Source organism: Gadus chalcogrammus, chromosome 11 (genome assembly GCF_026213295.1).
Source record: "Gadus chalcogrammus isolate NIFS_2021 chromosome 11, NIFS_Gcha_1.0, whole genome shotgun sequence".
In the NCBI taxonomy this organism is placed as follows: domain Eukaryota; kingdom Metazoa; phylum Chordata; class Actinopteri; order Gadiformes; family Gadidae; genus Gadus; species Gadus chalcogrammus.
In genome coordinates this window covers 1510744-1654922 of record NC_079422.1, presented here as the reverse complement: position 1 = coordinate 1654922, position 144179 = coordinate 1510744, and the positions used below count along the sequence as shown (strand labels likewise).

The 144179-nt window shown below is 44.9% G+C and overlaps 4 protein-coding genes and 1 long non-coding RNA gene across 6 annotated transcripts in view; all 5 read right to left on the bottom strand.

The window, feature by feature from the left end:
• Positions 1–39315, bottom strand: part of kif13a (kinesin family member 13A) — an 84034-nt gene extending 44719 nt beyond the window's left edge. Inside the window, exons 1-4 of one of the 2 annotated variants that reach the window (XM_056602194.1) lie at positions 38987–39313; positions 38145–38235; positions 6612–6624; positions 4907–4967 (exon numbers count right to left, since the gene is read on the bottom strand). In XM_056602194.1, coding sequence (XP_056458169.1) covers positions 4907–4967; positions 6612–6624; positions 38145–38235; positions 38987–39041 — 220 coding nt within the window. In that variant the 5' untranslated portion in view covers positions 39042–39313. Of the gene's footprint in view, positions 1–4906; positions 4968–6611; positions 6625–38144; positions 38236–38986 lie in introns of both variants that reach the window. The other variant, XM_056602195.1, reaches the window with a different exon arrangement.
• A 145-nt stretch (positions 39316–39460) lies between these two features.
• On the bottom strand, positions 39461–41649 carry LOC130391875 (E3 ubiquitin-protein ligase NHLRC1-like). Its single transcript, XM_056602197.1, has one exon. The coding sequence runs from the start codon at positions 40923–40925 to the stop codon at positions 39732–39734; it is 1194 nt and encodes a 397-aa protein (XP_056458172.1). The 5' UTR covers positions 40926–41649; the 3' UTR covers positions 39461–39731.
• Positions 41650–41765: 116 nt separating this feature from the next.
• Positions 41766–52564, bottom strand: ptdss1a (phosphatidylserine synthase 1a). The gene is made up of 13 exons (XM_056602196.1): positions 52305–52564; positions 51748–51839; positions 50463–50507; positions 50240–50364; positions 49232–49390; positions 48750–48901; positions 48059–48200; positions 45145–45257; positions 44973–45038; positions 44315–44414; positions 44114–44182; positions 43448–43514; positions 41766–43317 (listed from the first exon to the last, which is right to left on the bottom strand). Exons 1-13 carry the CDS (start codon positions 52487–52489, stop codon positions 43223–43225), a joined length of 1410 nt encoding a protein of 469 aa, XP_056458171.1. The 5' UTR covers positions 52490–52564; the 3' UTR covers positions 41766–43222.
• Positions 52565–80766: 28202 nt separating this feature from the next.
• LOC130391473 (uncharacterized) lies at positions 80767–83144 on the bottom strand. The gene is made up of 7 exons (XR_008896901.1): positions 82898–83144; positions 82644–82811; positions 82401–82520; positions 82250–82306; positions 82077–82169; positions 81611–81718; positions 80767–81527 (listed from the first exon to the last, which is right to left on the bottom strand). It is a non-coding gene; the product is annotated as an uncharacterized LOC130391473 (long non-coding RNA).
• Positions 83145–83614: 470 nt separating this feature from the next.
• Positions 83615–120696, bottom strand: zgc:158766 (uncharacterized protein LOC100009641 homolog). Its single transcript, XM_056601626.1, has 23 exons — positions 120309–120696; positions 115160–115357; positions 109992–111246; positions 107753–107944; positions 107273–107396; positions 106128–106221; positions 105770–105856; positions 104601–104717; positions 104100–104198; positions 103453–103595; positions 103100–103238; positions 102827–102949; positions 101702–101866; positions 100409–101427; positions 98749–98998; positions 94555–94644; positions 94103–94327; positions 93613–93783; positions 93312–93489; positions 93024–93140; positions 92477–92758; positions 87523–88127; positions 83615–86514 (listed from the first exon to the last, which is right to left on the bottom strand). The coding sequence occupies exons 1-23, from the start codon at positions 120357–120359 to the stop codon at positions 86509–86511; spliced, it is 5730 nt and encodes a 1909-aa protein (XP_056457601.1). The 5' UTR covers positions 120360–120696; the 3' UTR covers positions 83615–86508.
• Positions 120697–144179: the final 23483 nt, after the last annotated feature.

Here is a 144179-nt window from a genome sequence, read left to right as displayed (position 1 = left end):
GGTTCTGAACACTCCACTCCGGCTCAATGGCCCCAACCTCCAAAGGGATGCCAGTAAAGCTCTGCCGAGGTGTGAGTTGAAGATCTGTAGGACGGGGGTCTCTTTGAGACGTTCCCAATTCATCCGTACTACCCATTTGGGCTTACCAGGTCTGTCCAGAGTCTTCCCCCATTCCCTGATCCAACTCACCACCAGATGGTGGTGAGTTGGATCCAGGTGTCTCCATCGTTGCCCACATGGGCGCTGAAGTCTCCCAGCAGAACTACGGAGTCTCCTACTGGAGGTCACCCACCATATGCGCTGTCATCAGCACAAATGATCTGTCCCATGGGGGCGAGTTGGCCACCCCGCTGGCCCCCCCGAGTCTGATAAAAAAAATATATATATCTATAATTAAATTATTTTTTTTTGATTAAAAAATCCCGAACGGAAACGGTCTAAAGAAAGCTGAAATATATGCACTATTAGTTTGATCTTACTTTGACTTATTGTTATATTTTGACATTATGAATAAGTCATCCAACCCCCCCCCCCCCCCCCCCCCCCCCCGTTGACAATGGATTCTCCCCACCACAGTAATAATGTCTTGGCTACGCCCCTGTCTGTCCCTAAAAGTTAAAATCCACCATCCCCCCTGGCTTTTTTTTTACAACTCGACCACTGCATATAAGATAGATCGGGCGGTGAATTGCATTGCGTATCCGACATCCCGACGGAGAGCTGCTGAGGGGATTACAGAGTCGGAGTAGTATACTTTGGCTAAACGGTCCGGGTGGAATTCCGACTTCCAAGTCTAAAATTCTGCATCGCAAAGCAAGCCATATTAACGCTGTGTACACCACATTTACGAAACGCGGTACACCTCTGTAACCGCACCGAAGTGCCTGTACCATGACGGTTCGGTACAAATAATTGAACCGTTACACCCCTTATATATATATATATACCGTATTTTCCGGACTATACGTCGCTCCCGAGTATTAGTCGCATCAGTCAAAAAATGCTCCATGACGAGGAAAAAAACATATATACGTTGCATCGGTGTATAAGTCGCATTTATTTTTAAACATTTTAACAAGAACGTTTAGTCTGGAGAGACTGAATAAAATTGCAATAGCAATATAGGTGTGTCGGTCCCACTCGTAGTTCTGAGAGTATACCGAATTCAGTGACACCGGGATTCCACCGGACGCGTATGCGCCGCGGTCCTAAACCTGAGCGCACGATCGGGAGGTGGAAGTTTCGCTTTAGATGCCTTCACAAGTCCAGCGGAGGGCTCCAGTTTTCGCCGGCCAAGTCATACGCTGTGATATGTGTGACAGCTATGTTGCACAACATTGCAGCTAAGGCTGGGGTAGCTTTGGTTGAACCGGAGAACATTGAGGACGATGACGACGAGAATATAATTTATTCGGTGGTGCAGTAGGCTTGCAGCGTTCAGTTGTAGGCCTAATGAATGACGGTGCCATCTTGCGGCCGAAGATTATGTACGCACAATTTTGGCATATAAGTCGCTTCGAAATATAAGTCGCAGGGCAAGCCAAACTACAAAAAAACCGCGACTTATAGTCCGGAAAATACGGTATTAGTGCTGTCAAGCGATTAAAATATTTCATCGCGATTAGTCACATTAATGTCATAGTTAACTCACTTTTTTTTCTATGCTAAATATCCCTTGATTTCTTTGTCCCATTAATTTTTTTCATTTTAATGCTCTTATCAACATGGAGAAGTGCATCGGCTTGCCTTGTTTTTTATTGATAACAACATATACTGATCAAAACAGGACGATACAAAAAAAAAGCCTAGTGCAATTAAACGATGAACATACAAACATACTGCCTTGAAAATAGCAGTCAGGCTACTGCTTCTTTGTTTTGAGCCAAAAAAAAAAAAAAAAAAAAGAATTAAAAGGATTGCGTTAATCGTGCGATAAAAAAATGAACGCCGTTAAAATTGGTTTGCGTTAACGCCGTTAATAACGCGTTTAACTGACAGCACTAATATATATACATACATACATACAGCTGTTTTGGTAGTCGACCCGATCCCAATTTCAGTAGAATGAAATGACTATGTGACCAAATGTAACGTGAGTAAAATATGAGTACATTAACTCGTCAGTGAACGTTATTTCTGTCTGATCGATTTCAACGGCAATGGCGCTGAAGACAACATCTCCCATGATCCCAAGTTACCTCAGGACATCATCTAGCATCACCTTTTGTAATTTTTTGATTGACCCCTAGAGGCAGAAATGGCCGTCATACCTTTAAGTCAAAGTGCTCACCAGGCATGAACAAGATAGTTCATGAAGATAGTTCAACATTCAACGTTCATGTGGACTCCTCTGTCTGCAAACCCGCAATCGAACTTCTGGAAATCTTTTCATTCTTCAACATCACCCAACACATCGATTTTCGAACTCATAACAAAGGCCACACCCTGGATCTGGTCTGTTCCACTGGCTTCACAATCAGTCACCTGGCCAGTAACAATCTCAACATCTCCGACCATCTGGCCATTACTTTTCAAACTCACACTCCCTCCCCCCATGAGAAGCAAAAACGCACCATCACTTTCCGCAACCTCAAATCCATTAACCCATCCTCTCTTTCCACATGCCTTTCTGAGTCCATCGCTAAACTCACCATCACCCACAACAACTCCCCCGACTACCTGGTTAACTGCTATAACTCATCCCTCTCATCCTGCCTTGACCAGCTTGCACCTGTTCAGTCTAAATTGGTCTCATTCTCCCACTCTGTCCCATGGTACACTGACGAACTCCGCCATCTCAAATCCAAACGACGCCAACTGGAACGGCTTTCCCACAAAACAGGTCTTACCGTCCACCAGGAAATGTACAAACAACACCTCGAGCTATACAACGACACCCTGAACTCAGCCCGCTCCTCCTTCTACTCAGGAATCATCCAGTCTGGCAGCAGCAATCCAAGGACCCTCTTCAACACCATCAACACACTCCTCAAGCCATTGGACACCATCCCTCACTCCTTCTCAGTTGAAAAATGCAATAACTTCCTATCCTTCTTCAATGATAAAATCAGCACAATCCACAGCCAGTTGACCATCGACCCCGCCCTACGTCCCAAACCGGATCCCCCCTAACCACCGGTCAATCCTTCTCCACATTTGCTACCATCACCTCCTCTGATCTTTCCTCCATAGTCTCAACCATGAAATCAACAACCTGCAACCTGGACCCGCTCCCCACCACACTTCTAAAGGCCTGTCTCCCCATTCTCTCCACCCTCATCACTAACACTGTAAACTCCTCTCTATCCTCCGGCCATGTCCCCTAAAGCTTGCATCAGTCACCCCCGTACTAAAGAAACCCGGCCTGGATCCTGATTCCCCTAACAACTACTGCCCCATCTCCAATCTACCTTTTCTGTCTAAAATCCTGGAACGTGTTGTTGCCAAACAACTCACCACCTACCTTGACACCAACGACCTCTTTGAACTCTTCCAATCCGGTTTCCGCTCCAAACACAGTACAGAAACTGCCCTCCTCAAAGTGACCAATGACCTTCTGCTATCCTCTGACACTGGCTCCCTAAATATCCTCATCCTCCTTGACCTCAGTGCTGCCTTTGACATGATCAATCACTCCATTCTCCTCTCCCGTCTCCAATCCACCCTTGGCATCACTGGCACCGCCCTCTCCTGGCTCGGATCCTATCTCTCCGACAGACATCAATTCATCGCCATCAACAACTGTCAATCAGCCACTACTCCTCTCATCCACGGTGTCCCCCAGGGTTCTGTGCTTGGTCCACTCCTCTTCATTCTGTACATGCTTCCTCTTGGTCAGATCCTCCGTCACCATGGACTCCAGTTCCATTGTTACGCCGATGACACACTGCTTTACCTCCCCTCCAAAACCATCAGTCCTTCCACCCTCTCAACTCTCTCCAACTGTTTGACTGACATCAAGACCTGGATGCAAAACAGCTTTCTCAAACTCAACTCCAACAAATCCGAAATCCTCATCATTGGTCCTGACACCCTCACTCACTCCACTCTGAACTTCACCCTTAACATTGACGGCTCCACCATCACCCCCTCCACCAAAATCCGTAACCTTGGAGTTATCCTGGACCCCACTCTCTCCTTCCTACCCCATGTTAACCATATTACCAAAACTGCCTTTTTCCACCTCCGAAACATCGCCCGCCTCTGCCCCAACCTGTCAACTACCGCTGCTGCGACACTCATTCACGCTTTCATTTCATCCAGGCTTGACTACTGCAATGGTCTTCTCTACGGCACCACCAACAAAGTCCTCAAAAAACTTCAATATGTCCAGAACTCAGCTGCACGCCTCCTCACTGGTACCCGCTCCAGAGAACACATCACACCTGTCCTCCGTGAACTCCATTGGCTTCCAATTAAACACAGAATCAACTACAAAATCTACCTTGCCGACCTCCTCCATCACCACGCCCCCTCCCGATTCCTCAGGTCCAATTCTGCCAACCTGCTACAAGTTCCACTGACTGAGCGACGGACTTGGGGTGATCGGTTCTTCTCAGTTGCTGCCCCCACCCTTTGGAATTCACTCCCCTCCCACATCAAAGTCTCTCCAACCCACTCTTCTTTCAAATCTGCCCTCAAAACATACCTTTTCACACTAGCCTTCCCGACCTAACTCCCACCTTATTCTTCATGTTTAACCTCTGTTTTTCTTTTATTCCTAGTCTGTCTTACATAGTTTTGATAGGGCAATATGTAAAGCATCTTAAAGTACCATATTAAGCGCTATATAAATTTCATTGATTATTATTATTATTATTATTATGAAACAAAAATGTTTCATGAACTATTTTAAAATGAATGAGGGAGGACTAGGTATTTTTTTTTACAACACTTGCTCACTCACCGGCATATTTGGGAGTGTTGGACTCGTCCATGGTCCAGAAACAGTGGTCGAAGGCAAACACCTGGAAGGAGACAGGGACAGGAAATAGGAATACATAAACACAGACACCTGTCCGTACATGGGGGGTCTTGGACGAAACCTGAGATTGCATGGGAATTATCCCAGTAAGCTCTGTTGGAACAAAGCAACATGATCTTATGTGCTGTATTACGCACTGATAATGATAGGATCATGGCCAAACTCCACCATGTTGTGGTTATGAGGAACTTAACCGTAGAGTGAATCATAGGATGTACAAATCCTTTATCTGTCATCTCTGCATATTTCCGTCAAATAAATTAATATCAAGAATCTGTGTGAGTGGGGCTGCCCCAGTCAAAGTACTCCTCACACCATGCACTGCCAGGAATGCGCTGGTTTCCAAGGTGATGGGTTGAAGTTGACCATTGTTGTACAGCTTGGCCCTGAGTGCTTAGGCCTGGGAGTCAAAACACAGCCCAGCACAGGTACTCTATTTCAGATAGGTTCCAAAATGTCCTCCGGGCTACTGGGGGTTACCTGTCCGGGAAAGTACACTAGCCTGTTTTAAAGAGACCCAATATGGGCATACTTTTTACCACTGAAAGAGCACTTTCCAATGTCTTTATTTCCATTCGCCTCTTTCATAAACACATCAGTGTCAGGCGAATGATATCTAATCACATGATTATTTATCTGCTTATGATGTAAACTGCTGTTATAGTCAAGATGTAGCAGAAGGACAGGGCTCTTGTGTTGGACTTATGCTGGATATCCAAGCCTTTCTGAATGGGCTTGGATTTATGGCCAATGGGCTTAAATGTCTCAACATTTATCAGGCAGTGAACCATTGATTTCATAGTCAGTATGGAATGGAAATAAATCCCTGAAATACTTTTGTAAGAAAATCTTTGTTCTGTGACAATTTATTAATTACATTAGTGCCAAGAAACGGAACAGAAACGGATCAGATGTCCTTCTTCCAGCATTGTTGAATCTGTGGAGAATCATTGAGCTGTGATTGTGTCTCCAGGGTCTATCAGAGCTTGTGGCAGAATACTGGAGTTTCCCAGCCAATCAATCAATTGCAGAGTGGCCCCACGAACCAAACACAAAGCCCCCCCACTCTGCTGGTGTGTGAGGCATGAACATATCTGCACTAGTCACCAGTGAGTTGTCAGGGGGGTGTGATCCAACAATAGCACTTCGAATGCACGCACACAAACACACACACACACACACACAAACACACACACTGGTCCCAGTGTCTCTTCTCATCCCTCTCACAATGTGTAGTATTTGTGGGTGTTCAACAGATCTCTGAGCGCTGACACATTCACACACACATCTATCCCACTCCTGCTGACCAACCAACCCGCTACAGCCCCTCTCTATCATGTCCCTAGAAACCACAGCAAGACAGCCAAGTGGAGAAGGGGCTTTGTGCTCCACAATAGATGGCTGAGTGGTGGTTGTGGTGGTAGAGTGAGGGGTGTTATATACAGTTGCTGCCCCCTGCCCCATGAATCATTGCAGTAGCCGTGGCAATGCAAGGGGAAAGTTTCAATATTCTGAACTAGGGACTGGAAATAACTCTGGCGGCTCTGGAGGGGTTGTTCCTGCTGACACTGCAAAATGTCCTGTACACTGCAGGGTGTTTCTGACGGAGATGAAACAAAATGCTTACCTTTGGTTGTTTCCTTGTTTGGGGATGACAGGAATGTACGTGGTGATGCAGAAAGGAACCAGAGAGAGAGAGAGAGAGAGAGAGAGAGAGAGAGAGAGAGAGAGAGAGAGAGAGAGAGAGAGAGAGAGAGAGAGAGAGAGAGAGAGAGAGCAAGGAAGAATGGGTATACTCTGTTAGTATTACGATTTCAAAGCCTGTCAATATTTAATCGCATTAAGTCTCAAAAATAAACTTTTTAAATGTTCAGATTTAAGTGCATACAATTCTTATTTGATCTATAATTGTTGTTGTCCTAGATGCAAATATAACATTGATATAACAATAGCATCGTCATTACAGTGTGGATACTGTTACCATGTTATTCAATTATTTATTTTCTGATTACAAAATTCTCCCTTATTACTGAAGCTGAGGATGCAGCTTCAGACAGCAAAATGAGCTCTGTCTTTGGAGACCTTGTCTTGGATGGAGAGGGGCCTTCATATTTAATATATTAGCTTATCGATTTAACTCTGCAATGTGAATTATTTGTGTGGCAAACAAGATATATCGCTATGCTCGTCAAGATATATATTTTCCTTCCAAAATAAAATCTCTATATCAGCAGAAAACATGAAACATATCTAGTGTCTCTTTTCCCATTTGAGACACGGCTTCTGTGATCGCTGCCCTGACCATTTTGAACCGAGCAGGGCGCCATCCACTCTAGTGCCTCCACAGCTGCCTTTGTCCTTGAACTAAACCCAACCGTGTGCTTCCGTTTGCTCGGCAGCATTCAGTTTATTTTGAGTAAATTATAACGAGACCGAACTAAGTGACAAACTAAGAAAGGACTTAGCTATCTTTTAAACGGACTACAAACAAACTAGCTTACTATATGATTGGTGAGCACAATTAATGTTTGCTTCCCTTCAGTTACTACAATAAACATGTTTTGCATAAGATTGCGTGAGTTATTTTACAGATGAGCTGGTCCTCAAGTGTCATGTTTACTGCTCTGAAGGCCATGCGTATATCCCACTGGTAGTATATTGCCGCGTTTCCACTGCAGGGTGCGGAACGGATCGGATCGCAAAGGTGCGGTAGGGAGGGGGCGGTATAGCCCAGCTCATTTCCGAGGTCGCGTTTCCACTGCCGACAGTACCCTTGGTGGTAGGCCGGAAGTGACGATTATGTCGACCAATCAACGAAGGGGGGGTGTAGCTAGAATTTCACGGGACCCTTTCAGGCGTCTGGTCTCGTTTGCGGTACCCCAACGGAGGAGTCCCGAGAACGGGGCCGGAACGGGTACGGCAAAGTCCGGGTCACGCCCACTTTTGGCGGTGGAAACGCGACCCGACCCGCACCTTTGCGATCCGATCCGTTCCGCACCCTGCAGTGGAAACGCGCCATGGGACTAGGGTCCTAAAGGTATGCAGTCAAACAATACAGAGATGGAGAACTAGATAACTATGGCCTCAGTACAGCCTCACAATGCTCAAATGTCTCAGGAAGTCATGCTTCAGACTTCATGCTTCAATAGGTGAACATGTCTGCAAACATCTGCAGGTAAATTGCCCATGCCCTCAGAATAACAGTTTCACGGCACAAAATAAGAAATAACAAGCAGCAGAGTTGCTGTTGTTAATACACTTCATTCCTGGTTTAGATTGTCTATTGCTAAGGTTAATAGTGTGATTAATACAAGATGTGTTACCTCAGCTGATCCCATTCTGCCAAACTCATAACTAAGCTTGAATTCTGCTGTAACTGTAATACCTCATTCCATGCTCATTTTTACCATATGATGGAAAAAAAGACCAAAACATTATTGGATCCAGCCAGTGAATCCTGTGATTCATTTTAAACAATGCAAGAGACATACATGGAGAGTGAAAGCTTCAGGGGGTTCACGGATCGGATGTGGTCTTGACACACAAGTGCCACATACAATCAGAGGGGCCTATTTTAACGGTCTGAAACGCAAGTGAGAAGCGCGAAACGCAAGTAGCTTTGTAATTATTTGTAATCATTTATAATTATAAATAGGTTTAAAAAGACATAATAATCATAACATAGTCCAACAAAGCCTAGACTACTGAAAGTGCTTCTTTAAAGTGCAGGGCCTAAAGTGCAGGGTGCAATGAACAGTTTGAATTTAAAGGAGGGGTACGTTGAGTGTTCTGATTTAAAAGCCTAATGGTTTGTGGATAAAAACTCCTCTTAAGTCTCTCAGTTCGAGCCATGATGCTCCTGTAGCGTTTGCCTGATGTCAGTGGCTGGAATAGGCTGTTGCAAGGTTGGGAAGAGTCCTTGATGATCCTAGCCGCCCTACTCCAACATCTTTTACTGTAGAGGTCAGGCAGTGATGGGAGTGCTGATCTGCAGCATCTTTCAGCTGCTCGGATTACTCTCTGAAGGGCTTTCCGGTCTTGTTCATGGCTGTTCCCATACCACGACGCCATACAGCCATACACACACACACACACACACACACACACACACACACACACACACACACACACACACACACACACACACACACACACACACACACACACACACACACACACACGTTCATACCCTCATAGGTTGTTACATTTATATTTGTTTAGCCAATTTTTGACAGAAATAGACATTTACCATGGTCAGATAGTGGTTCATTGCATTCAGCTCTCTGGTTGGTTTAAACCACTCCCTATACTTAACAACTGACTTCCACTTTCCACCTCCATTCCAAACCACATCTCTGATTCAACACATTGCAGACGATGAGAATCCAATAGGTTCCAGAGCTAACCATAACATTGACAGCCTCCTCAATGGGCCTAAGAAGCATAGCAATAATGGGTCTCAGCCAGGGGCGGAGCGGGGCACTAATAGCCACTGGGAATATTCTCCCTGGCCCGTCCCTCCCCACACCCCATGTTCGTGTTCCAAATCTGTTAACATATTCTCCATCCATTAAAAGAGAAAGATCAGTTAAGTCATTCATTCGTCTGAAATATACAAGGCAGCCCATACACATTTGACAAGCAGCTTGTGCTAGCTCCCGCCTAGCAATAACTTCAATGATGAGCTCTGGCTAACTGTTTTTCTGTCAATTCACCTGCACGACTCGTTGATGCCTGACTTCTGAATAAATCTGTTATTTTTGAGCACTTAGATGCATCCCCCTCCAGCATCTGCTTCTTCTTTATTCTGGCCTTTTCAGACCCTCCTTTCTCCTTTCTCTTCTTGCCTTCCATGAGTGCCACAACAAGCAAGCAACCACGAACTTGCTCGCTTTCTCTGTCTGACGTGTAAACTAGGGATGAGTCGGTCGTGACCGATTCATTCACAACGAACGAATCCCAAACGTGAACGACAAGAACTGGTTCCCCAAAACAAGAAGAACTGGTTCTTTGATTCTTTTTTTTTTAACATAAAACAAAAATATGGTCACGTAAATAAAATATACAAACGAACAGAGCTTCGTCTCCCCGCGACCTTATATCGATTGAGTCTACAACATTCTCAAAGATTCAGCCAATGAGAGGTAGCAATGGTGTTGCCATGGCACCTGGGTAAACAAATGAAAAGGTGGTACCGTTGAATTTGCGCGCTTTCTCTGTCTGACGTATCTTGGGTCATACCATTCGACGTGGGGCCACTCATATATCCCCCTACATTTCCGAAAATAGACTTGACCTCCATCTGTTTATTGGATAAACGCATTTCCCAATCCCAGGAGTCTTTGCTCCATTCTACGTCAATTCAAGAACAAACAAAGAAATTAAACTGCAGTTCGTATTTTTTATTTATGACCATGAAAGTTCTGTAATGCCTGAATAGTGAAGAATTAAATGTAAAGTAAAATAAAATTATAAATATAAAACCATGAATGAAATATAGAGAGTAGGCAAGTGGTATAAATATTGGTGGGACGTTTGTTGTATTATATAGTATATCTTGTCGATTTTCACGGGGGGTAGAGCCTAGAAGTCGCTTAAATTATGCTCAGGGACATCTCGCGGGGGGGGGGGGGGGGGGTGCAGACACCTGTGACATTTCCTGAAAAATGACGTAATCTGACGTAACGAACGAATCAAAACAAACTATCAAAAGAACGAATCGTTATAGCGAACTGAATTGAAAGAACTAGTTCCCGGAAAATAATCATTTTGCCCATCCCTAGTGTAAACTGTAGTTTGTATTTTTTATTTATGACCATGAAAGTTCTGTAACGCCTGAACAATGAATAATTAAATGTAGTAAAAGAAACAAGTAAAGTCAAAAAAACAAAAAAATAAATTGAATGACACTTATGCCGCTTTTCCACCGCACATGTAGCTCGACTCGACACGACACGACTCGACACGACTCGACACGGTAGCAGCGCGGGTCCTTTTCCACCGCAAATAGTACCTCCGGGACGTGGGCGGGGTCGTCTGCGCGAAAGGGCCGTGATGTATTTTTGTACGCGACGCAAACAACACCTACATAACCCACACATGGACAGAACCCACATAACAACAATGGAGAACATCGATGCGATGGTATTCGTGTTCGTATTATTAGCTGGCATGTTGAAGAAGTGGAATATGTTAGCTGCGGCGCTGCTATGGCTGTTACCAGCATGATTGCCATGTCGCTCTCGTGACTTCGTCACACTCTCTGGCCAATCAGTGGCCGGCCGTCTGCCGACGTCACCTTTTAGCATCGGCTCAGCCGCTTGGAACCTAGAGCGAGGCGGTACTAGAAAAAGCAGCCACTTGAGGTACTAGATCGCGGTGGAAACGCAAAAAAGGCGAGCTGAGTCGAGTCGAGTCGAGTCGTGTCGAGCTGGTACCATGCAGTGGAAAAGCGGCAATAGAGAGTAAGCATGTGGTATAAATATTGGTTGGATGTTCTCTTGACTTATATTGTATATTTCGGGGATTTCCACAGAGGCTTGAAGGGGATTAAATTATGCTCAGGGCTGGCTTGCAGTCGTCTCGCGGCCGCTCATAATAATTGTGGGCCGGTCCAACTGACTTCGCAGGCCACTCACAACAATTGTGGGCCGGTCCACCTGACCTCGCTGGCCGGCCGGCCGGGAAATCGTCCCGACAGCCACTCCGCCTCTGGTCTTAGCTCCCTCACTCCATTGGTACATTTTAGCTTTCAGTGTGTTTAGAATAGAACATGCAAGTCCCCACCCATTCAAAGCATAGGTCACTCGGTATAATGGTACACGGACCACTGAGTGGGAACATGCCAAACAGAATGAGATTGGGGGTGTTCTCTGGTCAAAGTTATGGAGCTCAGGTTTGATCAAAAAGCCACAAGGTGGACAGCAAAATTAACTATAATAATAATATACATTGTATGCATAGTGATAGTTTTATTTCCAAGAGAACCGTATGGTAATGGTCATGACGGAGGCAGACCTCCATCACGTCAATATATGTATCATAACTACATTGACTCACAGCAGCTTTTGCAGCTTTCCATGTCCAGGGCTTATTTCAAATTAATCACCTTATAAATTCAAGTGTAAGTCAGGGATCAATAGATTTTCCTTAATGTGTTTTGCAATCCTATAATAGCCTATTATCTTGAAAGGTAAACACTCTTTCAAATATTAATGCTTCCTATATCAAATTAACCCCTTAACATCTTCATCCAGAAATATTTACATATAATAATACATGAGAAAGCAATCATCTGGCAGACCGATAACAAGATCAGATTCTAAACTTTTCGTCTATCACAACCTTTATTAGTTAAATTAAAGACCATTCTTACCCCAAACAAAATTAGAAGCATGCAACAACAAGAGTTATGTATTTCATAACTTTATTTCTATTAGGGGTGTACGGTATAAACGGTATTTACACTACGGTATGGATTTTGACGTTACCGTGAAACCGGTGTGACCGGTAGACTTAGTAAATGTAAATGGACTGCATTTATATAGCGCTTTTTCTAACCATTGGCCACCCAAAGCACTTTACAATATTGCCTCACATTCACCATTCACGCACACATTCACACACCGACGGCGAAGTCAACCATGCAAGTCAACAGCCAGCTCGTAGTCAGGGTTAGGTGCCTTGCTCAAGGACAGCTCGACACTCAGCTAGGAGGAGCCGGGGATCGAACCAACAACCATCAGGTTAACAGCCAACCGGCTCTACCGCCTGAGCTACTGCCACCCTGTAAGGCACTTACTTTGTAACGCGTTACAAAGTAAGTAACACGTTAATACAGTAACATAACTACTTTTTCATGTAAAAAGTAAAGTTACGCGCAACTACTGAAAATATGGTAACGAAACGTAGTTCCTTTTTCAATTCGGCGCAACGTTACTTTTCCCAGGGACAGATTTGACAGTGATACTGCCTTCTCAAGCAGTATGCTATAGCGCAAGCAGGCAGGCAAGCTTTCTGCGCCCCTACCTGCTTGCGCAATAGTCCCTTCACAAGCTCTCATTCCACAACATACAAGACAGACGCTGGTAGCGTGAAGCTGTCTCTGCAGCTCAGACATCGCTTCCGCAGGCATTTTCCAAAGCCAACCCTGACGACAAAAAAAGCCATCGTGGAACGATATAACAAACGCCGTCACTGTTTACCTGTGTAAGAACATGGTTCCCTTTCAAAATTTTGATAGAAAGGGCTTTAAAGAGATGGTTAAAACACTCAATCCCAGGTACGCGTTACCTGCCTGGACACACTTCAGCTAAATTGAAATGTCAAAACTATACAGCAAGGTCCGCAAGCAAGTGGAGAAAGAAATCAATAATACTAAATATTTGTGATTTCCAGAGATGGAAGTAACTTGAGAAGATTTTGCATTTTTCTTATGCAGTTTTATGGTCAGTATTTTACCCATTCAGTAGAATTTACATCTAAATTAGAAGATAAAATTAACATACCGTGATATATTACCGTTACCATCTAGCCTCAAATCATACCGTGATATAGAGATGGGAAAAATGACTGATTCTTCGATGCATCGCGATTCTCTCTACAACGATTCCGTCTCGATGCAGATAAGTTAATAATCGGAATTAACAAAAATATATATATATTTTATTTATCTTCAGTGTGTATTGGCCAATCTGATTTGTCTTGACACGATTGCGATTCAGCCTACGCATAGCATGCACGCAAACTCACAGACAGACACAAGAACTCCTTCTAACTCAAGAGCAGCTCTTTCTTTAATGAAAAAATAAAGATTAGAAAGAAAAGAAAACTGAAACCTATTTTTTACATACCGTAATTTTCGGATTATAAGCTGCGCCTTTTTTCCCATTTTTCGATTCTGCGGTTTATATAACGGTGCGGCTAATCTATGGATTTTTACAGCCAACGGCCACTCGGAAAATTAGTATTCAAAGCTTAAATCAGTATTCGGAGCTTCGTTGTTTTTTTTCCACGTACGTGACGTTACCAGAGCGAGGGAGGCAAACTATAAGCGTCAGACACCAAGCAGAGAAGCGAGAGAGGTGTAGGAAGAATAGATGTCTTGATTCCCTTTACTTTATAACACAACATTAGCGGGATCTCGGGAGGAAAAGTAATACTTAGCGAAATGCTAACCTTAGCTTAGTTGATTGTTTACGTTCGCTGTACAGCGCCGCGCCAATCATCTGTGACTGGCTTGCTGCAGAGCGTGAGCGTCTTGGGAATACCCGGACAATATAATGGATATAATATGGACACATAAGACAATCAATATTCGGTATATGTAATGGATTTATTGTACAAATACCCTGAAAAGATGCACGTTCCAGGATGAATTGAAAAGCTCCCGTAGGGGCTGAGATGGCAGAGGACAGCTGATTTCACAGGGAAAACAGCTGTTCGCTTTCACAGGGAAAAACTAAGGAACTTCAACCTACATAGGCCTACTAATTAACATTCAAAAGCTATTAAATCTTCAACAAATATATAGTTTAGTATATAGGTATTATTAATGTTGTTTTTTATGGTGTTTTTTTCTGGAACGATTTTCGAATATTCGCTCAGAAAAACCAACGAGTATTCGAAGTAGGGCTGGGCGATATATCGAATATATGCGGTGTATCGCGAGATGTTCTCCAGGCGATGTATAAAATGCCCCTGTCGCGAACATCGAATACAAATTGGCACGTAATATGTTTATTTTTGCCGCCGCCGGCATACTCGTTGTGTTCCCTTCTCTCGCTCTTTCCTGTGGCTCTCTGCCTCACAGACTCATATGCATTAAACACACTCACTCCCCCCGCGAGATTCTAGGATTCTACGCGCGTGTGTGACATCACACACGCGACCGGTGAGTGAGAACAGCGACCGGTCACTCATCTCCTACCGTTGAGTGAGAACAGCGAGAGAGAGAGAAAAGATGATGGAAACTGAGGATTTGGTTTCAAAAAAGAATAGTACAGGATCCGTCGTCTGGCAGTGGTTTGGCTACCGAAAGGAAGATGTGGAACAAAAAACGGTGTTATGTAAAATATGCCGCAAAACCATTGCCACGAGATCAAGCAGCACCACAAATTTATTTCACCATTTGAAATGCCACCCGCTGCAAAACGAAGAATGCCAAAAACAGCGCATGGCCCAATCTCCATCCACATCAACACACAAACAACCAGCCCAGAAGCAAATTACTTTGGCTGCGTCCTTTTCCAAAGCAGTCCCGTATGAAAAAAAAAGTCAGAAATGGAAAGAAATTACTGCCGCTGTCACACACTACATAGCCAAAGATATGGCCCCAATAAGGGTCGTTGAAAAGCCTGGTTTCAAAAACCTCGTTAAGACGCTTGACCCTAAATGTGAGTTGCCTGGTCGCAAGTTTTTTGCCGAAAAAGCTCTACCAGAGCTATACATATCAGAGAGAGAGAAGCTGGCCCACACGCTCACAGACGTGACTTTTTACGCGTCGACCACCGATTTGTGGTCGAGCAGGACGTGTGATCCTTATTTAAGTTTCACAGTACACTACATTGCCAACTGGGAGTTGAAGAGCGCGTGCCTTCAAACAAGCTTTTTCCCGGAAGATCATACCGGCGAGATATTGGCACACGGCTTGGAGGAAGTATGGACAGCATGGAATTTACAACAAGCCCGTCAAGTCAGCATCACCACAGATAACGGGGCCAACATCGTTAAAGCTTGTAACCTGATTGGTTGGACAAGACTGCAGTGTTTTGGCCACCGGCTGCACCTGTCAATTGGTGAGTACTGGTATCCACCTAGTGGTAGTAAAGTCATCATTTATTTTAGATTTTTTTTTATCAGCCATGTTAAAATTGACTAGAATAAAAATAATAATGTGATTTATGCATATTCATGTGTATATTGAAAGAAAACTATTTGAAGTTAGAGTTCATTTTAAAATCAAATATAAAATGTACAAAATATGAAAAGATAATTATAAATTATGTTTGAAAAAATAAATTTGGTGTTGCTGAAGAATTATGGATTTCTTTACAAATATTATAACATTAAAATGTTTGTTTGTTTTTAATCTCAGAGAGAAGTATGAAAGACCCCCGGATAGACCGTGCTGTCAGCCTATGCAAAAAGGTGGTGAGCAGCTTCTCTTTTAGCTGGAAAAGAAGGAGAGACCTGGCCAAAGCTCAGCAAGAGCTGAACATTCCTGAACACCAGCTGATCAGCGAGTCTCCTACCAGGTGGGGATCCAGACAAAAAATGATAGAGAGGGTGCTGGAGCAGGAGCGTGCCATTTCCAAAATCTTGGGCTCCGACAAAAAAACAAGGCATCTTGTTCTGCATTGGCAAGACCTGGAAGTCCTTGAATCCGTTAATAGGGCTCTAAAACCCCTAGTCGAATTCACTGATGCCTTATCAGGTGAAGACTATGTCACAGTGTCCTACGTCAAGCCTGTGCTCCATCTCTTTGAGTCCAGCATCTTGGCTGTTCAGGAGGATGACACTCCACTGACAAAGTCAATCAAAGTCTCCATCCTGGACTATCTGAAGGAGAAATTTGCTGACCCTGAAACAAACAAGTTGCTGGACATGGCTTCTCTCATGGATCCCAGGTTCAAAACGACCTACATTGCAGAGGAAAATATCGAGGACATCAAGCTCAGAGCCATGGCTGAGATGGAGAAAATGCTGTCTGATCAGGGGCCACTGTTTCACAGCCTCAAGAAGAGCCACCAAAGAAGAAAACTCTCGGAAGTTTTTTCAAAAAAAGCTACGCCGTGCTCTGCCTCTGCCACACCATCACAGAGAGGCCAGATACACACAGAGATGTCCACCTACCTGCAGTCTGCCGCTGCTGACAGTGAGTCTGATCCCCTGCAGTGGTGGAAGAAACATGAAGACATGTTCCCAAACCTTAAAAATCTGGCCATTAAGTATCTATGTGTGCCTGCCACCAGTTCCCCTTCGGAAAGGGTATTCAGTACCAGTGGGAACATTGTCACATGCCAGCGGGCATCTCTCAAGCCTGAAACTGTGGATAGGCTTGTGTTTTTGGCACAGAACCTGTAGCTCATTTCATATGTTGCCACACACCTGTGACATGATTGTTCTTGTCCTGTAAGTGTTTGTTTTACAGTGACATTTCTGACCTTAGCTTCTTTTCTTCACATATTATTTGACAATTTTTTGGATTTAATGTTGTAATGAACAATGCAAACAAGATGCACTTTAATTTAGTTAATTATTATTACTATTTATTTGTCAGGGGTTGCTCAATGCATTTTTTTGTTGGCTTTGAGCTCTCTTTTTGTTAACCAGTCATAAAAAACATGATGGAAAAAAGGTGCACTTTGATTTAATTTTGTATTATGATCATTATTTCTTGTCAGTGTTTTGAATGCACATTTGTTTGGCTTTGAGCTCTGTTTTTGCTCGAAAATAATTAACGGTTTGAATAAATGCTTTGTTGGTAAATCTAACTTGCTGTGATTTTCCTTTTCTTATGTGCAAGTTCTAAATTCTTCCAATAGAAAGCACTAATGAGTTTAAACAATATCTTGTTTCATGTAATCTACATGCAGACTTATGTTTCAGGAATACTCGAATTATTATAACATGTAGTAACATTATGCCAGACATGGTTGAATCGAGCATTTATGATGTGCTCTAGAGGAGATTCAAAATATATCGAGATATATATCGTGTATCGCGATATAGTAAAAACATATCGAGATATTCATTTTTGCCCATATCGCCCAGCCCTAATTCGAAGCCTGAAAAATGGCATTCGGGCCAGCCCTAAAGGTAATTAAACATTAAAACACCTGCGGTTTATAGTCCAGTGCGGCATATATATGTACACATCATTCAATTTAGCTGCTGCAGCTTATACTCCGGTGCGCCTTAGGCCTAAAAAAATTTTTTGTTTGGTTCCGGTTTCCGACCGACCCTGTCCATTTGTGTGCGACCCAAATTATTTTATGAGCTTTAAAAAAAAAAAAAAAAAAACGTTTTTTGTTTTTTTTGATGCAAACTATAGTTACGTTTTTGTACAGCACCTCTTCATTCTGTACAAGGATGAGCGCATTCTCTCGTTCATAAATGAAAACAACCTACTTATCATTCGCTGCCGCTGGAAAAAATAAAATAAAAAAATAAAATAAATTCCCTACCTACCCATGACCTCAACTGACAACCAACAGGAACCAAAAATTATTTTTTTTTAGGCCTTATAGTGCGGAAAATACGGTACTTGCATATTGTGTTGTAATGCAAGCTGCATTGATTATTGCATTGTTCATAGAAAGTCATATTTGTGACAAAAGCTTTTTCTCTAATAAAATATTAGATAAGTTAATTCATCTGATGATGTCTTTAATGATCATCACAAAAGTAGGAAGTGATTAGCAAACTCTGAGTAGCAAACTCAGATGTATATATATATTTTTAAATCACTCATGCAAAATTGTTGCATCGAGATGCATCGATAATCATTTTAGAATCGAATCGTTGACCTCATAATCGGAATCGATTCGTGAGGTGCCAAGAGATTCCCACCCCTACCTTGATATACATTTTAGTCCATACCGTACAGCCCTAATTTCTATTACATTTCACATAATTTGATCTACACAAACTATATATCATATGAAAGCTGATACTCCACTGATTCGAACATCGAAACCGACTCATCAAACATCGCCGAATTAGTGGCAAAAAAACTATTACAAATAAAATACACTTTTTCTATTTTCAAGAAATGTTATGTCTCGTTTTTGTCATCAATGTTGTGTTTGAATGCATAAAACCACCATAAAAGGGAAATCTAGTGTCTGGACACCATCTTATACTGAACGCAGATGTTTGCAATCAATGTTTATTAGCAAAGAGATGGTTTCAGAGGAAATAGGTAAATTGCCTTTGATCAGAACAAATGTTCTTCATCGCTATCTGGTGGCCGTACTTTCCTCTTGTTAGATGGCAGAATCGCATACCGTGATTTATAAAGGTTCTAGACTCCACAGATTTGTTTTGCCTTAATGAGCAAGTGAACCTCCTCTTGTTACTGGGATTGTAAGTGTCATATCCCACATGTAAAAACGAAATGTGTTTGTGTGGAGGGCTCTGGGAATGAGGGGGCATGTTACAACCCACGGCAACTTTGTGATACTTCTCTAGTTATGTTGTTGTGTATAAGCTATAATTAACAATGTGGCATATTAAATTAACCATACACTGACCGTGGCGTTATACTGAGAGGCTTAAGCCCTGCTCAGACGGAGCTCCACGCATCAACAACACACTGTGTGTTGTAATTATCCGGGAAGCATAGGCGTCGATTAAGTGGGGGACGGGGGGGACATGTCCCCACCACTATTTAAAATACGAATTTTGTCCCCACCACTTTTAAAAATTTGCAAACCAATTGCGACCGGAAAAATCCCCACATCCGAAATCGTCGAGTCTAAATCATGCGATAGGCGCGCACGAAGACATCCTCACAGCATGCATACCTGCCATGTAGTGGTAAATGCCGGAATTGCAAACATTTGAAAAACGCAATTTGGTATCTAGTCATTTGATTTGTCGACTGTCAGCCACTGCAGGAACATGGCGTTGTAAAATGACAGCGGAGTCGGTGCATTCCCATGGTGGCGCATTCAGATCGAACATTGCGACCTGAGAGGACGTGAACTTGGAAGGCTAGCTTTCCTAGCCTAGCTTTTATGACTTCTAGTACTAGCGAAGGCTAACGCAATATCATGGAATTAACTTGAGATGTATATGGAACACTAGAAACCATCGCTACTGTACAAAAGGTATTCCACTCAACCAATAAAAGTGGAAGACAGAAATTTGTAGTAGCCAAAGCATAGACTGTAGCTAAAGCCGGTATGTAGCTTACTGCAGAGTTACTGCAAGCTAACCGTTAACGTTAGCAATAGATGAGAACTAGAAGTTAACTGAGTTAATATCAAACATTGTAAAACAAGGCGATTTGAAGGTTTCTCTGCACTTACAGCGCATTTTTGCCTGCTGAAAAAGGATCTTATATCGGTTCCAGCTTTTCTCTCAGACATTATGGATCCAGTTAAATAGCCTTGCAACTTAAGCCTTTTTTGTTGTTTGTATAATTTGTTAAATTATATTTAATGTCATCGCAAGGGGGAGGAGGGTGAACGTGTGCTGTCTGTACACAGCGTTATAATGGAGAAGTCTCAAGACAGACAGACAAAATTGACATTTTTATTCAGATAATAGCCGGTCCATTTGCTTCCTGTAAAAAGCATGTTGGTGACACTGGATAACGATATGGATACATAATCTAGCCTGCATGTGGAGGGCCACATAAGGTAAGAAATTGGTTTAAGTAAACTTTGCTGCTGGTTTTGTTTGCTTGTGATGACCTGGCCAAAGGTTACCCACGGTCCTAAGCGATTGAGATCTGATTCTGGTTGGTGCTCCAGCTAGAATGCATATAGATTGCAGCTAGTAGCAGCTACACACGATTTCTATGCCAATGTGGTTATAGTTGTTTTGTCTGATGAGATATGTGACGTTAGACGTGGAGCCTGGTAGGCCTATCCTGACATAAATATGTTCTCGCATAACCTGTGTGATTATCCTAAACTGTAGGGGATTTTATTTGCGGGCTATTTGCTTATGATATTGTAACGAGTGAAGTCTACATTGGTTCTTCGCGAGTTCGCGGAGGCGCTTCTTTTTTTAATGCAGCATATATGCTACCAGCAGCCCTTGCTCGTCTTCAAAAGGCTGATGCTCAGTACCTCGTTTCACTTCGTACCCCCTTTACAGTCTGGCATTGTTTGTCTGGTAAACGTTTTTGATGTCAAGATAAGTGTTACATTTCCAACACTGTTCTTTGTCCTGTGTGTATTAGTATTACATATTCCGAGCCAATACCCTGGTGTTTCCAACGCCGTTTTGCAAAACAAGCCAAAACACAAACTGTGGTTTTCAACTTTTATTGGTCGAATAGGATTTTCAACACCTGACAATACACTGTAGAGCATTTTGTTGTGCAGCGTTGAATGGATGAATAGCTTGCATAAGGGTACCCAGCACTTTTCAAAACACACTCAAGATTATGATTATTGTCCCCACCACTTCTAAAAACAAACTGACGCCCTTGCCGGGAAGCCTATAACTCTCTTGCTGAAGCGATCATCAAAATCAAGCATTAAACCGCTGCCCAGACGATGGAAAGCTAGTTACATTTTGGACACTACACATTGTCTGTGCGCTGTCTACATGACTGTGTTGACAATCATATTAAGACGTTTATGGGGAACACGACCAACTTAATCATATAAGACACATTACCACGTTTATGGGAAACACAACAAACTTATTCCAGCACCAGCCACAGAGACATGCAATGGAATGGCAGGTGTTTGCAGCACAAACAGAAGAAGAGGCCAGTTCAAGACACAAAGCGCCTGCACAGAAACAGGTAACCTTGGCCGCAGCATCAGTCATTCCTCATGACCAGAAAGGCCCACGGTGGCAGCGATCAAAGATGCGTTGACATCTTACATCGCAAAAGATATGTCCCTATTTATAGATTAGGAAAAAGGCATTCTTTAAAGGTTGGGTATGGAATTCTTTTTTGGCCATTTTTGCAAAATTACTTGAAATCCTTATCACAACCCACTTACAGCCACTGAGTTAGAAGTACTGACATGAAAATTAAACAAGTCAATCATCTGTGGAATGGGCAGGGCTCGAAAAACTCCAGCCAATGATTTCCAGAACCACCGAGTGGTATTGGATAGTAAGTACGGCAATCAAATGGTCGTACTGCACTCCCCCGCCCCCGCTCCCCACGCGTGACCCCTTCGTGCACGTACTCAAAGCTCGTGACCCAGAGCATACTTCTGTTTGTTGTTTTCCTGCGGTAGCTACTGGAGCTAGCTAACTAGCTAATCCACATTTGGACCTAGCACTAGAAGACAACCCTAAACTCCAACCTAGCTAGCCTGGCTCGCTCTCGCACATCTGTGTTCGCGCTCGTGCATGATTGCGCGTCCGTGTACTTGGAATGGGTGGAGTCGGAGTCAGCGTTGAAGGAGAGGGGGTGGGACCATTTGAGTTGGGTATTTTCTAAATCTGCTGGCGTTTCGCAAATCCCATACCCAACCTTTAAGATAGTACAAGGGATGGACCATATGTTTTGGTCTTTTTCATTTTGTTAAGAGAAAAAACAGAAAAAAACTACATTAGTTTAACTTTGAAAACATCTATTATTGTTAGGCCAAACGCCCAGCCCTATTTGGAGTTTTCGCCTAAACCATCCTCTAATAAAACCTCTTAATTTTTGTTGTACTTCACTTCATCACATGATTTAATCACTAAAGGGTTACCAACTGATAATGCTCTAGGTGGTATGCCCATTACCTTAGAAATTGGTCTAGTGATGAAGCGGTTAAAACTTTAAAATCACCCAATACAAATTTGAGTAAGGATGGGTATCATAATATTTATTGATATCGATACCATTTTCAATACTCCTTAACGATCCGAGTCTTTATCGATACCACTATTGATACTTTTCTATTAATTGGTGGAAATACGATGCGTTTTTAGTGATGAGGAAAATATTTAGGAATTGAATAATTGTATTTTAAATAAAATATGTAATTCCTAATAAATATTGACATCAGTAGTTTTAATTATATATACTAAAATGATTAAAATACTATACAACTGTATTATTCATACAGAAACATGAGTAATACAGTATTACTCATGTTTCTCACCAAAAACTCAATTTACCGTTTCTCTATGTTACATTGGATGTATCATGATAAACTAACGTCACTGAGCCAACCTCAACACATCATCATGCAGCACATCTGAAACTTTATTTACTTTTTAAGATAACTAGCTTGTATGCTGCCGATTACAACACCGATTTCACAATTGGATTACTATTATTAACTGACGGGACTAGCGGTAATCGTGTGTGCGATTACCGCTCGTACTTTGAGTGGATGATTAAGACAGGCCCGTCTGTGGTGCGATAGGAGAAGGAGGAGACAGAGTCTTTTCAACTCAGAGTCAGTCGAAGGTACTGCATTTGGCCTTTATTTGATGCACAATGCTAATGTGCTTGGCCATTGAGGTTGTGTTCCCCCCTTTACAATAAATGGTTTTCGCCCATACTCACGAGCAAAGTTAACTGCCAGACTTCACTTGTTTTACTTGTAATACCGGTTTGCTTACAATTCCATTCAAAAACATTGGTGGACACGCTGCAGTGATTGGATTGATTTGATTTGAATGCCGTGATGTGACTCGAGGTACACAACGTTACGTTACAAGGACCTATGGGACAAAAAAATAAATAAATGAACGACGGAACTCGATAGTGGTATCGATAAGCCAAAACGATTTTCGGGATTTGAAAAAAGTGAAACCGGGTTTGAGTCAGGAGAATATTGTATACTGAGAATCATCAATCCTGACCTATTCTGTATCTTGGCTACCTCTATCATCAGGAAACTACTGTAAACCCAGAGCCAAGACAATGTACCAGCCTAATGAGTCAAAGTCCCAAGGCAAAAGCCAAGTTTTAGATCCCAAAACCGCCTTAAAGGACAATTCCGGTGTTTTGAACATTGAGCCCCGTTTCTGGTTTGTCTAGGATGAAGTAGAGTGGTTGACACCGAAATTTTGACTATTGGTCCTATCTGGGGTATTTGGCTCATTTAGAACCGCCCCTGCCTGCTTCCGAATGGCTGGCTATGGGCATTCAAAAACCTGTCCTTAAAACAACCGTAAACTTTCGTTTTCGGAAATGTGCAACTCACCAAGTGGTTAGTGGTGTTCTTTGACGTTCCAAGTAAAGTAGCATAGCAAAATACAGTTTCTGTCGTGTTTTATTCTGCATTTTGTAAATCCATACAGTTGGAAGACTTATTGCTCGTTGATCCGAAACGGAAAGGGGGACTAGTTGTAGTCTTTTCGCTCGGTGTAGCCCTAATGTTGATACGGAGAGCCGAGCGAAAAGACTACAATCAAACGTAAACAGCCCAATTTCCGTTTCCGGTTCCGGTTTCAGTTTCAATGGGATTTACAAAATGCCAAATAAAACACAACACAAACTGTATTTCGCTACGATACTTGATTTTCGCTACGATACTTGTCACAAAAACAATACACTCTGGATTTTCAAGCAGGGTATATTACAAGCCGATTAATAGCCATGTAATAATTATTTCATCAGGCAGTTCTAGAGCTGAAATCTCACTTCATAGACACACTTGGACCCATTTATAATTATTATATTGGTGAAAAATTGTGAATCATTTTTGACCAGATTGACAATGTGGGACTTGCTTCTAAACTGCACTACACACGTAAACTGTAAAACAAAAATATATACATTTAGGAATATGAAAATACAGTGCTAATTGAAGGTCTCCAAAGTAAAGAGGATACCTTCCATTGCTGTTGTTGTTCCCCTCAAAATCTGAAGGGCTTTTACAATTTGCTTTATGTAGAAGCTGAGAGGCTTGAAATGCTGGCTGAAACAAAGTGAATCAACTTATTCATTGGAAGGGTTCGCATTTTAAACAAAAGTAATGGAAATAAGAGAACTCCTAGCCCCTATATAATAGTTATGTAAAAAGCTGCACGTCATGGTTTATCACATACTACCCATTAGCTGAATCCAACAGTGCAATTTGCTTCCTTATCTAGTATCAGCCCACATATAGGGTTTGGGGGTTCTCTTCTTTTCATTACTTTTGTTTAAATTGTATTTCCCTTTATAATAAACAGAGTAAACATTTGTTTTCATTAAACCCACATTTTTGAGCAATGGAAAATAAAACAAGATTATCTTCCTGCAAGACCCATTTTCACCCACTTAGTGGACTTTTAATCAAACTGTCAGACGTTGATGGAGCCGCCAGGCCATTCTAGATGTAATACATATCCATTGTGTGAGTTGAAGGGGCATTCCCCTGCAAGTGTGCTTTAACACTGATCCCCTCCTACTCCGCACACCACAGCCCAATGTATTTCCCCAGCTTTCCATTGCATTGTATCGCCACCTCTGGGGATACCAGATTGGGGCGTGAAAACGAAATGCTTTTCCAGATTCACATTTCAAATTATCCAAGCATGGCTAAGCAGGTGAGATGAACCGAAAAATGTAATTTATATAGCTTGGAACTTATGTGGGCCTGACAAGGAAACTTAACAAGCATCATTATCATCATCATTATGATGAAAACTTTTCGCAAAGGGAAAACAATGGACAAGAGAGCTGTCACGAGTGTGTGCACCATGGGACATGGCAGAAATAACAAGCCTAATATTGCTAAGCCATCAAAGGGAAGCCCATACAGCCCATATAACATTCTTCAAATAGCTTCCATGTCCACATGGTGCAATTCAATCCCTGCCAAATCTCAGTAACATGAGGCTATTTTCTTTAACTCAAAGCGAATTAATGATACAGTGGATCTGTCTTAATATGGGCTTTTCTCATTTCCCATTAGCAAGGCCCAGGATCACCCGTGTAAGATGGTAATTACATGGCATGAACCAAGGGTTGATTTCTAAATTGGTGTCATAGAACACGTACCTAATCTATACAATCCAAAACCTGTTCCCAGAAGAGAACCAAGGTCCCAAGGATGTTCAATGTTCCTAAAGGAAATACTCAGACGTTGACATATTTCAAACTCAGGTAAACAGGTGTCCTGAAGACCATGCAAAGCTTAGGGATTAGACCCCCCGGTGGCTCCACAGAGGGTGTACAGTAGGGATGGGCAAAACGATTATTTTCCGGGAATCAGTTCTTTCAGTACCGTTCACTATCACGATTTGTTTTTTTGATTCGTTCATTAGATTCGTTCATTAAGTCAGATGGTCTGTTACGTCATTTGCCAGGGAAGCGGAGATTATGGAATAGTTGTTAATCAACATGCATGTAGCCTACTACTTTCTAATGATCTGGCGAAATTACCCAGGTTAAGTGTATATATTAAGCATTTATGTAAAGCACATACGTGCCTTTTTTTCATAAATATCCTTAATACATAATGGGGTGCAGTAAGAATTAAATGGCGTCTTCCAAGCAGCGCTAATAAGCAGTGAAGCATGTTAGCAACTAGACCAAATGAGACTCGTAATGGTAGGTAAAAACAATACTTTATTAAAGCAATTGTGATGTAGTAAAAAAAAAAAAAAACATAAAGTGCTTGCATGATATTGAAGCCTACAGCGGTCGTAAGTTAACTTGTGTGGTGGTGCCTCATCATTTGTTTACCCATGGGCCATGGCAACGTGATTGCTACCTGCCCTCATTGGCTGAATCGATGAGAACGTTTTAGACTCAATCTATATAAGGTCGCAGGTAGACGAAGCTCTGTTTGTTTGTGTATTTTATTGACCATATTTTTGTTATATGTTTAAAAAAAAAATTTTTAAAAAAAAATCTTTTGTTTTGGGAATCAGTTCTCGTCGTTCACCTTCGGGATTTGTTCGTTCTGACCGAATCGTTTGCGACCGACCCATCACTAGTATACAGGGAAATTACATGGCTTTTACCACAAAGAGCGGTTAACATGCAAGACTATATTCAGCAATAACAAGCTATATTAATTTATAGTTAATACTACATGAAGTTAAAGCTGGGAAAGGCATTTTATTTAAGAAGCATATTTGCAGAGAAAATTGTCTTTATATTCCAACAGCAATCAATAAGTCCAATTTTCTGATATTTTTTTTTAATAATAGGTATGTATTGGTTTTTTTGTATGTGGCGGTCGCATGTAATCGAATGAAATGATGGGCTACCTGTCTGTCTTCCTACCTACCCAGCTACATGTCTGTCTACCTACCGATCCAGCTTCCTAGTCACACTCTGCCAGTGCATTGCTCATTGCTCAAGACCGGAGCATAGACAATGCTAAACATTTAGCTTAAACTAGCGAGCTAGTCAGGTGTTTTGGGTCGGTGGCTTTCGAGTGAGGTCTGAACGTTTTTTAGTTTTGTTTTCAGTTGGATACTTTCAAAATCTAGCTTACTCGTTCCTTCAAATTGTCTACCCTGGCTTTAGGGAGAGAAACACAACCAATAAAGAAAGCTCTATTTTTTATGATGCATGCAACACTTTGGAAAACATACATGTTTGGGTTTTGCAGTTCACTAAAGTACATCAGTAAAGTGCGTGAGGTTAAAGTGTCCTTGACCACGTCTAGCTTTATAAAACGAGACCTTGGCAAAGAAAACATTAACAGAACCTATCCTGCTGGATAAGTGAAGGCATTTTACATTCATATTTTCTGCAAACATCCCATTTGATATTCATTCAGATGTAAACTTGTGACATGAGAATTTAGTATCTGTACAGGAATTGCCTCATATCTTGCAGCAATTCCTAGAAATAGAATAATTAATGGACGATTATTATTAGAAGAAGAAGAAGAAGAAGAAGAAGAAGAAGAAGAAGAAGAAGAAGAAGAAGAAGAAGAAGAAGAAGAAGAAGAAGAAGAAGAAATAGAAGAATAGTCATGGAAAGAGCCACTCTAAGATGTAAAAAGCCACTCACTTGAACAGCTATTACAATTTAACAAGCTCATTACCACTGAATTCTGCTTGGAACTCGAGATGCCGTTCTAGATTAATGCCATTGTCATTCTTCCAGAAGAAAAATAAAAAACCCTATCTCAGGGGCCATCCGTCTGGTCGAAATGTGCAAACTTTTATGCTTACTGTGGCTCAAATGGCCTTGCATGCTGTTTATATAAACTCATGTGAAACATTTATATGAATGAGAGAACAAGCACAAAGAACTATCGTGAGGAATTTTTAAATCGTCAAACAATTCTATTTGCACCCATGGGTAATCAGGTCAGCTGTCTAATCACGGGTGACAAAGCACAGCAGCTTAGCAGCAAATATCAATGAAATGAAAAGAATGCAGCCTGCAAATCTGCCCGCTAAACATTTGTGAATAGGTGAAATTCTAAGCCAATTTATGGAAAACCATCACACAAGGATTGGCTTGTGAATATCAATGGTATTGATATATTCCGATTTTTATTTATTTTTTAACCCATGATGAAAATGTTAGCTCCTCCCTACAAGATCGTAATCTTTCCGGATTTATGTGCCTTTTTTCTACAATAGGCTAGTACTAGGTTCAAAGAGGGCAGCAGGCACGTGGTCCTAGTTTCATCAACACCTTTTAAACTTCAAATGGCTCAGTTTATGGCCAAATAATATGGCCTAATTCACATATGGAATAGCGTTTTCTTCCACAGCTTCAGAAATACTGAGTCCTCAAATACATTTTTGCAAAGAAAACTTAACACACGTATGATATGCGTTAACTGTGGTTCTGTTGGATGATATAAATAATACATTAACAAACATAGTTTCTTACCAGCATTGTATGCATTATCGTTATCGACTTGTGTTCCTAATATGCATGTGTCCCCCCGTTAATATACATTCCCATGGACTGTATTATGCGTTACGTGTTTATTGTGCGTGTTTAAACAGATGGATGCACACAGGCGCGCCGGCGTTCATTCATTATTTTACACATACACACACGTGCGCCCGCATTAATTTATTCTTCTTAACACTCACTTGCGGTAAAACAATGTTTTCTCAAGATCAAATACTCATCAATCCTAAAAGTTATGGGCTTGTACACGATGTCTGTGTTAAGAAAATGTTGTGTTTGCTGTACGGTGTTTGCAGATGCATTGATTTAAAAGTACAACTTATTACCGCTGAATTAGCTGTTCTTTCCCAAATAATTTACCAAGAATGTGTGGCTAGGTAGATGAGAGAAGCAAAGTGTATGCGCTAGGTGCACAAGCAACATTATGCATGCGCCCTTAATATAGCATCTGAACAACGCACCACTGCCTTTAAACCAGGTATTTCCTCGTTTGTGGCGGAATTGTTTTCTGAAACTGCAAAATAGCACCAAGGAACATTTGCTCCAGAACACGCCTCCTCCTTTCGCCGAACCGCCCCTTGGGTCGTAAGATCATTCCCTAATTTACCGACGCGTGGCGGTGGAGAGATAAGAACGCTCTGCCCCAGTTGCAAACTAGCAACGATACATGCGTCAATGTAGAAAGTAAATTGCGCTGGATGCAAGATAGGGCCGAATACATTGCAATGGAATTTAATTATCTCTGAGTCCAGGTTACCTCAGCTTTCTCTGCATTTCCCGCCCAGACAATGAGCTACGACCGTGCGAACGCCACATAAGGTATTTGCGTGAATACACACAATGTAACGCGAGTGTTGTACACTTCTTTGTTATTTGGATAACCGCTCTGCTGTTGATGTTATGGCGCATAACACGCAACATAATAACGCAAGCTTGTGTAAAGCTCCCATTTGGTGAAAGACTAGACTGCGTTGGGTTCTCCGACGACTCCATGTCTGCGACATGGAGGTCTCTTGTCTCTTAGCATACATTTACTATAACGTTAAAGCAAAACTCGAATATGAGATGGACAAAGTTATGGAGAACAGCGGGACGAGTCTATTTATGTTATCAATCTGTACACGTTCCTGAACCCCAACCTCTGTTAACCAACAATAATGATACTGCTACTACTACTACAGGGATTTACTAATGATACTACTACTACTACTACTACTACTACTAGGGATGTAACGGTACACGAACCATCATGGTACAGGCACCTCAGTGCGGTTACAGAGGTGTACCGCGGTACGTAAATGTGGCGTACATAGCGTTAATATGGAGAACGTAAAGGCTTGTCTTGCGATGCAGAATTTAAAACTTGAAGTCAGAGTTCCACCCGGACCGTTTAGCCAAAGTATACTACTCCGACTCTGTAATCCGACTCCGTAACTACCAGTAACGAAGTACAAGTAATTCGTTACTGTACTTAAGTGACTTTTTAGCGTATCTGTACATTACTTGAGTATCATTATTTTGTGAGACTTAATACTTTTACTCAACTACATTTCGTAGGGGAAAATCATACTTTTTACTCCACTACATTCCAAAAACCGTTCCTTTCACCGTTCCTTTCAACATTCCTTTCCACGACATGCAAGCTCTTGTTGTTATTGTCATTGTCTCAGTATAAATGCACACTGTAAATGTTGTGATATTTTACTGTATCCGTTTCTCTCCCCAACCTCTAATTACAGGTACTGCAAACCTTTGGTTGTTGCAGCCCTAGAGGGACTGCAAGAGCTCTTTAAAGACATGATGGCAGAACCATATGGGGTCAGAACATTCTCATTAATAATGAATGCACAGAGAAGGATTCACAAATGTATTTTGTGATTTATATATAAATTACTCTCTTCTCACAAATACATTTCAATGCACACACAAACGGATATCGGTATGTATAAATGTAAAATTTATCCATAAACAAAAATAAGTTTCACAGACACATTTCTGATCCACACACAAATGTACCTTGTTTTAAATAAATGTAATCTAAATCCATAAATATATGAATTAAAAAAATATTTGCAATTTTCATCAAAATGTATTTGGATGTTGTTACATTTATATACAAACTGTTAAACTTGAATTTACAAAACGCTTTTCATTTGTGAACTTCTTTGCATTTGTGTGTGAACTGGTCTGTATTTATATGTGGATTTTTGAGACTCTCCTGACGTGGCTGGATTCACAAATGCATTTTTTTCAACAAGGAACTCTCTGTAGCCAATCAGATGCCTCCCTCGTTTCCAGCCAATCACATGACTGCAGTGACTGGGTTTTTACAATGTCGGTGCCGTTCACTACTTTAACGGCACAGACAATCCCAAAACTGTTAGGTATTTTAAGCACATAAGCCATAGCCACTAGGAAGCAGGATCGAACACACAAGCTGCATTACCCTCACATAGCCACTAGGAAGCAGGATCGAACACATAAGCTGCAATAACTACTCCAGCCACAGTTGGCAGCACCTTTAGACAGGTGAGGAGTGCGGAGCCTTACGTCACACCGGCCACGCCCACTTCACAGATGCCACGCCCACTTGATAGAAACCAGCGGAGAGTTCAGATTTAGGGCAGAATTAATTGGTAGCCCTGCCGAGAGGACTGGACCTAAGCCCGGGACTCAAAGTACTGCACGATATCATTCTCATATGCGTTAGATCCAATTCCCTCCCTTTTGCTTCATAGTTACCATACCGAAATAGGCCTACTTTAACAAGTAAAGAGAGTTAAAAGCAACCAAGGATTGGACTACTTTCTTCAAAAAAACGCAACAAAACCCAGTCGAAACTAGATGGAAAAAGTGTGTAGCTCAAAACATGACGCAGCTTTTACTTCTTCGCCACCTAGAGATTGTTATGTAAGATCATTCAAAAAAACCATGTTACTTATTTCCCATAGACATTTGAGCGAGGGAACCGGAAGGCTCGGAAGCTGGACTCAGAGGTCGGAATTGGCTGAAAACGAGGGAGGCATCTGATTGGCTACAGAGAGTTCCTTGTTGAAAAAAATGCATTTGTGAATCCAGCGACGTCAGGTGTCTCAAAAATCCACATATAAATACATTCCAGTTCACACACAAATGCAAACAAGTTCACAAATGAAAAGCATCTTGTAAATTCAAGTTTAAAATTTTGTATATAAATGTAACAACATCCAAATACATTTTGATGAAAATTGCAAATATTTTTTTAATTCATATATTTATGGATTTAGATTACATTTATTTAAAACAAGGCACATTTGTGTGTGGATCAGAAATGTGTTTTATGAAACTTATTTTTGTTTATGGATTTATTTTACATTTAAACATACCGATATGCATTTGTGTGTGCATTGAAATGTATTTGTGAGAAGAGAGTAATTTATATAAAAATCACAAAAAACATTTGTGAATCCTTCTCTGTGCATTCATTATTAATGAGACTGTTCTGACCACATATAACCAGAGTTTATTGCTGCTTCCATCCTGCTCCCAAAATTTAAAACAGCGTGGATATCTGATGAGAACCTATTAAAACTAGGTATGTATCTATGTATGTACGTAAGTACGTACGTATGTTTTGTTGCATTTTGATTTCAGATGTCATCCGCCTAGTCTACAAAACCAAAAGTAAACTAAAAAACGAAACAAGCACATTTATATAAGTTTATTTATTTAAAAGGGTGGGGGGTTTGTACCTGGATTAATATATAGGCCTAAAATACATGTTTCATATCGATGAACCCCATAGCCTTATTGTTCAAGGACACTACATGCTGTTCATATTGTTCAGGAAAAAGAACAAGGAAATTTGGCACAACCTAGACTGAGTTGTGGCCAGGGAATTAAAGCTTATCTAATGGGGCATAGAACCTGATGGCTCTTTGCCCTCATAGGTCAGCTTTCGCTGCCTATCCATAACTCTGTGCATGTTGCTTCAAATAAGCTCATTAATTTCCTCTGTACTGTACACCAGAATTTCCCTATGATTTATATAACATGATTTCTGTTATCTGTCCCAATATATGTTGTATATTAGGACTTGACTACATCAAGGACCCGTCTGGAGGAAGAATGTTCACATCAGTCACCAGTCAATGGATCAAGTGCTTCAGATGAAGATGAATTATTTTCTAGCATGAAGACAACTCATGGCCAGGAAACTTTTAAACAGCTAGAAGGGTACCTTGCCTCTAAAGTAGACAACAAAGAGATACTGAAATCGTTTCTTAAAATCAAATTGTCTCTTAAAATCAACACTGCCTTACCAGCCTCTGCTGCGTGTGAACGCCTCTTTAGCACTGCTAGACTAATTTTCAACCGAAGAAGGGCAAGATTGGATGCCAGAAATGTTGAAAATCAGCTCCTTCTCAAACTAAACAAACAATATATTAGCTTTAGGTAGGTTATACAGTCATGTAAGGAGTCTGTTTTTGCAAGTGGCACAGTTAACCATAAATTGTTAAAGAAATACGTGTCTAATGTGTATTTCCCCCATCCTGTTGATTCCTAACCATTTGGTTTCCGTTTAGTATATTGTGCTTATGATCATTTCAAATGATATCAGTACCTGATATCACAAATAGAACACATTGTATTTAGAGTAGTGTTTGTGTTTGATTTTTTTAACCTTAAATGATTGGACTGAGTGTATAAAGGACACAGCAAGACATTGGAACTACATTACACCAAATTACTTTTACTTTTGATAGTACATTTGAAGCCAAGTACTTTTATACTTTTACTCAAGTTGACGTTTAAAGGGAGTACTTCTACTTTGACTGGAGTAATATTTTACACTAGGTATCACAACTTTTACTCAAGTACGTGGTCTGAGTACTTCGTCCACAACTGGTAACTATGGAGACACCTCAGCAGCTCTCCGTCGGGATGTCGAATACGCAATACATATCGCCGCCCGATCTATCTTATATGTTGACTACAAACAAACCATGTAAACAGTGTTGTAAATAAACTTCCAAAGCTTTTCAAATCTTATTGGTGTTTTATTGGTCCTTAAAGGGGACCTATTATGCTTTTTCGACTTATGACCTATAAACGTTGTTATAATGATTGATAGTCATGTTTAACCATACACAAAAAACGATGTAGATTTTTGGGAAACTCTTCCTCTCATCTGGGCGCTTTCAGCATTCTCTGTCTGTTCGGCCCTCGCCCCCCTCCTGCCAACCCAACTCCATTGTGATTGGTTACCTACCTTGAAGCGCGCGTGCGGGCAGATTTGACCAGGCATATGGGGGCGCGGCAGGAGTGCCTCTACGTAGATGATTTCCAGGAAATGTGAACAAGTGAATTGCAAACGTTGTCCCGAGTGTTTAGCGCTCTGCACAGCCACCCCAGACTGTCTTCAGGGAATACGTCGAAATGCATGTACGTCATTATTTGACACTTTAGTATGGTTAAACATGACTATCAATCATTATAACAACGTTTTTAGGTCATAAAAGTCGAAAAAGCATAATAGGTCCCCTTTAAAGCTATACTGTACGTTGTGAGAGAGCTAGCATGATTTGAAATTAGCTTCTCTTCGGAGTTCCGTTTAACTCCTCCCCCACCCTTCAGGACTCCCTGCCCCTACCCCTCGACACAGAGCCGTGCACGAGCGCTGCAGCTGCTTACGGCTTACTTCAACGGCAACCATTGCGTCACTTTTCAGGCCATTCAACTCCCTCAGCTGTCACCATCGCTGAAAAGCTAATCCAATATTTATTCTTGTTTTTCCTCGAGCAGTCTCCAACTTCTTTTTTGTTGCTGCCTTTTCAGTTTCTGGCTTTCTTTTTCTTGCCTTTTTAAAAGGATGAACCGGGGCAAGTAACGGTGGCAGTGGTAACTTCAGTTGTTTCTCTTCCATTGTGTAAACGTTGTAGGCTCACTAGGTCTAGTCCACTGTCATGAACTACTATGAAAACAACGCTTTCTTTGCCCTCCGTGAACGCGCTCAGGCCGGCTCAGGCTCGTACACAGAGGGGAGAGAACGCGCAGGCTTGTGATAGGTTCTTTAGATCCGGGCACAGTGTCTCCGATTGGTAAGCATTTTAACAGGTTTATAGCAGATACAGAATTCTTTTTTTTTTCGCTTCTTTTTCATTGCCCATAAGTTATTTATATATTTAAGTTATATGCCTTTAAGGTGCAAAGGAAACAATGTACAAAGTAATTAAGGTGCAAAGTCAAACCGGAGAAGTGATTCTGGAAACGAATTTGTTAGAGGACCAATCACAGCCCTTGCCGTCTCCGTTTCGTCGACCAATAGGTCCATGGCCTCGACGGATAGTTCAAAAATATTGGATGCGCACGTAAGCTACGGAGAGGGTCTCCGACAGGCTCTCCATGTCTACGAACAGCACTTTAACATGCACATGCTAGGGATGGGCAACGATCGTCGAATATTCGAATAGTCGAGACTATCGTTATTTATTACACGGCTCTTCTCAATGCTGTTGAACGCTCCGTTCACTTGCGTTCACTTTTCGAATATTGCGAATACTTCTCAGCGAATATCGAATAGTATTTTTGCCAGAAATGCACATCCCTAGCAAACGCATTTGAAAAGGCACCAGGGGGTGTGACTATCCCCGTTGCTGTGGAAAAAAAAAACGAGCCGTGCAAACTAGAGATGCACCGATCAATCGGCCGCCGATTAAAAAAGCCGGTTTTGTATCCAATCGGCCACAATCGGTGACCGGCCGGTCACTGTCGTAATTTCCGGTTTTCGGCCGATCAAACTCACCCGCATGCGCGGTGCGTAGCAGCTCAAGGCGCCCAGAGCGCGGAAAGAAAACATGTCGCATTAAAATCTGAAAGGACGCACTAAACTCACTATCCATGCGTCCCGGGGACGCATCTCATTTTCCCCATGAAAAACGATACATTGTGAACATTAAACAACTCGTGTTTAATGTACAGTAACTGGCCAAAGAAACCTTCTTGTGAGCAGGCCGGACAAGCGCTGTTTCAACCCTCTGTGCATCTACTCGACGTGATCCCCTGTACAAAGTATCGCGACATGCTAATTTAGCCGCTACCAAAACAACTAGCTCGTCACCGCTGATTTCATTTCAACAATTAAAAATACGAACTTCATAGTAAATAAACCCACGTTTCCACTGCTCGATGCTGTGCTCATTCGTGTCGATTATGTTGTAACGTTTAGGGGACGTGCTGTAATGAAATAAATGAAACATAATCCGGTGGTGGTGATGAAAACGACATTGAACGGCAGCCGCCATATTGTTATGCCCAAACGGCGCCTGCGCATACATCGCGCTTCCAACGAGATCCAGTTTTTCTCGAGAAACAGGCAGAGAAGAGAGAACGCAAAAATACCACCAAAGAAAAAGATTAAACCTATTGCAGGTCAGCAAACAATTGCAGCTGCATTTTCTGTCCCCACTACCTCTGCACTCCTCCCTGACTCTGATCAGCCTAGAGAGAGTACCTCAACATTGCCTGTACCTACTTCTGCCTCCCCCTCTACTGAGCCTGATGAGCCCACTGCAGAAGAAGTGCCTCAACCTTCTACATGTTCCTCCCAAAAAAAGCGAACTTTTCTGAAGCAGTGGCTCACCACATACTACAAATGGCTGCGCTTTTCAGATGACAATTTCATGTATTGAGTTTAACACTATTAATTTAATTTAAGAAATAGACTAATAATAAAAAAGAAACACATTTTTTAAACTGGGGAGTCGGGACCCATTGAATTTCTCAGGGACCCACCCAACTCGCCACCTGTGGGTCCCGGGGACTCACTACATTGAAAACCTATCAACATCACTGCTATTATATGATTATAATTATTTCTTAGAAAATCGGTATCGGAAAAACCGGTTTTGGCAGGTCAGACCTCCTTAAAAACCGGAAATCGGTATCGGCCAAGAATTTTGCAATCGGTGCATCTCTAGTGCAAACCCAGCTCACAACACTATTTGAACAACCCCTGTCTGGGAATTCAGAAATGCAAATGCCATAACCAAGTTTATTGGTGTTTTCATCGTTGCTGATCTACGGCCATTCTCCGTTGTTGAGAAAGAAGCAGTTTCATTTAATATTCCCCTTAACTATTCCGTACCGAGACACAAAAACCGAGATACGTACCGAACCGTGACTTTTGTGTACCGTTACACCCCTAACTACTAGTACTATAGGGACTTACTAATGATACTACTACTACTACTACTCCAGGGACTTGCCAATGATACTGCAGTGTTTCCCAAGGGAAATGTCTTAGGGTGCACTCACACTAGGCCATCTGGCCGTGGCCGTGGCCGTTTTCACACATAACCGTGCTCAAATCTGCCAGTGTGAGTGTGGCCAGTCTGGCCAGGCCAAGCCAACTTGGCCACTTGGGAGAGGTGTGCTGCTATGGTACGGGCCGCCACGGTACAGATGCTAATGAGCCGACACGCGCACACGCACGGCTACGCAACCTGAGCTGGATGACGTATAGTCCATGCGACGACTAAGGACATAATAAAGGCGACAAGCCTTTATTATGTCCATGGACATAATAGAAGAAAAATCTTCTTCCGTGTGCAGCACGATTAACCTCAAATCTCTTCCTTGCGTACTCGAAAAAGCCAGCAGTGAGAGTGGGCTCTATCTGAGAACGGCTCCAAATAAGCAACAGACTCAGCACATTGCAAACTGTGTTCTCTGTGTTGTTGTCCATTGTTGTTAAAACTCTGACTGGCGGCAGACTTTATTATGGTCCATGCAGCGGAAGCTTGGTGATGACGTGTTACGACGTGATGACGTATGTACAAGAGCCTACCGTGGCCAGGCCATAGTTGCGACGGCCAACGGCCACGGCCAGATGGCCTAGTGTGAATGCAGGCCAGAGAACAATGGGGCCAGTTGAGCACGGTTAGGTGTGAAAACGGGCAACGGCCACAGCCAGATGGCCTAGTGTGAGTGCACCCTAAGTCAAGGTGGCCACTGCCGTGCAATTGCATTAAAAAAGCTTTATGACACGGATACTGTTACACAGTGTTACCAATGTATTATTTATCTTTTATCTTTGTACCTGATGGAAGTATGTTTCCTTCCCCTACGAAAGTTTTGTACTTTGTTAATGCATAATAATTAAGTTTATTTTGTTTTTTTCTATACATTGGTAATCAAGGCGGGGCCTTAACCATACAGTGCCGGGGAAACACTTGTACTACTACAGGGACTTATTAATGATACTACTACTACTACAGGGACTTACTAATGATACTGCTAATGATACTACGGTATTAATGATACTACTAATGATACTACTACTACTACAGGGACTTATTAATGATACTACTACTACTACAGGGACTTACTAATGATACTGCTAATGATACTATTAATGATACTACTAATGATACTACTACTACAGGGACTCACTAATTATACTACTAATGATACTATTAAAGTTACTACTACTACAGGGACTTACTAATGATACTACTAAATGATACTACTACTACAGGGACTTACTAATGATACTACTAATGATACTACTACTACAGGGACTTACTAATGAAACTGCTAATAATACTACAACTTCAAGGACCTGGGTTGAGTTGGTTATTGCATATTGTCATAATGCCGCTATGACTTCCAAATAGCATAGGAAATATTGCATGCTGTTGTCTGATTGTTTACCTGCTGTCTCCTTTGGAGTTGGACGGTGGCGGGTGGAGGACGGTCTGGTTGTCCTCCATATCCACAACACATTTTGTGTTCAATTCCAACTCTGCAGAGACAAGTTTGTTTCAAAAGTAAGGCCACTTGAAGGATAGTAACACTGAGCAGTAGTCCTCTCTATGAGGGACAGTAGTGAGCAGTAGTCCTCTCTTTTGGGGACACTGAGCAGTAGTCCTCTCATTGAGGGACAGTAAAACTACTGAGCAGTAGTCTCTCTGATGGACAATAACACTGAGCAGTGGTCCTCTCTTTGGGGGACAGTAACACTGAGCTGTACTCCTCTCTTTGAGGACAGTAACACTGAGCAGAAGTCCTCTTTGAGGGACAGTAACACTGAGCAGCAGTCCTCTCTTTGAGGACAGTAACACTGAGCAGTAGTCCACTCTTTGAGGGACAGTAACACTGAGCAGTGGTCCTCTCTTTGAGGACAGTGTTCACTGAGCAGTAGTCCTCTCTTTGAGGACAGTGTTCACTGAGCAGTAGTCCTCTGGTTGAGGGACAGTAACACCGATAAGTGTTCCTCTTTTTGAGAGACTGAGCAGTAGTCCTCTCTTGGAGGGACAGTAACACTGAGCCGTAGTCCTCTCTTTGAAGGACAAACACTGAGTAGTAGTCCTCTCTTTGAGGGACAGTAACACCGAGAAATAGTCCTCTCTGTCGGGGTGGAGGTGGATCAGGGTGGAGGTCTTCACCACCACGTCCGTTCAATCGGCTTTGCCAAAACTTTCTTACAGTCAAATGTCGAATAAATGTAACTTAATCCAAATAAAATTGCAACAGTAAAGAATATAAACACTTACCTCTGCGGTTCATGGGCCGAACTCGTACTGCAACTTTTACCTTTGAATCCGACATTTTGGTCCACTTTTCTCCCACCCAGTCTATCGATGTAGTTTGGGAATCACACAGACTTACGCCGGATCAAACGCAGTTAAAGCGAATTAAACAAGCCCAAACAAGTCCAGACCACGGGAAGTGGAAATCAAATATAAATTCAGTGTTTACATCCATCCAAGTCTGGGTGTGGAGCAGATCCTGCCCCCTATTCCATACAGCATCCCGACCGCCATCTTCCTCTGGTCGCCCGCCTGTCCTCTGGCCTCAGAGAGGTCTGTGTGGAGGAGGATTCCTCCTGAAACACACCGAGGAGGGGGGTGGCATGCACATGTCGATCTAGCAACTTGATTTATGAACTACGACCATTTAACAGTTTAATACGCCTTTATAAACGAATGTACAAGATGAATGTTATGGGTGACTTACACCTTCCAATTATTATCGTCCATGGCCTGTGTGTACCAATCGATCACGCAGCAACAGGTTATGAACCATTATATATGATCATGCAATGATGAATTCGTTATTATTAGTTATTCTTTTGAGATATGTCAAATTTGAATGAATAACCAAAATACATGGTACACCGGATTATAATTTTAAGCAAACATCACTTTCCTCATCGATTTAATGTAGGTTAAAACACATTTTATTCATGTTTTCCCTAAATACTAACAAACATTATTTTTGATATTAATGCATTTCATATTATATAGAAGAATAAATCTTCACAGCATGGTCTCCACTGTCCAAAACGGTTAGTGTGCTATCCTTGGCTGTACAAATAAGCCCAACTGGCCGCACAAGGTTTTCGCTAATAAGGGGAGTTAGCTTATTGCCCTTATGCAGCTTCCAAATCATTGCCTGCTTGGAGTCAATAATAATCACATTTCCATCTCCTTCGAAAGCCACTGCGGACATGCTCAGCCAGGCCGTGGACCCGAGGCTGAGGCTGAAGCTGTCTATCTGATAGAGGAGGCTGAAGTATTGGTCATACACTCTGAGTCTGGCAGGCCGGTGGTTCCAAGTGGGGTGTGACTCATCAAAAAGCAGATGCTCTACCACTGCGGTGGCCCCCGTCACCTGACAACAGGCTACCGCTCTGGGATGCTCCAGATCAGTGATGGGCGTCTGATGATCCAGGATGACACCAAGAACACAGTCCAGAGTGACCCGGGAGAGGATGCCAGTCTGGGAATCTGAGACCAGAATGTTCCCACGCATGTCTACATCCACGCCCCAGGGCAGCTGGAACACGTCTGTGAGTGTCAACACGTGACACCCCCTGGAGGTGAACACTTTCAGAGACTTGTCTCCTGCGTCCGTCACCACCACGTGACCATTGGGAGTCACGGCCACGTCCAGTGGGTAACATATGTCCCCCCTCCGCCCAAAGCCATGTAGCCTCCTCCCTTGGGGGCCAAACACCACCAACCGCGTGTCTCCATCATGCACCACCACCATGGTCCCAGAGGTCCCAAGCACAGCAATCCCAGTGGGGTTAAACAGTGTTCCCCAGCCACCAAAGGCAGAGCAGAGCTGCAGAGATCCAAAGACATGACGGGCTTTCCCTCCGTAGCTTGGAGCACCAACTTTACTGTTCAACAGCAGCTCCTGCAGGTCGCCGAGGGCGTGGCAGTGGGAGGTGCTGTCAACATCGCACAGCTGTCGACAAAATGGGCACTCCAGCTTCTTCAGCACGGGGTGGGAAAGAGCACCGATGCAGTCCAGGCAGAGCACATGGCCGCAGGGAAGATTCTGGGGTCTGCGCTCACTCTGCCCTGCTGGATTGAATATCTCAAAGCACACCTTGCACTCCAGCAAGTTGCTCTGGATCTCTCGCAGGATCCGCTCAGGGCTCCGAGTGGCCTGACTTCTTAGGGAATGAGGATTTACAGCCATGACTGTAATAAACTTGATGTTTGTTATACACCGTCTTGTCTTCAACCAACAAAAGAATACTTAAATAAATGAAAACGGCAGAAAAGAAACCTGAGAATTAAAAGTAGCCTAACCCTAACCCTAAAAATTAGACAACAACCTTGGCTCCAGTAGGCCCAGCTATGTCATGTGATATAGGAGTCTGCGCGGTTGGCACAGCACACGCAGGCAAACACACACACACACACACACAGGCTCTTTGTTGCCCTCATTTGGAAATGAATCACCATTAGATTATAAGAGACAGAAAGGAAAAAAAACTGTCCTTTATGCTTAAATATGAGATGTGATGGTATACGATTTTTAAAAAACCCTGTCTGATTAATCAGATAGAACAAAATCGGCATCAGGTCACTTGAAAGTTATTTGGTAGGAAAATAATCAATATATTATAAGTGCATAACCGTCATCTTGAAAGTAATGATTGGTGTTTCTTGAAATACATGGCCATTATATACCCCTCCATGGCATCTATTTCAGTCTGTTAGTGTGCTGACGTGCAGACAGAGTGAAATGGGATCCTTCAGGAACAGAGGAGCAGCACTTGACAGCCAATCCTGAGCTCCATTACGGCAGTGAACTGCCAAGGCCAAGCAAGGTGATTTAGTCTTCCATAACATGTGCAACTTCTGGGACTTCATACACATAAGAAATCATGTTAACATTATTATATTCAGTTCATAAGTGATGCATTTCAACACCTACACATCCTCTTCAAGTGTAACCAATATGCACTTAGAATACCTTAAGGTAGAAAATAATAAAACCCTTTGGTGAAATAACAGTCTAAAGAGGTTGAAGAGGAAATGTAAAACTTTAATATTTTCTTAAATCACAGTGAAAACAACCAACATCAAGTCATCAAAATAGGAGTGTTTTGGCAAATTACGCCTTATCCAGAGAAATGTACTATTCCATAGTGTAGCCTTATGACTGGTCCACTTCACAAAGATTAGATCTGGATTGTCTGGGGTTCTTTTAAAAGGACAGTGTTTGTGCCGAGATGATACTGAATTGGAAAGATAAAACACCCCTCCCGGATACGAGAATGATGAAATGTTTAGATAAAAGCGGGCATGCACACAGCACACAGGAATTAAGAATGTTCCAATGACAGTGGACGGACATAAACAGAAATAACCAGTGCCCCCTGTTGACAGTGAGAAACAGACATCCACGGAGGGCTAACATCCAATTCCTAAATCACTTGGATCAATTTGATACTTAGCCATTCAAATGCAATGAACTGAAGGCAATAGGATGAATGTGAATATAGTAATAGAAGCCACATTGAAGACATGCAGAAATATAAATGATTACTCTGTTACCAGTACAGTGAAAAAAGATAGCAGCCATAAGTGTACAGGGAGAGTCAAAACCCTCAAACAAAAAAATCACGACAAATATGCACAAATAAGCAAACTGTAAAGCATCTCAGATAAAATAGATCTGCTTGTGGAGTTTCAGGGAAGTTGCTTAAAAAGTCCTTAAACTGTGCTTTGCTTGGTTCAGGCTAAACATAGGCAAACCTCTTCACCCTTCATAATAAGATTGTTTTTATCAGACGCTTGTCCCAATCCGAGTGTCAAGTCCAAAGCAAAAGAAAAATAAGTCCTTTTTCTTCACAAACAAAAATCTAAGGCTATTAGATGATTAAGACAGCCCACTTATTATTTAACTACCCTCCCTCCTTTTATAGTTTAAGACAACTACAAACTATAGTTGAGCTCATAAACTATGAATGATAATTTGTACCATAAGGATAAATGTGATAACAATGACCATGCTCTCAAATCTAGAATAAACAATACTGCATTGTCATCTGCATTACAGACATATTCTCACCGTTTCAAATCACAAACTGCAGGCACGTGGACAATCACATGCACGCGCACACAATCACATGCACGCACACACACACACACACACGCACGCACGCACGCACGCACACGTGCGGGCGCACACGGGCGCACTCAGTGGTATAGATCCCGTTTCTGTGACTTCACTGCTCAAATAGGAGTCTACTCCCATGGGTCACAAGCCTGAGAAGAACAGCTTGAAACAACACTGCATGGATCCGTCTAGCCAACACCTCTTCCGTCTCCACTGCAACTCTTATATAGGCCAGCCCATTCTCCCCGGTAACAGAAATGCACCCAGAAGTGATCCAACTCTTTCTGCTTACAACCTCCTCCCTTCCCTCCAAGCTCCTTTGGTTGGGAGTACAGGATAGGCCTACCAGCCTCTGGCTCCAGTCTCTACTGGCTCTCCAGACCGTTGATGGACTTGTTCTTTACACTGCCTTTTCCACGATTTCTTATTGCAGGGCTGTCTTCGTCAACGTCAAGATCTCCTAAAAGAGAATGGTGAAGATTGTAAAGCACTGATTATATAAATGCTTAAAAGGCACTAGAAAAACAAACTTCCAGTAGAAACTTCTTTCTACTGTCGCTGATTTAGGAAAGGAAGAAAGGCAAGTGTACCTTTAAATCCTTCAGTCATGTGGTCTGGAGAGTCTGCATCATTACCGTCGTCCCAGTCTGAGTAGCCCTGGAAACAGAAATAGACATACGGCATACTTACAATTAATCAACACAAAACAGGTGGCTCTCTGTAGGGTACAAGTTCACCTTGGTCCGAAGCACACCAGGGACCGCTTTTGATTAGGAACAATAACTGAAGTGAATACAACATGAATCTGGGTGAAAATAAGGCATATCCAAAGGGAATTCAAATCAAGGACACTAGAAATTCTCTCCAACATCAATATTTCCACAACAACAAAGGTGGTGACCATGCATGCTTTGATGTTCTATTATCAGGAAGTATGCGATGGATGGAAAGCCATCTTTCAAATCAGTACCATTATTAATGACAGAATGGACTCTTCACCTCACAGACTCTCTTACAACGGCTATTATTACAACGACATGCGTATGTGGGCACTTGGGAGGGACCATGGACTCATTTCTAATTAGTTACTGACTATTATGCATCTGTCCTAATTCCAGCTGTTTTGACTATTGTAGAGGTTGATAAGGTCTTTTAGACATGTTATGTAGCACCAGATGCAGCTTGAATGTGTCCTTTACAAAACCCCAAAGACAGATGCACTACCACCAACTACAGCTGTAATTAAGTAAACATACCTTTTCTTTGAGATCATATTTTTCAGCATACCACACCATTCCATAGAGGCACAGGAATGTAATGAAGGCCTAAAAAGAGATAGAGATGCAGTAAGCAAAATTAGTGGCTCATATTGGCACCCGTTAACAAAAACATAACCTCAATATTAAATGGTACTACGGGCCTGATACAGCTTAGAGTTAATAACAGGTTGATCTTACCACACACAGGAGCCAGAGGAACACATAGAGGACCTGGGTCTTAGAGAACAGGTCCTGGCCAAACTTTATGCAGGCCAAAGCCTCCAGGAAGGCTATTGCACTGGAAAAAACAACAACATTGAAACCTAAATTTCCCAAATCACAAAGCTTGCTAATAAGAAAAAAATCCTTTGTTTGAAATCTTTAATTTAATAAAACTCAAGCCCTTGGGACCAACTTACATGGTGGCTATTCAGTACCACATGAAATGAAAATGGACATTAAACCTATTTGGAGCTAAATTCACATCATTCGTATCTGTTCATCAATGTAGACGGGATGAAATAAAATGTCTGCATTGTGTTTTAATTTGTATTTTTGTTTAGCAATCATACCCCGAGGGTAAAGTGCATTCTAAAAGTAATTTGACCGCATTTTTATGTTGAAAGACCCTAACCCTAACCCTCAAAAACACACTTTTAAACACGGTGGACCCACTGTCTACTGTGGGTGAGGTTCAATGACCAGTGTAGCAGCAGTGCAGAGAGAAACTCCATTCAGTTTCAAAGTGAGGTCTACATTTAAAGAGAAAAAAGCCTAATCGCCCTCGAACATTCGCAAAACTCCCAAAAGGTTGTTCCTTCATTAATTCATGAACTAATTTTACAATATGTCTTACCCAAAAACCCAGCATTGCGTTCCAACTCTTTTGCATTGTGTATCTGTAAGGTAGGCATAATATTGCCTAACAAAGAAGGAAGAAAATACAAATGTTAGATCAAAGGTTATCCATACGAAAACTGCCAGAATCCAAGTAAAGCCATGAGCAGCAAACACAATACCATTCTCACCTGACTGTTGGAGCTGTAATTATTCCGACAAACAAGATCCGACACCAGCTAAGCGCATGGCATGCTGGGAAGACAAATATGTGCTTCAGGAAGAATGTGTTCAGCTCTGTTAGCTTGAGGAGAGAAGAGAGACTGAGTTAATTCTTGGGTTTAACAATATAATATTTTTACTATTGTTGGATTTCCATAATCTCAATTTAAGATTAATTCAATTTGGGAGTAATCCAAAAAGTTAGTTGTGCTCCCTCCCCGAACTAGTGCATTGGCTTCATGGATTCCCATGTACTATCAATTACCCTTAAGGCTTCAAACTAGTGATGGGTCAGTCATGAACAAGCCGGTTCAAAGAGCCGGCTCTTTTAAGTGAACGATGGGAGTAAGCTCCCGACCACGAGCCGTTTCTCTTTTTTATATAAAGTTTGCCTAGGCAGAATGATATCAAGATCTCCGCGCTAGGTGTGCTCCGTGCATGCTATGCGTGTGTGCAGTGACTCACTGTCAGGTGCATTCATGCAACGAATCACGTGTGGATAGACAAGGATCGTACCATTAAGCAAGAAGCAAGGGGTGAGGATGCGCGTTGCGCTCATATGCAGTGAAAACAATCGGCTGCAGAAATGTATTGATATTAGAAAATTGTAATTTTACTTTTGAATACCAATAAGATGCATTGAATAATTTAAGTGATGTACAGGCCATAGTTTCCGTTGTCCGGTAATTAGCGGTCATTGAGCTGAAAAAAATTAGTAGGACCGAAAATTCTAAAAGTCTCCGGTCAGAATGAACAATGGAAGTAATTCTCTCTACAGTGCTATGCTACAGTGGTAATTTGTTTAGCCAATTCATGTAAAACAATGCGGGCCGGGCCGGGCCTTTGATCGAGCGTTTATCATAGCTTTATTGGCCTAATCTGAGGAGAAATCTATGCCATAACAATCCGGTATCACGCGATTTCGTGCTCATGCGCACAAACGTTAATCGTGTCCCAGATCACGATTGTCCTACTTTTTTAGTGCTGCACAGAACGAAATGTAAACCAATGCATTCTGAATGGGAGCGTTCTCCGACAATTAACGTTGTTTTTGAGGAGGTCTGCTTACAAATCAGAAATTTTGACATATATATATATATATATATATAATAATATATACAGATATATAACTAGAGGGTGCACTGTACTATCTGCGCTCACCCCTTCTGAAGCTTCTCTCTCTCTCGCTCTCTCTCTCTCTCTCTCTCTGTCCCTCCCTTTCTCTTTCTCGTTTCGTTTTGTGGAGTACGTCAATTGTCGGAGAACGCTCCCATTCAGAATGCATTGGTTTACATTTCGTTCTCTGTAGCACTAAAAAAGTCGGACAATCGTAATCTGGGACACGATTCAATAGATTAATAACATTTGTGCGCATGAGCACGAAATCGCCTTTATTACACGGGTCTTCTCAATGCCGTGGAACGCTCCGTTCACTTGCATGGGTAGTAGTCCGGTAACTTGTGAACCCCAGCGCCTTCGGTTGCTAAGCGACGTCAACGTCTTTGGCGGATTATTTCACTGCTGATCAAAACTACGAATGCTGGTAACGATTAAATTGTAAAAAGACACACCATATGAAGTTATTTGTTCGTTTTGGCAAGTAACCGTGTAATAAGCGGGATAATGTATAGAACGTCGCCGGTCATTATCGAAGGATTAGAAGAGACACCTATCCTCTGCGCGTCGGTGTCCTGTTCAGCCTGTCGGGGCTTATTTTCCCGATAATGACCGGCGTTGTATACATTATCCCTTACGTATATATTTAGCAGAGTAGGCCTAAGTAACAAATGTGTACAAAGTTACACATGTATTAAAAAAAATGTCGGGTTGAAATCGGGGCCGGGCCGGGCCGGGCTCGGACAGAACGTGCACAGGCCCAGGCCGGGTCGGGCTTGATTTTCTGGGCCCGATCTAAGCTCTAATAAAGACTGCTCAGCGAAGCCGCCTTGGGGAAGGAAGAGTCACGAGGCTTATGCGCATTGCAAGCAGCAGAGACACTCGATACATTTGACTTTTAAGTCAGCAGAGGCACGCTTCACAGATGCCAAATATCGAAAGAAGTAAAAAAAAAAAAAAAACTTTAAAATGAAACCTTTCATGTCACATGATGACCGGCACCAATTTATTCTAGCGGAAACACTGGTACAGGCCTACTAGCCTGGCTATTACCAGCCCAAGATCAATCGTAGATTGCACGTTGGTCTGGGGAGGCTGCTGTCATATTCTTCAGCACAAGAGGCGTGATCCACGGGCCTAGTTCAACTGACTCTGTATGCAATTGGCTGCTTGCCGTCGCTTCCCTGTCATCCCTGTGTTAAACCAGCCAATAGTGCGCCAGGGGGGGAAGCCAGCTTGGTGATTGGCTCCTGCAAAAACGTATTGGAAGCAGAAAGAAATGTATTGCTCTTCTCTAGACCCTTCTGCAGGGCGAATTCAAATTGCCGGCAGAACGGGCTGGGGGTACCCAGTCTACAGGCCTACACATATGAATCATAAGTCAAAACGGGCTACATTTGGCTGAATTATAAAAGGTAGAAGTGGTTATATGAAGAGCCGTTTGGGAGCCGAAAGAGCCGGCTATTGATGGTGAGCTGATCCAAATGATTCAGCTTCTTAAGAAGAGCCGAAATTCCCATCACTACTTCAAACTCCTCTGCTCTCATCAGGAGTTTCAGTTAAGGCGAGGACAGCAGGGGACTTTTCTTGACTTGTGCAGTCAGGACAAGTGCAGTCAAGATAAGTGGACTGACTCTTACAAGGGCTGGTTTCCATGTTTTAAAACCAAGAAGATAGTCGATCACATTAGCGAGTTTAGCGATGCCTAGCAGATCCCCCTGCAAACACATCTAATCACCATGGCAGACCACAGGAAGGCTGAATTACCTGCCAGATGATCATGAATAGATAGACACCGGTCACTCTCTGTAGAGAAGACTTGGGGTCGAACCAGCGCACATACGTCCAGCTGGCAGGCGTGAACTGGAGGGCGGCCCTCTTGATCTTCCCTGTGGTAGTGTGGATGTCTCTATAGGGAGAGTGAGAGATGGAGAGAGACAGAAGACTGATCTAAATAATAGCCTTACACTAATCACTTCAAGTCCAATTAAATGCTTAGTGTGTAATCCAGCCTTCTGAAAATAAACACCTTACATCGGATGGTATGCCTTATTGCTGTATACTGATTAGATTAGATAGATTTAAGTGTTTAAACCCCAAGCCTAGTTAATGTGATGATTGGGAAGTTGTTTAACTTGATTTCAATTGCACACACTGAGCTCTGTATAATAAATAAAAACAAAGCAACCAAATTATTACAAAGACAAGATAGAGCGGTTGGCAACCAACACACTACAACTATGCGAAACATTAAAACGTTCAATCAATTTGACATCAGTATCTTGAGTTTGTTAGTCTACTAGCAGATTAATGTACCCTTCTTTTAAGCAATGAACAAGGAAACATGTTCAAATGAATTAATTCAGTAAGCTATTTTTAAATAGGTTTTAGTATTAGGCTATATTAGATTATTTACAGGTATATAAACACATCTCCTTCTTCTTAGAAGAGGACCTACTTAATACTGGCCCAGTGGTAGGTCCTCATCTCCAGGAAGCGGCAGACGGTCATGCCAAGCCAGATGCCTCCTCCGTTACACAGCAGGATGTCCAGGATCACCTGGTCCCACCAGCACTCCGCAAAGTTGGGCAGCAGATGCATGAAGAATAACTAAAAGAGGAGACAGAACAAATGCTATTGAGAAATAAACTGAAGCCTTTAGGAAGAGAATACAGTTGCTACATTCTTACATATTTACAATTAATGAAGAAGACATTATAACCCATGCTGGAGACACCCAATGACAGGGTGAGTGGCATAAATTGGCTTATGAAAAGGTGTGTCACAGGCCTACTATATTTAACATATTCTGGTAGATTTGCATTGCTTAATATTACTTTTATTGTAATTCCTTACACAATTCTGTACTTTGTGCTGTGACACCCTCATCACCTATCTGGGATCAGTGCCTCTGATCTTCTCAGTGTGTCTATAGTTTACCTCTGTGAGCTCCCAGGTGATGCTGATGGTCCAGCAAAGGCCATAGCTGCGAATAAGAAGGGCCTTCATACCCCAGCCCCAAAAGTGGCTGAATGCAAAAATGTCAAAGTGGCTTAGGATCCTCTCCCAGGTGATCACATGACAGTTCACAGCATACTCCTGTAACAAACAAGAGACCAGAAGTTGAACCACCTGTCCTGAATCATTTTAATCCACATTGATTTTTCATCAATAATGTTTAAACCATTGCTGCACATTTTGGGACCGGTTGTATTTTGCCCGCGCCTTGCCCACTCTATAATTATTATTATGATTATTATTTATTTTTTTGCTTAATATGATTCTAACCTACCGTACATGACATTCTCACTTTGTCAGTAAGTCAGATGGAGCCTGACATTGAGATACTTTTAAAAAACAGTCTTCCTGTCTCCCACTGATATAGACCTCCAATGTGTCACCTTGGAGTATGTTCTGCTCTGTATGATTAATGGGGGCATGTTTTGTCCCATATTACTGTGTTTATTGCACTAGTAAATACAGTACTGATTTCTACAAACCTTCTCATGCTGTTGTCCAATTCTGCTACTATTACTGATTTAAAAATGATTGTTCAAACCAGTGAAGAATGTATTTTGGTCCCATGGGGGCATGTTTTGTGCCATTTAAATGTCTTTGTATTTGAAGATATAGGTCTAAGGCCTAGTAATGTTCCATGTCTGTCTCCAAATATTATAAAGAAACCAGATTTTTTGTTGATTGTTCAGTACATTTTTGGAACATAAATGTGAAGCACAATAAACAGTGTCAGTAATTCAAAATTACTATCAAAATTACTTTTTGATAGTGTTCATTTTGCACATGCATGCTATATATACCCACATTTAACTTAATGCACTGCAAAATTAACATCTTGGCCCACAACCCTCCCCAAAGATTTAATTTTGGCCCTCCACTGGGAAGAATATGGGCACCCCTCGTGTAAACAATTCATAATATATAACTCACCATAACATCGGCCTCTCGCTTAGCATAGCGTAGGTTTGGGTCTAACCAATACATGAGCTGCTTAACCTGGTCCCAGTTGAAGAATATGATGAACACCAGGAAGAGAAAGTAGAGGACACTCAAGCCTTCAAAGTGTGGGAAGAAAGAAAATTAAAGTCATTAAAAATCCACAGGGAGCATAGAGTTGAGACTATTACAATTAAAAAATAAAAGAGATAGTTACCAAAAACCATGCGCCATATTGCAGGATGTGGCCTGGTGAACGGCCCTAAAAGAATTGAAAGGCAACATGATTGAATTGTGCCAACAAGCCTGTGTATTTCATGAACGAATGCCAACAGATGGTAAAAAGAAAGAGAGCTCCGGTTGTTTTTTAAAGTTAGAAAGATTTTGGATATTCCACAAATATTCAAACTCTGAATTAAAGTGAAATCAAGGGTATGAGTATGTGTGTATAGGGTGCCCAAAAGAAGGTGGAGCAGCAGCATTGCTCTCTGCAGGGCCAGCGTTTGGTTTATAAAACAGGCAAATTACAAAGTACCCTTCCCTCAAACATAGCCTAACTAAAATGCAATTAGACCCGAGAGGTTTCACGTTTCAAAATTTTCCCAATTGATACAGTAAATAGCAGGTTAAGATGGGGGGTGGGTGTTACTACATAGACCAGGGGTTTTCAAACGAGTTCGTGAGGACCATTTTTTAGAATCAAGAATTTTCGCGGACCAGGCACCTTATAATACACATAATAAAATATGTCTACACACAGTCATGCCTGACTTACCCGCAACTCTTAATGGGCATACATTAGCACTAAAAGTAGCATCTGAGCACTGAATTTCAAAGTTCCCTCCTAGCCACTAGACCAAATATTCTGGAGCGTTCTAATCTTTGCACTAGCCTATTTTAGTAATCACAAAATAGGTTCAATTTAATTTAAATTGTGTATCATACATACATATTTTAAAATTTCTATGAATAATATTATTTTAGATTTTAGTTTGCTTTTTTTTTTGCAGTAGGCCTACGGTCCGCAGAAAATCACTGACATAGACTGTAGGCTATAGATCCGGTTTAAAATAGTAAAACCATTGTCAATGTAAAGGAAACACTATCAATTGTCGATAATGTCATTATCTATGACGGATAAAGAAATACTAATAAAAAATGACGTGACCAACCAAGTGAAGTCTATGTGGGAGACATTGAATTAGTTTGATGGCTGACATGACATGAGCCACTTTTCAAAGCAGCGCATCCTAAACTAGATCGATATTTAAGTAACCGAATTGCTTTTTCCGGTGTTCACCGCGGATGTGTAAAGGGCATCTGACGCCAGGGAGATGCGACATGTAACGGGCCGTTAAACGTGAATATTTATCTGGCTTTGGTTGGAAACGTTTGGGATAATGATGATAATTGCTATTACACAACAAACAACACTGTAGACGTTTTTAGATATTTGAATGCTGAAATGTTACATATACCTTTAATGCCTTGTTTGTGCTTACCGTTCGGAAAGGCCAGGACACTGATGACTAGGAAGAAGGATATGACCAGGATAACCCCCACCCAGATATTACTGTCTGGGTTTCCATCGTCTCTGCATGTGCAAATGTCCAAATATGAAACAAACAAACAGCACGATGTCAGCACCAAGCAGTTCTTAAAGAGAGGCTACTCTAACACGTTATGTGTACGGGTGCCCGTCTCTACTGAACACTGCCGATCAAGGGTAGGATACATAGACAGAGCCAATGTTTGAAAGATAAACCCTACTTGTTAGATATCTAGTGAACACAGGACGTGCTGGCTAACGGGATCTTGTTGCAGGATGTCAGAAAGTCCCTTGATGTGCACGAACGTTACATAACGAGCAGTTGACCTTCTAAACAGTCAAACATCAACCAGCATATTAATACACGTGTCACTTATTGGTCATTTTTGGCCACTATTTTCCACCAACTACCACCTATCGAAGAAAACGGACAGAGAAGAAGACAGGGGAGGACTTGGTCCATCGTTCCTGTGTTAGCCGAGCTAAGCTACCTAGCCGAGGTGCGCTTACCTTGCAAATGCGAAGTACATGAGGCTGAGCACAGTGCATGTCAGCAGAGTGATGGTGTGCGGCTTGTAGAAGAAGTCGATGGTGATGTCCTCCACCTGCTGCTCGTTGATCATTCGGAAATGCATCCTGTAATTCACATCATCTTTGCTCAGGGTGTGGGAGCCGCCGCTATACATGGACGCCATCAGCCTGGGGAGCCAGGCACCTCCTCCTGTAGACAGGCACCTCCTCCGCCTGGAGACAGGCACCTCCTCCTGGAGACAGTCTCCTCCTCCTGGAGACAGTCACCTCCTCCTCCTGGAGAAGGCATCTCCTGCTGACGCACCTCCTCCTCCCGGAGCCATCACGCACCACCTCCTGACGCACCTCCCGGAGCCACGCACCTCCTCCTGACGCATCTCCCCTTCCCGGAGCCATGGAGTTGGGTCTGTCTGCGTCCTGGCATAACTTAAAGACGGAGGCGTAACTTGTAGTAGAAGGCGTAACTTGTAGTCGGAGGAGGCGTAACTTGCACTAGGAGGCGTAACATGTAGTCGGAGGCGTAACTTGTAGTCGGAGGCGTGTCTAGTACTTTTCTAAATCGCGGAAGTGATCTGTATGTAGCAGTGGTGCGCGTGTACATAAATGACCGCAACTCGGACCTCAAATATTAGGCCTTAAATTGACTTACCGTCATGAATATCGGAAGACCCGACTTCAATGAAGATCTCGTGTGAAGTTACGCCTCCTAGTACAAGTTACGCCTCCTACTACAAGTTACGCCTCCGTCTTGCAGGACGCAGACAGATAGGCCTACTATTATGCACCTCCTCCTGACGAGGCGTAACTTGTAGAGTAGGAGGCGTAACTTGTAGTCGGAGGAGGCGTAACTTGTAGTAGGAGGCGTAACTTGTAGTCGGAGGCGTAACTTGTAGTCGGAGGCGTGTCTAGTACTTTTCTAAATCGCGGAAGTGATCTGTATGTAGCAGTGGTGCGCAGGTACATAAATGACCGCAACTTGGACCTCAAATATTAGGCCTTATATAAAAATAATGCAACCGACCCACTCATTTAAAAATATGCTCTTGATTAGCTTAATCATAGCCTTACTTGAAACTGACATCCCTGAGCAGTGACGGCTGGTGGTGATTTTGGGTGGGTGGGCTAACGAATGCAGTACATTTATCAATACTTCACAGGGCTCCAGACGCCATGTCACCTTTATATCTCTGTTCATAACTTTCATATAATGTGAATGATTTTTAAACAAGAAATAAGGTGTGTAGAGAAAGGCGTGCCTTTATTTGAAGCACAATTATAAATAAAAAGAAAAATAAGGTGTTTAAAGTGCTTCACTGAGCTGAAATTTAACATTTCGAACTAAACCATTAAGCAAAATAAAACTTTTTTTGTGCTTAAAGTAGGTTACACCAGTGGTTTTCAAACTGTGGGGCGCGCCCCCCCTGGGGAGCGCTGTCACACTAAATTTGTACCGGCTGCCAAATTTGTACCGGGCGCGTCATCCACACGTAATCCATTCCAAACCTGCCTGTCAGCAGATGATCGCGTCGTCCGTTGCTGGGCAGGTTTCAAAAAAAATTTGCGCTCATGTTGCCAAAGACGAAATAACATAATACAGTTAACGGATCGCTAGATAACACTTGTTTTTACTTTATTGTAGCGACCAGTGTTCGCAACGGGTTCATTCACTTCCAGGTTCGTGCCGGGGATTCTGGGGGATTCCCGGCGCGCATGTTGTTGTGTTATTATTGTTGCTGTTATTGTTGTTGTTCTTGGTCCGTTACTAGTTGTTGGGGTTATTAATGATCAGTGGGGTTAATGGGTTGGGATTGTTAATGGGTTGGGAGGATTGTTCATTGTTGTGTGTTGTTCTGTTGTTGTTGCCACCGTCACCGAGAATGACTTGTGTGTTAGTTAGGTGTGCTGTTCTATGTATGTGTGAAGGAGGCAATAAAAAGAGGGTGTTCTGTAGTCGAGCGCAGTGGTGTAGTCTACGTGATACGCAGGTATACGCCGTATACCCACTAGGAACGCACCAGGATTTGCGCATACCCACTTAAAAATATGCACGGATACGTATCAATCGTCTTGTGACAGATCTTTCACTTCTGTGTTTATTTTTCGCAAATATCGGTTGGTTATAACTGCAATAAAATACTTTAAAGGACAATTCCGGTATTTTGAACATTGAGCCCCCTTTCTGGTTTGTTTAGGATGAAATAGAGTGGGTGACACCGAAATTTGAACTATTAGTCCTTTCTCGGGTATTTGGCTCATTTTGAATCGCTCCTGCCTGCTTCACAATGGTTGTCTGTGTGCATACACAAACCTGTCAACCCAGCAACCCTAAACGTTCGTTTTCAAAAATGTGCAAGTAACCGAGTGGTTAGTGGCATTCGTGAAGTTTAAAAAAAAAAATATCGGCGCAATATATGTTTTCCATCCGTGTTAGTTGCTAAATTGAACTATTTTTTCAGATACCTCACAACCGCATATATAAACTTCCGCACAAGGTCCCACTCCGTGCAGCACCTACTTTCGACTTCCGTCGGCATCTGCCTGCACTTCCCACAGGCACACCACCCGCCCGTGATCCTGGGGGGACCGCTTCAGCCGGAGCTTCAGGCGCCTCCGTAGCCCTAGCCTCCATCTCACGTAGCTCCTCTTGGGTGAATTCTGGTTCAAAACGATATCCTCTGCCGTCAAAATCGAGTGCGTCCTCCAGAAGCCACCTTTCATAATCCATTTTCAGTGATTTTCTATGTGATTTTCCCTAATCCGAAGTGCTCACGGTACAAGACTTCAAACCAACGTAAACAGCCCACCTTTCCGGTTCGGCGGAGTAATATCATCGTGCAGTAATGAGTCTTCCAACTGAAATCAACTGGCGATAAATGTGCAATAAAACACGACAAACCATATATTGCGCCGATATTTTTTTTTTAAACTTCACGAATGCCACTAACCACTCGGTTACTTGCACATTTTTGAAAACGAACGTTTAGGGTTGCTGGGTTGACAGGTTTGTGTATGCACACAGACAACCATTGTGAAGCAGGCAGGAGCGATTCAAAATGAGCCAAATACCCGAGAAAGGACTAATAGTTCAAATTTCGGTGTCACCCACTCTATTTCATCCTAAACAAACCAGAAAGGGGGCTCAATGTTCAAAATACCGGAATTGTCCTTTAAGCAGGGGAAGTTATCTCCTACATTCACACATTCATAAAATTCCCCCTGCGCGCTCGCGCTCTGCCCTGTCTCTGTTACGAAGCGCGAAGCTGCCCCTGCATCTCTGCACGTAGTTGGCGGGCCGAGCCCCTCCTTCTCGCGTGTGTGTGCGTGTGTGTGTGCGTGTGTGCGTGTGTGTGCGTGTGTGTGTCCAGTCCTCCCATATGTGTAAACCACATAACAAGTAGTCAACAGTAGACAATGTTTTAATCCCACAATATCTCCTTGTTACTTTTAGATGAGAACCCCTGGCCAGCCTTTCGGACTGGGTGTCAGGCTAGGGAATTTAAAAACAGGCATCCTTGGTTAGAGTGAAGGGAAAACAAGTTAGGTAAATGTCAGCCAACATACAGTTGGTATACACAATTGAAATTCATAATGTTAATCACTATGCAAATGAGAGTATAGCTAATTCATGGTCATTTTTAAGGTGCAGTAATTTCACACTTTTACACAATTCAATTACTGTATGGTATGTTAGATAACAACATAAGAGCTCAAATTAGAGCAATTGAAAGAGTGAAACATTAGTCTCCTGTCATCTCCTTCTCATAGCCATGGTTGTAAACAGTTCATTAAATTATTTTGCATAGATTTTGTCCTTGTTTAGCATGTGCTATTGCTACTATAGATATACAAAGGACAACTTGTCATTTTTGTCTTCTCTTTGTTCATACTGTTATTAAAACTGATAAACCTACTCAGCTTTCCATGATTGTTGATAATCGTTATAGGTCAGCGGGTTGTAGAACCCTGCGTTGGTGAGTGTGGTGCGACATCCCATAAGTGCCACACACGTACACGTACCGGTGGGACGGGTTTGTACGAGGCTGGGAGGGATTCATCACAGTATACCCACTACAATAAAATAGACTACACCACTGGTCGAGCGGTGTATGAGTAGAGGCACAGACCCCTAGTTGACCAAGAACCTGACTCCCTGTTCTTCCTGTTCGGCGCTACATTGGTGTCAGAAGTGGGATCATGGAAAAAGGAACGTTTTCCGACATGACGCGTCCAAAGGAGGAAGACTCGGAGGAATGGCTTGGCGCGACGGCGGCGCAACACCGCCACCCAGTGGCCGTTGGCGGTGTCGCAGGATCGGCGGCGGTCGGTCGCCACCTGGTGGCCAGGCTGCCTAAGTTTTTTGGAGCAACGCCGCTGGAACCCTACCTGGCGCAGTTGAGGATCGCCGCGCGATACTACGGCTGGGGTATGGATGAGTCCGCCGCCCAGCTTGCCCTAGCTTTGGAGGGAACGGCGTTGCAGGTTCTGCTGGACCTGGCCCCAGCAGACCAGCGGGACCTCCAGGCCCTGACCCTGGCCTTGGAGAGGCGTTTCGGGCAGCGGAGGGTCGTGAGCCACAGCCGGGAGTTGCTGAACAGCCGCCGCCGCCGGGAAGGGGAACGTTTGGGGGCCTACGCAGCGGACGTACTGCTGTACGCCCAGCGGGGCTACCCCGACTTCCCTGCTGCGGCTAGGGAGGAACAAGCCCTTCAATCGTTCCTCCAAGGACTTGCCCTGCCGCGGCTGGGACGGCATGTCCGCCTCGCCGGGCCCCCGAACCTCGATGTGGCTCTTGAGCTGGCGGAACGGGCGGAGCGGGAGCTGTCCGACCTACAGCCGTCCGGTGAGCCCCCCGACCTCATGTCCGGCAGGCGGACTACGAGCGGGACGAGGACGACGAGGAAGAGTGTTTCCAGGCCTGGACCTCGCCCCAGCGTCCCCGGCAGCATCCACCACAGCGTCCACCATCCGACGACAGAGGTAGGTCCGGAGCTGACCGGCGCTGTTTCCGATGCGATGAGCCAGGTCATCTGGCCCGTGACTGCCCGGCACCGGCACCACGAGCTAGACCATCTCGTCCGGCGGAAAACAGCGGCGGAGCGGCCCAGTGAGGGGACTGCCGCTCCGGATTCCTGCCCCTCTCCACGGTCGGTGCGCTCTGGTTGGCGGCCCGGGCCGCGCCAGGGGCCTTTACCTCCGTTGCAGGATCGACGGCCGACCCTGCACGGCCCTGGTGGACACTGGGTCGACCATCTCCCTGGTGCGTCCGGGCGTTTTTCCGGGCACCACCGGCGCACTCTCGGGGGGGTGGACGGCGACCAGCGTCCGCCTGACGGCCGTTACGGGACAGGAGACCGGAATGAGGGGAAGGAAGCGGCTGGCCGTCAGGGTGGGAGACCGGGAGGTGATGCATGAGTTTTGGCTCGCCGACATCCGGGACTCGTGCATCATCGGCCTGGATCTGCTGAACCGTTGGGGTGCTAGGATGGACATGGCTGGAGCAACCATCACCGTCGGCACGGAGACGGTGACGCTCCAGTCCGGACGGGGGGAGCACGGGGGCTCTGGCGGCCAGCGGAGTAGTCGCCGGGTTATGCCCCAGGAGCCTCTGCCTCTGCCCGGTCCCTGCATTCCCCGCGGCACTGTATCTGCAGCCTTTCCTTCCCCTGAGACTGCCGAGGCCGTCAATGCGCTTTGGCTGCGCAGTGGAGCTGGCCTCGACGTACAGCAGAGTCTGCAGCTGAGGCTGTTACTCGATGAGTACGGGGACATTTTTGCGGCTCGGGATGAGGACTGCAGGCGGACAGGGCTGGTGCAGCATGCCATCGACACCGGCTCTGCTCGGCCCATCCGCCTGCGGCCCCACCGATTAGCACTAGCCAAGCGCCAGGCGGCGGAGGACAAGATCCGCGAGATGGCTGCCGGGGGAGTGATCGAGCCCTCGTCCAGTCCATGGGCAGCCCCGGCCGTCCTGGTGAAGAAAAAGGACGGTAGCTGGAGGTTCTGCGTGGACTACCGGCGCCTCAACGAGGTCACCCGGGAGGACTCGTACCCGCTTCCACGGATCGACGACGCCCTGGACTACATCGGGGGGTCCAGCTGGTTCAGCTCCCTGGACCTGCGTAGCGGCTACTGGCAGGTGGAGTTGGCGCCCGAGGCCAGACCTAAGACTGCCTTCACCATTGGACAAGGGCTGTGGCAGTTCTGTGTCATGCCGTTCGGACTATGCAACGCGCCGGCGACGTTCGAGCGGATGATGGAGAGGGTGCTGGCGAGCATCCCCCGGAGTTGTTGTGTCGTGTACCTGGATGATTTGCTGGTGCACGCCCGCGATTTCGGGGGAGCACTGGCGAACCTGCGGGAGGTTCTTGGGGCCATCCGTCGGGCCGGGTTGCGGCTGAACCCTGCCAAGTGTTCCCTGCTGGCCAGGGAAACGCTGTTCTTGGGGCACGTGGTGAACGCGCATGGCGTAGCCACCAACCCGGCCAAGGCAGCTGCAGTCCGGGACTGGCCGACCCCCACCAACGCCGGTGAACTGCAGAGTTTTCTGGGCCTGGCGGGGTACTACCGCCGGTTCGTCCAAGACTTTGCGACGGTCGCTAGCCCCCTCCACCGCTTAACCGAGGCAGGCCGGCCGTACGTCTTGGATGACGCCTGCCACGGCCTTCGCCCAACTCCAAGCCGTACTCACCGAGGCCCTGGTCCTGGCGTACCCCGACGCTGGTCGCCCTTTCGTCCTCGACACCGATGCCAGTAACGTGGGGGTCGGTGCGGTCCTCTCCCAGGGGGTGGGGGTGAACGCGGTGAACGCGCATGGCGTAGCCACTAACCCGGCCAAGGCAGCTGCAGTCCGGGGGGAGGGGGAACGTCCCGTTGCCTACTTCAGCCGCACTCTCAGTCGGGCGGAGCGCAATTACTGCGTGACCCGACGGGAGCTGTTGGCTGTGGTCCTGGCCGTGCGGCATTTCAGGCCGTACCTACATGGGAAGCGTTTCCTGGTCCGCACCGACCACGCGTCCCTCACGTGGCTCCTCAGCTTTAAGAACCCTGAGGGCCAGGTGGCTCGACGGCTGGAGATTCTGCAGGAATACGACTTTGAGATCCAGCATCGGGCGGGGCGTATCCACAACAACGCCGACGCACTCTCCCGGCGGCCCTGTGCGGTCTGGAGTGTCGCTACTGCCTGCGACAGGAGGAGCGGGTCCACGAGTCTCCGATGGTGGCGGCTCTCCAGACCACCGAGGCTGACCAGACCATCGGTGAGGCGGAGGGTTGGCTCCTGCTGACGGCGAGTCAGTTGGAGCAGCAGCAGCGGGCCGACGAGACCCTGGCGTTGGTGAGGGACTGGCTGGAGGCGGGGCAGCGCCCCAGCTGGCCAGAGGTGTCGGCACGAGGGCCTGACACTCCCAGTGGGGATGCTTCCGGCTCCACAACGGGGTGGTCCACCGCAGCTGGCAGGACCCTAGGGGTAAGAAAAACATTCTGCAGCTGTTGGTACCCCGTGCGCTTCGTCCCCAGGTGCTGCAGCTGGTCCACGGCTCGGTGGGAGCGGGGAACTACGGGAACGCCAAGACCCTGCATCGCCTGCGGGGGCGGTTCTACTGGCCGGGCTGTCGACGGGACGTGGAGTTGCATGTCCACTGCTGCGACGCCTGTACGGCGCAGAAAGGGCCTGCCCAGCGTTCCCACACCCCGCTCCAGCAGTACCTGGTGGGAGCACCGATGGAACGGGTGGGGGTCGACGTCCTGGGGCCGTTTCCAGTCACCGACTCCGGCAACCGCTACATCCTCGTGGCCATGGACTACTTCACCAAATGGCCCGAGGCGTATGCGGTGCCGGATCAGAGCGCTGTCACCACCGCGGAGAGGCTGGTGGAGGAGATGTTTGCCCGTTTCGGGGTCCCTGCCGAGCTCCACAGCGACCAGGGGCGGAACTTTGAGGCCCAGGTTTTCGGGGAGGTCTGCCGGCGGCTGGGGGTGCACAAGACCAGGACGACGCCGCTCCATCCCCAGAGTGACGGGTTGGTGGAGCGGTTTAACCGCACCCTGGCCACCCAGCTCGCCATCCTCACCAGCCAGCACCAGCGGGACTGGGACCGCCACCTGCCCTTGGTCCTGTGGTCCTATCGGACGGCAGTGCAGGAGTCCAGTCACTGCACGCCGGCTGCCCTCATGTTCGGGCGGGAGCTCCGGACACCGGTGGACCTGGTGTTCGGGTCCCTTCCCGAGCCTGAGATTGCTGGGGGGGCGGCTATGGACTATTTCCGCCGGCTGAGGGATCGCCTGCTGGTGGTCCACGACTACACCCGCCAGGCTCAGGCTGCCTCAGGGGTGAGGCAGAAGAGGGGCTATGACACTCGCTGCCGGGGACGAGCGTTCACACCCGGGGACAGGGTGTGGGTTTACTGTCCCGTCAGAAAGAGGGGGGTCTGCCCTAAGCTGCGGAGCCACTGGCAGGGACCGGGGGAAATCCTCGACAGGGTTTCCGAGGTGGTGTACCGGCTGCGGATGCCGGGTGCCCGGGGGCGTGTGGTAGTGTTGCACCAGGACAGACTCTGACCGTACCGCCCCCTCACCCCGGTTGTTGCTGATGAGGGAGACGGAACCCCTCGTGGTTCCCCTGCCGGCTCCCCGGATGGGGCCGTTGGTCCTGCGGCTGTCGCCCCTAGGGGGGCTCAGCGGCCGAACCGGCGGCGCCGGCCCCCTGAACACTTTAAGGACTATGTGTCCGTTGCTAGTTGTTGGGGTTATTAATGATCAGTGGGGTTAATGGGTTGGGATTGTTAATGGGTTGGGATTGTTCATTGTTGTGTGTTGTTCTGTTGTTGTTGCCACCGTCACCGAGAATGACTTGTGTGTTAGTTAGGTGTGCTGTTCTATGTACGTGTGAAGGAGGCAATAAAAAGAGGGTGTTCTGTAGTCGAGCGGTGTATGAGGCACAGACCCCTAGTTGACCAAGAACCTGACTCCCTGTTCTTCCTGTTCGGCGCTACATTATATTTGTATTGTATTTAATTGTTTGATCAAATTTAGCTAGTAAACTGAGTGTTTAAAGCGGGTTTCAAAAAAATGTGCGCTCATGTTGCCAAAGACGAAATAACATAATACAGAAAACGGATCTAGATAACACTTGTTTTTACTTTATATTTGTATTGTATTTAATTGTTTAATCAAATTTAGCAAGTAAACTGAGTGTTTAAATCAGGTCAAGGACGAAATAGCACAATACAGATAACGGATCGCTAGATAGAAGGTTCGCGAATGTTCGTGAACCTTTCACGTCATTCGACGCGATCGTCCGTTGCCAGGCAACGGACGAAGCGATCATCTGTTGCCAGGCAGATTTGGTGCATCCACTGGGTGTGATCGCGGGCGAGTCCAGAATGAATGGGAGTCTATGGGGCTAGACGGCTAAATATGTCTCTTTCACCTGCTTGTCGTTGAAATATCGCAAATTTTATTGTAGATTCCGCAAGTTCAACATAGATTATAGTTCAAAAGTCGAATGAATGAGTACTTATGTCCTTTCAATTTCTTACAGTTTGGGCCGTTGTTGGCCGTACACGCTAGCATTCTGCTAATGAATGCTGATTGGTCAGGGACGGACTTGCGACGGATTACGACCAGAGACCCCTCTTGACGGCATCTGAAGCTGAAGCATGATCAGAAACATTCCGTCAAAGTTAATTTTTTGGGTACTGTATTTATATTTTCCTGCAGGCCCTTTTGTTTTTTATATAGTTATGTATGGCCAGAGTACATGGGCATAATGGAATTTCTTCCATTTCTTGTGTTCAATGTTCAATGTGTTATATACATGGTAGGTACGGTATGACCACCTTAAATAATACAGTCAATGTCCCGCTCAATATAATTTCATCTGTCATTGTCTATTTTTCGAAAATAAAGATAGTTTAAAAAAGAAATGCCTCGTAAATGTGCAATGATAATCTGCTCTAACAGTGGAAAGGGATTGTCCGTCTTTTCGTTTCCCAAGGACAGAAAAGGGTAACGTTCTTGCTTGCTCCTGTATGAATGGTCCTAGGCTACCTGAGGCTGCACCTGGTAGGGAAAGTTGCGCTGGAGCCCGGGTAAAATCGCGAGTGTCGATACTCAAGCACTTAACTTACCTTAGCCGATTGTTCCATACAAATTGTTTGTTAACGATTTAACAACTTCAACATCTGCTATTACTGTAGTTCTTTTTTTGTAGGACTTACTTGGGCTAATGACCTTGCACAGAGCGAAAACCATCTACACCACTGGTCATTGATTGCTATGCATTCACTGATCTTTACAGATGGGTTTGTTTTAAGCCATTGAATATAATTGCTCTGCCGTGCAACACATTATAAGCTACGCATGTTTGTTAAATGAGAAATATGGTCTGGGTCACATTGAAACAGTAGCAGTTGTATAACAGTAATTATACAAACATTATACCAACATTGCAACAGGCAAGTTTATTCAAACATCACAACAAGAACACAATAAGAACAGTAACTAATAGTAAATAAAAAATAAAAAGATAAATGATTTAACAACACTGAACATACAGAACAGAGGCAGGGAAAAAGGACAGAGGAAGAAGACTTGTCCGTTGTCACAGCATCAATGTCCAACTGTAGAGATCAAGAAAGGAATAGGCATGAGGAGGAGTACAACAGAACACTGCTCTCTAGGAAATTGTTTACTGATGTAAACTTTGCAGCTCAAACTTTGAGTTGATGCAGTCTTAAAATGATGATTCTAATCCAGGTTTCTATTTCAGGAGAAAGAAATGGCTCATAATCGTTACTAAAAAAAAAGCTTTATCATCGGCACTAGTGAGGATTAAAAAAAAACACTCTGTAAGTTACACTGCTTCAGACTGCCTTCACCATTGGACAAGGGCTGTGGCAGTTCTGTGTCATGCCGTTCGGACTATGCAACGCGCCGGCGACGTTCGAGCGGATGATGGAGAGGGTGCTGGCGAGCATCCCCCGGAGTTGTTGTGTCGTGTACCTGGATGATTTGCTGGTGCACGCCCGCGATTTCGGGGGAGCACTGGCGAACCTGCGGGAGGTTCTTGGGGCCATCCGTCGGGCCGGGTTGCGGCTGAACCCTGCCAAGTGTTCCCTGCTGGCCAGGGAAACGCTGTTCTTGGGGCACGTGGTGAACGCGCATGGCGTAGCCACCAACCCGGCCAAGGCAGCTGCAGTCCGGGACTGGCCGACCCCCACCAACGCCGGTGAACTGCAGAGTTTTCTGGGCCTGGCGGGGTACTACCGCCGGTTCGTCCAAGACTTTGCGACGGTCGCTAGCCCCCTCCACCGCTTAACCGAGGCAGGCCGGCCGTACGTCTTGGACGACGCCTGCGCCACGGCCTTCGCCCAACTCCAAGCCGTACTCACCGAGGCCCTGGTCCTGGCGTACCCCGACGCTGGTCGCCCTTTCGTCCTCGACACCGATGCCAGTAACGTGGGGGTCGGTGCGGTCCTCTCCCAGGGGGTGGGGGTGAACGCGGTGAACGCGCATGGCGTAGCCACTAACCCGGCCAAGGCAGCTGCAGTCCGGGGGGAGGGGGAACGTCCCGTTGCCTACTTCAGCCGCACTCTCAGTCGGGCGGAGCGCAATTACTGCGTGACCCGACGGGAGCTGTTGGCTGTGGTCCTGGCCGTGCGGCATTTCAGGCCGTACCTACATGGGAAGCGTTTCCTGGTCCGCACCGACCACGCGTCCCTCACGTGGCTCCTCAGCTTTAAGAACCCTGAGGGCCAGGTGGCTCGACGGCTGGAGATTCTGCAGGAATACGACTTTGAGATCCAGCATCGGGCGGGGCGTATCCACAACAACGCCGACGCACTCTCCCGGCGGCCCTGTGCGGTCCTGGAGTGTCGCTACTGCCTGCGACAGGAGGAGCGGGTCCACGAGTCTCCGATGGTGGCGGCTCTCCAGACCACCGAGGCTGACCAGACCATCGGTGAGGCGGAGGGTTGGCTCCTGCTGACGGCGAGTCAGTTGGAGCAGCAGCAGCGGGCCGACGAGACCCTGGCGTTGGTGAGGGACTGGCTGGAGGCGGGGCAGCGCCCCAGCTGGCCGGAGGTGTCGGCACGAGGGCCTGACACTCCCAGTGGGGATGCTTCCGGCTCCACAACGGGGTGGTCCACCGCAGCTGGCAGGACCCTAGGGGTAAGAAAAACATTCTGCAGCTGTTGGTGCCCCGTGCGCTTCGTCCCCAGGTGCTGCAGCTGGTCCACGGCTCGGTGGGAGCGGGGAACTACGGGAACGCCAAGACCCTGCATCGCCTGCGGGGGCGGTTCTACTGGCCGGGCTGTCGACGGGACGTGGAGTTGCATGTCCACTGCTGCGACGCCTGTACGGCGCAGAAAGGGCCTGCCCAGCGTTCCCACACCCCGCTCCAGCAGTACCTGGTGGGAGCACCGATGGAACGGGTGGGGGTCGACGTCCTGGGGCCGTTTCCAGTCACCGACTCCGGCAACCGCTACATCCTCGTGGCCATGGACTACTTCACCAAATGGCCCGAGGCGTATGCGGTGCCGGATCAGAGCGCTGTCACCACCGCGGAGAGGCTGGTGGAGGAGATGTTTGCCCGTTTCGGGGTCCCTGCCGAGCTCCACAGCGACCAGGGGCGGAACTTTGAGGCCCAGGTTTTCGGGGAGGTCTGCCGGCGGCTGGGGGTGCACAAGACCAGGACGACGCCGCTCCATCCCCAGAGTGACGGGTTGGTGGAGCGGTTTAACCGCACCCTGGCCACCCAGCTCGCCATCCTCACCAGCCAGCACCAGCGGGACTGGGACCGCCACCTGCCCTTGGTCCTGTGGTCCTATCGGACGGCAGTGCAGGAGTCCAGTCACTGCACGCCGGCTGCCCTCATGTTCGGGCGGGAGCTCCGGACACCGGTGGACCTGGTGTTCGGGTCCCCTCCCGAGCCTGAGATTGCTGGGGGGGCGGCTATGGACTATTTCCGCCGGCTGAGGGATCGCCTGCTGGTGGTCCACGACTACACCCGCCAGGCTCAGGCTGCCTCAGGGGTGAGGCAGAAGAGGGGCTATGACACTCGCTGCCGGGGACGAGCGTTCACACCCGGGGACAGGGTGTGGGTTTACTGTCCCGTCAGAAAGAGGGGGGTCTGCCCTAAGCTGCGGAGCCACTGGCAGGGACCGGGGGAAATCCTCGACAGGGTTTCCGAGGTGGTGTACCGGCTGCGGATGCCGGGTGCCCGGGGGCGTGTGGTAGTGTTGCACCAGGACAGACTCTGACCGTACCGCCCCCTCACCCCGGTTGTTGCTGATGAGGGAGACGGAACCCCTCGTGGTTCCCCTGCCGGCTCCCCGGATGGGGCCGTTGGTCCTGCGGCTGTCGCCCCTAGGGGGGCTCAGCGGCCGAACCGGCGGCGCCGGCCCCCTGAACACTTTAAGGACTATGTGTCCGTTACTAGTTGTTGGGGTTATAATGATCAGTGGGGTTAATGGGTTGGGATTGTTAATGGGTTGGGATTGTTCATTGTTGTGTGTTGTTCTGTTGTTGTTGCCACCGTCACCGAGAATGACTTGTGTGTTAGTTAGGTGTGCTGTTCTATGTACGTGTGAAGGAGGCAATAAAAAGAGGGTGTTCTGTAGTCGAGCGGTGTATGAGGCACAGACCCCTAGTTGACCAAGAACCTGACTCCCTGTTCTTCCTGTTCGGCGCTACATTATATTTGTATTGTATTTAATTGTTTGATCAAATTTAGCTAGTAAACTGAGTGTTTAAAGCGGGTTTCAAAAAAAATGTGCGCTCATGTTGCCAAAGACGAAATAACATAATACAGAAAACGGATCTAGATAACACTTGTTTTTACTTTATATTTGTATTGTATTTAATTGTTTAATCAAATTTAGCAAGTAAACTGAGTGTTTAAATCAGGTCAAGGACGAAATAGCACAATACAGATAACGGATCGCTAGATAGAAGGTTCGCGAATGTTCGTGAACCTTTCACGTCATTCGACGCGATCGTCCGTTGCCAGGCAACGGACGAAGCGATCATCTGTTGCCAGGCAGATTTGGTGCATCCACTGGGTGTGATCGCGGGCGAGTCCAGAATGAATGGGAGTCTATGGGGCTAGACGGCTAAATATGTCTCTTTCACCTGCTTGTCGTTGAAATATCGCAAATTTTATTGTAGATTCCGCAAGTTCAACATAGATTATAGTTCAAAAGTCGAATGAATGAGTACTTATGTCCTTTCAATTTCTTACAGTTTGGGCCGTTGTTGGCCGTACACGCTAGCATTCTGCTAATGAATGCTGATTGGTCAGGGACGGACTTGCGACGGATTACGACCAGAGACCCCTCTTGACGGCATCTGAAGCTGAAGCATGATCAGAAACATTCCGTCAAAGTTAATTTTTTGGGTACTGTATTTATATTTTCCTGCAGGCCCTTTTGTTTTTTATATAGTTATGTATGGCCAGAGTACATGGGCATAATGGAATTTCTTCCATTTCTTGTGTTCAATGTTCAATGTGTTATATACATGGTAGGTACGGTATGACCACCTTAAATAATACAGTCAATGTCCCGCTCAATATCATTTCATCTGTCATTGTCTATTTTTCGAAAATAAAGATAGTTTAAAAAAGAAATGCCTCGTAAATGTGCAATGATAATCTGCTCTAACAGTGGAAAGGGATTGTCCGTCTTTTCGTTTCCCAAGGACAGAAAAGGGTAACGTTCTTGCTTGCTCCTGTATGAATGGTCCTAGGCTACCTGAGGCTGCACCTGGTAGGGAAAGTTGCGCTGGAGCCCGGGTAAAATCGCGAGTGTCGAGACTCAAGCACTTAACTTACCTTAGCCGATTGTTCCATACAAATTGTTTGTTAACGATTTAACAACTTCAACATCTGCTATTACTGTAGTTCTTTTTTTGTAGGACTTACTTGGGCTAATGACCTTGCACAGAGCGAAAACCATCTACACCACTGGTCATTGATTGCTATGCATTCACTGATCTTTACAGATGGGTTTGTTTTAAGCCATTGAATATAATTGCTCTGCCGTGCAACACATTATAAGCTACGCATGTTTGTTAAATGAGAAATATGGTCTGGGTCACATTGAAACAGTAGCAGTTGTATAACAGTAATTATACAAACATTATACCAACATTGCAACAGGCAAGTTTATTCAAACATCACAACAAGAACACAATAAGAACAGTAACTAATAGTAAATAAAAAATAAAAAGATAAATGATTTAACAACACTGAACATACAGAACAGAGGCAGGGAAAAAGGACAGAGGAAGAAGACTTGTCCGTTGTCACAGCATCAATGTCCAACTGTAGAGATCAAGAAAGGAATAGGCATGAGGAGGAGTACAACAGAACACTGCTCTCTAGGAAATTGTTTACTGATGTAAACTTTGCAGCTCAAACTTTGAGTTGATGCAGTCTTAAAATGATGATTCTAATCCAGGTTTCTATTTCAGGAGAAAGAAATGGCTCATAATCGTTACTAAAAAAAAAGCTTTATCATCGGCACTAGTGAGGATTAAAAAAAAACACTCTGTAAGTTACATACATATGTAAAACATTCGTGCATTTCTTTTTTTTATATTAGCTCACTAAAACTCTGTAACTAGTAAGCAAGAAAAAGCCTTACCTCCAACAGCAGGTATTATCGTTGCGGGAAATGCGGAAGTGCTTCAGAAACTGCCGTAAAGCAGTACCTCTGACAGTATGACAATGTGTGACGTTATCGTATTTTTTTAAGACCTTTTTAGAACAGATACGTGACCTTAAAAAATGCAATATTCAGCTGAGTTTATTATTTTAGCCCCACCTTTTCAACGCAACTTTCAAATTACTTGACAGAAGATTACATCGTGAGAAAAGTGGATTCTGAAGATAAAACCCCATAGGCTCCGATTCATTCTGGACTCGCCTACGAGCGCCCCGCGTGGACAGAGATTATTACTGCAACCATTCCAGAAAACCGGAACTAACCAGCGAGTGCCCATTCTCCTCATATTAGACATTCTCTGAGCATATCTCCTTGATGTTGCCCTGCGCCATTGAGCAGTTTACATAGGAATGAATAGGCGCCATTTTTTCTTCTTCTTCTTTCGTGTTTATTTGGCGGTTGGCAAACCAATATGGTGCATTACCATAGGCGTCGATTACGGGGGGGACGGGGGGGACATGCCCCCCCACTATTTGAAATACGAATTCTGTCCCCACCACTTTTAAAAATGTGCAAACCAATTGCGACTGAAAAAATCCCCACACACTGAACCGAAATCGTCGAGTCTAAAATCATGCGATAGGCGCGCACGAAAACATCATTTATTAGATAGACCTACCTAATAAACCGTTGGAACACACCAGCAGGGAACCCATAGCAACGCCGGTAAACAAACCCCGACTCCCGAGAAGCCCAATCCCTATAGCTCCCCGCGCTACGGCCATCCGGAGGCGCACAGAGCTTTTGGCCGTGATATTATATATACAATTATATTATATTATATACTATTATATATAGAGCCCAGAGAGTCGCAAACGGCAACAATCACTTTCTCCTCCATGCTGCAGTTCACCCCAGACTGCACTGCACTGAGTTTGACGGTTGAACGCTGATAGGCCTAACCGGACATAAATATGTTCTCGCATAACCTGTGTGATTATCCTAAACTGTAGGGGATTTTATTTGCGGGCAATTTGCTTATGTTGTTGCAACGAGTGAAGTCTACATTGGTCCTTCGCAAGTGTTTACTGGTGGTCAGGATTTGGCAGATGCAATTCTCCTCTGGGCGCTTGTTTTTATTTTCATTTTTTTTAATGCAGCATCACATATGCTACCAGCAGCCCTTGCTCGTCTTCAAAAGGCTGATGCTCAGTACCTCGTTTCATTTCGTACCCCCTTTACAGTCTGGCATTGTTTGTCTGGTAAACTTTGTTGATGTCAAGATAAGTGTTAAATTTGTCTTTGTCATGGCGAGACAAACCTGCTGGGGCCCAGGACAGGGCACTGCCGCACCTGCAGCCCTGCCGACCTGACCAGCTGTCAGCACTCCTGGCTACTGGCTAGCTGTGCCATGTTCGCCTCTAATAGCCTCCTCAACAATGCCTCCATATTTGCTTCCATGTTTGCTCTGTGTGTTGGTCTATCTACTCAACTTGGGATTACTTGCCCGGATCCTCCACCATGTGTAGCGGGCCAGTGGGTGTGGGGTTTCCACGCTACCAAGTTGAGTAGATAAATGACACAACACACAGCAGTTCCAGTGCAGAATGGTTTATTTACCGAGTAAATGAAAACCAGGGTGGGAAAGGGACATCCACCTCCTTTATGCTATCGTCCGTCAAACACCTTCCACCTGTCTCTCTCTCTCTGGGCGTTCCGTGCTTCCAGGCGATCACACAGATCCTGCCTGTCCTTACCTGGCCCTAGCTCCTCTTCCAACTCCAACCTCCCCTGTCTGTCGTTTGCTACCTCCTTTTAAGCCCAAGCACCCCTGCTTAATGATCCCCAGGCTCGCCTCGTTAAAGGGAGGAAGTCCATATATGGCTTGGGGGTGGAGCCAGCAGGTTGCCAGACCTACCACTCCCCTCACTCCTCCCTGGCGTCTGCCACAATATATATATTGTCTAATTATGTATATTCGCTCACTTCCGGGTTGGCCAACATACGTCATCCCTCCACCACTCTACTGTAAAAACACAGGTTCAAGTTGAAAGAGAATAATAATAATAATAATAATAATAATAATTCTGCCATAGTATTTATTTAAGGGGGGGGGGGATACAAGTCTTTTGGCCATTCGTAGTGTTCATCAGCAGAGAAATAATTTGTCCGCAAAGACGGTGACGTCGCTTAGCAACGGAAGACGCTGGGGTAGACAAGTCACCGGACTACTACCCATGCAAGTGAACGGAGCATTCCACGGCATTGAGAAGACCAGTGTAATAAAGGCCTATAATAGTTCTGTTTATGGCATAGATTTCTCCTCAGATCAGGCCAATAAACCAATGGTAAAATAAAAACGCTTGATCAAAGGCCCGGCCCGAGTATAGTGGTGGGAAATATGGGCCCTCCCCGGCCCGCGTCGGGCTCGGGCTCGGGCAGAGAATCTAAACACTGACTGGAACTTCTAAGCAGGGCCCTGTACCACGAAGCTCGCTTAGAGGGTTAGCGAGGTATGTTGAGCTCCAAGCCTGGGTTAGTTGTACCACGAAAGTCGATCTCTTTTAGCGTCGCTGTATCACCATGGTGACTTATGCTCGCAACCAAACCTGGGCCCCGTTTCCCGAAAGCGTCGTTAGCTTAAGTGGATCGTGAAGTGCGTCGAAAGGGCATCGTAGAGTTTTCACCGCGTTTCCCGAAAGCATCGTGGGGAACGAACGTCTTGAAAACGCTCGTAGCTAACGAGTACTCCAGGGGTGCTCGTAGGACGCATCGTCAGCTATAGCCTCAGTGGCGACACCATCGGACATTCCGTCTATTGGATGCGTTTTATTAAAACGCATTGCGCCTTTATGTTCTTAGTTTGGTAATTAATAAAGATTATTAATTTATTTATTAATAAAGATGTTAAAATGGCCAAAATAAAACGGGACAGTCCAGAAAATGTTTGCGCAGGCAGGGCACTCAAAATGTGTGAGAGAAAGTGGGGGGATTTGTGCAGACTGACATAGGCTACTCATAAAACGTAGCATAAAATAATGTAAAAAATTAAATTAAATTAAAAAAAATTAAAATAAAGAAATAAAATAAATTATAAAAAACAAGCAAAGGAGCAGGCAAAAGGCTGGGATATGGTGGGGATTGGTCACGTTAACGGGAATGTTTAGTGACATGTGGGAGGGTGGAGGGGGTTAAAAAAAAGTCTCAATCACTCTTCGACGCGCATGAAAACCAGCCGCGTAGTTATGAGGGAGGCCGTCCTCACACCGATCTTCCTCGTCGTCATCGTCCTCAGCGTCCTCCGGTTCAAGCAATGCCACCCCAGCCTTAGCTGCAATGTTGTGCAACATAGCCGTCACACATATCACGGCGCATGACTTGGCCGGCGAAAACTGGAGCCCTCCGCCTGACTTGTGAAGGCATCTAATATAGCGCAACTTCCACCTCCCGATCGTGCGCTCAACGATGCACCGGGCCAGACGGTGGGCTTCGTTGTATTCCTCATCAATACATACCTTACCCTATTTCCGGAGGGGCTTTTATAGCCAATCAAATTATCAATCAAGGAAACCCTTATGCGGAATCAGATTAAGTCGGCTCTCTTTGCTGCGCAAAGCATGTTTCAGAAATCAGCCCATTAAGATAAATGTAGTTGTCACACAAGCAATTTTTAATTTTTTGTCATATGGAATTATTTCAGGGGGGAAAATGCCGTGAAACGCACAGTGCATTCAGGATTAGGACTGATATATGTCGGTTTAAGCCTAATCAATTGTGTTTTAATGTCTTGCTATAGCATTCATCTAATTGCAGTCTATTTTTTTCGGAGGCTACTCTGCTGTTGTCCTTGATGGGGATTTATTTTAACCCTTTTTAACACAATTTTCCTGCGACATTCCTGCGTCTCCCCCTCCTACGGAGCCCATTTCAGCACCGTGTCAGTAGACAGTTACAATCCTACGACGTCGTGAGTGCAGCGAATGCGCGTTCACGTTAAGAGGAGTTTCGGGAAACTCTCCAAAGAAATTGACGATGGATCGCAAGATCCATCGTGAGAATGATCGTACGAGCGTGGATCCATCGTTATCGGGAAACGGGGCCCTGGTCGGGAGCAGTTTTTCGGCTTATGCCGCTTTTCCACCGCACATGTAGCTCGACTCGACTCGACACGGTAGCAGCACGGGTCGTTTTCCACCGCAAATAGTACCTCCTGGACGTGGGCGGGGTCGGCTGCGCGAAAGGGCCGTGACGTATTTTTGTACGCGACGCAAACAACACCTACGCAACCCACACATGGACAGAACCCACATAACAACAATGGAGGACATCGATAACATTACTATTATTAGCTGGCATGTTGAAGAAGTTGAAGAAGTGGAATATGTTGGCTGCGGCGCTGCTATGGCTGTTACCAGCATGGTTGCCATGTCGCTCTCGTGACTTCGTCACACTCTCTGGCCAATCAGTGGCCGGCCGTCTGCCAACGTCACCTTTTAGCATCGGCTCAGCCGCTTGGAACCTAGAGCGAGGCGGTACTAGAAAAAGCAGCCACTTCAGGTACCAGATACCATGTTTTCGCGGTGGAAACGCAAAAAATGCGAGATGAGTCGAGTCGAGTCGAGTCGTGTCGAGCTGGTACCATGCATCTATCGTAAAGGTGGGAAAAATTACGCAAAAAACGCCCCTTTCACGTGAACGCGCACTGAACCTAAAGCGGAAAACATGGTTCAACTAATTGAATCTAAAGTGAGCTTCGTGGTACCGTTTAACTCTGATTGCGAGTTGCGGCTCTGTCGAGCCAGGTTTTCCCAAGAAAGCCTGTGTATGTTCAGCAAGCTTCGTGGTATACCCCCCAGTGCCCTATACCACGAAGCTCGCTGAACATACCCAGGCTTTCTTGGGAAAACCATGGTGATACAGCGACGCTAAAAGAGATCGACTTTCGTGTTACAACTAACCCAGGCTTGGAGCTCAACATACCTCGCTAACCCTCTAAGCGAGCTTCGTGGTACAGGGCCCAGGTGTCTGTAGGGCTATATCAGGAGTTAATGCACGCACTGCAGCCATTCAGAATACGAGTATTCCCCCAGACCGAGTTATAATCAACCCCTACACATCAATATTAATGATAACCCTGTGGAAATTGCAATAAGTGAGACATACAATTTCGCACGTTGAGCACACAGTTGTGTGACTCGTTTATTTAGTAAGAGAGAAACAGGAAATCAAAACGTGCTGAAAGTAAACAAATCCCGCATGGGCACTGACGTCATGAGACGCTCGTAATCCTTAAAGGGACAGCGATCCCTGAACCACCAAGACAGTAAACGACATGCCTAACACAATTGAAAGAACAACACATAACAAAATACTGTAGGTGATTTATGTTACACTCACTACAACCCATTAAATACGGTATGATTTCTAGATGTCATGGCAACGTCCGCTCGCGACACTGGACTTGTGATCAAGGCATCGACGCGGACGTTCATTCACATAGCCAAAAACAAGAGAATAGATGGCTAGATAAAATAAACATCAAGACATACAATTCAAAAAAGAACAGATGAAGCAGCTACCCTTTTTTCCTTCGCGGTTTGCCTACAGATCAGCGCACCTGCATTTAATATATCCGTGTATTGTCACAAGTTTGTGCAAGTAGAAACGGGTGGCCAAAAGCTGTCGTATTGTTAGTTATCACAGACAATTTTAAGTAGAAACGGGTGGCCAAAGGCTGTCATTTGTTAGTTATCGCAGACAATTCTCATATTCATAACTAGGGTGCACTGTACAATCTGCGCACACCCTTTCTGAAGCCTCTCTCTCGCTCTCTCTCTGTCCCTCCCTCTCTCTCTTTCTCTCTCTCTCGTACCGTTTTGTGGAGCACGTTAATTGTCTTAGAACACTCCCATTCAGAATGCATTGGTTTACATTTCGTTCTGTGTAGCACGCAAAAAGTCGGACTATCGTGCTCTGGAACACGCTTCAATAGATTAACGTTCGTGCGCAGGAGCACGCAATCGCGTGATACCGGGTTGTATGGCGATTGGATAGTGCCAGGATTCCCTGGAGAAGGATAACAACGTGTGAAATGCACGTGTGGAGAAGCTACGCCGCCGCCGTGTGGAGAGGATATGCACGCCACCGCCGTTGGGATTGGGGTTCGATTCCCAGTCTATATATATATAATTTTTTATTTATTATTAATTTATTTTTTTAATTATTTTCTGGTATTAATATATCCAATGACTTGTTGATGAATAAGTTGATGACATTTTATAAAAAAAGTTAGTTTTTATGTGTCAAATAGACAAACTGTTTTAAAACAGATCTCAAATGTTTTGATGATTGTATGGGCATGATGTCACAAAGCCGGTTATATCACATAACCGGGCAAATTAACCCAGGGTTTGCGGTAACCCTAGGTTTTCCGTTCCAAAATGAACACGGTATGTTAGTTACTATAGCAACATATGCTCTGAATCAAACCTGGTCGGACCAGGTTTTGCGCAGGTTAAGTTTGGAACATAACCCGGTTTTGGGTATTTAAAGCTGCGTTCACCGCAGATTCCATGTGTTCACACAACCCAGTCTCACCAATATGCGTACAGATCGCACGGTTTGACACTTTCAAAATGCGTGCAGTACATACGCCAAATGACCATTTCACGTGCATATGATACGCAAAACCCAGCATTAATGTGGAGGGCGGATGCGTCCATTTAGCGTGCATATGATACGCAAAAGCCAGCATTAACTGAATGGGAAATGCAATATTTTAGGACAGATTCACTATTAAACTTGTTTCTAATGACATTTCTAGCGAGAACTGTACTTTTTCCTTGAATAATCTTCAGTCAGTGAATGTGTATGATCTTTATTAATCTTCATTATCTGAATGGGAAATGCAATATTTTAGGACCGATTAACCATTAAACGTGTTTCTAATAACATTTCTAGCGAGAAATATACTTTTTACTTGCATAATCTTCAGTCAGTGATTGTGTCTGATCTTTAGTTTTATAGTTATTAGGATTTGATCGGCTCGCTCGCATGTTTCAACGACGTCAGGTTGTTAGGGCGCTGCTTTCGCTAAACTAGCAGCTCACGTGTTTCCTGCGTTTGTGTTATTAAACCGTTACTTTATGTAACCTTTAATGATATCATCTTGTTAGAAACACGTATATCTGAGCGCCAACCCAGTCGCCAAAAGCATACGTTGACAGTGTACGTTTTCGTGAACGCTGGATTACGTCGCATTTCAACATAAAATAGCGTGTCACACACACACACACACACACACACACACACACACACACACACACACACACACACACACACACACACACACACACACACACACACACACACACACACACACACACACACACACACACACACACACACACACACAATGCATTTCGCTGCTAAATAAATAAATAAATACTCGTAAACTAAGGTCCGATGGTTAAAAAATAGACAGATATACCAAGGTATCCTTAAAAGGCAGCTTGGATGTTTTTATTTTTTGCAGTTTAGACTTCTTCTATAACCTATTTTTGAAAGCAAAACACCAAGCTCATTGATTTAACGAGGCAGGGTTATTTGAAACAATTTATTCAATAAATATTTGTGAGAGGTCATTCCTTCTCCTGAGTTTGCTTCCTATTTATGTCTAGTGTACAACCCTACTGTCCACAAGCATCACCCCCCCCCCCCCCCCTCCGCATATGGATTTGGAGAATTGTTGCCACGTCCCAGTGGTGGAGGTATCATATATATGAAAGAGGGCATTCAATTATACTACAATGATCAATTAAGGCTGAAGCCCTAAAGGAAGTGATGCAATAGGTGACTGGGTCGACCACATTTAAGTAAGCTGTACCTAAAGGTCTCTTATATATCAAAGGGGGTCTCAAAGGACGCATGCGCTTCAACCTGTGGCTCCAGCCCTACAGGAAATGACTCAGCAAGTGCTCCATCTCGTTGCACCTGCACCCAGCGGCTCGTTTGCAAGATTTGGCCTGAAGTTCTTCCCAGACCTACACCGTAGCCATCCAACCTGCATATCTGAGAATCAGGCCTCTCTTTAATAATGACAAAAAGATATGAGAGAAATACACATTAACTTTTGTCTCAAAAGTGGTGCCGGCTCCTTTTGACCTTTTGACCCCAGACTTCTGGGGGAATAGCTGAATCAATTCATTAGTCAATCAGAAGCATGTAAATATCTTCCCGGTGGCGTAAGAGGGCGAACAAGGTGTCCTTCAACATCTACGCTTCCAGGCGATTGCAACGGTGCCACACATGAGCATATTCGAACATGTTTAATGGTAGTAAATAGCTGTCGAAATTGGAGGCCTTAATCAATAATGAGCAGCTATTGATTTGCTTCCCGATAGAAATGTGACAAATGACATGTTATTTAGCATCTACACGTTGAGCTGAGTCCAATGACAGCAAGCACGACACTCTAGCAAATGGTAACATGTATTTTACATGGTACACATAGGTCTAGGACATGATCTCGGTGTAGCAAGAGGGCGAGCTTGATCTCATTGGACTCAGCTTAACGTGTAGATGCTAAATAACATGTTATTTGTCAAAAATCTCCATCGGGAAGCAAATCTATAGCTGGTCATTATTGATAAAGGCCTCCAAAATGGACAGCTAATTACTACCCCGAAAGATATTCAAATATGATCATGTGTGGCACTGTTGCAATCGCCTCGAAACGTAGATGTCAAAGGACACCTTGTTTGCCCCGTTACCCCACCGGGAAGATATTTTCATACTTCTAATGGATTGATTCATATTTTAAGGTTCTCGGAGTGAGACTTTAAGCGGCTGCAGCAGAAGTGTTGAGACGAAAGATGATATCAAGACATTTATAGAATATTCCCATTCACATTATGATTCTTCGTCATAACATCCGACCAAACATCCTTTACATTCACCGAGCGAAGATTATGAAAGTCCAGGCCCCCCCTTCCTGCACTCGGGGTCCGACCGGGCCAAGTTTCGGTGCGGGGGTCCCAGTTAGGCCCTAGAATAAGGTATTCAAATTTCAGGGCGGTAGGACCATCCTATCTCAAAAACTGTTTTTCCACCACATTCTGAACCATTAGGTCTTGCAGGCAACACTTCTGAGGGGCTTTGTCCAAATGACAGTCCATTTGGGAAAACCTTTTTTCTCTAAGGGCTAGAACTCAAAATCTCGAATATGTCATTCTCGGGGCCCCGGGAAATGTGTGTAAACATTTTAGCATCCCTAGCTATCTCGAAAAGGCCGGAAAAGGGGCGTGACCTCCAACAGTACAGTAAATGTACATAAGACAGAGGTTAGTTTCTAGTCCCCATTTTTTGTGGGATGGAGGTGTACATTTGTGGCTTAAGGTGTGTAGACACAGCTGCCCTGTGGCCACGTTTTTGAAGTCTGGGGTCAAAAGGAGCCGGCACCACGCCGCTTATGAGATAACAAAAAGTTAATGTGTATTTCTCTCGTAACTTTTTGTCATTGCTAAAGAGAAGCCTGATTCTCAGATATGCGTGTTGGATGGCTAGGGTGTAGGTCTGGGAAGAACACGATTTTGGCCTGAAGACATGATGTAATGGCTTGCAGTATCGTCATGCTTGCTCAGAGTATTCATTTAGAATATATTTGTTTGTGAATGTGAGCTTAATTCAAATTATATTCATGATTGTAATCATATACTCGTGAAAATCGGTTGATTCTTGGTATTGTACGGATAATATATTGTTGTGTAGGTAGATCTATAGTCTCCTGTGTGTACAGGGAAATATGAAAACAGACAAGAGAGGAGATTTAACGCTGGTTATGTTGGCTGCCATTGTCATCTCTTATTTTACACCACATCAGATATTCTTAGCATTGTTATCAAAATAAACTACTCAATCAATAAATAATCTACACAATTTCTTCTGTATGACTCTGATTAAATAAACCCAATAACCAATAACCAAAATAAACTTTCAAATCAAATTCATTTATCTAATTACATTAATATAAATTGTAAGTATAAATGTGACTCTTTACAGATATACTGTGGTGTTTAATGCCAAGTCTGTAGACCTACCCATTTTAATTACAGTAAATTACCCAAACAAATTAGCAATTCATTATCTAAACTAAAACAATAATAGGTCTACTTTGAGAGTGAATAACAGTATCAAAACAGGCACCATCAAAATAGCCTACATTTAAACAACACTTTATCCGTCCTACACCATTATACATTGCTGTTCAAAGTGATATAAATGTGCTGGTTGTATAAAACACTAGTAAATCCTAAACTAAGTCATAAAATCACACTGAAGCGCTTTACCCAAACAAATGAGCAATTCATTATCTCAACTAAAACAATAATAGGTCTACTTTGAGAGTGAATAACAGTATCAGAACAGGCACCATCAAAATAGCCTACATTTAAACAACACTTTATCCGTCCTACACCATTATACATTGCAGTTCCAAGTGATATAAATGTGTTGGTTGTATAAAACACTAGTAAATCCTAAACTAAGTCATAAAATCACACAAACGCTTTGTGGCCACATACATAGTTCAGGCGTCACGGCGACGTAGGGAAGCAGGCGTCGAGAGTAGGGATATGGCGAGTGGATAGTGCCAAACCTAAGGATTCCCTGGAAGAGGCGAAGGAGCAGCCTACCCTACGTCGCCGTGGGAACGTGTGAAATATTGAATGGGATTGATTGGGACTGCAGACGACAGACCAGCAGCGACGTCACGGCGACGGCATGGAAGATCCGTCCACCGGCGGCGGTGTCACGGCGACGTACATAAGGAAATTCAGACAAAATGTACGTCTACTCTCGACGTGTGGATAAGTTCGTCGCCACTAAGACGCCTGCTGCCCTACGTCGCCGTGAGAACGCCTGAACTATGTATGTGGCCACAAAGCGCTTCAGTGTGATTTTATGACTTAGTTGAGGATTTACTAGTTGTGAACACATGGAATCTGCGGTGACCGCAGCTTTAAATACCCAAAACCGGGTTATGTTCCAAACTTAACCTGCGGAAAACCTGGTCCGACCAGGTTTGATTCAGAGCATATGTTGCTATAGTAACTAACATACCGTGTTCATTTTGGAACGGAAAACGTAGGGTTACCGCAAACCCTGGGTTAATTTGCCCGGATATGTGATAAAACCGGCTTTGTGGAATACCCCTCTGCCCTATGAAGTGACACCATGCCCATACAATCATCAAAACATTTGAGATCTGTTTTAAAACAGTTTTGGTCTTTTTGACACATAGAAACTAACGTTTTTTATAAAATGTCATCAACTTATTCATCAACATTATAGACTGGGAATCGAACCCCAGTCCCAACGGCGGCGGCGTGCATATCCTCTCCCCACGGCGGCGGCGTAGCTTCTCCACACGTGCATTTCACACGTTGTTATCCTTCTCCAGGGAATCCTGGCACTATCCACTGTGCCAGGATTCCCTGGAGAAGGATAACAACGTGTGAAATGCACGTGTGGAGAAGCTACGCCGCCGCCGTGGGGAGAGGATATGCACGCCGCCGCCGTTGGGACTGGGGTTCGATTCCCAGTCTATATATATAATTTGTTCTTCATTATTTTCTGGTATTAATCTATCCAATGACTTGTTGATGAATAAGTTGATGTCATTTATAAAAAACGTTTTTTTTTTATGTGTCAAAAAGACAAACTGTTTTAAAACAGATCTCAAAAATGTTTTGATGATTGTTTGGGCGTGATGTCACTTCATAGGGCAGAGGGGTATTCCACAAAGCCGGTTTTATCACATAACCGGGCAAATTAACCCAGGGTTTGCGGTAACCCTAGGGTTTCCGTTCCAAAATGAACACGGTATGTTAGTTACTACAGCAACATATACTCTGAATCAAACCTGGTCGGACCAGGTTTTGTGCAGGTTAAGTTTGGAACATAACCCGGTTTTGGGGATTTAAAGCTGCGTTCACCGCAGATTCCATGTGTTCACAATGGCATGCCCTTTTGATGAGAGCCCTGTTGATACCGGAGCGCCAATTATTCGTGCAATCCACCGGGAGAGATTTATAAGACCACGGCTATATTCGGATGACTTTTTGCTGGAGAGATACAGATTGTCACGCAAATCTTTAATATATTTAAATAGCCTTCTCTCTAGTTCAGGCGTTCCCACGGCGACGTAGGGTAGCAGGCGTCTTAGTGGCGACGAACTTATCCACACGTCGAGAGTAGACGTACATTTTGTCTGAATTTCCTTATGTACGTCGCCGTGACACCGCCGCCGGTGGACGGATCTTCCATGCCGTCGCCGTGACGTCGCTGCTGGTCTCTCGTCTGCAGTCCCAATCAATCCCATTCAAAATTTCACACGTTCCCACGGCGACGTAGGGTAGACTGCTCCTTCGCCTCTTCCAGGGAATCCTTAGGTTTGGCACTATCCACTCGCCATAGGGTTGTGTGTGTGTGTGTGTGTGTGTGTGTGTGTGTGTGTGTGTGTCTGGCGTGCGTGCGTGCGTGCGTGAGTGCGTGTGTGTGTCAGACAGATGGGAGCTACGGATGTAGTGAGCACATGTATCTCCATTCTGTATTTTACCGGTGCCTTTCAAACGATGGAAGGACGCATATTGTTGGTTTTCTGTAATTAAACCGAATTGTTTGTTTTCCCTGGTTATATAGGCTATATTTTTGGCATTTCTATATTCTTGCCATTTGAAATTGTATTCTTAATGCCTCAGACTATATACAGAGGGCTTTATATCAGTTGATACGACATCATGTGGTTCAGTACATTCTGATGCTCAAGGGTTTTTTATTTGTTTTTTAACTACGTATTGCAGCTTATGCCAATTATCCAAACCCTATTACTTAAACATCGTCGTGCAACTTTTTTCTTAATAGTTTAAAACCGGATTTATTTGATGAAGAAATTAAATATGCCTAGACAATTCCCTGTCCCAGCGTCCACATGGGCTGAATGAGTAGTGCAGTCTCTAACCGTCCAACCCCTCTGTGGAAGCAAAGGTTCCTAAAGCCCTAGTTAACCCATATCATTACACAATATGAACAATAAAAAATGTCCAGGTCATATCTTACAAATTTTTATTTTATTCTGCAGTATTTTATGCATTTATTACATTTACATTAACAGTTAGGTGCACTATCTCTATGGGAATAATAATAAAATAAAGAGCTATTGTTCAAAGTCAAAGCACAAGAAACATTTGCCCAAATAACCAGATTTAAGCTTGAGATATGATATTTGATTTGAGATTTGTTGGGATATTACACAGATAGAGCTATATGGCGAGTACACCTTACGTTTTACCATCAATGTACATAGGCCTACATACATTTTACAAAAATACACACCGTTCATTGCAAGTTGCACAACTCAAACAACAAAAACAAACTTCAAGGTAAAGCTGGTTTTAGATCATTCCCAAATAGAAAGCGGTGTAGATTGACAGGTTTTGCCCAGTCTTCCACAAAGCTAAACCTGAAGCCGCACAACAGGCTGTGGAAAAAAGATTGTTAGAAATAATAACAACATCAGATATGAATGAAAAGTAATGTACCAGTAGAAATGTAGAAACATACCAGAGCGTTAAAATGTTGTCTACATACGCATTGACTGAACCAGTAGATTAAGAATAAGGTTATCCCCATTTCAACCCCCAGGAAGGCAACTGTAAGTCCATGCGTCACCTAAAGGAGGGAAATTAAATGTGATGAGCATTACTAATAATTTGAAATTGTAGATTTTATAATCACAGATTTGATTAAAAAGCTATGGAACAGGTATTGAATTAGCTTGTTAATATTGGCTGAATATAAACCTTTACAATAAAAAATAACAACCCTTTGACACATTTAGATTCAGATTATATATCAATTAATTATTCCTGATACAATTTAGCCCTGCCCAAGATAAAGAAAATATAAAAGATGATGATAAGAAAACAAAACACAAATGAACTGAAAGGCAATACAAAATCAGATTGAGTGTTATGATTGTGTGTTAATATATGCGAGTAAGCCATGGGTACATTTAAGGGATTTATACCTGGTAGTTCCCTTGTAACACTATTATTTGGAGCATGATTGCCGCAAGAGACCAGAGGAAGCTGATGATGTTACAAATAAATGATAGTTTTGCCTGTAGAAAGAAAACAAGAGCTGAATTGTAGTGCTTATCAATAGTATTAGAATTATACTTTTAAACTCAAGGGCCCTTACCACATGCATGTTTGGAGAACAGCCTGCAGCAAAGGTCAGCATTCCAGAGACCATGAACTATAGATGTGAAGAGAATTATCCAAATCAATGTGCATCTTAATGTCTCAGTCTTAAAAAAAGGGTTATATTTGTTATAATTTTTTTTCCTTACCAGAATATTAAAGTACGGCAAGATATCACACCCGAAATGGGTGTGATAAATGGGCCCCGAAATGGGGCTATTGACTAGAGCAAGGCTCAGCACAAATAAACCAACAATAGCTTGGGCTACCTTAGAAGAAAATGAATTACAATTATTTACAAAAATATGAATCTCAAACCAGCACATTCATCTAACTTTTATAAACCTCACATAAACCTTATATTTATTTGAGTAAAAACCATAAATACACACCCCGACTCTCTTTGGTTTTCCCTTAGTAATGAACACCTTGTAGACATCTCTAAACACACAGAGGAATTGGTCTGGCATCAGCTCCCCCTCCTGGCCGTCCTTCAGAGCCCCCAATGGGATCGTTATGAGCATGCCCTCATCACATTTAAATGTATGCTTCATCTTTACCTGTGGGAAAAAATCGTATCTTTCAAAATGAACTTTACCAAATGATATGGCTTGGTGTGTGTCGGTGTGTTTTAATTGATACTCACCTCGTTTATTTTGATTAAGTTTAAAGGCTCCTGTCTGTTAGTTGTTTAATGACCACGCTGCGTTCTATATGCTCTCTATCTTCAAAGTTCCTCTATTAGATCAGATTGGGCTCTCTTTCTCTCTATCTCTTTCTCTCTCTCGGTCTTGCCCACAGACAGACACTCTATTTACGGGTAGCCTACTTCCCCCCTTTTCTTACTTCCCTTTGAGGTATACGTTTCTCAGTAGAGCACTTGTTTTCTTATCTACCCAGTATCATTGCATACATTCACATCTCACATTCACTCACATTCACGTGCACACAAAATGGGGATGCAAAACAAATGTATTAAAAAATATAATAAATATGCTCAATACGTGTCATTCAAATCAATACATTCAACTCTGTTGTTGTTTTATTGGCTTCTATGGGTTCAGAGAGGGGGGGGCAGCTATCAGCCCATCATACCCCCCCCCCCCTTCAGCAGGAAGAAGACTTAGTGGTCAGAGAGAGCTAAGATAGTTTGAGTCAGATGCAAACAGCACAGAATTAATATTGAACTAAGAAGGCACGGTAAGGATTAGTGTGGCTTTCTGTTAAATTAAATGTGTAGTATTACTAGTTTTGCTGTTCGTCATGTTTTGCTTGAGAATCTGTATACATTGATTTACATACACCATTTTCTCAACAGCACTTTTTAATAATGTCCATATGTATGAGTAAATTCAGACTAGAATATATTGCAAACAGCTGTTTTCAGTCAATTACTATTATAGCACTGTTACAATGAAACAATAATATATGAAATTCAAAGACTGCAACAATGATAAAAAAAATGATACAAATGCCATTATTGAATGGCTCAGCGAAAATACTTTCCTTAGTTAGACCGAATAAGTTTTGTTTATCAAACAACAAATGAACCAACTTGATTTCTGGATGTCACAGGGACTCCATGGCCTGTGCAGATAGTCCCATGGGGATCCGGAGAGTCCAGGAGGAGACGGACACTGAGGACCAGGCTGGCCCTCTCATCAAATACTACCAACCCCTCAAGCCTCTGCGGGCTGAGAGAAGACCCCTACATGCTCTGCTGGGGACAGCTCCTGCTGTGCTGGGGGTAACGTGAAGTCAAAAGAGCCTGTTCAATTATTCAGACAAAGCTGCCATTTCAACAACATCCTGCCAGTTAAAGACTGATTCTAACATTATTTAATTGCTTTAAAGTATTACACAAATACTCACATGTTTGTGTTTTGATAATAATATATTATAAATCTGCAGTATTTACCTCAAACATCATTAAGCAGGTTCTATAAAGTAAGGCTGAGAACCATCAAAGAATACAATCTAGGTTGGAGAAGTAGAAAAAGTGCTGCATAACAAAGTTTCAAACCAACTGGACAGTGCACTGCTGGCTTTTATCTTTGGTGTTGTTCATTCATTATCATGACATTAATACAAATGTAATCAGATTGGGGATTTGAATTGTTTACAAACATTGTTATAGATACTAGTTTTAATTTTAAGAATGAATGAATTATAATTTATGAAATGGTGACATTAAAAAGTTGCATTACAGTGTTCAGAGACAGAATACAGACTGATACAGCATCTCTTAAATATTATCTTCAGAGATCTGAATTATTAAAAGAAATTGCTCCAATTTCCACTGTAAAACATTATTTTTCAATACACATAAAATGGTATAAGGACATTTAAATGAAATCATCAAACATTGTATTTGTTATTTTTTATCTGTTCCAGTCTATACTGATGGTGGATGGCCTCTTCAGTGTTGCCGTGGAAATTTCTTTGGCTATAACTTTAGAGATGACTAAATCTCTTTATGTACTCCTCCGAATCTCATTCCTGACTGGACCATTTGTGAGTTATAGCATTTACATAAATTGAAAGTAAGAGATAAAACATACTTTACGACAGGAAATGTAAATAGTGTATGTTCTTCTGTCTATTTCTAAGCACATTATTTTCTCTCTATCAACAAGGTTCATAAATATTGCTACATTCATCCCGAATGGAGTTATAGTACATACGGTATTAGTTCGGACTCATGAATCAGGCTCATAATATATATTGCTAATAGATTGATATCCATTTTGCTATTTAAAAATGTTTTAATTATGTGATTTTATTCTTGCTGTTAAGTAACTATTTTGAAAAGCTTTGATGATATTATATATGATTATTTTCAGTTTTTTGGTGCCGGACTACTAACAAACCTTTTGTGCAAAAATCCAAGACTACTACCTGTAAGTACAACACAATAGATTAGAATATCAATCTGTTAATGACGCACATGAAACGTGTGCGTCTGTATTATCATATTTACAATTATTTCAGGTATGCTATTTCCTTAACCTGGCCGGTGTAGTCATGGCAACACTCGAAGTGGTTATTATAAGTGTTGACTTTACCAGGGGGAGCGAGTTTAACCAACACTTGAAGGTAAGAATCCTTATGAGAGTTGTTTAATGCACACATGCACAGATGGCAAGACCCCTTCTGAAATGTGCTTTTTATTGGACTAATTAAAAAATGTTTTTATGTGTCTTTATTCCTTTCTCCTTCAGCTGGAGCTCATGGAGATGTGTGTGATGGGGCTCAATTTGTTTCTCTCTCTGGTTCTCTGTGTCTGCATTCGGAGTGAGAGAAACAGACACAAACAATTCTTAAGCAACATATAATATACTTCATTGCGTAAATTTCAACTTTTCAATCGGTCCAAAAGGGAATCACAGGTGTACTGGAGATACATCATATCAGGCAATAAAAAATAAGTCTTCATCATCGTGCGTGCGCTGCTGTAAAATGTATTATAAAGATAGATGGTCAATTGAGGACAGCTCTACAACTCTAGTCTAGTCGGTGGTTTTCAGTTGCGCCTCAACTGTCACCAGTTTTAGAATTCAACGCGCTCGTAGCTTGGCTGTGGTTATCATATACCCGGGCCGTGTGGTAAATTAAGGTTACGCTTTCTTCCAACAATGAGAAGGATAAACTATTTTCACGCAGTAGCGATGCTTAACATTGAACGTGCTTTCATGCAGACAATAAATTGTGCTCTTTGTATGTATATACAAATATATATAATATTGTATTAGGTATTATTCAGGCTCATCTTTGTTGTCTCAGCAATATTTAATAAACATTCAAAACGGTGATGACATGAAATATTTATTTTATCTTAAAACATTTTGAATACTGTACAGACTTACAAAATGAACTGAGAATGACACATGAAAATGCTTTTTATAAACAGAATCTTAAAGTTTGAATGCAGAACTTACTGTGCTTCCTCCGTTTTGCAAAATACTAAATAAAGGCTCATCTACAATATAAACATTGCCACATAATTACAGCAGTAAATTCAAACAAATATGCAAAACATGACGTACCATTTCCATCAACTTTAATACTCTTAAGTATTAATTTACACCTTACGGCATGAACAATAAATGCCATTATCAAGTCTTAAGGTATGTGAGATCAGCTATGAGTCTCAGTGCTCAGCAGACATTGTCTTTCCAGCCTGTCCTCACTTGCTTCCCATCTTCCAATTTGCTGTTGAACATTTTCACTGTGGCGCTTTGAACGAGTGTCTCCATCCTAGAGCTGAAATGGAGGAGAAAAAGGATGGTTAATTTCTTAAAGTGATATTAAAATGATAAAAAATAAAGTTAGATTTTTTTCAAGTGATTTGAAAGCTAAATGTTAGTTTATAAAAACAATTAAAACAATGACTAATGGACTAGGAGAGGACGTGATATAATTCAGCGTCCGATTATTTAGGATTATATTTACGATTCCTGTAGTTTTATGGTTAATTTGGCTCTAGTTGGCCTACTATCTGGTGATAATGGTACAACCACGATACTAAAGATCTCAACAATTTTTATAGTCAATACTTCATCTACAATCTACGTTAAATATCTAACTAAATATATAGTTTACTGCAGGTATTTCTATCTGTTAAAGTGTGATATTAGACACTTTTCATACTTAAATGTAACTATGGACTGACCTAGATAAAAATGTACGTTATTTTCTATCTTTTAAGAGTATATAGTGCTGAAAGCCGAATTTGAGCATGAAACTACTTGAAGCTGTATAATTGTAATTAAAGTAAGTACATAATTTAAAATAACAATAATGGACAATAGAGAAGGTGCATTATGTAGACTTTGAAGATACCAAGAACATTAAAGGAAGAAGGAATCATAGAGCACAGCACCCAGAGGCTTCACAAACAGAACAAACACCGGCCACCTATCAGAGAACAGAGCCCTAACAGCCAAGCTAACCCCAGCTGCGGCCGTGCTCGCACGGTACACACACCTTTTTTTTATTTTCACACAGCTAAATCAGGAAATCCATAGTTTCCAAGCGCTGTTAAACGTGTGAACAGAGCGAGAAGAGACAGAGAGTCTGCGACTGGGTAGACCACTTACTGAACTAAACCACCAACCTGTTAGATTCACTAGTGAAATAAAATTTGAACTTGTACATACAAAATGAATGTGGAACCTAATAGTTATTATAGTTATATAATTGTTACAAGACATAATAGATACAAGATTCTCAGGATTGAATAAGAAGGAAAGAAGCGAGACCCGGACTCACTGCGGTGATGTACTTGGTCACAGGGGGTTGGAGGTCAGCGTCCCTCTGGAACAGGGGAGTAGGGGGGGTGAGGGAGTGTGTGGGAGAGCACAGAAACCCGGAGGAGGAGATAGCCTCGGCCTCGTCTTTGTTGTGGTTGTTGTAGGATGGGAGGGCAGGGGCGGGGGACCCCATGACGCCGTGGTCCCCGGGGGACCCCATGACGCCGTGGTCCCCAGGGGGGCCCATGACGCCGTGGTCCCCGGGGGGGCCCATGACGCCGTGGTCCCCGGGGGGGCCAATGACGCCGTGGTCCCCGGGGGGGCCAATGACGCCGTGGTCCCCGGGGGGCCCCATGACACCGTGGTCCCCGGGGGGGCGAATGACGCCGTGGTCCCCGGGGGGCCCCATGACACCGTGGTCCCCGGGGGGGCCAATGACGCCGTGGTCCCCGGGGGGCCCCATGATGCCGTGGTCCCCGGGGGGCCCCATGACACCGTTGTCCCCGGGGCGGCCAATGACGCCGTGGTCCCCGGGGGGCCCCATGTCACCGTGGTCCCCGGGGGGGCGCGTGATGCCGTGGTCCCCGGGAGGCCCCTGGAGGCATGCCTCAGGGCCCTCAGTCACTAAGACAGAGAGAGACACATCAGCACCATGAGGGGAACATCAGACATATGGAGAACTTTCAACAGCAAAGACGCTATTCAGTGGAAGACTAGGAGGCTGAAAGTAATACAAATGAAAATGATAAACATATGCATATGCATAAGTATATATATATCAGTGGAGGCTTCTCCAGTGAGGAGATGGAGGAAGATCCTAAATGCCCTTATATATGACTACTTTAATGCCTTTGTATATGTAATGTTCGTTTCCCTGGGTAAAGGGACATTAGCACCCCCTACCGCCTATTGACAATTACTGCCTCCATTGACTCCCATTCATTTCCCCGGCAGTGTTGGCGGCCGGTGAATAACATGGAGTTCAATGGGAGAGGAGGAAATTCCTCCTCTGAGTGGGTGTGACTAGCTAAGGGATCTGAATCGCGCCAATGTCTATTCACGAATAGGCTGGAGCCCTGGCTGTGCTGTGCTATGAACCAATAAACGGTGGCCCTGGCTGTGGAGCAGCCCGGAGGGAGGGGTTATCCCCTTGATTCTAGGCTACAAGAACCAATGAACCCGCTCAGTCGTATGCCTCATTTCCACTGAGCGGTGCGCTACTGTTCGTTGCGGTACATTGCGGCTCTGTTCGCTTATATTGGCATTTCCACCGAGCGGTGCGGTTTGGTTCACATATATTGGCGTTTCCACCGCCAAAAGTTGGGCAAGGTCCCGAAATAAACCCGCTGTGCCTACCTATTTTTCGACACTCTGCTTGGTAACTCTGTTGGGCTACCAAGCCGTCTGAAAGGGTGACAAAAACGTGGAGCTACACCCCCCGTTATTCTGAAATCACTTAAAAAATATATCCCGTTTGGTATGGCCAGGTCACTGATATCTTTGCAACACAAACAGCGAGGAGGATTTACTTGATCTATGAATGAAGTCCCTCAATCTTAATTGGCTTAACACCATGGCCAACATTCTGAAACAGCCATTAACGTCCACATTTGCCAATGAGACAATGAGCTTCGACTGTTGTACACTACGTTGTTATTCGGATAACCGTTCTGCTGTTATGGTGTTATGGTGCATAACACGTTGGGTTCTCTGACGTATCTGGTATTTCGACAACGAGACTCGTAGTGCGGGTTACCTCAGCCATGGTGGAGAAGGAATTGGGGGAAAGGAACTGTGGCTTTGATTCCCTGAAGTACATGAACCGCGACATTGAGGAGAAAGGGATTGTTGCCCGCGATTGTCTCCCGCAGGAGCCCCGCTGTCGCGAGGCACAACCACCTCGGCGCTGGCCGTCTCGGCGCTGCCCGTCTCGGCGCTGCCCGCTTCTGAGACGGTGGTGCCTCGGCAGCGGGGCTCTGGCAGGAGACAATCACGGGCAACAATCCCTTTCTCCTCCATGTCGTGGTTCAATCTAATTCAGATTGATGTGGACGTGGAAGTGGAAGAACCAGAGACGTCGGAGAACCCAATGCAGTCGTTTGAGATTCATAATATCCTCTGGAGGAGCCCAAAGCTTTTGGCCGTGATAATATGTATTATATCATATAGATATCTATGTTTAATATTATATTATTTATATATAAATCTCCAGGACTGTAACGCAAGTGTTATTTGGATATCTGGAGTCTCTGATATTTCCACAACGAGACTCGTAGTGGGGGTTATCTCAGGCATGGTTGAGAAGGAATTGGGGGGAAAGGAACTTTGGCTTTGACTCCCTGAAGGACATGAACCGCGACATGGAGGAGAAGGGGATTGTTGCCCGCGATTGTCTCCTGCCGGAAACCCGCTGCCCGGCGCTGTAAGGCACCAACGCCGCGAGGCACCACCGCCGCGAGGCACCACCGCCGCGAGGCACCAACGCCACGAGGCGACGCGACCGCAACGCACCACCGCCGCGAGGCACGCTGCTGTTTCCGAGGCGGTGGTGCCTTGTCAGCGGGCAGCGGGGATCCGGGCCATGACTGTGTGGACAATCATATGAGACACATTGCTACATTTATGGGGAACACAAACAATTTATTCCAGCACCTGCCACAGAGACATGCTGTGGAATGGCAGGTGTGTGCAGCACAAACAGATGCAGATGCCAGCTCAAGACTCAAAGTGCCTTCCACAGAAGCAGGTAACCTTGGCAGTCATTTCTCATGACCAGAAAGTGCCACAGTGGCAGCGATCAAAGATGATATCATCCATCCCAAAAGGTGGTCCCTATTTATATAGCAGGACAATGGGTTGATTGGTGTTCAGCTTTGAGCCTGGGATGACAACCCAGTGTTTCCCATACATAGCCCTATGTGTGGCGCAGCGCCACAGAATCAATAGCGAGCGCCACAAATTGATTCTGCTTCTTTTTTTCTTTCTTTTTTGCGATTTTTAAATATAAATATCGTTCCGTTCATTCATCTCCTCATAGCACTCTTTCTCCCTGACATTCTCGTTCACACACGCATACGCACTCACAGAGGGTACACTTATAAACAGCAGTTTATAAGTGTTTATTCGCCCGCTCCTCCTCTCAACGGGCCTATCAAAGGAAAACCCGAAGCAGTGGTAGTTTTGGCACAGGAAAGACGGTTGGCGCCCGTTTTACCAAAGTTTAGTATGATATACTGTTCTGGCACAGTAACAACTGGCCAAAATCCCCGTCAGGATTATTTGTCTCTCTCGGAATAGGGAATAGTGGAGCTTGACCATGTCTGGAGCCAGGGTTTCGTATCTTGGAAAACAGAAGTGAGGTTGAGCAGTGCAATTTGTAGCCAACGTGATGTGGGTCGCCCGGTTTCTTCCAGACCCTCTTCAGGATCTGTATTGCAGTTTCTGGAGTGATTTTTTCAGAAGGTCAGGAGAGCAATGCAGCGTTCCAATCTTGAGGAGGTGGATGCTCTAATGAGCACGGTGCAGCCTCAGCCCGGTGGTGAAGGCCGAGGCTGGGGACATTCCGGAGATGGCAGACGGGGGTTCTTGATGTGGTTCTCGATGGTCAGAGAGGTATCAAACTGTATACCCAGGTTTGATAACATGAAAATGGCGATAGGGAAGGCAGTGGTTTTGGTGTTACCATGGTAACATGATGATGTTGATAGGGACAGCAGTGGTTGTGGGTGAAGGGCGTGGTGTACCAAGGTACATGATGATGGTGATAGGATGGCAGTGGTTGTGAGCGAAGAGCGTGGTGTTACCATGGTAACATGATGATGGAGATAGGGATGGCAGTGGTTGTGAGTGAAGGGTGTGGTGTTACTATGGTAACATGATGATGGAGATAGGGATGGCAGTGGTTGTGAGTGAAGGCTTTGGTGTTATCATGGGTTGTTTAGGAGTGCCGACCAGGAGGATTTCTCTTTTGCTGCTGTCCAATAGGAGAGAGTTGTCTGTCATCCAAGCTTTGGTCTCCTGAGGCATTGAGGTGGGTGGAGGCAGCGGGTAGGTTGGGGGTGGCTTCTGGGTATCATCTGAGTAGGTGTGGGGCGATGATATGGCCCACCGACTGGAGGAAGAGAATGGGACCAAGGACTGAGATTTCAGGGAGAGCACCCGTGAGCTGGTGGGCTCAAGACCCACAGTCACCTATAGTGACAACAACAACTCGCAGTTAGGTAGGACTGGAGCCATGTAAGAGCGGTGCTTGTGGGGCCAACGGAGCCCTGAAGGCGATGGAGGAGAGTGAGGTCGACCGTGCTGAAGGCAGCTCTTAAACCCAGGAGGATCTGGAGGAACCAGTGTGGGCAGCCATCAGGAGGCTGTTGTCACCATGAATAGTCGCAGTGCTGTGTCCTGGCCTGAGACCTGATGGAAAAGCCTTTCCATCAGGTCTTTCATTGCAGATGTTTGCACCTATTGGCTGTCCATCGTGTTATCTCACGTCCAAAGAACGAAATAGAGAACCTGAATATAGTAGCTGAAGAATCTAATAATAATCAAGCCGAAGAGGCTCCGTTATCAGCACAGTGTCACTGTGGGAGTGTATGTGGATGATGGCTGGTGTAAGCAACCCGAGCAGGGCTGGTGAGGCTGCACATCTGTTGGGAATGGACTGATCCATGAGCACAGGCTTAACCAGCCACCACCACACACACACTCAGGAAGAGGACTCCTGCATGGCAACATGGAGCACCAGGCCATTTATCATTATCAGCAAACCTAACAATAAACCGGCTTCAACACCACCACCATGCCGCCTGTGTCTGGAGGAGCCCAGTAAAGCCAACTAGATGAGTGTGGAAGCTAACGAGTTACGAAAATCAGCTTTGCTACAATCAATTTGTAGATGTAATTTTTAACCTAAACCCTGTGTAGCCCCCCTGTCCTCCGAGGGGCGTTACATGTGGATCCCGAAGCGGGTCACTCACTCATAGAGGAATGCAGGCCTGCGTCCTGCTCCTGCTCGTCCTCCTCGATGCAGTCGTAGGGCCACCAGCCGAACAAGGGCACGCTGCCCTGGGGGCAGGGGTAGGGCTGGGGGGGGTGGGCAGGCGAGGAGTACAGGTGGAGGTTTAGGGAGCCCAGCAGGGAGGAGGAGGACTGGCTGCTGGAGGAGGAGGTGCTGCTGTTGGAGATGGTGGAGTGGGGCCTCTTGAAGGAGAAGGAGTGGTCGAAGGATGACACCGCGATGGACGCCCGCGTTCTACATTCTGTGGTTGAAGAGAGGGAGAGAGAGAGAGAGAGAGAGGGAGAGAGAGAGAGAGAGAGAGAGAGAGAGAGAGAGAGAGAGAGAGAGAGAGAGAGAGAGAGAGAGAGAGGGAGAGAGAGTAGTTGTTTTCTTTTGTATTTTCTATTTATTCACTACTATATTAATAATGTACTAGTTTCATAGAACACATAATACAAAGAAATGTGAGTGAGAGAGTGAAACAGAGGAAAAAAGTAGATTAATATACAATACAAAACCAAGTGTACCTGATCCCTTCATGATATAGTCAATCGCTCTGTCGCTGATGGCCGCATCGCTGGGCTTGATGTCCATGAAAGGCTTGCTGCCAATGCCCATAGACACCATCTCCTTCATGCGTAGCTCTGCAATTTGAATCAATCCTTCTTTAGATGCACATGGCTCGACAAAGGATGTCATATTAGTCATTACACCGATTTATATTACTATGATAGCTGGCGATACATTGTTAATCATCTGCGTTATGGAGTTAGAACAGCAGTGGTGAAGGACATTGATTGGACTTTAGTTCTAACCCCGGTTTCTGAGCGCCTGCCTCCATAGGATCTTGCCGATGATGGCGGTCCACACGGCCTTGACCTCCATCGAGCTGGCCTGGAGGACGTACGTGTCCTGGGACTTCCTCCTGCGGAACCAGATCTCGAAGCGCAGGCCGCGGTCGCCCACGCTCTCCGTCAGGCCGATCTCCGCTGTCTGAGCACCACCAAACAAACATCAAACGGACCTTAACACACTTGAACAGGTCGGAGGTAGATCCAGAAAAACATAGAACCTTTGTTCCTGTTTAATACGCTTTGAAAACAGGCAGAATGTGACCTTGAAGGACTGTTTGTAGATGTAGAGGTCGTATCCGCCCTCGATCTTCCTGGTCTTGCTGAAAAGGATAAGGTCCTCAAACAAGAAGACGTGGCGGAGGTATTTCCTGCGTCCGCACCAGACAATGAACTCATCCTGGCACCGGAGCTGGCCCTGCTCCTTCAGGTTCACCTGCACAGGAAGCCGGGTCACCCACATGCGTCATACTAAACAATGGCTGTATGCTGCTGGGATCCTGACCTGTACTGAAGGGTTTGATTGACAGGAGAAAAGTCTACAACTCTGCATTATTAAGTACCCAACCGAAAACACGTTTACAGGCATGAACGCCAAACAAATGTAAATGTTCAACATAATGTTACATTAAATAAGATCATATCAGATAAGCTTGATTTATGTTCATTTATCATATTAGAATCTGTATTTTTTGTGTAAATTATCTTTTGCTTCTTTTGATATATTAATAAAAAGGAAATGCATTGAGGCCTACGTCGCAGCCCTGGATGGCGTCCATAGCCAAGAGATCGTTGCCATGGCGGAGCTGGAACTTGACCATCTCCTCGGCGGTGCGCAGATCGCTGAGCTCCTGCTCCTCAGACGGGCTGCACTCCTTGATCAGGTCCTTGAGCAGCAGGGCGTACTTGCTCATCCTCTGGATGGGCTTCAGCAGGTAGGAGGCCAGGTCCATCTTGTCCCCAAGTTCCAGCTGCTTGTTCTGGGAGAGGTCAGTAGGATGTTATCGTTGAAGGAGGGGATCAGGATATTGACAGGTTTACCAACTTTACCATACAATCAAAGGAGGCCATTGTAATTGGAAATGAATTGCAAAAATGTTATGATGAGCACAAGATATTAAATGCAAAATGTATGACATTATTGTGATGAAAGAGGTCTCAGAGGTCCAACATTGACTTTTGGATATTCCCCTGGTCCAGTACTCACTTTAAAGAAGTAGTTTCCATGGCTGAACAGTAGGGTGTCCGACTGGGGCTTATTCTTGCTGTATAGGGCATACATTCCAAACTGATCCTCCTGCACAGAAGAAGTAAGAGTGGGGTCAGAAATAGGTACACATAAACACACAAACACACACACATTTGAGAATGCTGTACCATTTACACTGAGATAAATGCGTTAAAGTCACCTGTTCTATGCTGGTGACAAGCTGTCATCAATTTGAGACATTTGGACAATTTACAATGTGGCATGGCATGTAAGTTCAGTGGTAATTAACACGGCTGGATCTGGAGCGAGGGCTAGTGAAGCCATGCTTTACACTGAAATGATCTGGAGCAGGACTAGTGAAGCGATGAAGATCTTAGAACTTGTGAAGCCATGCTTGAGATGAGAAGCCAAGCATTACACTGAGATGATCTGAGGACTAGTGAAGCCATGCTTTACACTGAGATGATCTGAGGACTAGTGAAGCCATGCTTTACACTGAGATGGTCTGGATGGAGCAGGACTAGTGAAGCTATGAGGATCTGAGGACTAGTGAAGCCATGCTTTACACTGAGATTATATGGGCCCGGTTTCCCGAAACCTTCTAAAAGCCTTCTTAACGCTACGTCATTCGTAACCTCTACTTTAAGTTCAACCTTAACATCTTGCGTGTTTCCCGAAACGTTCTTTGCTACGAATCTCTTACGTACGTCGTTCGTTGGTAAGATTGGTCTGAAGCGCTCGTAGAACCTTCTTAGCTCTACCATAGTGATGGTTCAGCTTCTGACGCTAGTCGCCGCCACTGTACCTTAAGAAATCCCCGTTGCGCATCGAACTGCCACATTGGCAGTGTTGCGTTTCAACAATGGTTTTAAGTCATTCATGAAGAAAATAATTGCTGGAAACACACAAGCAAAAAATAAAAACATAGACATGCAGGATAGCAGTGTTACAAGAGTAGCGTATGTGTGTGTGCGAGAATGGTAGTGCGTGTGTGAGTGACGTCAGCAGCAAGAAAGGTGTAACAGCAGGATAGACCCGCCCGGTTTCCCGATAACGTCCAACCTGGTCTAGGAATCTGTGAATAATATAGGCTATACACACAATATGGGAATGGGAGCGTTTCTCAAACTTTTTTCTGCTCTACAGAACGAAACGAGAGAGTGAGAGAGAGAGCGAGAGAGCGAGAGAGCGAGAGAGCGAGAGAGAGAGAGAGAGAGAGAGAGAGAGAGAACTTCAGCAGGGGTGTGTGCAGATAGTACGCTACAGTGCACCCTATTTATGTATATGTCAAAACCACAAATGCAAAAAAGGGTCAATGCTTTGTATTATGGATACTCCAAGTTTTGCAGCAGATCATATTTATATATGTATATTTATTTATTTATTTCGTATCTTCGAGGAGGTCTGGTGGTCTCCGTATATAATAAATAAATAAATAAATATATATTCACGGATCAGCAGTGTCATTAACTTGCATTGGCGCAAAATCCGTGGCCACATCATGGAAATTCCTGTTTCCTGTGAGATCAGGTTGCCTACGTTTAGACTTATCAGTTATTTACCTCTATAGGCGTGGTTCTAGAACGGTCTCTTAGGAGTCTTCTTAGGAAACACTCCTTACGTCGTTCGTAAATGGCGCTGTCCAGAAAGAACGTGCTGAAATCGATTGCTCAGAGATCGAGTTTCCATTTCATGCGCATGACATCGTTCTAAAAAGTATTGCAGTCTTTGCGAATTAAACAGTGACCGATTACCTTCTAGTAGGCCTAAACATTTATTTAACCATGGGCGAACATAGCATAGCCTACACTGATTAAAAAAATATATAGAAAATATAGAAAACAGCGGTGGAGATTGAGGCCGTTCAAATTAGGCTATTGATTTTCTGTTTACAAAGGTGTCTGACTTGTTTATTATTTAGGAAAATAGACATTTTGAAATGAAAGCTACATTTTTTTAAGTTTATTTAGCTCATTATATAATACTGTTTATGCTGAGACTGCTTTAATTTTTGTTACCTGTAGGGGTCTGTGTGCGGGCTTTGCACACCACCCGGCCACTGTGTGTTTGTCAGGTGAAAACTAAATGTCAATAAGAAGGAAAGGGAGGTGGTTGAAAAAAGTCTTTCGATCACTAATTACATTCACTTGTTTTTTGGTTATGGTTGATTAGTTTCCCAGTATAATTTCCAGTATATATAAAGTTTTGTTCTTTTTTGATTTGCATAATAAATACAATATTTTTTTTAAGAGACCGGCTTCGAAACTAATTGTAAAAAGACACACCGTGTGAAGATATTGCTTCGTTTTAATGTAATAAGTAATAAGCGGGATAATGTATAGAACGTTGCCGGTCATTAGCGCAAATAATACCCTTCAGCGCGAAGCAAGACACCTCTGCTTCGCATCCGGGTCCGGTTCGCCCTTATTTTCCCGATAATGACCGGCGTCCTACAACATTATCCCTTAAATATATCATATAAGTCCATACCAACACAACGGTTGTGCGTGAGAGACATAGAGACGTACGCTTACCACTTTTGTAAATGCCATATATACAGCACATTCGGATTGCACGATAGGAATAGATCTATTGCGAAATCTAATCAGATCAGAAGTGCTCATGTAAACGCAGCTACTGTCAATGTGGCAGTTCCATGCGCAACAGGGATTTCTAAAAGGTACAGTGGCGTCGACTAGCGTCAGGAGCTGAACCATCACTATGGTAGAGCTAAGAAGGTTCTACGAGCGCTTCAGACCAACCTTACCAACGAACGACGTACGAAAGAGATTCGTAGCAAAGAACGTTTTGGGAAACACGCAAAGAACTTAAAGAAGAGGTTACGAATGACGTAGTTAAGAAGGCTTTAAGAAGGTTTCGGGAAACAGTTCACATCCATAGCCAATTGAGGCCAAATGAAAAGGCATGTTTGAATTAAGGATGTTCTTTGTTTGGACCGTGGGTTCAGCAAGGCGAGATCAGCTCGACTCGTTTCCAATCATTTTAAAAACTTGCAACTTCAAGAGAAAATATTGTATTTATTTTACAAATCAAAAATGAACAATACTGTGTTCTAAATTAAGGAAATTATTCTAGGAAACAAATAAACAATTATAAGAAACGAGTGAACGTAATAAGTGGTCGAAAGACTTTTTTCAACCACCACCTATTTCCCTTGACATTTAGTTTTCACCTGACAAACACACGCTGGCCGGGCGGTGCGCAAAGCCTGCACACAGACCCCTACAGGTAACAAAAAGCAAAGCAGTCTCAGCATAAACAGTATTATATAATAAGCTAAATAAGCTATAAAATTTTTTGTTTTCATTTCAAAATGTCAATTTTTCTATCTATTCTTTTAATCAGTGTAGGCTATGCTATGTTCGCCCATGGTAAAATATATTTTGAGGCCTATTAGAAGGATTTCGAGCAATGTTTTATTCGCAAAGACTGCAATATTTTGCGCATAAAATGGAAACTCGATCTCTGAGCAATCGATTTCAGCATGTTCTTTCTGGACAGCGCCGTTTACGAACAATGTAAGGAGTGTTCCCTAAGAAGACTCCTAAGAGACCATTCGGGAACCACGCCTGTAGAGGTAAACAACTTTGATAAGTCTAGACGTAGGATTCTTCGTAGCGCGCTAAGAGAGAACGTTATCGGGAAACCGGGCCCTGAGGACTATTGATGCCACGATGATCTTAGGACTAGTGAAGCCATGCTTTACACTGAGATGATCTGAGGACTATTGAGGCCATGCTTTACACTGAGATGATCTGGGGACTAGTGAAGCCATTATGATCTGAGAACTAGTGAAGCCATGCTTTACACTGAGATGATCTGGAGGACTGGTGAAGTCATGCTTTAAACTGAGATGATCTAAGGACTAGTGAAGCCATGTTTAAAACTGAGATGATCTGAGGAATAGTGAGGCAATGCCTTACACTGAGATGATCTGAGGACTAGTGAAGCCATGCTCAGAGATCACAACTTTCGTTTGGCATTTTCGGAGAGAAAGTAAACGGCCGTAGATTCACCCCTTGTGAATCACTCAGGCGTCTGTAGAGCAGTATGTCATTCCTCTGGCTTTAGAAGAGGAGGGGGTCGATGTTTAGGCTGTCAGCGTGTTGCCCATGGATGCAGACTGCTCCGGCTACAAGTGTGTGCCTGCAGGAGGTCAGGAGGACTCACGTGTCGGAGGAAGCAGCTGCTGACAGAAAGGGGCGCATGGCTGCAGGACTCCAGCTCCTTCAGGAAGTACCGGCTGTGGAAGTCGCTCAGCTTCTCCACGTTGCCGAACACCGTGCCGCGCTTTCCCCGCAGGTCCTGGGGCAGGTCGGGCCGCTCCATCTCCGGGAAGTAGTGCTCGATTACGTAGTGGAGCGAGCGCACGTAGTCCTGCTCGGTGGCCATCATCTCGTCCATGATGTGCTGGGCCTTGCTGCAGAGGCCATGTGGAGGGAGGGTGGAGAAGATCAGATGCTTTAATGACCGTTAAGGGATGCTTTGTTACTCATGACTATACTTTTTATCCCAAGGATAACAAGGCTGGGCAGGGATACAGTCTTATTCCTTCTGGTCACTTATCGTCATCATCCTGAAATGTAGATAGTAACAACCAGTTAAGTCGTATAAAGCTATGCCGTGACGGGATCTTTATTGAGGGGGGTATTGAAGGAATCGGGATAGAGTTTATTTTTGAAAACGTGTCTAATACGACCATACCATTATAGTTACTACATAATAAACATTAATTTGTTTCGAATATTATTTTGAATAAAAATATTAAAGGTGACATATTATGAAAACAACACTTTTCCTGGAATTTGGGGTGTTGTTTTGAGTCTCTGGTGCCACACGCATACAAACTTTGAAATAAGTCTGTACATGCTTTTTTGAATGAGATATGGATTGCTGAAAGTACCCCGCCTACAGTTTCCAGATGCGCGAGTCAGTTTCGGCGCGGACTCTAAAGTAGGGAGAAGGCACATTTGAATATTACCACCCACTTCCCCATCCCCCTCCAATCAGAGCATATTTACGATATTGTGGACCAGCAGACGAGCGCTGGATGGAGATTTTTCGCGCATTTCAGAAGCAGCGAGATTCCGTATTTGTCCGTTTGCCATGTGTCTGTCTGGCGGACTCCCTGCTCCCTGCTACGGGAGCAGAGCAGGGAGTCCCCCGCCGGAGCTCCGGGAGTACAATCCCTTTCTCCTCCATGTTGCGGTTCAATCTGGACTTCAGAGAGTAAAAGTCTAAGTTCCTTTCCTCCAATTCTTCTCAACCATGGCCGATCTAACCCCAACTACGACTCTTTACTAGTTGTGGAAGTACCAGAGACGCCTATGATTCAGAGTATCATCCGGAGGCGCACATAGCTTTTGGCCGTGAAATTAGATATTATATTATATCAATACCTATATAATATATTATATAATATTATATATAATATTATTATTATTAGATATTATATTATATTAGATTAGATAATATAATATCTATGCTGCGGTTCACTCTGACAGCTCATTTGTATGCAATGGGTGGCAGCTCATTTGCATTTAAAGCTACAGACACCAGAAACAGCGCATTCTGAAGGGACTGAAACAGAGGGGAATAGCGGTAGGCGAGATTTTTTTTCCTAAAAGCTATCAACAGCTTCAAAATCATGTTTTCTGGAACTCATATACTATGTTTACTTGTTGGGAAAACATAATAATACATCAGCTTTAATAAAAAACAGATGGATAGTATATCAATACTGTGTGTAGAATAGATAGAATGATGATCACACACAGAGAAACATTGAATGTCAATGCTCTTATGAAGAGCGGAGGGGATTTTTCCTCACCTGCTCTGCTTCTTCCCGTCCCCTAGTGTCTCGTGTCTGCTGTTTGGCCTTGAGGCCGACGAGGCGGATGAGAGGCCTCGGCCCGGCACCGGGCTGGTCAAGTCCGGCCGCTGCAGCTCCTTCTCGGCAGACACGCTGTTGGTGACCTCCAGGCCGCGGATGTACACGCCTGTGTAGCCGTGCAGGTGGCTGGTGTCGCCGTGGCAGTGGCCGCCCTCCCTGGAGGGGGTCAGCTCATAGCTCAGGGTCTTCTTCATGATCTTCTTCAGCGGCTGCTGCTTGCGGTGTTTGGCCGCCGCTGCCGCCGCCGGGTAAGCCGGCTCCGAGCAGCAGGAGACGGACGAGGAGTCCATGGTGCAGTCACTGTCCGTGTCGTCGAACGGCGACGGGCTGTGGCGCAGCGGGCCCTCCCCCTCGCCGGGGAAGAAGGGGAAGTGGGAGGAGGAGGACAGAGAGCTGCTTGGGCTCTTGGGGAGGGGCCCCGCCGATTGGGGTTCCGGCGAATGGGGCTGCTTGGCGTCCCGGTCGCCCCCCAGAGCCGGCCTGGCCCCGGGGTCAGAGCTAGAGTTGGAGAAGGGGGGTCCTTTGGGGAGAGGCAGGCTTCCCTTCCGCCCGTGCAGACCTGCGGTAGGTTCCTGCTGTGTGTTTCCTGTGGCTTCCAAACCCGAGACATGGACGGCTGCCGGGGGGGACTGGAGAGGTGGAGAGGGGGTGGAGGTCGTGGTGGAGGGCGTGGCGGCGGCGTCGGCGCTCACGTTGGCGTTGGCCAGCGTCTCCTCCAGCTGCTGCTTGGTCTGCTGGCACTGGTGCCACAATGCGTTCCAGCGCTGCAGCTGCCCCGGGCTGTCCAGGGAGAGCACCATCTGGTTGAGGGGGCCAAAGTTTTGTGGAGAGAACTTGCTGGCCTCTGCGTGGTAGTCGCGGAGGATCTGGAGCACGGCGGGCGGCAGGCTCACCCCATGGCTCTCCATGCTGAGCTGGTGTGAGTAATCCTGGCAGTGCTCCATCCACCTGTTAGCCTGTAGGGAGAGGCAGACAGAGAGTTGAACTGTGCTGCTCTACTGGACAGCATTGGAACTGCGTGTTGAATAAAGATAGCTGTCAGAGCGTTCTGTATTGTATCCTGCCGTTTGTTGGACTTCTACTGGTCCTTATGGTCAAAAGATGTCTGTATTTTCATTTAGCATTTTGTGCAAACGATTTACACTGGACTGGGGACATTCAGATCCGCTCGACTGGGAACACCCCTGACCACGGGGATATGTCTCCTGCGTGCTGGTATGGTAGGCTTACCGAGTCGTAGAACTCGTACAGGGTGGTGAGCGTGTCCAGCTGGGTCTTCCTCCCCTCCACCCGGGTCAGGACCGAGCCCAGGTGCTCCTTAAAGAGGAGGAGAGCCGCCCCGGGGAGACGCCCGGGAGACGCCCTCACCACCGCCAGCCCCAGCCTCTGCTGGTGCTGAGCAACACAGGAGACACAGAGCACCACAGGGACATGAGGACCCACTGGTGTCAGAGCCACACAGGAGACACAGAGACATGAGGACAGACTGGTGTCAGAGCCACACAGGAGACACAGAGCAACACAGGAGACACAGAGACATGAGACAGACTGGGGACATGAGCCCAGCCTAGCTTTATAAACCAAGGCTGGGCTCAACAAGGCCACACATGTGCCTTGTCCGTACTCCAACATGAATGTCTGCCCTAACATATGTGTGAGTTGTCCCATTCAGACGCTACAGCTTCAATTTGGAGAAAACGATAAATCGGTTTTGTTTTACCTTCAATCTGTGTGTCCAGCTCATACTAGTTTATAACAGTGTCCTTGGTACTATATTCATAGGCTACATTTGTATCTCTTTACTTTGAAACTTTATTCCTGTGAAACTTTATTCCTATTCCTTTACTTTAGTTGAACTATGGATTGTAATCCTGAATCTTCAACTGCAGGGTCTGGCTGTGACCTCTAAAAACACGCGAAGCCTTTAGTCATCACCTGTATTGGGCGCCTTTGGTTGAAAGGTTTTGGCTGAAGGCTGTAAGGAGAGTAGGTTGTTAATTGGTGCTTAGTTTGAGCTAAAGAGTGAGAGATGCTACATCTGGGTGTCGTCGCCTTAAACGTCGTGACATGACGATCTCCCGCTGGCATAATGAATACGTTGAAGCAGCTTTATTGGCTTTGCATTCGTCCACAAGGAATCCTATTGTTCCCAGACTTGAGTTACGCTTTGGAACTGATCACTCTCCCCCCAATTCTCTCCTCCATTGTCTTCCTTATTCACTGTGGCTGGCTGGCTGTGTGTAGTAGTATAATACAGTCTCGCTACTATAAAGTATCACTGCTTATAATATATATGTATATATATAAATATTTATATATAAATATATATAACCCTAGCATATAATCCACTTTTACCAGAGACTCTGCGAGAAAGTTGTCCAAACTCTGCCTCATCTCCTTGACGGAGGTGAGAGAGAGCGTCTGTGAGTCCAGCGGTGCGAGCTGCTTCTCTCCTTCCACGCTGAACCACAGTTTGACCTGCCGAGCAGAAAGGGGAGAATGGCATTCTAGTTCCAATATGGGAATCAATTTGAATCATGTACAACTCATGTGGAAGGCCCGAGTGATGGGAGCTATCTAACACTACAGCTATGTGTCACACTGGTATTCTAAACATGTGAAGCCCACCTGTTGTGTCTGCTCCTCAAACTTGCAGACCTCCAGAAGGTTTTCCAAATGTTTCTGGGAGTCGTTGGAGAGGATCACCAGCTCATGCACCTCCTCGTCTACCTGGTTGTACAGCGCATTCACCATGTCTATAGCGTCCCTGGAAACACAGAGGAAGGAAGATTGGAAAAAAGAAACCGATGGAAGAAGATGCAGAAAATATGAGCAAAAATCTGGAGCCAGCATTAAGATAAAATAAATCCATATTTTTAGTCATTGTTTTGTCCTTTGGAATCTGAACCTGGTTTACCACCATCACGTTGGTTCTGTTCATCATTATTGGTATCAATTGGAACTCATAATAGTGACAGAACCTGTAGTTGTTGTTCTGGCAGGCCTCCTCCTTCCTGATGCGGGCCAGGACCGTACCCCCTTCAAGGCGCAGGCTGTTGAGCCGCGCGTCGGCCAGGACGCTCTTCATCAGGTGTCTCTGCTGCTCCATCCGTTCAGACACACCCTGGGGCAGCACACACACATTAACACGTATTCCTTCATCTAATGTAACAGTTCATTTAGGAACTAGTCATCAGTAGGAGTTGGTGTCCACAGATAAGAGTGCACACAGTGGGGTTTGAACCGTTTGGCTTGGAGTCATAAACTCTAACCACTAGACTATTGTGCCTCTTCAAAGTAAACAGAGAGAAAGAGAAATCAATAAAACTACGCATCACTCATATCAGCTATTTTGTAAGTTGTAAGTGTGTGTTTAGGAAGTTTAGGAACACATCTCCGCCAGACCCCTGGTCCCTGCAGCCAGAGGACCCAGTCTTGGCCCTTGCACTGACCAGCCAGGGAGCATGCACCGATCAGAGGGTCAGGCGGAGGAACCAGCCAGGGAGCATGCACCGATTGGAGGGTCAGGCGGGGAAACCAGCCAGGGAGCATGCACCGACAAGAGGGTCAGGCGGAGGAACCAGCCAGGGAGCATGCACCGATCAGGGGGTCAGGCGGGGGGGCTGACCTGGGAGGTCTCGGGGCTGATCCAGGTCTTCAGCCTGTCGATGGACTCCTGCAGAGACCGGATGGCCGCACTGCAGCTCCGGGCGAAGGGCTCGATTTTCTGAGAGAATTCATATTTTGAATATTGATCAATCATTAATGTACCGTAATGTTCAACATTTGTTTTCCCAGCATGAAGTGTTTATGTTCCATATACAGTGCATGGTGTCTAGACGCCCACTGAATTGATATTATGAGATAAAAAGGGAGAGAGGAAATAAAGAGAGTGTGACAGGAAGAGAGAGAGTAAAGAGAGAGAGAGAAAGAGAGAGAGGGGGAATAAGGAGTGAGACAGGAAAAGAGAGAGTGAGACAGAATAAAGACAAAGTTAGATAGAGAGAAGAGACACTTAAGGTAGACCAAGATGCCTGACTGTAACCTCTACATGTATATGATGTAAAAGTATCTATCACGTTCTTTACTGATGTTCTTTCATCAGCACTCAGACCCTGAGGTCGCCCACCTGTCTGAAGGTGAGCCAGTGCTTGTGGTCGTAGTGGAAGCTGCCTTCCAGGTCTGCTGTGAGCTGGGTGTTGTCTATGTGCTTCAGCAGGGACTTGAGAGACGTCACCAGCTCGTTCTGTGGCCAAACAAACACAAGCACACCTTAAAACCATACAATGACATGATGTACGGGTCACTTCCTGCTAAGGTGTGTGGTGTGAAGTCACAATGTTTTTGTCACGCAGATACGAGCACACAAGCTGTCTCTTGAGAGCTTGGCGCCTCTTAACATCAAATTTGACAGTACGGGAGCGTATTCAAATATTGGCTTGTACAAGGTGAAAATAAATCAGATTACTTTTGTCTTATTAAGAGTTGAAAGTAATTATTCTCTTACAACAAGTAGGATATATCAATGGTTTGTTAAAATATTCTGCCTTACATTTTCATCATTTCATTTACTCAGATTGTACCTGGCCTGAAAAACAGATGTTCTGAAAGCAGATGATTGAATGCAAGGTTCTACCACAGCACGCTGGCTATAAAAGCATTGGCAGATTTATGGCATGTTGGATACCTGAGCCCTCAAAAGAAAGCATTTAAAGTTTTTCAAATAGTAAAGGTAGCAGATGCTTTTTAAGGATTTGTCAAGTTTCCGTTTTATGCAATGTTATAATTCAGAATGTGCAGAGCAACATTTCAACATGACATATATCCATTGAATTTCTTGGCTGACTCTTTGAAGAAATGTTGGTTGCTTCTCTCACGTTGCATTCTCAATCCTTCCCTCTCTAATCGTCTGATTTCAATTTCCTCTGCAGAGTACTGAGGTTCATAATTTGTACAAGTCTGATGGAATGGGTCCACCAAAACTGGTCAGTGTTGGGACCGGGTCAGACATTCAGAACTGAGGGAGTTGCTGAATTCCTAATACGGCGATCCGTCGGCAGCCTACAGCCCCTTTCTTTGCTCAGAATTCTAACTGACAGTCTCTAAGTCCGGGAGCATGCAGTGGCGTGTACACCGAATTGAGACCTTTTTGTTAGTTTGTGAGCACTGTTGGAGAAAAAACTGTTGGCAATCCTTAGGCGCTAAGTTACGTTGAAGAAAACAAAGACACAGCTATGGATACACACTCGCTCAAGGATGTCTAAAGGCAGGCTGCAGACATTGGGCTGGGATCGTTACCTGTATGTGAAGGTCCCTCTCAGACCGAGCCACTGCCTCCTTGTCCACCAGGAACAGAACAGAGTCAAGTGCATTTGGTAACAACGCCTGTCAAAGAGAAAACCAAAGGGACTGCAAGCATGAACAAGGTCAACTGTTTATAATGTGGGATTTCAGTTGGGTAAAATGTGGTTGTGCTTCACACCAGTCTAATTCTTAGATCACTCGTATCTAGTATCTCATCATCCTAGCATGATGACACTCGTCTCTCGTAAGATAGCTGCAGCCAATCAGATGGTGTGGTTACAGACCCGTGAGCAATGGTCCCTCATACCGGTCCCTGAGGCCGGTATTCTGTCCCCAGCCCCTGGGTCCTTACCTGGAGCTCAGACAGCGAGAACAGCAGAGCAGGGGAGGGCGGCTGCCTCCTGCTGTCTACCAGCACCGTCAGGCCCTGCTCACGTCGCTCCCTCCTAAAACCAGAAAGGCTCACAGTTAACCATGTGTGACCATGACAGACAGCGCTCTAGCAGAACAATAACAAGAGATTTTAAATATACCAACCACCACATAGCCACCACAACATAGGGAATGGACAAAGACTTAAACTGATGTAAGAACATTTTAATAGCAATAGGTGGATAGTAGGTTATGTCTTTAAAGGGAAACTTCACCATTTCCATTAAGCTTTGTATCGTTAGAAACCCACTCATATTTTTGAATGGTCGTGCATCATTCCCTTATTTTCTGGAGAGACTGGAGAGATCCGCATCGATCTCCAACGCTTCCTGTTTAAGATGACGCAATATGACGATTTTTGCGTAGAAGTAAATAGGAAGTGTAAGAGGGGAGGATTCTCGTAAGACTACAAGCACTAGTCCCACCCCTCTATAGGGGGTGGGACCCACTGACGCTACAGACCTATTAGAGCAGTGCCAGTGGGTGGGACTTCACCAGCAGAAACTAACATCCACAGCGTCTGAAGCTAAGCTAAAAGAGGCTGATGATAAAACTGAAGTACAATGGCGGAAGGTACTGGATCTGACATAGAAGATGGCACCATGCAAAAGTTCACCATTTCGAAAGAAATACAAACAAGGCCTAATTCACTGAGTTCACCAACTAATACTTTTCACTAGAAATGTTGTGTGAAATGATTTTCAAGTCAAGTCTTGCGGTATCAGCTTGGTAGATTGAACAGCGAGGTGTCCGATAGGCGGAGATCTAGATCAGCGGGAGTGGCCAGCGAAGCTGTGCATCGTGGTGCATGGTGAGAGTTGTTGTCTTCAATCCACAAGCGCCAAAAAGTCACTTTCTGCCTTTTCTCGGTCAAGACGGCACCAAATTAGAATTTTATTTTATTATTCGACTACATATAGGACCCAATTTCAATACATGTTCATGCCTCCACCGGTGAAATGCTCCTTTAAAAGTATAAAGTATAGTTCAACAGGTCTCCCCTATTTACCTAGATGACATACTCTAAGTTTCCACTAGTTTGAGTGCTGACAAGGTGTTACTCACCGCAGTGTGGAATAGTAGTAGCATAGCAGACAGGTGAGGTCTTTAGCCGTGACGCTGTCACCTGCCCACACACGGCCTCTGGTGCACACCTGCAACACCATCCGCCCACTGCGGTCTCTACTTCCTGTTCGTTCGAGAGATGAACAAGAGAGGGAGGTCAACACACTTCTGGTGACTCAGAACTACCTTCAACCACAAACGTATACAGCAATAAAGCAATACAACTAAATGACGTGTTTCATAGGAATTGTTTCTAAATGTGTTTTGATTTGGTTGGTCAGCCATGTTCATTTAGAATTGAAATTACAAATAGAAAATATTTGAAAAGTTTCAAATTAAAACAAAGGGTTGTCTATCAAGTGGAATACGGCCGATCAAAGGGTACATAACCATCAGGCCAGGGTGTTCAAACCTGCCCGTACAGGACAACAGCTAATGACAGGTATGTTAGGGTGTGTGTGTGAAGCACCCTACACTTACCAGGTAAAATGAGGGCCCCAGACTCCAGGAGCTCCTGGTTGACCTCTGACAGGAGGCTTGGTAGGGGGGTGGAGCCGTCTGACAGGGTGCCCCCCGGGCCCCGCCCCGCAGACGACCTGGGACTCGCAGCTCTGTCTTCCACTTGGCTGTGCAGCGCAATGCAGTCACTGCCGGCCCCATCATCACGCGTTCCTATGGAAGTAGCAATTACAGAGAGTGAAGTTGTCTCAAACCCACCGGGGCAGGTGTCTGTCGAGCCCCGCACGGCAGCAGGCTTTAAATACATTACGCCCGGCAGACCGTGGACATTAGCATTCACCTTAGTGTGCCCGTCTCTTACCTCATAGAAACACGCCTGGCCCAACCAGCGCTCATTAGCAGTAAGCTAGGCGTGTTACAGCAGTGAGCTGCTGTGAGTCACCACAGAGACCAGGTGTTGTCCGTCTGACACGACTCAAGGAGGTGTCTGCAACCCCACCACTGTCATATCCCTCAGCTCCCCTCTCCTTAAATAACTGCAACCCAAGGCAATTTAAATAAAAGACCCTGATGGTGGCAAATGGGGTTGGTATTACCTCAACAAACTGAAAGAAACCTTCCCACTGTTTGCCGTGATAGGGTGCCATGTACAGCAAACAAAGTAAACAGTGACGTACAGTGAAGGTCTATGGCTGTGTTGAATGCAGAGGCCACATTCATCCATAGATAATATGAGCCCGCCAATAAACAGGCGGATAAAATGTGCTCACCTAAAAAATACAGTTGGTGAGGATTAAACAAGTGTTTGTTGTGTGTGTTATGAGTGTTTAGGTTCATTTAGGACAGACTAAGGCAGGCTTTAGTGAAGTGTTGTTTTGAAGTGCCCCCCTGTAGCTGGCTGTGGACTTTCCTCAGACGATGATATCCCCGCTCAGCCCTTTTGTTTTTCAACAGTCGTTTCCTGTGCGACTGCGTGGTCGTGCTCGCGTTCTCCACATGCTTCTGTATTCTTTGTTTTCAGAGGAAGTGACGAATGGAGAGCAAAGCCTTTTCTGCATCGTGTTTTGAGAAAAAAGCCCTCTTTAGTGTCCCGGGTTTGACACCTTTCTGAATGACAGGCCGCCGGCCCAATAGGTTTGTGATTGATGTGAGCGGAATTTATTGATGAAAAGTGAACAAGGTTATCCTTATTCCCCAGGGGAGGTGTTTTGATAGAAGGCTGTGGATGGGCTTCTATCGTCAGTTATGTAGTCCTTCTTAAAAGCTGACTGCTGTTTTTCCCAGGCTGTATGTCAGTGCAGGTTAGGCCTGTCTCTGAGGTGGACCCTGCATTGAAAGAGATAAAACTCTGTCCCTGACTCCCTAATGGCTGACAAGGCTCACAAAGGAACCTTTTGTAAATGTAGGCTGTCCGTTTGAGACCTGCAGACCCCCCATCACCCCCCGAGCCAATCAGTGAATGGCCATCTCTCCGTGGGACGCTCCCCTCAGTCGGTCACAGGCTCTTTTGGGAACACTCTCTAAATGACTCTCTTTTCAGGGTGGGAATCCTGCCGGGCCACTACTGTAACCCCATCCCTGCTGAGGTAATTGCACAGAGCAAATCAACACGGTGCGACCCAATACTGTACTGCTTTCAACTGGTCGTCTAGAAGCACTCTCTTTATTGTATTCTTAAGGGGAATTCTCATTCTGACATGTTGATAACTGTTTGTAATTGTATGATTAGTATGTTACTCTCTGTATACTGCTGGCTGGCCTAGTCTCTGAGGAAATGTGGGAGGGATGTTAACTCAAGTCTTTTCAACATCACATTTCAATAGCAGGAAAAGGTTGTGCCTCACAAAATTATGATTTCTTGGCTAAGACTTTGCTGCTGCTGCTGCAGAAAAGAAAGCTGTAAAAGCTGGGCAATACCTGTAACCAGAACATGCCAAGAACAAGAACACACTACCTTTCAAAAAGCAATCTGTCAATAGTGACAGATTGGAGTGATCAGTGGTAGAGAATAACTTACATTTTGAGTATACTTCAGTCCATACTTTCCTGGCTGCTGGCTATATCTTACAACTGAAGGATGATACAAATGAAATGTTCAGACAAGACCTGGAGTCTGGGCCCGGAGGTTTAGATTTAGATAAAAAGACTCTGGCTGTTATAAATCAGACATAATTGGAGAATGAAACACTCAGTGACCGTCTGAGTAAGGAAATGAATTCATTCTGTGGCTATATTTCATATTGCAAGCACAAATACATACCAGTCTCGTCTCTGCTGCTCCTCCTCTCGGAGCCAGGGAAAGCCGCCTCCAGGCCCAGCTTCCCAAAGCGCAGGGCGTAACCATTCATCAGCTTTTTGGAGGAAATGCTGGCTGAGCCACCAGAGGAAGAGCGCTCCCGGTGACCTTTAACCTGGGCAGCTTTGTTAGTCCTCTCCAGCGACTTGGACCGCCGGTCGGCGCGTCTCTCTGCACTCCGCAGTCCCCTCTGCAGGTAGAGGAGGGGGGTGCTGGGCCTGGAGTCCTCCCCGCTCAGCCAGCTCCTGGAGCCCAGCCGCCGGGTCAGGTGCTCCCGTAGTGTGGCGCGGGCGTCGGGGCTGCTGCCCGGGGTCCCGGCCCTGCTGCCGGGGCCCACGCCATGCTCCAGGCCCTCCTCGAGGATGGACTCCGAGCTTGAGCCGATACTCATGGGGTTCTGCAGGGCCTCCATGTAAGACTTCCTGAACAGCCGTCGGCTCTCAAACGTGACCGAGTCCCTTGGCAGACGGCTGCGAGGGCCAGGGTTGCTCAGGTCCGTGCTGAAGGAGAGAGTCCTGGACCCGGGTCCTCTCTCTCTGCTGCCCTCCTTGTGGTGTCCCCTGCCGTTCTCCAGAACCAGACCCTCTGTCTCGCTGCTGTGCGTGGAGGTTTGTGCCGCACTGAGGCGAAGGCTCTCCACCTGAGGTGGGTGGTCTCTACCGGGCTCCATACGTGTCCTGTTGGGGGTGGTGGGCTCGGATGTGAAGATGGAGTCGGCTCCCTGAGAGTGCAGGGACTCCCTGGAGCTGCGGTGGCTGTCCAGGGTGCCCGTGGAGCCGCTGGTGCTGCACGTGCTGAGCTGACCCCGGAGGCCCCCTCTGCCGCAGCGGGCCTGTGAGACGGCGTCGGCCGTGCTGCTGACGAACAGAGGGCTGACTACGTTGTTCCAGGCCGTCCGGTAGACGCTGGTGCCGGTGGTGAGCAGACAGTTCTGTAGGGGCTGCAGGCTCCGGCCCTGTGTTACATTCTGCAGGAACTCAGCAGAAAAGACATTGCCATACATGCTCTCTGCGATGGGGATCTCTGCAATGGCCTGTCCGCTGCCAGACAGGCATTTTATCACCAGCTTGGCGGTCTTGCGGCCTAAGGGGACGACCTGTAGGTAGAAGTCTCCTTGCTTTAAGCGCACCTTGTGCAGCGGGGCGAGCTGTAGGACCACCTTCTCATGGATACAAAGTGGCCAGCCCTCGTGGTAGAGCAGCAGGCCTCGAAACCGGAGCTTCAAAGCAAAACACAAACAGAGTCTGCAGTCAGAAAACACAACAACGTCAAGACACTAGCCGGTGTTAGCTTTAAGCTTGTTGAGCGCATTAGGTCATTTCACTACGCGACTACACGTTCAAACACATGTTTAACTTTGAAGAAGAAAAGACACTATTCCACGCAACCCCATCAGGTTAATCACTCACTGCCGTACTTATATAATATAAGTATAATTTTGCAGGAGATCTGTCTGATCTACAGTATATCTAATGAAAGTGAGGCCAGGTCGTTTTTTCCTAGGAGGTGCCTCATAGTTCTGGTGAAACAAAGACTCCAACGGACAGGGGCTTGGCTTAGATGAAACTGCTGCCGTACTACCATCCTCATTGTATAGACAATACAGATGAAAGCAGATTAACTGTTTCCAACAGGGAATCCTTACCTCTATTCTGGAGTTTTTTTGGAGGGAGTACTGGGTTTCAGGTTGGCTGAGCAAGCTAATTTAAACCTCTCTGAGAGGCTATGGGGGCTTTCCAATGAACAGGACAATAGAGAAGTCGTTCTTGTTCCAAAACAGGAAACAATATTAGACCTCATTCTTAAGGTTCTTTGGTAGAGTTTTCTGTATTTATTCACGCAGTCATGAGCTATCATGATGTTATTCCATAAAGGATCTATGTAGGTAAAGATCCAACTTCACCTCTTACTCATTTTATTTCCAATGGCGACCATATTGTCAGCATTTAATAGCATCCAATCCCGTGTGCTCCCATCGGAGCCAGGGCTGAACCCGTGAGGTCATGGCCCCAACAAGCGCTGCCTACTTTTCCGTCGGACCATGAGAGCGTCCATTTGCAAGATAAATACTTTGTTATTTTTTCCTCTTTTATTTGCCTATTTATTTGTATGGCAATTCTTTCCCGTTCTGAGAATTCAAGCAGTCCCCCCTCACCCCACAGTATTCTTGGTAAAGAGATTAACCTGTGCCACATAACCCACTGAGCCAGGCATACCGACGTGCCATTTGGGCCGACAGTCCCGACACTTTTTGCATATATTGGTCTGACCGGCCCATAAAATCAGTTGATCAGCGGCCCGATTGACACTGGGCTGGCCCAATCACAATCAGCGCAAGGGTTTCCTACTCATTGGGCATCGGCCCTGACACACTCTAGTCTAGTCTTTTAGGTATACTATTTGATAATAGTTGGAGTCAAAATTTAGAAAAAGAAAATCTGTGAGATGAAATCCCTAAAAGAATCTTGAAAAGTAATACATTTGTGACATTTTTTGTTAATCTATGTTCTTGCTTTTTGTATTTAATCAAATAAATTAATGATATGGTACCCAAATGCATGATAGGTACCATATCTGCTCCTTGAACGTCATCTGACGTCAATCGTAGCTAACAGACTGCTCGTTCACTCTCAATTGACGATATGGCCAATCGTTGGCCATGTTGTCAATTGAGAGTGACCGAGCACACGCACATTGTCAATGACTCAGCTGAACGCAAGGCGCATCGAATGCCTTTTCAATAAAATCACGATGAATAGTTAATGATAGGCCTGTATACATGTTAGGTTGCAAAATGACATTTTGACTTTTCCTCAAACTCATACTACCAACATTTTGAACACAAAATATATAGGCTAGAGCAGGGATGGGCAACTTTCATGATAAAGAGGGCCACATTTTTCATCATAACCATCGGAGGGCCACATGACTGCACACTTCAACTAAACGTGAGCTGAGAGAAGCTACACAATTTTGAATTTGGTAGATATGATTTCCTGTATTCTGGTGCATTTTGGGGATGGCCACTACCTAAAAAATCATCCAGAATCATAACCTATGTACGGTATGTTAATTGGACCAACATACATTCATTTCATGTTTTCCATGCTCAAACAGCCACATGAATGGTCAGTATTTTTATCAGTGCAAAGGGCTCACATACATCATCATTCAATGAAGTCAAAAAACTGAAAAACAGTGGCCCAACATTAAAGGTTGGGTATGGGATTTGCGAAAGGCCAGCAGATTTTGAAAATACACAACTCAAATGGTCCTACCCCCTCTCCTTCAACGCTGACTTTGACTCCACCCATTCCAAGTACCTGGACGCGCAATCATGCACGAGCGCGAACACAGATGCGCAAGAGCGAGCCAGGCTAGCGTAGGTTTTCGCTAAACAACATGGCAACATTAAAAAAAAAAACATGGGGATGGTGGCGTCTTGTCTGCCATGGAAATTGTCTTCTACTGCTAGGTCCAAATGTGGATTAACTAGTTCCAGTAGCTACCGCAGGATAACAACAAACAGGAGCTTGCTCTGGGTCACGAGCTCTGGGTCACGAGTACTGCACGAAGGGGTCGCGCCCGGGGCGCGGGGGAGGGGGAGTGCAGTACGACCGTTTGATTGACGTACTTACTGTCCAATGCAACTCGGTGGCTCTGGAAATCATTGGCTGGAGTTTTTCGAGCCCTGCCCGTTCCACAGATGATTGACTTGTTTAATTTCCATGTCAGTACTTCTAACTCAGTGGCTGTAAGTGGGTTATGATAAGGATTTCAAGTAATTCTGCAAAAATGGCCAAAAAAGCGAATTCCATACCCAACCTTTAAGTGCAACAACTCAATGAACTCAAACACAACAAGCAGTTGTAGTAGTTGTAGTGGCGACTTAAGTGGATATCTTTAATGACTGATATCGCTTCTAAGCAAACTAGACGCATGGGTTTGCCTTCGAATTCTATGAATTCTTCTCATCTTTCTTGACCGAGTTTTCTGTAACTCGATCAATTATTATTATTATTCTTTATTTTTTATTTTTATTATGTGCAGGCCTGACTGAGTGAGAATGCGGGCCGCACTGAGTGAGGATGCGGGCCGCCAGTTGCCCATCCCTGGGCTAGAGAATAGATAATAAAAGGAAAAATATATAAATAAAACAAAACAGTTTAAGGGTTATTATATTATGCCCCAGCCAGGCCATCTAATCTGTTTGTTTATAACACATCCATATCCATACGTTCTTAGAACTTCAGATCTCTTAAAACTAATTTGTTAAATATTTTTGTTGGACTAGCCTACTCTAGGCCTATATTTCAGATGTGGTTCCGTAGTGTGTATTTGGCTTTATTTAGTTGGAATATTTGTAACATATGTTTATGGTTTAGCCTAACCCAGCCACTTAAAGGGGCAAGCCAGCTCAACTAGGTGCCGGTCCCAAGCCTGGAGGATTGGCATCAGGAAGTAAACTCTAGTAATGAATTTAATGTAGGCCTACAGTGTTGCACTCCACTCTTCTCACTGGCATAGGCCGCAGAAGCGCAGTTTGTGTGTGTGTATGCGTGTGCGTGTGCGTGTGTGTGTGTGTGTGTGTGTGTGTGTGTGTGTGTATGATGGGCGGGGGGGGGGGGGGGGGGGGGGGGGGGGGGGGGGCCTTGACCCATTTCTCCCCCAGGGCCCTTCGCCACTGATGTTTAAATACTGACACATTGAATACTGTTTTTAGTATTTAATGTATCCACTCTTACTGATTCCCGTTAACATATTGCATGGCTTAAAGTATGTGGTTTTAAAGACTTGCACAGTAGGTATACACATTCAAGAGACTGAAAAGACCGAAAAGGTGTGCGTTATCGAATGTGGCCGGTGTGGTCCAAAATCCTCGGGCCGATTTTTCTTCCCAGTCTGCCCCTGCCATGAGGGTTATATGGATGTCATAATACCCACTGTACACTGAGTAGGACAGCAGTAACCAAGGTAATCAGTGAGGCCAGAAGCAGTCAGACACCGTTTTGAAAAGCCACAAGGGAGTTTTTCCAGAGACAGGCTGTAATATCGCCCCCCGTCGAGGGTGTTGCCCAGAGACAGGCTGTGATATAGCCCCCCGTTGCACTGCCCGCCGTGCAGACACTTACACACGTGTCTTGCTGGATGGTTTGCAGGATCCTCTTGGCAGGGAGCAGGAAGTCGAGGAGGCAGCGCAGGCCGTCTCCGCGGTACTGCCGCTCCACCACGCTGAAGAGTTGCCACAGCACAGTGGGCGCACTGGCGCTGAAGGGGGGGTAGAGCGCAGACAGGGTGCTCTGGATGCAGCTGTCCAGCGAATCAGAGTCCTACAGGGAGAAACAGAACACAACATAAGGATGGGGGGACATGGGGGGCATGATTCGCACTAGACACTAGTAAAGGTTAAAATAAGCTCTACTTATTATATTAATGTCAGGTTCAAGGTGCAAATACAATACATTAAGGTTTACAGATGCACAATGGTAACCATTCTGTCAACATCGTCACCACCACATGGTGTTGGGATGTGGTGTCACACTAAGGTCTGGGACCATCGCCGACAACAAGGATGACGAATACAGCATGAGAATGACAAGTGAAGGCAGACTAGCCTGCACAATAACAAAGTTCTCCCCAACTGACGGTGTTGAATGTGACAGGAAATGTTGGCCATGAAAGCCTTTCCATTGGAACGGAGGGAAACACCTGGTCGGTCAGACACACCAAGGGGAGAGTCCAGAGTGGGCCCACTGATGGGAGGTTGGCGCCCAACCCTCTATAAAACACACAGTGTATTCACCACCGACCTTATCATGACCGCGGGAGACCACAGCACTGTCCCAGACAGAAAGATGAGCTGCCCTGTGTGTGTGAGGGACTCAAACAGGATGCTACAGGGGGAAAGTGACCCTGTGTTAGGAACAACCGGCTGGACATCTATATACAATGCAGGCTGTCATTTTCCTATATGCTAAGCTATTTACTAGGGGTGGGGAAAATAATCGAGTCTTCGATGCATCGCGATTCTATCTAGAATGATTCCGTCTCGATTCAGATCGCCAGAGAAGGATAATTTGAGTCATTTTAAATTTGTATTTCATTTATCTGCAATGTATTGGCCGATCTGATTTGTCTTGACGTGATTGCGATTCAGCCTGCACATAGCATGCATGCAAACTCACAGCCAAACACAAACAAGTAATTTTTCTTAGAATTGACTAAGACCAGCTTTTTCTTGACATGGTAAATAAATATTAGAGAGAATTATTGCATTGTTCATAGAAAGTCATATTTGTGACAAAAGCTTTTTCTCATATAAAATATTAGATAAGGTAATTCATCTGTTGATGTCTTTAATGATCGTCACAAAAGTAGGAAGTGATTAGCAAACTGAGTAGCAAATTCTGATGTCTAGTTTTTGAAAATCCCGAATGGAAATGTACATTAATCGAGATGCATCAATAATAATTTTAGAATCGAATCATTGACCTCTGAATCGGGATGGAATCTAATCATGAGGTGCGAAGAGATTCCCTTCCCTAGTATTTACACTGCTAAGCGTCTGTGGAACATAACAGCACTGGAATAGAGGCATCTGCCCCCAGTGATAAGCATACAAACGGATAGGCCTACCAGGGACATTCCCACACTGAGACAACATCGTGCCAACTTGTGGAGGGAGGCTGCTGACAGACAACCCTTTGTCTTTCACTTTTGCGGACTTCCAATATTTTGCCTTCATTTCAAATTATTAGCAATTCTAAAATACTTTTCCCTATCAAAAGAAGAGAAAGGAAAACAGGACAAAGAACTAGCTGTTGATCCTTCTTGGTTAATCTGATATCGGGAAGCCGATGAGAACTACGTTTTGGTTTGATTCTGGGTTTAACCAGAGAAGGTTAATAGTCAAACTACTGATATTTGACTGTTTTATCTAAAACAAGGCCCAAGACAAAACCGTACACAGTGCTCCGTACAATGTGAACCTAAAGAAGGAATGACTGACAACAAGGATTTCCTCCAGCTGGGGGCTGCTTCTGTAATCAATTGTGAAGAATGTTTGGGACACTGAATTTTTTTTTTTCAACAACATTCAGCACCGTCAATTAGAGAGACGGACTGGAGTGTCCTGGACTACTACAGCCTCTACTATAAGGCAGCCTTTGTGCCCCCACCTATCTAAATGCTACTGTACACTTTTGGAGCCTTGAAACAAAGCGCCCACCATTAGCAGTCAGCCTCTTAGCGAGGCAAGAATGTCCCCGGGCGTTAGTCACTGTTGCACCGGGGAGGCAAAGAATAACAGGGGATTTTATTGGAGGAAAGCTAACAATAGGAGGAAAGCCATCAGTTTGTGGTTTTAGGAAGGCCCGGAGAGTCATTTCTCAGGTTTCCAGAGTCAGAGTGGTCGTCACAACAGCTCGCTTTGAAAGAGAAACTCTCAATAAGTACAAGAAGACTTGAAAACTAGCCCTCATTTAACACATGCTGGTGGACTGGCTGGATCCTGTAGGTCAGCAGCAGCTTTAGAGTTGTACCTTTAGGGGGGCGGAGCCTAAATTAGATTTACATTTTGCAATGTCTGCAGTGGTTTATTATGAAGGCTAGGGAAAAGGGGGGCATCCAGGTTGCGATGATTTGATAAATTGTATACAACCATTGGTTCTATTTTATAGGATTAATTCCAGGGAGGCAGAGATTATAATATACAGTCCCTGCTGTATGTTCATGTGCCACAGGTCAGACTCAGACATTTAAGACTACATGTGCGCTCCAGGACAACAGCACACAGAACGTCCCACCTGATGGCAGGTGGGACAGTTTAAAACCCACAGGCTGTGTGAGGTGAGGTTTGAGGACTAGGCTCTAAATAATGGCTTTGAGATCAGGGGGGAAGTCTGTTCTGCTCCCAGAGGAAACAGCTGTTGCACCATCTTATGAGCTTTGGGGTCTAGGAACGTGCTTCAAGAAGCCAGGAAAATTGTGTGACACCGTTTGTGTCATACTTCATTTGTTTTCAATTACAATTATTTAAAATTATGTGAAGAATTGCTTTGCTCATGGTCTGATTGTTTGATGGCTTATTTAGTACGTATGGCTTAATGTCTGACATGCCATTCCTCACAGCTACAAAGAGACATTGTTGTTTGGACGCTGAGAGAATAGGAAAGCCTGAATTGAAAAAAAATGAAAATACTGAATTTTGATCCTGCACTTGATCCTGCACACAAATGCATTAGAATCGCTCCCTTCCAATTGTTTCAGTGATTCAGCTATGTTGGTAATATTGATACATCCAAATAGATTTATGCAAAATGTTGCACAATTATGCTTGAAATTCTGCCAATAATTGTGCCTCATTAAGATATGTGTCAGAGGGCATTGTGGGGAAGAAAGAAGTGGGAGAAAGAAAGCGGGGGGGGGGGGGGGGGGCACTGAGGAGCAAAGAAAGAGATGGAGGGACAAAGACAAAAAGTAAAGAGAGACAGATAGATAGAAGGAGAGAGAGAGAGAGAGAGAGAGAGAGAGAGAGAGAGAGAGAGAGAGAGAGAGAGAGAGAGAGAGAGAGAGAGAGAGAGAGAGAGAGAGAGAGAGATGGTCAGAGAGACATTTAGTGGGTCAGGGACACAAAAGGAGCTGGCTGCCTGGCTTCCAGTGGAGCATGAAGCCACCAGGGGAGTGTAACAGGAGAGCTGGAGCCCCCATACAGGCAGCTCACTAACAAGCCCGCTGCCCAGCGCCCTCCAACACAACATGGCCACAAATTGACAAAGGACAGGGCAGGTTGTCCTGTGGCCAGGCGCCCCAGGTGGAGCCCAGCGAGACCTCCAATCAGAGGCTGCTGTGAAGGCCTCGCTGTTCTGGGATGGTGGTGGCTGAATATAAAGCAGTACAACTGGATCTCAGCGGAGCAGGACAGGAGTTGAAAGAAAAGAGCTGTGAGTGGAGTGAGACAGCCTGAGAGAGGCAGCTGTGGTAAAGAAATGTGTTTGGTCTTTATAATGATAATCTAAATGGTAAAGTTGAAAAACTGAAAAGCAAAACTTTGTTGCAGTCAGTGAGTACAAAATAAATCAGTTGCAGTTAGTAATTTACAATACCAATAAAACAAATCCCTATCTCACCTCTGAACGGCTAGCAGCATGACGCGGGTCTTTCAAATACACTTTAATCACTGTTACCTCAACAGGCACACAGATTTAAGACATTTCAATGAAGCGAGATTGTCAGCAATAATAAACATGATGAACGTGAAGAAAACCCATCCCAAACGTAGAGGGACAGTTAACACTTCGTTCAATATAAATGTCTTATGTGGTCAAAGGGTTATCATCAGACAGGATGACCATGGTGTCAAGAAATATGAACTACATAGAGGTACATTTCCAAAGTGAGCTATAAGAATCATTGAACTCCTTCCATCTCTAGAAAATGTAGTTTATTATACAGGATGTAAACACTGTCTGATAAGATAATGTTTTTGAGTGACCAGTGAGAGAACTTCAAACCCTGTGATGTAGTGTGTGTGTTACATGAACACACAATGACCCAATCCTATTGTATGTACAAATGTGTAAAGATTGTACAGAGTATAGTTCACCTGATCAGTGGGAGGGACAAAACAATGGCAGCAGTAAAGAAGGAGGGTGTCAATGGAAAAGTCTGCAGGGTAAATATACAGTCGGCCTGCATCATTACACCAGAGGAGATGAGACAGGAATATGTGTGCTTTTTGGGCGTGAGCTTATTGTAAATCTTTGTCTCTTTGATCAATTGCAAGAGCAGGTATTCATTTGCAATGAAGTAACCCATTCTCCATTGCCTTCAAAACTAACACAGAAATACACAGAACACGGCAAATATCAAGGATCTGACAAAACCAGGTGGGAACTAAACCAGAAAGAATATCTACACACAAGTTATAATAACAAACAAATAAGACAATCAATCATTGATCTGATTATTCACAGCATTGCGAATACACTTTATGCTCCTAGCTACAATGAAACTCTTATGTTAGCTTCAGAAGATCTGCTTTAGGCTTCAGATTCAGAGCCAACATAATATCTGGGAGAGTATCTGGAAAGTTGTGGACTGCGAATACTGTGACATCACACTGTAGGAACAACAACAAAAAAGAAGACAGCTCCTTAGATGCCTCAAGAAACACACACACAAACAAACTCCACAGAATAAGTAGGCTATTTTTTGAAATGGCCTGAACCATTTGGTGGTTTACAAATCCATTCCCGAGTTGCTTTGTACTGATGAACTTACCTTAATGCTCAGGTAGTTGTCGACACTCCTGGACTTGGCTCTGGAGTGCATTCTGTCCAGCTAGAGCATCAAGTTCCAAAAGAAAGGTACTAAACTTGAATAAGTACGAGGACGGCGGCATCCCCCCGAGACATGAGGTCCACACTATATGTGCTGCGAGTCATTACTGTGCTGCCAGCCCAAGCTATTCCTCTCTTTCTCTCTTTTTCCTACTCTCTGTCCTGCCTGAACCGACTAAACGTCTGCTGGAAGCGTGAGAGGCAGTGCACTCGGTTCCTGGTCACTCCCCTCCCCTCCACACACACTCAAACACACACACACTCTCACACTCTTCCACCAAACAACACAACCTTCCCCCGCTCGGATGCTCCTGACGCCTCTCCCAGCTGGAGAACGCATACTGATGCAACTTCCCTCCCCATTCAGAAAAAACACACTACCTGACCTGCCAACCCACAATAACCACCACCCCCCCCCCCCCCCGCCAATGGACCCAGCAAGGGTTAAAGGGCGCTGACCAAACACCACACCCCAAACAACCCACCCCTACCCCTGTGACCCCAGCATCCCCCTCCCCCACTGCAGCCTCCACCCCCGCTGGCCGGCTCCTCATCCCTCAGCGGTCTCTCTTTGTCCTCACAACACAAATGGACTAGGGTTTTAGCTTATTCTGATGCTTTGGAAAAGGCAAAAGAAGACATCAGCATAGGGTTGGTGCTTCAGGTTACTTAACTACAATGTGTGTTCTGTGAGAGTGTCAGGGGAACAGCCAATCCCTGGGCAGACCCTCACACGGCATTAACATATGCAGGACATCTTGTTGTTCCAGAAGACGGTGATACAAGTGGGGATAAAAGTTCCATATATTGATTGCTTGTCTGTATTTTTAAGTAAGACATCATTGACTTCATCCAGTGGTTCAACCAGGTCCTATGGGTTTGTCAATATATATAATATACACAATAAATAATATCTAAACATAATTCAGCAGGATTGCCTACATTCCTTGACAACCACATCAATGGATTTCAGAGGTTTATTGTGCATTATTTATCAGCATCATCCACACATCCACACACGTACGCACGCACGCACACGCACACGCACACGCAAACACACACACACACACACACAAACACACACACACACACACCCCCACCCACACACACACACACACACACACACACACACACACACACACACACACACACACACACACACACACACACACACACACACACACACACACACACACACATACACACACACACACACAAATAAAAAAGTGAGAGCTGGCATATTTTAGGCTTGGGGTGTAGAAGAAGAAAGCAGTACGACTAGGTAATTAGGTGTGGTATATTTAGAGAGAGGCACTGGATTCTTCTCATAGGCCAGGGGTCTCAGAGAGCCCACTGACGTTACACTAGTGGCCACTACACGTAGGAGGGCTCCTCCGGGGTGATACCCTCATGCTAGGTCTTAAAGAGCTCTAATCCTTGCCCGGAATCGAACTGTAGCATGTCCATAGAATCCTTGTTTAACTGATGAAAGCTTGCCCAGTCAGACCAAAGATTTGCCTCGTAACGACTTGCAACGAGACTGTTTTGGAACTTTGCAGGGGAAAAGTTGCAGCATTGTGAACTGGTCAGTGCAGTTCGGCTGATGCCGTTGCAAGGAGTCGCAAGGAGTCGCCAGAGATTGAACATTTCAAATCGCTAGGTCCAGTTTTAGAAAACAACAACGTAGCTATTTCTCTTCAGCCAATCAGGAAACAGCACAGAACAACTTGTACGTCACAGCCTTACTCCGTCCCGGTCCCGTACTGTCCATAGTACCCTACACGTTAGCTATAATCGTTGTTATGGTTACATGCGGCAATTCCAACATGCCCCCATTTTTTAGTAGGCCTACCGCCATTCCACCAATCAGTGACGCCAACTTCAGGTCAACATTGGGGATCATAAATATTTCCTTCAAATGTGTTCAACCAAAAAGTAGCCATTTCAGTATTATTTATCCATAATTTGCTTGATTAATTTCCAAACTTTGGATGTGATGATGTATGAAATAACCCATTCCATCAATTGACGAATGCATTTTACGAGTGTGTTACGAGTGGAGGGGCATGCACTCATTTAACATGCCCTGGGAATGTATAAATATTCTATGAAACTTAAAACTTGACCATTTACTCATTAGAGTTGGATTTAAACTCAGAGCAGGACCACGATTGGAGTGGATTGGACGAACATTGGAACGGAATTTATTGTTTGGAGTGTTGCGGCAGAACGAATCAAGGAATGGGTGCAGTAGGCTATATCGGCCCAAAAGCAATAGGCATATAATGCGCTTTACAAAGGAGAAAGGTGAGAATATAGCCCACACACCCACCCCTTTACACAAATTCTCGAAGGGGATCAATAAAAATAAACAGTTTTTGCCCATAGAAATATCTCTACAAAGATTGGCCTAGGCACCCTGTTTCTGCCGCTGAAGTAGGCATACCCAACTGCGGCTCCATATTCTCGGCTTTCTAACTCGCCGTCTTTTTCTTTTCATTAGGCCTTTTAGCATTGCCAAGCCGTTTCGGTCGCGGCTTGGCACGCCCGGCGATTTCACCGTCTTACCTCAAGTTTCCTGTGTAAAACCGAGGGGCTAAAATCCCCCGTTTGTCACCGCGCAGGCTATCTTGGTTCACTGGAGAAGGCGGGTTGCGCACAGAGTCTAGACCTCTTTAGAATAATTTGAATGCTCCCGAATGTTTTAATATTTTTATGAATGAAGAAAGCCTTATGCAAGAATGAGTTCACGTCTGGGTGTAGGCTACATACGCGATTAACTATTTGCAAGTGCAAAAACGCGAACATACTTTATTTTGCTGACCACTTGCTTTGTTATCCCGACAAAAGCCTCCGGACAGTTCCTCTGCGTCTCTCTCATAGATCCATCTTTCAACATCTTTGTTTAATGCGACTGCATCATCTTCTCTCACATGATTAGCAGCTTGCGGTTTCACTTTCTCTCCAGTTAGAACTGCTCATGATGATATCGCTGCGTTGTCTCTGTGGAGACAGCGCAGCAACACCTCTACTCAAGCCCTAGCTAGCTCAAGCAACCTAATTGCAAACCCAAGTTAGGCTACTTTTTAGCGGGATGCTGATGCTGTTGCGGCTCTCAGCTGTGCCAGAGTGTTCCCAGTTGCTAGGGAAACCACCTGACTTCGCCGCCCGGTGCAGCAGTGTGAACTGCCCAGTTTTTAGAACGTCGCAGCCCGTCTCGTCACAAGGAGTCGCAAGTTGCGAGTTGCAAGTCGTTGCGAGGCGAATCTTTGGTCTGAATTGGGCTGAGGTGAGTGCTGCATGTAGCGCTCAACTATTGTTCTTCATAAGTTTTCTTCTTTCTTTCTTTCCTCTTTATTATTATCTACAAACTTTGGGACCTATCTCCTTCCTCAGTTTTTCACCTAGAGACACCATTCAAATTTGAAAATGTTCAGAATAGCTTGGAATCGCGCGCTTCTTTTCAGATATTTTTAAAAGTCTTTTTTTAAAAAGACTTTTGAAATACTATCTTTTTTCAACCGTTAACCTTCGTTCAAACCATTTAACAAATCTACACACTTGTATCTTCAATGATATCCAAACAGAATTTCGATATCATTTAAAGTTTATTCAGAATCACAGTTTTAGTTTCATGCCGGCTTCGTTTTCAGTTGGTCTCATTGATTTGCGTTGACGCTGGAGCTGAGGACGTTCAGCAATGTTGCCAGATTGGGCAGTTTTCCCTGCCAGAATTGGATACTTTTGGAGGAGGTTCAGGCAGTGTTGCCAGATTGGGCTGTTTTTCCCGCTCTATTGGGCTACTTTAATTGTGTGTACACATCGCTGGAACACATACTCCGGGCTACTGAGACCATGTACGCAGGAATAAGGTCCAAGGTGGTTACCCCAGATGGCAACACTGAGAAGTTTGATATCCTGGTTGGAGTAATGCAAGGGGACACACTAGCCCCCTTCCTCTTCATCATAGTCCTGGATTACGCGCTCAGAAAAGCCATTAGTGGGCGGGAGCAGGGCCTCGGCTTCACCCTAACCCCAAGGAGGTCAAAGCGACACCCTGCAGTTGTCCTGACAGACCTGGACTACGCGGATGACATCAGCCTGCTCTCCAACAATGTGGAGCAAGCACAAGAACTCCTGAACAGAGTGGAGCTGGAGTGCGCCAAGGTTGGCCTTAGGCTAAACGCCAAGAAAACAGAGGTCATCACCTACAACATCTCACCGGAGCATCAACCACTGACAACAACTGGTGGCACTGTGCTGAAGGAAGTCGAGGACTTCGAGTATCTGGGCTCATGGGTCAACTCAACCGAGCAAGACCTAAAGGTGAGGAAGGCACTCGCATGGAGGGCCCTGAACGGCATGACCTGTGTATGGAATTCCAACCTCCCCCGTCAAATCAAACTCAGCTTCTTCTATGCAACGGTAGAGTCTGTTCTCCTCTACGGCAGCGAATGCTGGTCCCTGAAGCCAACCTTGCACGCTGTAAAAAATAAAAAGTTGAGAAAACTCAAAATTGCAAGGCAACTTACTGCAATCAATTTTTGAGTTTTGAGCCCAACAAAATGTCATTTTTCTTCTTTAGACAAGTTATACCAACTTAGATTTTATATTTTAAAAAACTCAAAAAAGTAAGTCAGGGTTGTTAACTTAATATTTCAAATTAAGGTTAATATTATTTTAAAAAAAACATTTCAAAGATTGCAAAACTAGTTTTAAGTTCACTTTATTAAAATTAATAATTGGAAACTTCCATTTTACATTTCTGAATGCCAGACAGCAATAGAACAAGCAACATGTAGCTAGTTCAGCAGCAGAGAATCGCTGTCTAAATGCAGCAAACCAAAGTGCAGAACAAGTTCGACATTATGGTCAAACTTGTTCTGCACGATACGGGAGCCCAGGTTAAACGGTGACGCAACTCTCGTGCCTCATACACCGCACGATCCCGAGAGCTGCCTTTATTTAACACACACCCACAACACACAGCGCACCGCACACCCAACCAACGGACATGCAAGTCTCGGTAACGGTGGCGGCAACACTACACACAATACAACACAACACAACACACAAACAATAAAGACCCCAAACCCGTTAACCCCACTTAACCTAACAGAAACAAATTGACAAAAGGCAATAAACCCCTTTTTCCCAACCGGCATCACGAATACCCAGACTCCCCGGGGGGTAGTCGCCACAATATTTACCATCTGAAAATTCCATTAGGAAACCCCGTATTTTCCAAAGTGTCGAAATGCGCATGTGCACCGTAGTTGGCCCAGCCTCAGACAGAGTCTGACTTAAACCTGTGTGTCTTGCTAACAAAGATACTACACTGAGCCCAACTCTTGACCCAAAACTCAAAATTGTTGGTTGGACTAAATTGCATTGCACAGTTGACATGAATACTTAATGTTTTATATTCATTTTACTCAGAAATAGTAATGAGACCAACAATTTTAAGTTTTCGTTTTTACAGTGCAGAAGTCTTTGGACGGGTGCTACACCAGAATGCTGCATGCAGTACTTAACATCAGCAAGAGTACAGATTTCACCAACAGGATCCTGTATGAAGGAATACCAAGGGTGAGTGAGAAAGTAGCTGCCAGGAGAATGAGACTGGTGGGACACTGCCAGAGACACCAAGAGCTGCCAGCCAGCAAATTGGTACTATGGGAACCAACCCATGGGCATCGGACTCGAGGATGTCCTATACTAACATACGTGGATGTACTCAAGAAGGATGCAGGAGCGCAAAGTACCAATTAGGGCCCGACCGATATTGATTTTTGAGTGCCGATGCCGATTATTTTCAGAGAAAAATTACGATTACGATTTAATCGGCCGATTAAAAACAGAACAAAAAAAACATATAAAACATAGTTTTTGATACCTTAAATATACTTTAAACACTTTTGACGAATATGTGAGTTGAATGCAGAACCTTTGAGTGTTTTAGAATACATTTACAGTAAAAAATGAGTGTAATGTAAAATGTAAAATAAATAAATAACTCCCAATGTGCTGCGCTCGTGAGCAGTGACTAACACGTGCGTGCTGAGCAGTATGGTCTCACCGTTAGAGTCTACAGTATAACAAATTAACATGGCCTGGGACCTAAAGAAAAACAGGCACAACATGCTCAAACAACGCGTCTTGTGTACATTGGTGAGGTGAGCGCGCAGCTGCCTGAGCGAGCGTACTTTCATGTTGTACGGTAAAATTAGGAGCGCAATCTGCAGGATACTAAGCGCAATAAAAAAAAAAAAAGAATCAGTTGTAATCTGCGTCTTTTTGGCAGATGTTGATTATTTTCAAAAAGGCTATAATCGGCCGATTAAAACGGCAGGACGATGAATCGGTCGGGCCCTAGTACCAATGAACTGGCCAGATCTATGGAGAATCGGAATGACTGGAAGCAACGATGGAGGGCTCGTCTAAGGACGACCTAGAGAGATCATATCACATACTTTACTATTGATTGACGTTGTAACGTCTGTTGGCATGACTTTGCTCAGTTTTAAACGTTGTAAACCAGCTCTAGATAAGGGGAAGTGTTGCCTTCCATACAGTGGCAATACTGTATGTGCTTCTCATAAATAAAAGCAAAAGTATAGTAGGTGATAGGCATCAAGGAAATAAAGGCATGCAAACTTGAAACTGATCCTACTTAGTTCTGTTTAGTTCTGACTGGTTTTTATCGGATAAAAAAAACCCTGCTGTGAAGAACTTTTAAATTCCCAACCGGCTGTTTCCCAAGTGCACATGAACGGACGCTGTCGGGAACACGCGTAAGGGTGAGCGTCATCACTGGCGAGCCAGTTTTGTTATCACCAGGAGAGTGAACGCGCCTTTAATCACACACCGGCATGCTATTCTCTTAAAGACACACACACACACACACACACACACACACACACACACACACACACACACACACACACACACACACACACACACACACACACACACACACACACACACACACACACACACACACAATACACCGCACCACAATACAAATGTATTACACTGCAATTCATTTGACCTTTCAGATTCTTCAGTTCAATTCAATTTACATTTCTGCATTTTAGCAATGCTTTGCGCTTTTCATTCAGCTGTCACTTTATTTGTCTCCAAGCATTTGCAATTTTTTTAAATGGTGTGCATGTTTACATTGTTTACTCCATTTAGACTTTTGAACTTTTTTTCTAATCCCTTCACTTAATTTAAGCCATTTAACGTTTCTTCATGTCTTAATCTTTGTGGCTTTATTAAAAAATATTTTTAATCTCACTTTGTAGGCCTACTACAGCACTCACCGCATTTTCTGCAGGAAATGCATTTTCTGCAGGAAATGCATTTTCTAGTTTATTTTTCTTCCTTTCAATTCCTTTGGGCGATTGAGTAGGGTGGGATGTAGTTGTGACGACCTTCCTCCTGTCGTCCTGTTTTGAGCCTGTGGCAAGAGCCTTGCCATTATTTGTGAAGGATAAAGTACAAACAAAGTAAAAATAACTGCATTATTTCCTCTCAGCATTCTCATGCCTTTAACGATACATTTAGGAGGAATGACTTAAGGCTGATGGCTTGAGTCTTTCTACCTTTATGACCAGAGATCAGCTCAGACTGCCATAGTTCTGAGCACTGATCCAAAACACAGGAATAACGCCTTGTATCTTCAACAATGGCAGAGAATCTCAAAGGATGTCAATTTGTATGACAAAATTTCACAATTTAAACAGTTCATAAGTGTCAGTTCATGTTTTGAATGAATAAATGGCAATGCAACTGTCTACACACTGTCATTTTGTACACATATTAAACCTTTCCTGTTGATTTTCCATGAGTGGGCCATGGTTTTAAATAGCCCCCTATTTACGCAGGCTTCTGGTAAACAATATTTATGTGATGTGAGAGGGCAGATAGGCAGGGGCGTAGCCAGGACATATTACTGTGGTGGCCAGCTCGGGCCAGTCTTATACTTGGGGTGGCACTTGATTGTCAACGGGGGGGGGGGGGCTATTTTAAGTGCAATAGTTATTCATGATGTCAAAATATAACACTTTGAATAAAAATAATAAGTCAAAGTTAGATCAAACTAATAATGCATATATTTTAGCTTTCTTTAGACTTTCTTTTTTCTCAGGATTTTTTCATTTATTTATTTCAGACTCGGGGGGGCCAGCAGGGTTTTCAACCTCTGACCAGGCCCCCATGTGGCTACGCCCCTGCAGATAGGCGGTCCCAGGGGCAGCCTGCCCTCTGATAACATTACCCAGGGCATAAACAACCCCGATGGCATGAGCTCCGCAGTTCATCATTTTATCATAACAACCATCAATTACACTTACTGACCACATGGAAACATCCCACAGATCTAGATCTGCAGGCACTCCATCATGGACTTGCATATACAGAACCCATTCACATACACACACACACTTATTATTATATCTTGGACAACCAAATTAAACAGTGTGGTGCTGATAAGTTTAAAAAGTGTGCATTTCAATGGAGCAGAAGTTGCCTTATCAGCATTATGAGCCTGTCCAAATAGGCCGCAGTACAGTCCACAGTGCAGGGTGGTCAGTCCTGAACCAACAGATACACAGACAACAGGCTGCTCACCAAACTGTGGAATGTGACACCTTGGTCTCACCTCAGCCAGTGCCACCCTCCAAGTGCCCTGTGGCCAGCTGACCTGCTCCTCAGACCTCCTACAGACCACCGGCCGGCTGATTCTACCCAGCAACCATCTTCAGACATGACCCTAAAATTCATACTGTGTGGTACAAATCTGAAAGATTTCTCAAAGCTACAAGTTTGAACTACTTCTCAAACTACAGACATTTTGACAGTACAATTAATATAACATATAGTATAAGTATATTGAGTAATATGTAGAAAATAACTGGGCTAAGATGTCTCTTATCTGGTTATATCAATACGATAACGATATGTTAATTGTTAGGGAGACCTCATATTCTGATAGTGCCATATCATTACCATTTCACTTTTTGGTAGTAGTTAAATTAACCACGTCTTTCAGTACATTGAAAAGATCAGCCCAAAAATAACTGACTAACTTCTCAGGCTTGAGGCTGTTTGACACACACCAGAAGGTATCCAATGAATGTTTCTTGTGTAGAACAGTAAAACATAACAACCAAGAGGTTTGGGTATAAATAAAACTAATAGAAATTATGGTAAAATTAATAACATGAGTTGTACTCACGAGGCAGGTGCTGTGTGTTAAATCCACATGATAGAGAAGCCAAACTGCAACACAACAACACAATGAGAGAGTGAGTAATCACGGCGCTCCCACTGGTCAGGAGAACACACCTCGCACACACCCAGCACTGACGCACAACGGCCCTGTAGTAATCCTGTAGTGACTGAGCTCCTCTGGTCATCCCGCCAACCCCACCCCCACTCCACCCAGTGGATCACACTGCCGTCTGGGCTCCTCTGGTCACCCCGCCGTCCCCCCACTCCACCCAGTGGATCACACTGCTGTTTGGACTCCACTGGTCACTCCGCCGCCCCCCAGAGCCACCCAGTTGATCACAGTGCCGGCCCCGTCCCTCTGGGCCCTGGAGTACGCTTAGAGAACACTGATGACGAGGACCCGGCTATACAAACACAACACATACACTCACACACACCAACTCACCACGCAAGTACACAAATGCACAACATGAGCACACACATAACACACATGCGTGTGCGCACACACACACATATGCACAAACACACCACACACACAGAAATACAAACATACCCCTGCACATTTTTTTTGAAATGTTTCGGAAGTTTGACAATTTATTAAGCCATTTTTGAGCCAACAATTATAAAACACATATCTTCTTCCACCTTCTCCGTGGTCATGAAAGGCAACAGAAGGCTCCACTCCACACCAGGCTACATGGCTTCCCTCCGAGGGCAGGAGACAGCTGCTGCAAGGACAGCCATGTCACAGCCACGCACTCGGCAAAAGGGGGAAGAGTGTGCCACCTGTCAGACCCCCCCGCCATGTACCTAGGTCCCCCTGCTGTGTGGACATCTTGGTCCCACACAAAGCCACTGTCTTCCCAAACAACGTGCAAGCACAGGTGGCTGGAGGAGGCAAGGTCAGGTTACACACCCGGCTCCCACAGCTTGGTCCAACACCCCCACACACACGCAGCCCCTAACACAAACACACAACACGGGATAGCCATGCAAAGGACCCTCACCCGCCCACTAAGGCTTGATAGGTATAATGTGTACACAAATGATCCAACACCAGCAGGGTGCATGCAGGACCGCTGTTCCAGCTCTGTGGTGTCAGCGGTGTGGTTGTTTTAATGAGGGGTGCTGGCACACACTGCTGCCCCGCTATTATGACTCCTGCAGCCACATCTAACCCTGACCTCAACGCATCTGGTCCAATAACACCTCCGCTGTGATGCAGGGCAGCATGCTGCTTTATATTAAACCCACCTCTGTGTCATTGGACAGGTCTGTACAGACTTGTCTGGTTTTACAGCCTGACGGAATACGTCTCAACAAGCGGTAAAAACGTTTAATCTCCACGACATGATATAGATCCTGGAATTGGACGATGCACACAGTTTTACTCTGTCATTAAACATTACTAACTTTACTCAATTAAACATTACTAACCCCTCTCTCCTACTGAATCAACATGCCTCAGAAATATGATATGAAGAATTATATGCAGCGGCCAATCAGAACGACTCCAATACTCCAAGTTAACGAAATAAGGCTCAAACTGTTCAAACTGTTCAAACAAAGCAAAACCAATCACCGCTTACCCTCTTGTGCTCAGAAGCCTTGGTGTTCCCGCCTTAAAACAACGCACTGCGGGGAGCCGCTTGCTCTCCGGCCCCCCTGACAGCATCTGTCTAACCAGAGAGGACCAGAGAGAGGCCTGACATGTTTCATCAGACTCACGGCTCTGTTGACTGAGGAGAAACCAACGTTGTTCCGCAGCAGCCAGGCTACAGGGTTGCTGGCCCCTGCAGGCATCCCAATTCCTCGGCGGGGCGTAGCCTAGCTCTCTTATCTAGCACCCATCTTCTGTGCTGTGTACACTGTCAGGCTGTGCTGTGGCCCTGCTGGGCAAGCATGGGTGCGTGCACACACACACACACACACACACACACACACACACACACACACACACACACACACACACACACACACACACACACACACACACACACACACACACACACACACACACACACACACACACGTACACACACATGCACACACAAGCACACACACAAACATGCGCATACACACCCACACATATACGCACACGCACACATAACCTTTTCCCTGCTCCGGACTAGGGCCCGACCGATATTGATTTTTGAGTGCCGATGCCGATTATTTTCAGAGAAAAATTACGATTACGATTTAATCGGCAGATTAAAAACAAAACAAAAAAAAAGCATATAAAACGTAGTTTTTGATACCTTAAATATACTTTAAACACTTTTTACGAATATGTGAATTGAATGCAGAACCTTTGAGTGTTTTAGAATACATTTACAGTCAAAAATGAGTGTAATGTAAAATGTAAAATAAATAACTAACTCCCAATGTGCTGCGCTCGTGAGCAGTGACTAACACGTGCGTGCTGAGCAGTATGGTCTCACCGTTAGAGTCTACAGTATAACAAATTAACATGGCCTGGGATCTAAAGAAAAACAGGCACAACATGCTCAAACAACGTGTCTTGTGTACATTGGTGAGGTGAGCGCGCAGCTGCCTGAGCGAGCGTGCTTTCATGTTGTACGGTAAAATTCAATCTCCTCTTTTTTCCTCCAGCTTAAAGGTTGGGTACGGAATTCGCTTTTTTGGCCATTTTTGCAAAATTACTTGAAATCCTTATCATAACCCGCTTACAGCCACTGAGTTAGAAGTACTGACATGAAAATTAAACAAGTCAATCATCTGTGGAACGGGCAGGGCTCGAAAAACTCCAGCCAATCATTTGGATTGCCACCTCGTTGCATTGGACAGTAAGTACGTCAATCAACGGTCGTACTGCACTCCCCCTCCCCCGCGCCCCGCGCGCGACCCCTTCGTGCAGTACTCGTGACCCAGAGCTCGTGACCCAGAGCAAGCTCCTGTTTGTTGTTATCCTGCGGTAGCTACTGGAACTAGTTAATTCACATTTGGACCTAGCAGTAGAAGACAATTTCCATGGCAGACAAGACGCCACCATCCCCACCACCACCACCACCACCACCAGCAAAGAGAAGGAAAACTCTTTTTCAGAGAGTAATTGATAATAAAAACGCTGAAAGAGAAAAACTGAAATCAAGAATAAACCTAGGCGCTGCTTTCGAACGTTGGCGGCAACTGAAGGACGAGAAGGGTCTAAAAACCGATGCTTGTGTGGCGGTTGACCTAGTTTCAAAGTTTATACCGTTTATACTCGGTAATACCGGTGTTGAGACGAGTGTATTACTCGGTGTGAAAATGTCCACACCGCGGCAACCCTAGTGAAAAGCAGGACTTCCAATACAATTATATGAAACAAACATACATTTTCTAAAAATAGTAATGATTTATGTGACCGTTTAATGTTTATAACATCTGGTGCAACCATAGCCGCGAGAACGTATTCTCAGCAGGGGGTGCTGGGAAAAAAAAAAAAACGGCCTGCACTAGACTCGCAACTTGTCACATTGATAAAAAAGATATATAGCAGCGCAGCTCAATTACACCAGTGCATGCGCGCACAGTTGAAAATCGATCGTTGTGTTCACTTCCTTCACACCATGGTTCACATCCAGCTGCTCACAGAACAAGTTTAGCGCACCACCGCTACCCTCACACTTTTTCATATAACCTTTTTTCAGCACTAGGTCATATGAGCATTAAATAAATGCTGCGTCTCAACATGCCTTGGACAGCAGCGAGGATGACTCGCTTTGCCACGGGCCGAAACAGTTCGGAGCGACCACAGCCAGAGCGAACACAGCGGGGCAGAGGAGTGTCAGGAAGTCTTTGGTGTACACATCAGTACGGCCTATTTGCACTACTGTTTAGTGGCAATGCAGTGTTTTATTCTATGCCTTTTTATTTTCGTATATTATTTCAATTAATACAATTTATTTATTCATGAAATCAAGATCTGGTCTTCAAATCTTTTTTCCAAATATAGGTCGTCTTACAATGGGGTTTGTGTTTGTATTCGGACCAATACGGTACAGCGGGCGCTCACATGACGTTAAGCATTTCCTGGTGCATAATGTGACGCTTCAGAACCTAAAATCCCGTTTCTCCCCGTTGACACGACAACACATAACCGGCGTTTTCAGAAATCTCCACTTTGGCCGGAGTTTTTAGAAATGATCGTTTTCTGTGATAAGACAGGGCCTTGGACAGGGGGTGTTGCAGCACCCCCAGCACCCCTACTTCCCGCGGTACTGGGTGCAACTTACAGCTGAATGTAGTGCCATGTTGTTAAACGAAAACCTACGCTAGCCTGGCTCGCTCTCGCGCATCTCTGTTCGCGCTCGTGCATGATTGCGCGTCCAGGTACTTGGAATGGGTGGAGTCAGAGTCAGCGTTGAAGGAGAGGGGGTAGGACCATTTGAGTTGTGTATTTTCAAAATCTGCTGGCGTTTCGCAAATCGCGTACCCAACCTTTAAGTTGTTAGTTAGCAAGGCGAGTAGGAGCGCAATCTGCAGGATACTAAGCGCAATAACATTAAAAAATAAATAAAAAATTAAATAAATAGGTTGTAATCTGCGTCTTTTTGGCAGATGTTGATTATTTTCAAAAAGGCTATAATCGGCCGATTAAATCGGCAGGCCGATGAATCGGTCGGGCCCTACTCCGGACATTCAAAATGTAAGGGAAATTTCTTTCAGATTTCCAAATGTATTGCTGTTGGATTGTAACCACAGAAGTGCCAGGGCTAAAATACCAACAGGAGTGTTAGTCGAACATCGGCATAAAGACTTCAGTAACATCAGAGGAAATAAAGCACAGCTCTGTGAGACCTGAAGGGGAGACAATGCTGAGCCTATCAAAATGCAAAGCGCCCCGGGTCCTGGTGATAGGCTCAAATGTTGGCCTCATTGTTATGTGGATTACTTGAGCCACTTGGCAAACACCTCCAGGTGCGCATTCCACAAGGGGAAGGGGCAAGGTGAGCCCATCCTCTGAATCAATAAAACGCTGACTTTAGTCTCGGTCTGCCTTCCAATCTTGCATTCCTTAACAAAGAGAGGAGGCTCAGAAGGGCGCCAGTGCTTTTTGACCTGTATGATGTCCCGCACCCTCTGTAGAGAGAAGGTACCCACTCTGAACGGGCTTCACATGTACAGCCATGGGTAAGGAAGTCATTTACAGGATCTGAGATGAAGGGGTTAAGGCTGACAGCCAGACCTTTGGTCTGAGCTTTTGGTCACACCTGGCTCTTTAATCTGCCCAGGAGGAAGGAGCAGAAATACCAGCTCCTTCCTGTAGGTTCCTCCTGGTCGGTGACTCAGAGGCAGGTGAAGGCTAACTTACAACCAACGGCTGTTATACAAAGCTATTGCAGGTAACAAAATATGTAGGCATCTAGATGGAAATTGTTCAGTCACAATAATTCCATTCACACTCAGCTAGTGACCATATAAACAGGCAATTGCAGATAGATTCATTAGGGCAAAATTAGGGACCTTTCTAATTTCCAGTAAACCACATGACCCAGGAGAGGCCCCCAGAGCAGCCTAGGGCCCATTAAGGACATGCTCCCATGCACTTGACCCTGTTGCATTGCACACTACAAATGATTGCACATCTGGAGATAGATCAAAGGGAGGGGGAGGGAGAGAGAGATAAAGGGCTAAAGCGTACGGTCGAGGTTGAGGCAGAGAGAGAGCTGGAGGTAAAGTGGGGGGAGGTCAGTATTTAGGAAGGCAGATAGGAAAGGCGAGGTACTTCCTGTTTTCATGGCTCTGATTAAACCCCTCTCCCTGAGGATCGAGGGAGATCGCCAAAGTGTTCTGGAGGCCTTCAAAGATCACCTTCTTAACCACAAAACCATATTCATATATTCAATTCCAGTTAGGCCTACTAACTTATAATAGCCTCATGTGTGAGGCTATTAAAAGTTACACTGACTCCACACACGCGTTCACAGAAAGTCATATTAACAACTAGGTATATCTGCCTCTGGGGAAGTGTATTCCTCTACAATTAATCTTAGTACCTACCTAATCAAGACATGAGAAGGGGAGGGCCTTTATTTGCCAGTAGGGAAACATTAGGATTGGACAGTTAAAATGACTCCAGTCATTTCGACACAAGAAGTGAATAGCTACAACAAGGCTCTCTAAATAATCTCTCTCTCTCTCTCTCTCTCTCTTTAACAGACAGACACTCCTTCTGGAGTGTCTGTCTGTTAAGGTGCGTTGAGGTGCGTTGAGGTGATTTGTAGTACGGAAACGTTCTTATGCAACGGAAACGTTGTTCACTCCTCCAGTAAATAGGACGGACCTTAGCTACGACTTGGCAACGGGAGGTATTCTAGTCCGCTGAGCTATGAGCTAACATTATGGAATGTACATATTTATGTTCGAAATTCGTCGCAGCCTTTATACCACAGATACTCTAGGGTCTATAGCATTTCAATGCATTGTCTCATTACAGTTTAATTCATTTTTCACAATTTACAAGCTCTCGTTTTGAAGAATAATCATTGCGCCATTCGTTTCAATGGAAATTGCGACGGTCTATACAACTTAGTGTACATATTTATAATTTGAAATTCGTCCCATCCTTTATACCACAGATACTATCTGGGTTTATAGCATTGGTTCTCAAAGTGCGGCCCGCGGGCCAATGGCGGCCCGCAGAAACATTCCTGGCGGCCCGCAATGACATACAGATGGAAGTTATGATAAAAAGTTTTTGTCTTTTTTAAATTATTAGATCAATATTCATTTAAACAAAAATAAATAAATATAAAGAGAAAAGTCGACTCTCTAGATTTTGATTAAATCCTTTTACATTTGTGAGTTTTAATCCGACTGTACATTACTTTGAAAGGATGAACCTCAGTTTCGTGATTTAGACCTCACTTTTGACCTCACTCCCAGAGGTCCACGGTGCCAATGTTTTTTTCCCCACTGGGATGCTGACGGCGTTTCCCGCCAATTTCTTTTTCCTTTGGTGGCTCTCAGTCAAATTTTGGGTTCCTAAATTGGCCCTCAGCTGTCAAAACTTTTAGAACCCCTGGTCTATAGCATATGACCGCGTTTTCTGATAACAGTGGAATGTATCAGTGAGCTGACAACATTGTAATTAACAATGCTACTGCAAATTAACCACACGGAGATAACCATGGCAACCGGTCAAACAAATTTTCTTTTTGCATCTTTCTGCGCGCGCATCCGCCGTCGACGGATGTTTAAAAAATATTGGATGCGCACGTAAGCTACAGAGAGGGTCTCCGACAGGCTCTCCGGCTACGGAGAGGGCTCTCCGTGTCTACGTACAGCACTTTAACATGCATAATGTGGCAACCCGGCCGTTGCCAATTAAGGAGATGAAGAGCACCTGAGGAACCGGTGGAGAAGCAGCTTAAATAGCCTGCTTCTCCACTCATTCAGGGCTCTCTCAGCCATGTGGCTCGTGCCGGCAGGGAGCCGAGTGAGGACAGCCAAATTGGGGAGACGCGGTAGTGGGAGATCGCACAAACCCATACTAGCGCTAATACGCTTCCCCCCAGGACTGAGTGGGAGAAGACGGGAGCGAGACGCCGACCTCGCAGCCGGACCAGACTCGGAGACGGCCCTTTTTACCCCATAAGAGGAAGAACTTATGTTGTCTTTTGTTTTACCTTTTTACACGTGAGGTGAACGAAATAAAACCGTTGATCCGTAACCCTGTTTTGAGCGTCTCCTTTGGAAATCCCAGCCGCCGACGATCGGGTTTGCCACAATACGCATTTGAAAAGGCCCCATCCAGGTATTACTATCACCGTTGCTGTGAAATAAAAACGAACTGTGCAAACCCAGCTCAGGACACTATTTCAACAACCCTTGTCTGGGAATTCAGTAATGCAAAAGCCAAAACCAAGTTTATTGGGGTTTTCATTAATGCTGATCTGCGGCCATTCTCCATTGTTGACAATCAAGCAATTTTTTAAAATTTCTCCTTAACTATGAACCGTACTGTCCTGTACCGTACCGTGACTTCAAAACCGGGGTACGTACCGAACTGTGACTTTTGTGTACCGTTACAACCCTACATGATACGTATGGAACTTATATATATATATATATACAAGAGTCAGAGATACGGCTGAATGATTAGAAAAACATACCTTACAAACCAAATTTTGTGAGATCAACAAGACTGTCAATTATCAATGTTTTTGTTCAAGTAGTCTCTGTTCCTGTAGCTCAAGGGTGAGTGTGTGTGTGTGAGTGAATGTGACACAACCCTCTCTTGCCAAATCATCATATCATCAATGACCCGACCCCCCCGTCTGCCCTTAGGCCCAGCCAGTTCCCAGGGTAACACACCTGTACTAAATATCTGACACAATGTGCCATGCACAAGCCACCAACTTTGGATAACACAAAAGCTGCAAATGAGAACAAAACAGCCGTGGGCAAAATTTGCACCATAGCTCAAAGATGTAATATTAACTGTGGCCCACCACCTCCCATTTATAAAGATGGCCTTGTATAAAAGCTACTTAGAGAGTGGGCTCTTAATAGTAACAATAAATATTCAAAGTCGACCCGTTACAGTACAAACTATTAGTTACAAATATTCATAGGCTGGAGCATTTATATATCATATCATATTCAGAGCTGAATGATCGAAATCTAATCCTACCAGCATCGAATCATATTGAGTCAGCTTTCAACCAGTGTATCGGATTACCAATGTATCTGTATAGTTTTGTATCGTATCATAGACCATTCATCCAGATACCTATCGGATCACCTGAGAGGAATAGATACATACATATTATCTTATATTAAGGTTCACTTAATCCATGACACAACTCATTTCAATCTCAGCACTGCTTGCAACAAAACATCTATGAAGCTCTATAAAGTTACTTTAACAAAATGGTTTTAGAGACAAAGTTATGTTCACTTCCTGTTGTTCGAGATAAGATATAGTTTCTAAAAGCCTTTGAAAGACTATGAGCAAACCTCGCTTTTTATAGGCCTATTTCTAGCATCAGAACGGGTAGTCAGGAGTACGCCCTCTGGTGGTGAACTAGAGATCTGGAGGCGATCGGTTTGACGAACTGTGAACCAATTGTGAACTTGGAAAAACAACACCTAACCCTAACCCAACCACACCAAAAAAAGCTTCAAAAGATAAATAACAACACATGTACCCGGTCCAAAACAGCCTGCATCCTTTTGCCACTAGAGCCTGAACCATAAAACATCAATAATCAGTTTGAACACTTGGTTCAAATTGTTTACAATCAGCCTTTAGGTATTTTTATTATGCAGAAAAGTAATAAGCAATGTGAGGTGGGGGGTTGGAGGGGGAAGGCATCAGCCAGCTATAGTCCTCATCAACCCCATCGCCTAGCAACCACATGATGAGCCCCAGAATGTGTACAGTGGCCTACAGTGGCTTTGTTCCTTGGGTCTGCATCCTTCTTTAAACCACACTTGTGTCACTTACTTACAATAATAATGGATTGAATTTATATGGCGCTTTTCTAAAAAGTCAGACGCTTTACAGTGAAGGGGGGGCCTCACTAACCACCACCAGTGTGTAGCAACCACTTGGGTGATGCACGGCAGCCAATATGCGCCAGTTCGCTCACCACACACCAGCTTGTGGTGGAGAGTGAGGGAATTAATGAGTCAGCCAATTATACAGGAGGATGATTAGGGGGCCAGATTAAATGAGCCTGGTTGGGCCAGGACACCGGGGAAACCCCTATTCTTTGCGATAAGTGCCCTGGGAACTTTTATGAACTCAGTGAATCAGGACCTTGGTTTTACGTCTCCTCCGAAGGACGGAAGGACCCTCATACAAGTATAAGGGTAAAAATAATGTAAACCATTGGTAAATATTTCGTTACAGGGATTGTTACAGAAAACAAGCTTTGTATGTTTCAAAATGGCAGTCTGTAGGCTTAGTGCTGCGTTGCTAACCTCATAAACCACATTGAAAGGAATTTCAGCGTCCTACTGACAAATAAATTAGTATCGTATCGTATTTGGGATATTCACATGAAGGCTACAACAACTGTGTCAGGTTCTTGAACAATAGGGATAGATAGGCCCCTACCAGGTATCAGTACTTCCTTGTTGACCTATGTTTCCAAAGGCTGTTAACGCTGTTCAGATAGACTCAGCTTCTTAATATTACCCTATAGGTCTTTAATATTTCACACACTAAATTTGGAAGGAAATTATAAGAAAATAGAAATTATGTAGTTTTGTTTGGTTCAAGACATTCTCTATTCTAAAAAAAAATTGATTTTCATGAAGAAAAAACCTTGACTTTGTTGGGTAACTATACTTTGTTGGGTAACTATACTATACTATGCCAGAATAGTTTATTGTGTGCTTTAGAATTAGTGAACCATTTTCTCTAAAGATTCCGGTCCAAAGCTTTAATCAGGTGGAAATTAGAAAAAGGGGTGAGGGGATGGCAGTGGTCAGGGTGGAAGCTTTGGGCCAATTGTTAGAGGCAAATTAGAGGCCTTACAGGGTGCTTTGATGTATCTCTGAGTTAGTTATATCATATGCCACATATTTGAAAGGAGGCTATCATTGAAAACCTAGAGATCATGCTTGTAAGAAAATATGCCAATGAATAATAACTAAATTGGATGCATTAGTCTGCAGTAAATTTGACCAGTCTATCTGTGTGGTTTTACTTCTTCTTTTCAAGCTAGCATATGAAATGTCCGTGGGCCCAATTGAGTGCAATCCAAATATGGTCAATATCTTTTCTAATTGCCTGCCATTCAATCTTATGAAAACTCCAAAACTCCCTATTACATTATCAGCATTCAAGAGGGTTTCTCCCATGCTCCACACAAGCCCCACTGACCCATTGTGTTGCAGACATTCTCATGCATGTTTTGCAGCCAAGCCAGCGTGTCAATGGCTCGGAGGATAATCATTTTCCTTGAGGACAGCAGAGGCCAGCAGCCAAACTAAATAAAGCTGCACGAAAAGGCGACTCAAAATCTATATTAGGGCAGGATGTCAAAAAGGTGGTTGGAGAATCGAAGATTAAGTATTTAATCACAAAACAAACACACCCAGTCGACTTGTCGAAAGTTATGATGATTAAGAACTGTAAAAAGGCGACTGCGAGTGGTTCAGATAAACTGCACAGCTTGCAAATAAAGTGCAACCAACTTTCCCCGTGCACCCCGGGTCTCCTCACCTCTTTGTCCTGCAGCAGGTGCCGCTGCTCGGGAGGATGAGGCTCCTGACTCCTTACTGTCACAACAGGAACGATCCGAAAAAAGTGGTCCAACTTTAGGACATCCATCCATAGAATTTACTATCTGAAACAAGACGCATAAAGGTAAAACGTGTGATGCTATTTAATACAGCAAAATTCCAAGACACAAACGCAGGTTGTAACTTGCAGATGATCAGTGTTTGAGGACGCTGGAGCAGGTTGGAGGAGGTTGGAGCAGGCTACCAGAGCAGGCTACCAGAGGGGTATTTGCATTAAGCCTCGCCTTTCAGAGCTGCCATTGTTGCTCTCTCAGTTGGAGCTCTGATTTAGCCCTTGCGTAAATCCTTTACTGCGGACCAGGGAATGTCCCCAATGTGCCACACCGCTCACATTGAGCACAACACCCGCACTGCAGGCCAATATTATTGTCAACCTACTAATGCATTATTAATACCTAATAATAACCAAAAGGTTTCGTTTAGTCGACAAGTAAGCTAGTTCGTTGAATTCATTGCCATGAATATAGCTAGCTTCCCAGTATCAAAATAAACAGATTTCCCGCATTTTTCAGTTATGTTACATTAGTTCTTTTTTTCAATTAAAACCGTCTCGACTTGTTGTTGAGGTTGGTCTTTTCCACCTAAGGCCAGACGATGGCAGTATAACCCCACTCAGCGGGTTGCTCAGTATAGGGGGATTTTTTTGTTTATCAACACGGCGGATGCGCGCGCAGAAAGATGGTAAAGAGAAAATTTGTTTGACCGGTTAACATGGTTATCTCCGTGTGGTTAATTTGCAGTTGCGGTGTTAAATAGCAATTTGTCAGCTAACTGTTACATTAAACTGTAATCAGGAAACGCGTTTATATGCTATAGTTCCTATAGGATCTACAGTATAAAGGCTGGGAGGAATTTTTAATTATAAATATGTACACTTTATGTAAAAGTATAGATCGTCGCGATTCCCATTGAAACGAATGGCGCTGTGATTATTCTTCAAAACGAGAGCTGGTAAATTGTGAAAAATTAATTAAACTGTAATCAGACAACGCGGTTATATGCTATAGATCCTAGAGTATCTGTGGTATAAAGCCTAGGACGAATTTCGAATTATAAATATATATATTAAAAAATAAATATTGTATCGCCGGGGTTCTATTTCATCCTTTCTGACCGGTGCTTAAAGCACTGGATCTCCACCTCGCGCATGCGCATTTCGAGTACCTAATACCAACATACCTGTGACCCCCACGTGACACCGGGAAGGCTATATATTCCGGTGTCACCAGAGGATCTGTTCCTTTACATCTTCTCGCTGCGCAGGTACCGTATGGAACCTTTGTTTGAGAAAGGAAGGAAATTCGTTACAGCTGACTACGTGCAGCCTCCTGACCAAGGTCAGAGCTGCGGGTAACCCGTCCTCCAGAGGCTGTGGCTAGCTTATACAGATATTTAAGAAATAACTAGAAAAGGAGATAAGAAGAGTAGCCGGCGTGTGTTGGTGAGGGCAGTGTGCTCACTCCCGCTCCCAGCACTCGTTCGCCTCTTTGCTCTGTTATTGTTTGTTGTGTTAGCCGTTAGCTTTTCTCTGTTCTAACCATCAATTTATTTTCCTTACAACTTACCGGTGAAGGCGGTGCTCTCGCTCCCGCTCCCAGTAACGTTTTAGCTTGGCTTCCCCCTTTGTTGGCAGCAGTGCTTACGCTCAAGCTAATTAATATCGGTTGATTTAATTTTCTGGTGAAGGCAGTGTTCTCGCTCCCACTTCCGATAACGCCGCATTTGGCCCTTGTTTGGTTGACAATTAGTAGCAACGATCACGCTCTGGCTAATTAGTTTCTGTTTTTCAATTGACTGGTGAGGGAAGTGCTCTCGCTCCCGCTTCCAGTTACGCTGCCGGTGGCTGCCTCCATAATGGCCCACCTATGTGTCGCCTGTGCGGCTCCTCTTGAGCTTGAGGATGGCCACGACAGTTTCCCTCCTTGCCTCGGTCCCAAGCATTTGAGGGAGAGCCTCACGGACAGCGCCTGCATGAACTGCAGCCTCCTGCCTTGGGTGCTCAGAGTGGCTAGGCTGGAAGAGCTGGAGAATCGGGCAACAGCCAACGACCGCTCTGCCTTAATGAGCCTCCCTCCCAATCAGCCCGGTCGTTCGGGGCGGCAGCGGCATGATGGAGCTGCGGCTACGGGTGCCCCCCCCAAAAAGAAGGCAAGGGGCGGGCTGGCTGCCAAGGTGGACGGATTAGCGGCCGACATGGAGCAAATGTGGTCCCTCCTCCTGGTCCATCAGTCTGGGACTGGGACTGGCCCCGCCAGCCCCCCGCCAGGGGCTGGCGGGGCTACAGCCTGGCCCTCTCTCGTCCCAATTCGACGATGCCCTCTCTCTGGCGGCTTCGGCAAACCTCTTTAGTGAGGTTATGACTGAGGGCGATGCCTCCCACACACTGGACGAGGCCTCCTGCTCTTCTGCACAAGGCTCCCTGCAAGGGGCAACAGACACCTCCATGGCGGCCGTCCTGCGGACCGCTCTGGCTCGCCTATAGCTCGATGCGGCGCAGACGGAGTCAGCCCAGGCCAGCGCCTTCTTCAGGCGCAACCCTGTCCCGGCCACATTCTCCGTCCCTCCTTCAGAGGAGTACTTGAAGGAGCTCCATGCTTGCTGGAGGGACACTAGGGCCCTATCCCACTCAACGTCGGATGCCCGGACCTTGGCTGCCATGCAGAATGCGGCACAGGTTGGGCTGGGCCGCATGCCATTGGTCGAGCCTGCCATCGCCTCCCTAATTCTGGCCCCTGATGAGGCTCTGAGACCAAATGCCAGGTGTCCTCGGCCACAGTGCAGGGTCACAGACGACCTCCTGTCAAAAGCCTACGACGCAGCAGCGCGCATGCGTCGTATTGGGAACTCCCTTTCCCACCTGTTGCTGGGTCTTTCCACCTCTCTGCAGCAGGCCCAGGTCGAGCCGTCGCTGCAGAGTCTGAGTGACGCCTCATTGCAGGCTTTTGCCCTCATGTCGAGGGAGTTAGGGCGCACTATGTCCACCCTCGTACAGACTCGCCGCCAGGTGTGGCTTGCGCAGTCGCCCCTGACAGAGACGTGTAGGAGGGTCCTCCGTGCGGTGCCGGTGGAACCAGGGGAGCTCTTTGGGTCAGCTGCCCTGGAAGCACTGGAGGGGGCTGCCCGAGCTAGGCAGACTAGGCAGCAGCTGTCCGGTCTGAATAGGAGTGTGTCCGCTCCTAGCAGGCCTGGGGGCCCCTCGGCAGTCCCCCAGCGGCGCTTTCAGCCACCTGATTATTCCGGTGGCCTACGGAGGTCTCAGCGGCCTGCGCAACAGCCTACGGATGGCTTTCGGGCCCCCGAACGCCTACCT

Excerpts from the sequence above, each read along its gene's own strand:
- LOC130391875 (XM_056602197.1), bottom strand. The coding sequence starts at position 40,925 with ATGGCTGTAAATCCTCATTCCCTAAGAAGTCAGGCCACTCGGAGCCCT.
- ptdss1a (XM_056602196.1), bottom strand. The coding sequence starts at position 52,489 with ATGGCGTCCATGTATAGCGGCGGCTCCCACACCCTGAGCAAAGATGAT. Across the intron at positions 43,515-44,113 it reads AATATGATCTCAAAGAAAAG|GGCTACTCAGACTGGGACGA; the intron begins GTATGTTTACTT and ends TTCTGTTTCCAG. Across the intron at positions 43,318-43,447 it reads CATGACTGAAGGATTTAAAG|GAGATCTTGACGTTGACGAA; the intron begins GTACACTTGCCT and ends ATTCTCTTTTAG.
- zgc:158766 (XM_056601626.1), bottom strand. The coding sequence starts at position 120,359 with ATGCACTCCAGAGCCAAGTCCAGGAGTGTCGACAACTACCTGAGCATT. Across the intron at positions 115,358-120,308 it reads ACAACTACCTGAGCATTAAG|GACTCTGATTCGCTGGACAG; the intron begins GTAAGTTCATCA and ends TTCTCCCTGTAG. Across the intron at positions 107,397-107,752 it reads TGGGGCCCTCATTTTACCTG|GAAGTAGAGACCGCAGTGGG; the intron begins GTAAGTGTAGGG and ends TCGAACGAACAG.